At 37.6% G+C, this 144,179-nt stretch overlaps 1 protein-coding gene across 40 annotated transcripts; it reads right to left on the bottom strand.

Annotated features, from left to right (window-relative positions):
* Positions 1 to 31,940: 31,940 nt before the first annotated feature.
* Positions 31,941 to 119,858, bottom strand: C2CD5 (C2 calcium dependent domain containing 5). Of its 40 annotated transcripts, none has more exons than XM_060414186.1 (30): positions 119,671 to 119,858; positions 119,399 to 119,517; positions 107,965 to 108,051; positions 106,162 to 106,333; positions 104,524 to 104,619; positions 101,590 to 101,745; positions 99,903 to 100,101; positions 94,672 to 94,823; positions 90,954 to 91,145; positions 89,253 to 89,338; positions 88,644 to 88,676; positions 83,571 to 83,679; positions 80,519 to 80,584; positions 71,394 to 71,508; positions 68,202 to 68,297; positions 61,794 to 61,985; positions 58,196 to 58,382; positions 56,235 to 56,399; positions 54,222 to 54,362; positions 51,576 to 51,639; positions 51,124 to 51,185; positions 50,803 to 50,901; positions 50,084 to 50,173; positions 49,512 to 49,599; positions 48,661 to 48,747; positions 39,670 to 39,720; positions 38,676 to 38,777; positions 37,197 to 37,387; positions 33,946 to 34,092; positions 31,941 to 33,239 (listed from the first exon to the last, which is right to left on the bottom strand). In XM_060414186.1, the coding sequence occupies exons 2-30, from the start codon at positions 119,486 to 119,488 to the stop codon at positions 33,108 to 33,110; spliced, it is 3,447 nt and encodes a 1,148-aa protein (XP_060270169.1). In that variant the 5' UTR covers positions 119,489 to 119,517; positions 119,671 to 119,858; the 3' UTR covers positions 31,941 to 33,107. The 40 variants fall into 40 exon arrangements, with proteins under 40 accessions (XP_060270169.1, XP_060270170.1, XP_060270172.1 ...); XM_060414187.1 differs by having other exon boundaries at positions 54,222 to 54,359; XM_060414189.1 differs by lacking the exon at positions 80,519 to 80,584.
* Between the last annotated feature and the right edge of the window lie 24,321 nt (positions 119,859 to 144,179).

The raw sequence follows: 144,179 nt of genomic DNA, 5'->3' as shown, positions 1-144,179 counted from the left end.
AAGGTACTGCTGCTGCTGCTGCTAAGTTGCTTCAGTCGTGTCCGACTCTGTGCGACCCCATAGACGGCAGCCCACCAGGCTCCCCTGTCCCTGGGATTCTCCAGGCAAGAACACTGGAGTGGGTTGCCATTTCCTTCTCCCATGCATGAAGGTGAAAAGTGAAAGTGAAGTCGCTCAGTTGTGTCTGACTCTTAGCGACCCCATGGACTGCAGCCCACCAGGCTCCTCCATCCATGGGATTTTCCAGGCAAGAGTACTGGAGTGGGGTGCCATTGCCTTCTCTGAAGAAAGGTACTAGCAAATAACAAATAAGTCTGACATCAAAACCTCTGGATGATGACATAGGTTGGACTAGGCTGTCAGTGTAGTAAAGTGAAGCTTCAGTTTCAGTCATAGTCAAAGTCTAGCTGCTGCCCCATGCTCTGGGATTCTGGAGCAGTGAATGGGGGAGGAGAATAAATTCCAGGTGGGCTGTTTGTATATGTGCCCCCAGCTGGCTGAGGAAATGTTTATTTTCAAAACCTTGGCTCATCTCATGGAATGCCCACCTGCATTGTCTGCCAAGCAATGGATTTTGGGCTACAAGAGGCAAGTTTCACAAGTCATTAATTATACCAGATGGTGGTGGAAGATTTAATAGACAACATAAATCTTCTGGGGGAAACAAACATCAACCAATCAGTTCAGAAAATAGCATCCATCCATATATCAGTACAGACAGTCACTAGTCTTGGCACAGCAGGTATCCATCATGGAAGCTGGTGAGGTAGTTGTAAATTACATCACCCAGATATGAAACATAAAATCCCAGAATGATCAATTCTAGGAGAAAAAGTATATATATTTTATGCTTCTCTATTTGAACAGAAATATAACTCAATGTGATAGAGTCACAGTACAGCCTGCATAGGACCGTGTGAAAATAGAAAATTGATTAAGAACATACATGTTACAGTGGCAGAGATCTTGAATCTGTGACAGAGTTGCTCTTTTGAGTAGAAAGTGGTGCTAATGTATCAGCAACCAGATCAAAGTTATGTGTTCAGTACCCCAGGTAGGCCAATTTTCTGTGTTTTCAGGTTACAATGTGCAATTTGCCCTTGAATAGGGCAAAAAAAGGAGGGCATTGAGAATGTATGGATCTATCTCTATTACTGGAAAGCTATTCAAATGGCTTATTCTGCCAGTGACAGGTCAGCAGTTTCACCTTTAAAACAGAGAGAACCAATCATTACGAACACAGCAGACACTTGTAATTCATATCAGTGGTGGAAATGTTAATATTATTGGGTATGTGCTTCAGTCATGTCTGACTCTTTGCAACCCTGTGGACCATAGCCCACAAGGCTCTTTTGTCCATGGGATGCTCCAGGCAAGAATACTGGAGGGGTTGCCATGCCCTCTTCCAAATATTATTATTATTAAATGTTAAATATTATTTCCAAAAATATGACTTTTATTTTTGACATAAAGTAAAATGTGTCCCATTTTTCCGGGACACCAAAAACTGTATTTTCTTTGCAATTTTCCTAGTTCATCATTAAACATCAAAATAACTCACCATAGTAACTCATGGAGAAGGAACATATTCTAATGATCTTGCCCCTGATGTTGCAAAATGTCATTCTGCTGGTTCATTTCCATGACACTTGTCATTACAATACTTTTAGCACTTGACTTTTCCTTTGTGAGTTAAAGAAATAGCTATTAAAAACTTAATAATAACACTAATAAGGCAAATACTATTACCACTAGTATATAAATACTAGTATAATAAAAGTAATATTTTTTATTTATTATGTTTAGAAATGACTCATTAGTTGGGACACTTTGAAAATCTTTGCCAATTTGTCCAAACTGCTACTCATCAAATATTTCAACTGTAGATGTTGAAATAAAAAAATTAACACTGAATTTAATTAGATCAAAACCTTGATACTTGAATCCTAGTCATGATTTTTGAAGATAAAGTTACCTTATAAAGAAATGGATAGCTTCTTTCAGCTTAGTTCAGTCACTCAGTCGTGTCCAACAACTCCCAGAGTCCACTCAAACTCACATACATTGAGTCGGTGATGCCATCCAGCCATCTCATCCTCTGTCGTCCCCTTCTCCTCCTGCCCCCAATCCCTCCCAGCATCAGAGTCTTTACCAATGAGTCAACTCTTCCCATGAGGTGGCCAAGTATTGGAGTCTCAGCTTTAGCATCAGTCCTTACAAAGAAATCCCAGGGTTGATCTCCTTTAGAATGGAATGGTTGGATCTCCTTGCAGTCTAAGGGACTCTTAAGAGTCTTCTCCAACACCACAGTTCAAAAGCAACAATTCTTCGGCGCTCAGCTTTCTTCACACTCCAAATCTCACATCCATACATGACCACAGGAAAAACCATAGCCTCGACTAGATGGAACTTTGTTGGCAAAGTAATGTCTCTGCTTTTGAATATGCTATCTAGGTTGGTCATGACTTTTCTTCCAAGGAGTAAGCGTCTTTTAATTTCATGGCTGCAATCACAATCTGCAGTGATTTTGGAGCCCAAAAAAAATAAAGTCTGACACTGTTTCCACTGTTTCCCCATCTATTTGCCATGAAGTGATGGGATCAGATCCCATGATCTTCATTTTCTGAATGTTGAGCTTTAAGCCAACTTTTTCACTCTCCTCTTTTACTTTCATCAAGACACTTTTTACTTCCTCTTCACTTTTTGCCATAAGGGTGGTGTCATCTGCATATCTGAGGTTATTAATATTTCTCCCAGCAATCGTGATTCCAGCTTGTGTTTCTTCCAGCCCAGCGTTTCTCATGATGTACTCTGCATGGAAGTTAAATAAGCAGGGTGACAATATTCAGTCTTAATGTACTCATTTTCCTATTTGGAACGAGTCTGTTGTTCAATGTCCAGTTCTAACTGTTGCTTCCTGACCTGCATATAGGTTTCTCAAGAGGCAGTTCAGGTGCTCTGGTATTCCCATCTCTTTCAGAATTTTCCACAGTTCATTGTGATCCACACAGTCAAAGGCTTTGGCATAGTCGATAAAGCAGAAATAGATGTTTTTCTGGAACTCTCTTGATTTTTACATGATCCAGCCAATGTTGGAAATTTGATCTCTGGTTCCTCTGCCTTCTCTAAAACCAGCTTGAACATCTGGAAGTTCACGGTTCACGTATTGCTGAAGCCTGACTTGGAGAATTTTGAGCATTACTTTACTAGCATGTGAGATGAGTGCAATTGTGTGGTAGTTTGAGCATTCTTTGGCATTGCCTTTCTTTGGGATTGGAATGGCATATTGAGTGCAGCACTTTTCACAGCATCATCTTTCAGGATTTGAAACAGCTCAACTGGAATTCCATCACCTCAACTAGACTTGTTCATAGTGAGGCTTTCTAAGGCCCACTTGACTTCACATTCCAGGATGTCTGGCTATAGGTGAATGATCACACCATCGTGATTATCTGGGTCATGAAGATCTTTTTTGTACAGTTCTTCCATGTATTCTTGCCACCTCTTCTTAATATCTTCTGCTTCTGTAAGGTCCATACCATTTCTGTCCTTATTGAGCCCATCTTTGCATGAAATGTTCCCTTGATTTCTCTAATTTTCTTGAATTTCCCCATGTCCAAGGTAAGATAAACCCAAGTAAGACGGTAGGTGTTGTGAAAGGGCATCAGAGGGCAGATGCACTGAAACCATAATCACAGAAAACAAGATGGGCTCGATAAAGGACAGAAATGGTCTGGACCTAACAGAAGCAGAAGATATTAAGAAGAGGTGGCAAGAATACACAGAAGAACTGTACAAAAAAGATCTTCATGACCCAGATAATCACGATGGTGTGATCACTCACCTCTAGCCAGACATCCTGGAATGTGAAGTCAAGTGGACCTTAGAAAGCATCACTATGGACAAAGCTAGTTGAGGTGATGGAATTCCAGTTGAGCTATTTCAAATACTGAAAGATGATGCTGTGAAAGTGCTGCACTCAATATGCCAGCAGGTTTGGAAAACTCAGCAGTGGCCACAGGACTGGCAAAGGTCAGTTTTCATTCCAATCCCAAAGAAAGGATGCCAAAGAATGCTCAAACTACCACACAATTGCACTCATCTCACATGCTAGTAAAGTAATGCTCAAAATTCTCCAAGCCAGACTTCAGCAATACATGAACCGTGAACTCCCTGATGTTCAAGCTGGTTTTAGAAAAGGCAGAGGAACCAGAGATCAAATGCCAACATCTGCTGGATCATGGAAAAAGCAAGAGAGTTCCAGAAAAACATCTATTTCTGCTTTATTGACTATCCAAAGCCTTTGACTGTGTGGATCACAATAAACTGTGGAAAATTCTTCAGGAGATGGGAATACCAGAGCACCTGACCTGCCTCTTGAGAAATCTGTATGCAGATCAGGAAGCAACAGTTAGAACGGGACATGGAACAACAGACTGGTTCCAAATTGGAAAAGGAGTACATCAAGGCTGTATATTGTCACCCTGCTTATTTAACTTCTATGCAGAGTACATCATGAGAAACGCTGGGCTGGAAGAAGCACAAGCTGGAATCAAGATTGCCAGGAGAAATATCAATAACCTCAGAAATGCAGACGACACCACCCTTATGGCAGAAAGTGAAGAGGAGCTAAAAAGCGTCTTGAAGAAAGGGAAAGAGGACAGTGAAAAAGTTGGCTAAAGCTCAACATTCAGAAAAAGAAGATCATGGCATCTGGTCCTATCACTTCATGGGAAATAGATGGGGAAACAGTAGAAACAGTCTCAGACTTTAGTTCTTTGGGCTCCAAAATCACTGCAGATGGTGACTGCAGCCATGAAATTAAAAGACGCTTACTCCTTGGAAGAAACGTTATGACCAACTTAGATAGTATATTCAAAAGCAGAGACATTACTTTGCCTACTAAGGTCCTTTTAGTCAAGGCTATGGTTTTCCTGTGGTCATGTATGGATGTGAGAGTTGGACTGTGAAGAAGGCTGAGTGCGGAAGAATTGATGCTTTTGAACTGTGGTGTTGGAGAGAATCTTGAGAGTCCCTTGGACTGCAAGGAGATCCAACCAGTCCATTCTGAAGGAGATCAACCCTGGGATTTCTTTGGAAGGAATGATGCTAAAGCTGAAGCTCCAGTACTTTGGACACCTCATGTAAAGAGTTGACTCATTGGAAAAGACTCTGATGCTGGGAGAGATTGGGGGCAGGAGGAGAAGGGGACGACCCAGGATGAGATGGCTGGATAGCATCATGGACTCGATGGACATGAGTCTGAGTGAACTCTGGGAGATGGTGATGGACAGGGAGGCCTAGCATGCTGCAATTCTTGGGGTCGCAAAGAGTCGGACACGACTGAGCGACTGAACTGAGCTGAACTGAACTGAACTCTAGGACCACATCCTTGTCTAACTCAATGAAATTAAGCCATGCCCTGTGGGGCCACCCAAGGCAGGAGGGTCATGGTGGAGAGGTCTGATAGAATGTGGTCCACTGGAGAAGGGAATGGCAAACCACTTCAGTATTCTTGCCTTGAGAACCCCATGAACAGTATGAAAAGGCAAAATGATAGGATACTGAAAGAGGAACTCCCCAGGTCGGTAGGTGTCCAATATGCTCCTGGAGATCAGTAGAGAAATAAGTCCAGAAAGAATGAAGGGATGGAGCCAAAGCAAAAACAATACCCAGTTGTGGATGTGACTGGTGATAGAAGCAAGGTCTGATGCCGTAAAGAGCAATATTTCATAGGAACCTAGGATGTTAGGTCCATGAATCAAGGAGAATTGGAAGTGGTCAAACAGAAGATGGCAAGAGTGAATGTCAACATTCTAGGAATCAGCAAACTAAAATGGACTGGAATGGTTGAATTTAACTCAGAATACCATTATATCTACTACTGTGGGCAGGAATCCCTTAGAAGAAACAGAGTAGCCATTATGGTCAACAAAAGAGTCCGAAATGCAGTACTTGGATGCAATCTCAAAAACGACAGAATGATCTCTGTTCATCTCCAAGGCAAACCATTCAATATCACAGTAATCCAAGTCTATGTCCCAACAAGTAACGCTGAAGAAGCTGAAGTTGAACGGTTCTATGAAGACCTACAAGACCTTTTAGAACTAACACCCAAAAAAGATGTCCTTTTCATTATAGGGGACTGAAATGCAAAAGTAGGAAGTCAAGAAACACCTGGAGTAACAGGCAAATTTGGCCTTGGAATGCGGAATGAAACAGGGCAAAGACTAATAGAGTTTTGCCAAGAGAACGCACTGGTCATAGCAAACACCTTCTTCCAACAACACAAGAGAAGACTCTACACATGGACATCACCAGATGGTCAACACCGAAATGAGATTGATTATATCCTTTGCAGCCAAAGATGGAGAAACTCTATACAGTCAGCAAAAACAAGACCAGGAGTTTCTTTAGTCTACAAATATAGCCCCTGGCTTGCTTATCAGCTGCAGATGAAGAAAATAAAATCTATGGAATGAGGCAGAAGAGGAGAAATTACTGCTAAATTTCTGGGATGAGCAAAGAAGGTTCTTTCTGGGGAAATCCATGTATCAGGTAAGACTGGCAAATACTACAGCAACCCAGGAGCTCAATGGCTTAACCTTATAGAAGTTTGTTTCCTATCCAGTCCTGCCTGGACTCTGAGCATCATTGCAAATTTCAGTTAGACCTTTATCAGGACCATTCGCAGGATTATAGTTACTGTGTCAACCCTGAAAGACGAAGTAATGTCTTCTCCACAGACAAGGGCAGGCTCGATTCTGCTTACAATAAAAGTGGTAAATTCCCCAAGTTCAGTGTTCCTTTCTTATAATGTAGCTCACTGCATGTGGAGACATCTCTCCCATGTCCTGTGTTGCCTGAATAGAACTGGGAGACAAGAAAAATAGATACAAACCAACATGAAGCTCTGGCTATTGATTTTGCCAGGAATAGTAAAGTCTTTTGTTTCTGACTCAGGAGTTTTGTGTCTTCTTCCAAGATCCATGAAACAGTAGCAGATACACCAGTTATCCTGTGAGTATTGTAAAATCCCAGATCCTTCATAATTCTTGACAGGTAGAGGTTGGGGCTCTGTTCCAAACACAATTGTTCAGGGATCAAGGCATATATTAGTTTTTCAGCCAATGAGTCCTCACAAATGACAGGTGAGGGAAGTAAGAGGGGATGTATAGGAGGTTCTAGGGGCCAGGCCGCCAAGCAACATAAATTGCTTCCATCCATTTACAATAGACAGGACATGGAAACAACCTAAATGTCCATCAAGAGGTGAATGGATAAAGAAGGCACGGTACATATATACAATGGAATATTACTCAGCCATAAAAAGGAATAAAATTGGGTCATTTGTAGAGATGTGGATGAACCTAGAGTCATATGGAATGAGGTAAGTCATAAAGAGAAAAACAAATATTGCATATAAACGCGTCTATGTGGAATCTAGGATAATGGCACAGATGAACCTATTTCCAGGGCTGGGATAGAGATGCAGATGTAGAGAGTGGACAGAGGGGGAAAGGGAGGGTGGGAGGAATTGAGAGATTGTTTGACATAAGTACAAAGAGCTAGTGGGAAGCTAGTTGTAAAACAGACAGCTAGTGGGAAGCTGTTATATAGAACAGGAAGCTCAGCTCGCTGCTCTGTGATGACTGAGATGAGTGATAAGGGGGGTGGAGTGGGAGGGAGATCCAAGATGGAGGGCATATATGTATCATACATAGCTGATTCGCTGTCACACAGCAGGAGCTAACACAACATTGTAAAGCAATTAGACTTCAATAAAAAATAAATCACTTCCACATTCCATTGACTGGAATATAGCCATAGCCAATAGCCCAACCTGGTAATGGGAATCTGAGATATAACCTGTGTGGTCAGGAAGATCCCCTGGAGAAGGGAATGGCTATCCATTCCAGTATTCTTGCCTGGAGAACTTCATGGGCAGAGGAGCCTCCCTGACGAGTTATAGTCTGTAAGTCACAAAGAGTCAGACACAACTGAGCAACTAACACTTCCACTTTCAGGAGTAAAAAAGAAACAGGTCTTGAAAAGGATATAGGGATCTCCTTGCTACAGTCCGACAAGGTGATGTGATCATGGAAAACATGAACTCATTTTTGGAGTTTTAGAATTTACTCAATAGAAGTTAGTGCCTGGACCAAATAAAGTTAACGAGTACATCTAGAGTTTTGTTTTCTGTGGAGGAATCAGCATTTCTACAATACTTTCAGATGAGAGGAGAAAAAGAAGAAAGGCATGGCATTCTCTATTTTTCTGGAGAATGAAGAAAGCTTTCCCATCTTGACCTGTAAAGGTTTGAAGCAAAAAGTGCAATTACATTTGCCAATGAAATATAACTTGGGCACCCATATTGTTTACAATTCTACTTGGGTTTAACTTCTTTTATCTCAGGTGATTGCTCAGGTGTTCAGAGTGTTTCTTCTATCAGAGAATGTGTGGAGGTGGAGATGAGGAAGAAAGGATCCTGAGGTCTGGGGCTCTGGCCTTATTTGACTTCTCTGAGGGTGTTTCTGATCTTCCCTGGATACTGGGCATTTTTCTCTTCATTTGTTGTTGTTGTTTAGGCACTAAGTCATGTTCAACTTTTCGTGACCCCATGGATTGAAGCCCACCAGGCTCTTCTGTACATAGGATTTTCCAGGCAAGAATACTGGAGTGGGTTGCCATGCCCTCCTCCAGGGGATTTTCCTGACCCAGGGGTCGAAACTGCATTCTCTGTTATTCGCTGCTAAAAGTCACCAGGAGGAAAACTTGCAGTCTTTTCTCTTTCCTGGTCAGATCCTTGTGCTTGTCCCTCCACGATGACTGAACTCTGCCTTGGTTGGAGAGGCGAGGAGTCGACAATACCCCCAACATCTGTTCTAACCTGTCACCTGGATGCACCTTGCTGGTTGCTCTTTCTGTCAGTCATTCAGTTCAGTCGCTTAGTTGTGTCTGACTCTTTGCGACCCGATGAATCGCAGCATGCCAGGCCTCGCTGTCCATCTCCAACTCCTGGAGTTCACTCAAACTCATGTCCATCAAGATGGTGATGCCATCCAGCCATCTCATTCTCTGTCATCCCCTTCTCCTCCTGCCCCCAATCCCTTCCAGCATCAGGATCTTTTCCAATGAGGGGACTTGAAATTCCCGCCTTGCCCAGAAAAAATGGAGAGAAAGCCATTCTTCTCTTACATACCTGAAACCTTACCTGGTTGTTTTTTAACGCCTCACTTCCAGGACTTGACGTGAAATGGGGAGGAAGGAGTCATGGATCTGACCATGTCCTATGTCTTCCTCTTCTCCACTCACCCCTGGGGATCTCCAGTTCTTCCCTGTGCAATCAATATCCTTCCTAATCTCAGCCCATCTGCTCCCTCTTCCTGCAGTCCCTAGTGAAAGCTAAAGTTCAGACCACCAATCTTTAAGGAGTTTGAAAATGTAGAAAGCCTTTCTCTCTCATCAAACCTTGCCTCCCAGGAGCCTACTTTTTGCAAGAGTCCTATAAATATCCAAGCAATTAAGTAGTGTGTCCTAGCCTTCTGCTGAGGGGCTTCCCAGGTGGTACTAGTGGTAAAGAACCCACCTGCCAATGCTGGGGACACGAGAGACTCGGGTTCAATCCCTAGATTAGGAAGATACCCTGGAGGAGGGCATAGCAACCCACTCTAGTATTCTTGCCTGGGAAATTCCATGGACAGAGGACCCTGGCAGGCTACAGAGTTGCATGGAGTTACAACTGAAGCAACTTAGCACAGCACACACATCCTTCTTCTGAAGAACTGAAACCCTCTGGTTCATTAAGTGGAAAGTTCCAGGACACCACATTTTAAAGGGAAGAAAAATATATCACTCTTTCAAATAGGTATCTGTTACACTCTCACTCTTGAAGGAAAACAACTAAAAATATGGATAATGTTTTCTTCCCATACATATTCTTCCAGCACCACTTGTAACAAATATTACCTTGTGGTATTTGGGGCTGTCATAACTTTGCCTTCCAGGACAACACTCACATCTTGGATGACTTTAAAATCCAGTGTTACACAATATACATCCAGCTGTTACTTCTTGGCTCTTTTTTCCACATGAGTGTTGAGTAGCATCCATTGTCTTAGAACCACACCTGGAACTAGAGTATGGCTATTTTATTTTTTAAAAGGCAGCTCTTGTCTCATTTGAGTTTTCAGTGTTCATATCACTATTATAATTTAAAAGGGAAGTTTTGTTATTTACCAGTACAGTTTTTCAATGTGACTTTGAAACAAGTCTGGTCTTTGTGCTAGAGGCCTGGCTCCTCAGGTCAGAAAAATTAAAAACTGTCTCAAGTAGAAAATAAGGAAATAGGCAGACACTTCCCTGGTGGTCCAGTGGCTAAGATTCACACTCTTAATGCCTGGGTTTAATCCCTGGTCAGAGAACTAGATCCCACATTGTGCAACTAAGACAGCGTGCATGAGTGCTAAGTCGCTTCAGTCGTATCTGACTCTTTGCAACCCTATGGACTATAGCTCCTCGTCCATGGGATTCTCCAGGCAAGAATACTACAGTGGGTTGCCATGCCCTTCTCCAGGGGATCTTCCCCACCCAAGGTTCGAATCCGCATCTCCTAAGGCTCCTGCATAGCAGGCACTTTCTTTACCTCTGAGTTACCAGGGAAACACATGACTCAGCACAGCCAAGTAAATAAATAACATTTCTAAGAAAAGAAAATTAGGAAGTAGAATTACAGTGGTTTGCTATTCTAAACATTCTACCAGAAGAATCACTCTAGGCCAGAACTCAGCAGAGTGGTGTCATGGAGTAAGTAACTATAGTTAAGCATGTCCCTAGATTCAGGTTCCAGTTTGGGGTGAGCATAGAGTATGAACACTAGTATTTGGGCAACCAAGAGGCTAAATATGGGGCCAGATATAGGTTGTGGGGAGAAAAAGTTGTGGAGTCCTGGTGGTTAAAGACCCCAAACAATATCCTCCATACACTTTTGTCAGATGGACGTTCCCTCAGCCACAGGTCATGAGGAATATTTTGTCCTTACACACCATGAAAACATGCCCTGACAATTGCCAACTGTCAATATCAATGTTCTCATACTCCAAGTTGTATTTCTTAAAATAGAAAATCTGTCCTCTGAGTAGTTTGATTCTTATCACAGGAAGTATTTAAACAGAGGCCATTGAGGCTTATTATTGAAATTCGAAAATAGATTCGCCTTTTCCAAGCTCTACAGCACAAAGAGCAGAAAGACAAAATAAGGATTTGGATTTGCAGCAGAAAAATCACATCATTCAAAAAAAAGATTTTGTCTGTAAGAATGGGCATATGTTCAGTATTAGGAAGCGGTTCTTTCTGATTTACTTCTACAAGTTTTCCACTTCTCTATTTTTATAACTTCAACAACATAAATATCAAAACATCTCATGTTCCACAAAGCGTATCAGCAAGACATGGCTTTTATGTGTAAGCCAGTAAAAGGCTGACCAAAGATTCTTTTCCCACGTTTGCCAAGCATTTGCAATAATTTCTATTTTAGGAGCTTCCAATGATCCAGAGTGGAATTAAAGCTGATGTGCACTGTTTTGGGGTGGTTTTTTTTGTAAGAATTATAAATATCCTGTGACTTCCCTGGTAGTCCAGTGTTTAAGACTTCACCTTCCAACGTAGGGGGTGCAGGTTCAATCCCTGGCCAGGGAGCTAAAATCCCACATACCTCAGGGCCAAAAGATCAAAACATAAGACAGAAGCAATATTGAAACAAATTCAATAAAGACTTTTTAAAAATTAATTTAAATTGTTTTTTAATTTTAAGACTTAAAAAATAAAAAAATTGGGTTTCCCTGATGACTCAGCTGTAAGGAATCTGCCTGCAATGCAGGAGACCTGGGTACGATCCCAAGTAGGGAAGATCCCCTGGAGAAGGGAATGGCTACCCACTCCAGTGTTCTGGCCTGGAGAATTCCATGGACTGGTTGCAAAGAGTCAGACACGACTGAGTGACTTTCACTAAAAATGGTCTATGTCAAAAAAATCTTTTAAAAAATGTGTAAATATCCAAAACACTGATGACTCAGGAGAAGCACTCAAAACCCTCTAACCCTCTCACACCTCCCTCCTCCAGCTTCCAGGCCAGCAACCACCCAGTATCCTGTCACCTCCTTGTTGTCCCTGGAGCAGCAACAGGAATTCTTGTTCTTACTATCTTTGGGGAGCATAAGAAACACCCCAGGGGAGAAACACTTGTTGTTTTAGAGTATCAGTTGCCCCTTTTGTTCCTCTCTTGTGGCAGAAGAGGAAGCCATATAAAAAGAAGTTAAAAATAGAAGCAGCTGTGGTTACTTACTCATGTTTGGGAAATAGATTCAGAGAGCTTTGTCCAGGTTTTATTGAAATGTTGGACTCAGAGAGTTTAAATTGAAACGACAGTTTTGCCACTGCTAGCTGTGTGACTTTGGGGAAAAGAGTTCATTACTCTGTGTTTCATGGAGCCCATAAAATAAAAAACGAGGAGAGTAAAATTCATCCCTCTCTGAACTGTTGCATGAAAGTTAAAAATTTAATATATGTAAAGCTTTTGAAGTAGTAACTATGTATAAGAAGCATGATATAAATGTCAGCTGTTTTAGTGGTGGTTTGTTCAGGTGGGAATGAAGAACACAGATGGAGCCGGTGCCATACCCTCTGCTGTGATTTCAGTGTATTCCTTCCTGTTTGGTCTTCAGGAAAACTACTGGCTTATCCTCTTTACCTCAAAGTATTCATGTCATTCACATTTGCATGCTTAGTTGCTTCAGTCATGTCTGACTATTTGTGACCCCGTGGACTGTAGTTGCCAGGCTCCTCTGTCCATGGGATTCTCCAGGCAAGAATACTGGAGTGGGCAGCCATTTCCTTCTCCAGGGATCCTCCCAACCCAGGGATCAAACCTGAGTCTCTTGCATCTCCTGCATTGCAGGCTCTTTATCACTGAGTCACCAGGGAAGCCATCATTCACATTTACTCAGCCTTAAAAAAGAATGAAATTTTGCCATTTGCAGAAAACATGAATGGAATTGGAGGGCATTATACTACGTGAAATAAATCAGAGAGAGAGGGACAAATATTGTATGACATCACCTATATGCAGAATCTGGAAAAATAAAACAAACTAGTGAATATAACCAAAAAGAGGAAGCAGACCCACAGATATGGAGAGCAAGCTAGTAGTCTGAGAGAAGGGAGGGGGCAATATACGGGTTAAAAGGAAGAGGTACAAAACTATTAGATATAAAATAAGTTACAAGGATGTATTGTACAACAGAAAGAATATAGCCAATATTTTATAATAACAGTAAATGGAGTATAACCTTTAAAATTGTGAGTCACTATATTGCATACTTATAACTTGTATACTATTGTACAGCAACTACACATCAATTTAAAAAATAAAGCTTGTTTTCATCCAACCTAGAAAATGACTTCCATTCACAGCAGAAGCATAAACAGAATCTGAAGCCACGTGTTAGTTATTCTTCCTATTGAGGGCACAGGGACCCAGGTTTTCAATATCATTAAATGGCACCATGATGGATAGAACCATCATCCATACAAGACAGGGTTAAAGACAAGACAGATTTTCCAATCTAAGGATGTGTGACTTTTTGCTCTGATTTGAGACTGCTGTCTGTAGTTCACAAAGGAGAATCATGGGCAACAGCCTAAAGGAGCGCCTAAATGCAGCTCCTTTACCTTAGACGAATTGAATCCCAGCTCTCTGAGTCACTTCATTCTGCATCTTTCTGGGAAGACTGGGCTAAAATTCTCTCATCCAGTCTGCCTTCTCTAACAAGCCATTGACTTTTTCATGTATTTGCTAAAGGGAAATAAGCACTTTTCCCATCTATTTTTGTATTAATTTGTTTTTTTCAAAGGCACCAACATGCCACATGGATTGACTCACTTATTTTATCAATTACTTCTACTGACTGAGAACCTCTTAATAATCTAATATCAAGAATAGATGAGTTTTTAGAAAACTGGTAGAAACTGATAGAAAGTTTCTGTAAACAAGACAGAGGTCAAAGGGGGAAAAAGTAAAGGTAATTTGAAAAGTATAAAGCACTGCAATTTAAATGATTACGTAGGATGCAATTAATAACACCAATAACCCTGTGGTCCAGTGGTTAAGAATCTGCCTTCCAGTGCAGGGGAAGTGGGTTTGATCCCTGTTGGGGGAACTAAGATCTCACAAGCCACAGGGCTACTGAGCCCATGCACTCTAGAGTCCCTGTGCCATAAATGGAGACATGCCTGTGTGCTGCAACTAAGGTCCATTGCAGCCTAATAAAGAAATAATTTTAAAATAGAGAAATAATTGCATATACATGTGTACCCAAATATATTATTTATATATATGTGTATATATGTCTCTACCTTTTTTTGTAGACCTGTGTAAATATTAATGAAACGAGGACTGAAAAATGCCAGTTTCATTCCAATCTCTAAGAAAGGCAATGGCAAAGAATGCTCAAACTACTATACGATTGCACTCATCTCACATGCTAGTAAAGTAATGCTCAAAATTTTCCAAGCCAGCCTTCAGCAATATGTGAACTATGAACTTCCAGATGTTCAATCTGGTTTTAGAAAAGGCAGAGGAACCAGAGATCAAATTGTCAACATCTGCTGGATCATGGAAAAAGCAAGAGAGTTCCAGAAAAACATCTATTTCTGCTTTATTGACTATGCCAAAGCCTTTGACTGTATGGATCACAATAAACTCTGGAAAATTCTGAGAGAGATGGGAATACCAGCCCACCTGACCTGCCTCTTGAGAAACCTGTATGCAAGTCAGGAAGCAACAGTTAGAACTGGACATGGAACAACAGACTGGTTCCAAATCAGGAAGGAGTACATCAAGGCTGTATATTGTCACCCTGCTTATTTAACGTACATGCAGAGTATATCTTGAGAAACGCTGGGCTGGAAGAAGCACAAGCTGGAATCAAGATTGCTGGGAGAAATATCAATAACCTCAGATATGCAGATGACACCACCCTTATGGCAGAAAGTGAAGAGGAGCTAAAGAGCCTCTTGATGACAGTGAAAGAGGAGAGTGAAAAAGTTGGCTTAAAGCTCAACATTCAGAAAACTAAGGTCATGGCATCCAGCCCCATTACTTCATGGCAAATAGATGGAGAAACAGTGGAAACAGTGCCAGATTTTATTTTGGGGGGCTCCAAAATGACTGCAGATGGTGATTGCAGCCATGAAATTAAAAGACGCTTACTCATTGGAAGTAAAGTTATGACCAACCTAGACAGCATATTGAAAAGCAGAGACATTACTTTGCCTAGTCAAGACTATGGTTTTTCCAGTATGTATGGATGTGAGAGTTGGACTATAAAGAAAGCTGAGTGCCAAAGAATTGATGCTTTGAACTGTGGTGTTGGAGAAGACTCTTGAGAGTCCCTTGGACTGCAAGGAGATCCAACCAGTCCATCCTAAAGGAGATCAGTCCTGAGTGTTCATTGCAAAGACTGATGTTGAAGCTGAAACTCCAATACTTTGGCCACCTGATGTGAAGAGTTAACTCATTGGAAAAGACCCTGACACTGGGAAAGATTGAGGGCAGGAGGAGAAGGGGACGACAGAGGATGAGATGGTGAGATGACATCACCGACTCAATGGATATGGGTTTGGGTGGACTCTGGGAGTTGGTGATGGACAGGGAGGCCTGGCGTGCTGCAGTCCATGGGGTTGCAAAGAGTCGGACACGACTGAGCAACTGAACTGAACTGAACTGATGCAAACTCTGGAAGATGGTAAAGAACAGAGACACCTGGCATGTTGCAGTCCCTGGTGTTGCAAGGAGCTGGACATGACTTAGCAACTGAACAACTGTGTAAGGGACGCAGTGATGAACAAGACAACTTAAAGCAGAGGAAGCCGGGATGGCTGGGAGCTGCTGTCAGAGCGGGTGCCTGGGGACAATTCATATAGGATCTTGCAGGATTTTAATTTCATTCTAGATGAATGAGACTTAAAAGCAGGGTAAGGGGGTTATTGGGGGAGAATCTGACTTGAAAACTCTGTGTTCAGGTTCACTAACACAGTTATACCTGGTTTGTTGTTATTTTAACTGTTCTCTATATTTATTCTATATGTGATAATATTTTAGGCCTTCCCAGGGTTTTGGAACACTTACATATGAGATGAGTTTTTAATTTGCTGCTCAGTTGCTCAGTCGTGTCTGACTCTTTGTGACCCCATGAACTGCAGCATGCCAGGCTTCCCTGTCCTGCACCATATCCCAGAGTTGGTTCAAACTCACGTCCATTGAGTCAGTGATGCCGTCCAACCATCTCATCCTCTGTCATCCTCTTCTCCTCCTGCCCTCAATCTTGCTCAATCTTTCCCAGCATCAAGGTCTTTTCCAATGAGTCAGCTCTTCCCATCAGGTGAAGGAGATCAGGGGAGGAGAAGTCATATGTACATATATGTCTCACCCTCTCCTCCCTTGATTATCTTTGCTTCAGCTTCAGCATCATTCCTTCCAGTGAATATTCAGGGTTGATATCCTTTAGGATTGACTGGTTTGATCTTCTTGCTGTCCAAGGGACTTGCTTTCCAAGAGTTTTCTCCAGCACCATAGTTCGAAGGCATCAATTCTTCCTTGCTCAGCCTTTTTTTTTTTTATTGTCCAGCTCTCACATCCATACATGACTACTGGAAAAATAATAGTTTTGCCTATATTGAGTTTGTAGGCAAAATAATGTCTGCATTTTAATATGCTTTTCAATATCCTTCACTAAAACCTGTAGCAAGATATTTAAAAATGGATCACTAACAAGCACCTAGTGTATAGCACAGGGAACTCTGCTCAGTGTTATGTGGCAGCCTGGATGGGAGGGGAGTTAGGGGGAGAATGACACATCTATATGCATGGCTGAGTCGCTTAGGTATTCACCTGAAACTACTGCAACATTGTTAATTGGCTCTACTCCAATACAAAATAAAGAGTTAAAAAAAACCTGTAAAAAAGAATAAACTTAATGGACAGCAGATGGGTCTTGGTAAACCCAAATTTACCAGGCATATAATTCCATATACAATCATTGGGAAGCTTCCAAGAAGGGGGAGAAAGCATCCTATCTAGAAAAAGCATCCTATCTAATCTTCGCCAAGGTGTTAGCTGCAAATGGATAAGTGATGTTTTCCGCATCCTCAGTTGGGAGACACCTCTTATCACCTCCATTTCAGGCCTTAGCATCTGCACAGAACCATAAACAATAAAAGACGTATTTAAACAGTTGGCTTGAAACGTAAATCTCTTACCCACCTTTCATTGTATTTGTTTATCTTGCATCTAATAATGAATTCTGTCAATGTCTTTGTATCAAATTTCCCTAACTTGTTATTTTTCTTTAAGCTTTATATATATATTTAGTGCCTTTATTATTAAAAAGAAAAGTTGACCAAGAATGATTGTTCAAAATGCTAATAGTGTAAATTAGCATACATGTGGTTTGAAATGTGGCAGGTAATTAGTTTTCCATTATGTAGGGTTCTTGAAAGCTAGTATATAATGAATAATGTATCTGAAAGAGTGTGGCCATTAGTCTGAACCTCTAGGGTTTTGCAGTTTCAAAGGAGAAAATATATTCTGTATATCATTACTTGGTATTTTTAGTGGCTGCAGAAATACCAATAACTAAATAATTTTGATGATAATATTAACCAAAAATTTAGCAGGGTACTTAATAATTTTTAGTGAATGCAATACATTCACAACTGGTGGGATATTATAAGTATTCCTGAAGTCATCTTTAAATATTGAAACGGGCTTCTTTCTAATCCTTCTTTGATTTTGACTTGGAAGTAGAATTTCAAATTATGCTGAGAAAGAAAGTCCCAAGGCAGTGGGAGTCCCAAGGCAGTGGGAGTCCCAAGGCAGTGGGAGGTGTTAGCACCAGGCCAGATATAAGAAGGGGTCTGGGAGGCAAGTTTAAGACAACTTCTCTCTGCAGCATGTAACAAAAATGGAATGTTTCCTGGGGCACCAAAACTCCGATAAATTATCTATTCCAGGATGGCATTAAAAAAAGAAAGGAATGTGCCAATTTTAGTTAATAATGTACTCCATTGTTCTTCCCCAGTTCTCTGGGGAGTATCTCATAACCTAGAGAAAGAAACAGGCAGGAAACAATTACTTACAATAGTCAGATACTGTCAGTAATAGCAAAAACAAAGGAGAAACCAATCTAAGTTTTCCTTATTCTAGTTTCAGTCATCTCACTGATGTGCAGGAGGTCACTGTGTCTAAGATATGGCCTCCTGAAACACAGTGAGGTTTATAGCAATTTCAAGACCACAGAGATTACTTGGTGTAGGTAGCCATTCTGGGCAGCGCCTATAGGCATATTTAGCTGGATGGTGTGCATACATACACGGATTATCTGGTGATTCATGGAGTTGCTCCCCAAATTTGTTGGCACTACCTTCAGGCTTATAAAGGAGCAATTCTGTATTCACGAAGTATCCATTCAGCCATATCTGGAGATATAAGACACTGAGGGCTGTGTACAGACAGAATCAAGACAAAATTGGACAGACAAGATATTTTAACTTATGCCCATTGGGTCACCAATAGTCAGACCAGATAGTCCTTTTACAATGTCTGGAACCTGAGTCTTGGTCAGGTCATCCCTTCTTAACATCCCAAGCCATATAGTGGTTAAACATATATTTGTTCCTGTCTGGAAACCCACTCAATGATGTTTTTCTCTCTCTGATGGCAGTGTTCTGGGTGCTGTACACTCACTTACCATCTGCAATCAGGCAGCTAGGCAAAGGCGCCAGTTAAGTGTGGTGAGAATCCCCACCCTCCACATAACTTACATCTTTTGAGCTGAGCTCTTGCACCTTCCATCAGTCTCCTGAAGAAATAGCTGGGTGGGATTCTTACTGTCTAACCTGGAATTTTGAACGCTTGAAGACCAGAATTAGCCAGAGGATTTTTTTTTTTCAATAGTTCACTTGAACTACACTGTCTTACATTTATACAACTCTAGCCACTTGTAAAGAATAAACAATTTTTCTTTTAGTAAAAAATGATTTAGAAGGCTTCTAGTCTCACACCTTAATTTTCTATATTAGAAAACAAGACTCAAGGAATAAACTGGCTTGCCCAAGGACAGAAAGCTTCATTTCTTCAAGCATTCAAAACACATTTATTTATTGAGTATCTATAACCCATTCGTGCAATTCATGGATGTACAGCTTTTCATATTTTGACATCTCTGAAATCTGGGTGACTTTTAGAGTTGCTATCTGCCAGGCATTGACTGTCCACAAGCATCAAAACTTGCAGAGCAAATGTTACCCTCTGGGAAGAAAATCACAAAGACAATAATGGCTCAATCTTTTAAGAAACACTGCTTTGCTAATGCTCTTGATGACAAAGACAATAATACTGTGTGAAAAGTGTGTGTACTGGCAGCTTTTCATTGAAAATTGATACTGGAGACTTGGATTCTGAGTGAGAAGTTGTTTCAGGAATAGGTTAAACAGTTTAGTTTTGCTTATGTTCTCATCTTTCAAGTGTACGGTAAGATGCATGATAAATTTATAGTCTTTCTAAATAAATCTAAAAGAGCTCTTCAATATTTTGAGATTAAAAAATCTAAAGTGAGAAGACATTGTGCCATAGCTTAAGTGGTGGCATTTTTTTCATACATATGTAAAATGACGGTGTATATTATAATTGACATCTCGCTAGATTTGGTGAGATAGGTACACTCCTGCTTCTCTTCTAGACGCTGGATATTTAGCAAAGAAAAAGACATAAAATCTCTAAAGCTTAAATTCTGGGAGGATCACAGTCACAAGTAACAAATAAGAAAAATATCAAGTAGTAAATGATAAGGGCTACATAGAGAATTAGTATTAGGTGATGTGTAAGAGAGAGATTAAAATTAAGTCGCTCAGTCGTATCCGACTCTTTGCGACCCCATAGACTGTATCATACCAGGCTCCTCTGTCCGTGGGATTTTCCAGGCAACAGTACTGGAGTGGATTGCCATTTCCTTCTCCAGGGGATCTTCTCAACCCTGGGCTCAAACCCAGGTCTCCCTCGCTGTAGACAGACGCTTTACCGTCTGAGCCACAAGGAGTCAAGGAGGTGACTTTAAGGTGAAGAAGCAATAATACTAGGTGAGTGGAAGAGCCACCCGCCTGGACACCAGTTCCTGAACACCAGTGCCTTTGCCATTATGCCTACACAGGCTGAGAGTATAATCACTGTGCCAAAGCTTATCCACAGGTTTTGTTTTGTTTTGTTTTTCCCACTCTGGAGGCATAATTCTTATTTCAAAGCAAATGTGGACTTTAGGACAAACTACTTTTTATCTCATCATTTTAAATGGAAATGTCTTAGATGGCTAGTGTTTTATGCATTTAAAAAAATTGAAGCTTTGATGCATTGAGATGTTGGAAGAAATGAATCTCTAAAATCCTTTTGAAATGAAGAATGAAATGAAAGTAGGAAGGAAGGAAAGAAGGGAGGAAGAATGAAGGAAGATGGAAAAGGAAAGAAAAAGAGAGAGGGAGGAAAGGAAGAGAGGGAGGGAAGGAGAAAAACAATTACTTAATATCAACTTTCCTGTGAAAACTTTTGCCAATAATCAGACAAAACCGATTTTATTTTCTTGGGCTCAAGAATCACTGCGGATGGTGATTGCAGCCATGAAATTAAAAGACTCTTGTTCCTTGGAAGAAAAGATATGACAAACCTAGGCAGCATATTACAAAGCAGAGACATTACCTTGCCAACAAATGTCCATCTAATCAAAGCTATGGTTTTTCCAGTGGTCATGTATGGATGTGAGAGTTGGACTGTGAAGAAAGCTGAGCACCAAAGAATCGATGCTTTTGAACTGTGGTGTTGGAAAAGACTCTTGAGAGTCCCTTGGACTGCAAGAAGATCCAACCAGTCAATCCTAAAGGAAATCAGTCCTGAATATTCATTGGAAGGACTGATGCTATAGCTGAAACTCCAATAATTTGGCCACTTGATGTGAAAAACTAACTCATTGGAAAAGACCCTGATTATGGGAAAGATTGAAGGCAGGAGGAGAAGGGGATGACAGAGGATGAGGTGGCTGGAAGGCATCACCGACTCGATGGAAATGAGTCTGAGCAAGCTCTGGGAATTGGTGATGGACAGGGAAGCCTGGTGTGCTGCAGTCCATGGGGTCGCAAAGACTTGGACACGACTGAGCGACTGAACTAAACTGAAAGACCCTGCTCCTGGGAAGATTGAACGCAAAAGGAGAAGGGGGCAACAGTGTATGAACTGGTTGGATAGCATCACTGACTCAATGGACATGAGTTTGAGCAAACTCTGGGAGATGGTGAAGGACAGGGAATCCTGATGTGCTGCAGTCCATGGGGTTGCAAAGAGTCGGACCCAACTTAGTGAATGAAAAACAATATCAGAAAGGAAGAGTATCAATCTGGAGTTAGGGCAGAGGGATAATTTACCTCGTTGGCTTTTTATTCTTTTCTTGATTGATTGCTGTTTAGATAACATGTGTTTAAAATCAGGATGTTTACTTAAAACTGACCAAAAGATTCTTGGCCTGTGATCTTAGTTTTAAAATATCAGAGGTTCTGAAAATTAGATTCAAACAAACAAGTGTATGAAGAAAGTGATAAAATAAAAGATCTGGAAACACTAGGATCAAAAAGAAAATTAAAAGTTAATTAAAAATAAAGACACACAAGGTAACTCCTAGGATAGATGAAAACTCAGGGAGCATGACACAAAAATGATAAAATTTATTAGAGATATACAAGCACTAAGATAAATAACTGGTTTTTACCTTAAACAGCTTTATGCTTAAAAGTTTATCTTGAATTGCATCTTGATTTTTTTAAAAGAAGAAATAAAAGCTTCCCATTCATTTTACCTGTAATAAATATTTACTCTGCCCTTACTATGTACCAGTCACTGCATTAGAACAGTGGCTGAACTCTTCTTAATATACTAAGATCAGTTGAAGCAAAATAAAAGAAACTGTAAATAGGTTATTAGTAATTTAAGACCTAAAATCTGAGGAATAAAGTGGTACCTATGTCCATCCCAGTGAGCATCCAAGAAAACTGGTCTATAGTTTCCCAGCTGGAGACATTAAGTGGTAATCCCTTAGGGTGCATGCCTCTGAAACATGATAAGAATAAATATGAAAGGCCTTTCTGGAAAATGCCTAAGGTTATGAATAGCAATCAATCCACTGAACCCAGCTGCTCCCCACCTCCTTCCACCCATTACGAACTGATGCTTCATCTTTTATTTCCATCATTATAACCACTCTGGTAAATGAGGTATTTATGCCAATGTGTGGAGGAAAATCTTAGGGACCAATAAGTATTTCTTCTGTCTATCCTGGGATCCAATAATGGCTGAGTACTTTATTTCAAAGTGGAGGATTAGGAGCCTGATCAATGGAAATTTTGGCAAAGGTCCATCAAACATAACTGAATGTGACAAGAAAAATAGAAACGATTATTCCTCAATTTCCTCAACTTCAGAGAGTGAGAAAGAGATGAGAACGTCTGTAAACAGATCCTTTATATTTAGATCATTTCTCTAAAAACACCGAGCAAACACCACCCAAGGCAGGCAGGAGCAATTCAGCTAGATGACTCTGCTATTAAAACACGTATGTGTGCCTTTTTGTCTTATGGGTATGGAAAAGTTATCTTCATTCTTATGCCATGAAGAATCCATCTTGTTCCCTCAACCTGAAGCTTAGTAAGATTTTCAAAGAAAATTTCAAAGATTTTCTTTGAAAATCTTACCTGTGAGGATAAAGTGCTATGTGTGACTGATTGCAATGCAAAAGGAGAAAATGTTTTCTAACGGTTAGATTCTGGTTCATTATTCATTCTAAGCCTCATCTGTCATCTTCTCTACAGATCTCATCAACTCCCTTAAAGAGTCTCAAATAAATAATTTCCTGTCAAGAAAACATTACTGCTAGGAATATCAAGGCTCTAATTAACCTTTTACACATAAAGTTACTTCAAAAACCATCACTATGGAAACACTGTACTGATAGACTAGAGAAGAGTCTTCAGATACACAATATATTTTGCTGTGGCAATATGAAAGCAAAGTGAAAGTTGCTCAGTCACGTCCAACTCTTTGCGACCCCTTGGACTATACAGTGCATGGAATTCTCCAGGCCAGAATACTACAGTGGGTATTTATGTTTCACAAATATAACTTTGACCTCTGAGATTTAATTACATCAATTAGTAGAAAGTATATTGCCACAGGAAGGGGCTTCCCTGATAGTTTAGTTGGTAAAGAACCCACCTGCAATGCTGGAGGTGCAATGCAACCTTGTCAAATACTCTGAATCATTTGAAAGAAACACTCTCAAGCCCAGGAAGTGCATGTAGATTTAAATCAGCGTTTTGGAAATGCTTTTCAGTTCAGTTCAGTTGCTCAGATGTGTCCGACCCTTTGTGACCCCATGGACTGCACCATCACCGACTCCCAAAGTTTACTCAAACTCATGTCCATTGAGTCGATTGGATCTCCTTCCTGTCCAAGGGACTCTCAAGAATCTTCTCCAATACCACAGTTCAAAAGCATCAATTCTTCAACCCTCAACTTTCTTTATAGTTCAACTCACATCCATACATGACTACTGGAAAAACCATAGCTTTGACTAGATGGATCTCTGTTGGCAAAGTTATGTCTCTGCTTTTTAATATGCTGTCTAGGTTTGTCATAACTTTTCTGCCAAGAAGCAAGAGTCTTTTAATTTCACGGATGCAGTCACCATTTCTGAGTAATCACTTACTTATTATAAAAATAATTAATATAACAAGTAATTGATTACTCAGATATTATAAAATTTTACAATTCACAAAGAATGTTCAGATCCATTATTTTCTTTTTATTTGGAAACTCACAAGACCATTGTGATTTAAGGCACAGATTAACATCCCCATTTTCAAGTGAGACTGTTATGTTAAGTGGCTTTGTCTAAACCAAACTGTGATAAGGAGATCTGGCATTTAAGGCCAGTTCTTCTGAATGCTAGTCCGTATTTTCATCCTAGTGATTATTTTCACTCTTCTGTTCTCTTAATATCTATAAAATTCATTCATTGACCCCTAGGTATCTGGTGCTCTGCTAGAAAATATGGTGCTCTTCGGAGGAAAAAATATTGTGAACCTAGATTTATAGAGTCAGCTATACTATATAGTGAAGGTGGAATAAAAAAATTTCAGATGCAAAATTTTAAATATGCACAGAACCCGAGTAAACTAAATTCTAATAAATATACTTGTGATGCAAGAATGAAAATAAACCCCCAAAAAAGGAATGGTACACAAAGAGAAGTGCTAAGTACATATCAGAAAAGTACATCAGTAATCTCCATAAATACATAAAATACAAAAACAACCACAATTTGTTTATGTTTTAAAGTGTGAGAATTAAAAATCATAGACAATAACATTAAATCTCTGCTTATTTGGGAGAAAGATAGGAACACTCAAAAGTTTCGACTTGTTAGAGAAATAATATACTAAGAATGGATACATGAGGACTTATCTCATGGTCCGGTGGTTAAGAATCCGTCTTGCAACGCAGGGGACGCAAGTTTGATCCCTGCTCGGGGAACCACATGTCACATACCCTGTGCCGCAACTACTGAGCCCGTGTGTCACAACTAGAGAGAAGCCGCTGCACTGCAGTGAAAGAACTTACATGCTGCACAGAAGGTTCAGAGTGCCACAGCTAAGACCGGATGCAGACAAATAAGAAAGCAACTCTTTTTTAAGAAAAAAAACATCTATGTGGTAGGCTGCATAACAGGCCCCAGAGACAGCCACACCCTTAATCCAGATCTGTGAATATTATCTTATACACCAAAGGGGCCTTGCCGATAGGATTAAGGATCTTGAGATGGGGAAGTTATCCTGGTTTATCCAGGTGGGTCCTACATGTAACCACAAGTGTCTGTAAGTGTCCTTCGGGGATGCTGTATGCAGGCTTTCTCTAGCTACAGCTCAGTCCCTTCTAATCTTTGGGATCAGCTTATCAGTAGAGAACACAAATTCTGCTCTGTTCTGTTTTGCTTCTCAGTAGGGAAGGAGTCCTGTGGTTACTCTACACTGATAGGAATCAGGTAAGTCTGCCTAATTCAGAGATAACAGACTTCAAGTCACATTCTCCAAAACGTCATCATTAGTAATAATTGACAACTACATAATTACAGTGGAAATTTTTAAAAATTATGTATCAGTTAGTAATTATTCCTTCATAAAAATTACCCTCAAACTCTCTGGCTTAAAGCAATTGTCATTCATTATTATTTATGGATCTGCCTTACAGTTAATTCATTCAAGTGTGGGATGGACTCAGAATAACTTATCTTTGCTTCACAAAGTTCCTCAGCTTCTAGAAGACTAGCCAGGGCCTGTTTGCCTGGCGTGGTAGAGGTTCCAGAGAGAAAGCAGAAGCACAGAGTTCAGTACATCTGTGATCCGAGTACAGTGTAAGCAAATACACTTCTGCTTTGTCCCACTGGCCTTTGCAAAGCAGGAGGCCAGTCTCAAAATCTGGGGAAATAGAGTCCACCTCTTGATGGTAGGAGAGACAAAGTCATATGCTAAATGCCTGGTTACCTGGAGACCATTATTTAGGGCCATCAGTGTAATCAATGCGCCACAGTCACCTCTCTCAGAAACAGACAGGTCAAGGGGACAAAAACAGTGGCAAGGATGTAGAAGATTTAATAACATAATTGACAAGCTTGATTTATACAGCCATGATGATAGATGGCAGATAGATGATATAGAGATATATAACTTGCTTACAACAAATGAATTTTCTTTTCAAGTGCATATGAAACAGGTACATAAACTGAGTAGGAAAACAACCAGGGAATTTTCAACAATTTTCAAAGAACTTACTGAGATCACAATATTTTATCATAGTGCAGCTTAATTAGAAAACACCAAAGTAAACAACAACATGCTTTTGGAAACTAAGAATACACTTCTAATGAAGACATCATAGTGGTAATTATAAATATTCAGATAAAAATCTAGAGATACTGAATTAAACTTGTGGGATGATAAAAAAGCAATTGCAAGCAGTTGCAGGGGAATTTATAACTTTAGACACACTTATGAGAAAATAAGAGCGACAATTAACAAGCTAAATGTTCACCCCAGGAAGCTGGTAAAGTCCAAAGGAAAAAAAATGAAAAGGAGAATTGCTTTCAATCATTCAAAGAATATTCTTGAGCTGCAAAGTTATGCTGCCATACTATTATTTGATGGTAGACTATGATAAATATAAAAATGTACATTGAAAAGTCTAGAGCAACCACCAAAGCTATTTTAAGAAGAGGCATAATTTATATGTCAATTCTGAAGACAGAATGAAATCACAAAGTCTGACCTTGAGGATATTATGCTGAGTGAGATAAGTCAGACAAAGACACAAATACTGTAAGGTATGTGGAATATTAAAAAAGTAAAACTTGTTATAGTATAGTGATTATAGACAGCATGCTGTACTTCAAACATAACACTTGCTGAGAGACTAGATCTTAATTATTCCCATCACAAAAAGAAATGATAATTACATGAGCAAATAGAGGTATTAGTTAACAGTATGGTGCCAATCATATTGCAATATATAATTGTATCAAATTAATAAAAAATTGTGCACCCTAAACTTACGCAAGGTTACATATCAATTATATCAATAAGCTAAATAAATAGTAAACATTTTAAAATAAAAAGTCGAACTCATAAAAACAGAGAACAGGATGGTGGTTATCAGAGCCCAGGATGGGGAACCAGTGGGGGCACTGGGGAGATGCTCTTTAAGGGTATAAACTTGCAAACAATAAATAAGTAAGTCTTGGAGCTCCAACGCACAGCATAGTTATTACAGTCAACATCATGTATTATAAACTTCAAAATCGCTGAAAGACTCGATCTGGTTATCACCACAAAAAAATAACTGGAAAAATCCCTAAATATTTGGAAATTAAACAACACTCTTCTTAACAACTCATTAGTTCAAGAGGAAGTTAAAAGGAAAATTGTGAACTATTTTGAATTTAAGAAAAATATAAAAATTTGGGGAGCCTTTTAAAGGAGTAGATATAGAGAAATGTATCACATTCAGTTTTATATTAGAAAAGAGGCCTCAAATCCATGATCTCAGCTTCTGCCTTAAGAAACTAGAAAAATAAGAGAAAATTAAACCAAAATCAGGTATAAAGAAGGAAATGTAAAGGTAAGAGCAGACACAAATAACAGAGTCTAAAAACATAGGAAAAAACAGTAGAGAAAAATCAATGAAACCAAAAGCTGCTTCTTTGAAAATATGCTTCTTCTCCCCCTGAGATCTGGAACAAGGGTAGAATATCCACTCTTATCATTCTATATTGTACTTAATAATTTAATAAGATAATTACTAATAAAGCCAATCAAGTAAGGAACAAGAAAAATAAACATATACTAGATTCAAAGGAATAAATAAAACTGTCCCCATGTACAGTCATAAAAATGATTCTCTACATAAAAACTCCAAAGAAATACAGAGAAAGCTAATAGAATCAATACATGGATGCAGAATGCAGTATCAATGTAAAAGATCAATATTTGTATATGCTAAAAATTAGCTCTCAACAAAGAGGCCATGCCAATCCAGAGTAGCAAAACTAGTCAACATTGTCATTGCTGGAGCAATTCAACATCCATATGCAAGCAAAGGAATGAATGAATGAATAAATCCTTAACCTTTACCTTATACCATATACAAATGTAAATTGAAATGATCATGTATTTAAATGTAGAGGCAAAAACTATGAAATTTCTAGAAAATGTTTTCGAGGTTCATTAGGCAAAAATTTCTTAGAACACCACACAAATTACAAAAGAAATAAAAAGAATTAGACCTCACCGAAATTTAAAATTTCTATTCCTCAGAAAGAATGTTTAAAGTATGCAAAATAAGTCACAGACTGAGGGCAAATGTTGGCGAAATACATATTAAAAAAAAAAACAAAACCTGACATCTAGAATTTGTAACTCTCAGAACTCAATAAACAGTTGAACACCATGAACTGAATCTTGGCAGGTTTCCTCAGATGGAGCAGGCATAAAGAAAATTACTTGCTAAAGAATCCTGGAAACATATATGCGCGTCTTGGGCAGTTTGACATCCTGCTTGCAGAAAAACCAGCATCTTCTGCTCTACCATGTGGAACCCGTTACAACAGTGACACCATGTGGCACTGAGAAGCAAGTGCAAACCAAAGAGGTTCTGGGAGCTGAGCTTTGGGGACTGAGACCTAGAATTGAAGGCAACTTCAAAGACTGGAGATCATGAACTTCTGCTTAGTCAATGAGTATTAAAAAATTAATTGGCAAACAGAAGAGATACAACTATACTCGAACCTTGAGTTACTGAGGCATTTTGTATTAGATGTTATTACCATATGCCGTGCTTGCTGCTACTGCTGCTGCTAAGTCGCTTCAGTTGTGTCCGACTCTGTGCGATCCCACAGACAGCAGGCCACCAGGCTCCCCCATCCTTGGGATGCTCCTGGCAAGAACATTGGAGTGGGTTGCCATTTCCTTCCCCAATGCATGAAAGTGAAAAAGTGAAAGTGAAGTCGCTCAGTCGTGTCCGACTCCTAGCGACCCCATGGACTGCAGCCCACCAGGCTCCTCCATCCATGGGATTTTCCAGGCAAGAGTACTGGAGTGGGGTGCCATTGTGCTGTGCTTAGTCACTCACAAAGAGCACTGTATTTGATATTTGAACTAAATCTCTTCAGTTTAAACTTATGAGAACTTGTATTAGTTTACTATTCCAACTATTAAAAAATGACTACAAACTTAGTGACTTATACAAGTTTAGCTTACAGTTCCACAGGTCATTAAGTCTGATGTGGGTCTCCCTAGGCTAAAACCAAGCCTTTGGCAGGGATCTCTGTTCCTTTCTGCAGGCTCAAAGGAAGAATCCAATTCCTCCTCCATTTGAGGTGAGGCAACATTCAGTTCCTTGCAGGTGTAGAACTGAGAACTTTGTTTTCTGGCTAGCTGTCAGCTGGTGGCCATTCCCAGCATTGAGATGCCACCTACATTCCTTGGTTTATAGCTCTCTTTTCTTCTTGAAAGTCAGCAATGGCAGGTTGAGTTCACCTCTCAAAGAATCTCTCTTACCTAGTCTCCTATCCCTCTTTGAGAGGTAAACTCAACCTGCCAAGAAAGATTAGATTCTAGGACTCTCACAGATAAACTTAGATAATTCACCCATCTCTAGTTCTTTAGCTTTGACCCTATCTGCGAAGTTCCTTTTGTCATGTAAGGTAATATATTCACAGGCCCTGGAGGTTAGACTGTGCACATCTTTGCTGGGAGGTGGGAGGCTGCGGGGACATCATCCTGCCTACCGTAAATATACATCTTTCAAACATTTAAACGTCTAATCTTAAAAATGTCTTTTCTACTGGAGAAGAGGCAAACATTTTAGGATAGGATTTACCCAAATCTTCTTAATGTTTCCTTCAGCCTGGCTCCTTATTCCCCTCCATATGCTGTGCTGTGCTAAGTTGCTTCAGTCATGTCTGACTCTGACCCCATGGACTGTAGCCCACCAGGCTTCTCTGTCCATGGGATTCTCCAGGCAAGAATACTAGGGTGGATTGCCATGCCCTCCTTCAGGGGATCTTCCACATGCAGAGATGGAATCCACGCCCCTTATGTCTCCTGCATTGTTCTTTACCCCTAGCGCCACCTGGGGCCTGTACTAAATTTAACTTGAGCTCAACAATGGGGCTTCAGCAAACCTGAAACAGTGTGCAAAATTTCACCTCTGTGCTTATTTTTCTGGAGAAAAGTTCCAGAGCTTAAATCAGATTCTCACAGTACTCTTTGAAAGACCCCACAGAACAGAAATACAAGTTTCACAAGAAAGTGTGAACTTAAATAAAAGTTTTATTCATGATAGCCACAAATGTTATCCAAAAGGGATGCATCTAGAAAACATCACACTACGTGAAAGTTACCAAGCACAAGATCCTATTTACATGGAGGGGTAAGTTAACTGACTGCAAAGGGGCACAAGGCATTCTCCTTGGTGATGAAATGTTATCTTGGTTACACAACTGAATCTATTTGTCAAACTTTGACTCGTACACTTAAAATAGATAAATTTTATTGAATGTAAATTATACATTAGCATATTTTAATATGCAAGAATATTACTAGGTTATTAACATGGATTGGGAAGGGTAAGAAGGGGGAAGAGAAAACCAGGTGGAAAGGTAAAAAAAAAACACCAATATACTTATAAATTAGGTACTTGATTCAATTTATGAAAAACTGCATGTATATGCATGAAGCTTCAGAGATGCCTGATACTGCAGCCCAACACTTGCATCCTTGGCAAGTTCAAATTTAGGGCAGGATCAGGTGATGGAAACCTGATGGTGACGGTTTATGGCAGAGTAGGGCTTCCCCGATGGCTCAGCAGGTGAAGAATCCTCCTACAATGCTGGAGACAGGAGATGCAGGTTCAATTCCTGGGTCGGGAAGATCCCTTGGAAAAGAATATGGCAACCCATGCCAGTATTCTTGCCTGGGAAATTCCATGGACAGAGGTGCCTGGTGGGGTACAGTCCATGGGGTCAGAGAGAGTTGGAGATAACTAAGCGACTACACACACACACTGGAGGTGAGGAAGTGGGACAGTGAGTTTAGCAAATCCAACAAAGGACTGGATAAATTGTGTAGTTTAAGCTTTGGACTAACAACAGAGAATGAGAATGAGAATGAGAATGAGAACAAGGTGTGCTGTAAGTCCTGTCACTGGCCTCAATATTTCCAAAATATTAAGTCCCAGTACGTTTGTCTAAAATGATGTTTCTGAGGGAATTTACACACAATGAACAGCAGCAACTCTTTCGGCATCAGGTAACATCAGCCTTTCCGGAAGGAGCCATTTCTGGCATGGGATGACTACCTCACATGTGACGCACACTGAGCAAATGGCCTGTGTCAGCAGACAGAAAACCTGAGTAGTTATAGAAACTCTAGCTTTTCTAGGAATCAGTCTGCGCCCTCTGTTAAGTATCCAAATGTTGAGACCAAAACAGCCAGTATTATCTTTTAAACATTAGTAATAAGGTATATGCACAAACCTAAAGGAAATCAACCCTGAATATTGACTGGAAGGACTGTTGCTGAAGCTCCAATACTTTGGCCACCTGACAGGAAGAGGGGACTCATTGGAAAAGACTCTGATGCTAGGGAAAATTGAAGGCAAAAAGACAAGGGGACAGCAGAGGATGAGACAGCTAGCAAATAGCATCACTGTTTCAGCTGACATGAATTTGAGCAAACTCCAGAATGTAGTGGAGGATAGGAGCCAGGCATGCTGCAGTCCATGGGGTCGCAGACAGTTAAACACGACTTAGTGACTGAACAACAATATGCACAGGATATGACACAAAACAGGTACTAAGCCACTGCGTTACATTATTAAGACCCTGCCAAGAAAGAACTCAGACACATACTCAGGAATCACAAAATAGCTATTGTATGGATGGATAAAACTATGAACAAGTCAGTCAACTCCAAGTACCTATTGTTCCAGAATGAGCTCCAGTATGAGCTCTTGGGGAAGCCACCTTCATCCCAAGCTACACACATTTTCCCACTTAACAGTGCAGGTTTCCTACCAACAACAATGAAAAGGCACAATTACACATGCATTTCCCCTCCACATGAAGAACAGACACACAACAGATGACTGTTGACTAAAGAAATGAAGATGATCATATGGAAAGTGATTTCTGACTACTGACAATACTACAAAAAGGCAAAAAAACCCAGATTTAGGAATATTCCAGTTTATAAAATCTTTTATTTAAAAAATAAAATTATAAACAAAATACAGAAAAATATTGACACCTGTGATAACAAGGAAATGACTCTTAATCTTTAGGGCAGCTGTTATCCTGGAAGAGCAAAATCATGAGTTTTAAAAAGAAATTTTATTGTCCAAAGGAGGAATGTACTTTTAAAGGTTCATCTGTAATAGGTATTTGGCATTGACAAAAAAAAGTATTTCTATCTATACATTCAACATTCTGCAGCATATTTACATTCAAGTTACATTTCCAAATTCTATGCCAAATACAGTCTACCTCACCACCCCAAACCCCTAATAAGATAGTACTAAAATTCTGTTTATTTGGTAAGGGTTCAGTATGATTTTATTAGAAAATAATTTTATGTTCCAACTAGATCAATTATATTTTAACTACTTCAACAAAACTCATTGGCCTGTTCTTCCCAGTTGAAGCCAAGCCCCTTCCAAAAAAATTAAACACAAATAGAAACTTGGGTAAAAATGAAGTATATAGTAATTTTTTCCTCCTTCCTTAGAGATATTATTAAGCTTCCAATGAAAGGACACTGGCTCTGATAAACAGATTTTACTTTTGCAGCAATTAAGATACAAATCACAGAAGTTTAACATCTTTTTCAAAGATGGCTAAAGCACTTTTCCCTTCCAGCTGTTACCAAATTCCTCATCAAAATAACACATTAATAAACTCAGTTTTCTGAAAACTTGACATTTTCCCCATACATTCCTCAAATCAGATTACTTATTAACAATGTTAATTTCTTATTTAATTTTTATAAATTACACCAGGATAGCTAGCCTAATTTCCTGATAATTTAAATTATGATTTTATTAAAATCAACATAAATTATAAATAGCTTGCATCTTTGCTACAGTTCTCAGAGAAATTTATCTGAACTTCCTGGGGAGTCAAGCCTCCATAAGGCCTCTCTGTCTAGCCTTGATAAAAAAAAAAAAAAGTCAAGATTTGAAAATTCTCATGCCTCCAAGGTGATTCCATTCAAATCAAACATTCTCATATGGGATCAATTCTTTCTTAATTCTCTCATATTAAGTTCATTTTTTACGTCTAGTATGATAAATGAATGACAAAGGAAACTGATGAATGTCATTTAGTTGAGCTCTTTCTTTCTAACTGACTTCAGGTTGTGACTTCTCCTCCAGTACATGAGGGCTGGCAACTGGCAGCAGGCTGCTGAGTAGACACCACTTCTAACTCAGATTCACGAACAAAAACCACTGCATCACCACTGACGTTTATAAGACACTGTGCCTAAAAGAATAACAGGACATTTCAGTCACATTTCAGTAACACGCTCATACTCTCCCGTTATGCTGGGGCAGCACTGTAGAGCAGAAACAAGCATACAGTCCAAGAAAAAAATGAGCAAAGGATAAGAAGGCAATGCATAGGAAAGGAAACAAAAAAAACTCATTAATATAGTTATTTAATTTTTTAAAGGACTATCTTTAACAGTTGTAAGTGAATTATTATGTTAACAAAGCTGATAAGAGAAATCTATTCTAAAATTTAACCTAAGCAACACTCCCATATCCTCATTAACAGAATTATATTACTTATTAGAATTAACAGTGTGGCCCCATCAGGACGTACTCTTCACCAGCAGAGCAGTCAGAAGTGGACAGCATCACAACTCAAACTAGAGGGCATCTTTAACTGTCCTCCATTAGCCATCAGGGGATCCCAAAGGACCCCCCCAAGAAGGTGGTGGGAAAAGTAATTTAGGAGCAAAACTTCCAGAGGTATTTCAGACTAATTACTAGTCACTGGGGATATGAAAACAGCACCTGACCTATGTATGACCACAGTTACCAATATATTTACTAAAACATGTTTTAAGCCTCTGGAATCAAAGAGCTCTGAGGAGCAATTCTCTTTTTTGGAGGTGGGTGGGAGGTGAAAAGCCCATAGGGTAAATTTGTAGGGTCTCCCCATCAGGTTTTTAACTCCACCTCACCTGGTTTTTGTTTGGATTCTCCATGAAGACACACTGCTTCATTATGTAGGAGACAACAGCATTCCCTCCCAGCGCAGCCACATGTGCGCGCACCATGGCAAACACTTCAGCAATAAAAGCATGGAGAAAGCCACTGACTCCACCTTCCTAAAGGATAATGCACAAGAAAACCAAACTATATACCTGTCTAAATGAACATACATAAAACATCAAAGAATATATATTAAAACAGTTTAAGTGATCTTACTATAATGGATGGTCCTTTTAATTTCCTTCACCATGCGGATTTGTTGCATGAATGAAAAAACCTTTACTTAACGCATGTCTACAACAGGGATTATTGTTGGTGTTCAGTCACTAAATTGTGTCATAATCCCAACAGGGATTACCATCTTGATTTTAGAGATGATGAAACTGAAGCTCATGTGACATGCCCAGGATGAAGGTGGAACACAGAGCTAGTGGACAGATGGCAGAGCAAGAGTTCTAACTGTTCCTCCACTGTCAACACCTCCCTCCATGAAACTGTTCCTGTCATCATTCAAATAAATTGATGGTAAATATAAACAATGAGACGTCCCTGCTATCCATATCTCCCACTTTGAAAATGAACCATGTTCCAAGTCGCACTCGTCTTTTTCAGTTTCTTGAAGGTCTGACACCTTTTCCAGCCTCGGGGTCATTGTACATGAAGGGTCCACACCTGATTTTCCACCAGGGTAACTCGTACTCAATTCTTCAGGTCTTGGTTTACATGTGACTTCTTCAGAGCAACCTACCCTATCAGACCTAAATTACGTTCTCCTGTTAACATTCTCCAAGAGCCTTGTTGTATTTCTTTATATGACTTATATTACTAAGAGCCATGTTCTCACCACATGATGATTATTTACTGTCCACTAAATCCCACCATGCCAGGGGCTGCATCTGCCATGCTCACAGCCATATACACTAACACCTATTTCAACAGGCGCCTGTGCCCAGTGATCTGCACATATTTGTCATGGAAAGAAACCCAACAGTTTGGGGAACTTTTGCAGTGTTCAAAGCCAAACAAGACAGAAACCAAAGGCCAGCTGATAGCTCAAAATGCTTTACAATCTAAATTTTCCACAAATTTTACTGAAGGTTTTTTACAGTCTAGGAAGAAATTTCCAACTTTAAATTGGAAGGGCAAAATTTAATACACTGTTAGAAAAAGCATTTGTCTAGGTCACATCTTTCTGAAAAGCTACAGGCTCCTACATAAAGTTTGAAATTAAGGAATTAAAGGAGTTGCTTCAAGCCTGCCTCTGACTCAATCACAGTCCAGGACAGTCTTCTCTTCTGCTTTAATCAGTTTTCCTCTTACATATCAAGTCAAAAAATTTTAGAGTAACAGACACTACAGGGGTAAATTCTAATATTACATAACTGAAAGCAAATAACAAGGAATGAACAGATTTCAGGTATTAAACTATGTACAGGCTTCTCAGGTAGTACTAGTGGTCAAGAACCCACCTGCCAAGGCAGGAGTCATAAGAGACGTGGGTTCAATCCCTGGGTCAGGAAGATCCCCTGTAGAGTATGGCAACCCACTCCAGTATTCTTTCCTTGAGAGTCTCATCTTCAGAGACGCCTGGTGGGCTACAGTCATGGGGCTGCAAACAGCCAGACACAACTGAAGCAACTTAGCCCACATGCATGCATATACTACATATTATACTATTAACTACATTATAGCTGGTATTATAAATCTCTGTTGAAAGGAAATCTGTGAAGCAACATTTCAGGGTATGGTTGCTTCAGCAGTTGAAAAGACACTTTGGAAAGAAAATTTTATGGATTTGACAGTATAATATCCATGTGCAACTGGAAAAGGTTAATTCACCAATCTATGACAGCTTCTCAAACCCAGATTTCTTTGTCAAACCTCAATGGATCTAAAAGTGTTGCCCATTTTAATTCTACATTAAAAGGTTTTTTAGAATATCTTGAGATAGTTTCTTTTCCATCTCAACACAATTAGAATATGATTACAAAAATAATTTTTCTTAAAGGAAACATTTATCTAATTAATTAATCTGTCAGAATTCACTCCCTCATTTACACAAAAACGGCTTGTGGTTCCTCTGCACCAGGCACTATGCTAGGTGCAGGAGGGTGAGGCTGAGGTTAGTAAGCAGGCTGCTATTTCCAAGAAGGCATAGAAACACTGCTGGTGAAACAACGGGGGGAAAAAAACACAATTAAGTTGTGTTTATAATTAACACACTTTAAAAAAATACGAACTTCTGCTAAAGTCAATTTTGAAGAGTTTATTGGGTTTCACACTTAAATAATTAAAAATTTTCCCTACTCACTATATTAATTTGCTTAGCAGCCCTGCTCAAGAAACATAAGACAAATAGAAATATCATCTTTTCCTGAGTTTAAATTCCTCTGTAATGCAAGATATAATAGGCTGACTCTGATTCTTAATTCTGACCTCACCAAGCAAGAGATTATAACTGCTGTTACTTAAAAAACAAATTAAAGTTTAATGATACCCATTGTGAGGTAGGCACTTGAACAAGTAACACTGATGGCTAGAGGAGAAAACAAGCAGCCTCCTTCTTTGTCAGGAGAAAACGACAGAACCAAATGATATAAAAAAAATCTCCAAAGACATCCATTCAGGATACAGTCCCCTACTATTTCTTAATGTGGACTCTTAAAAATTGCCATTTAAATCCATCTCAGGCAAATACCTACAGAGAAACTAAGCTCAGGGCTGTTTTAAACCTCTATCAAACATGGATACATTTATTTTTTTTTAAATTTACCATCTGATAAGGATCTGTAACTTCTAATAACAAATGAATTTAAACCCAACACAACTCTTGTGATAATACTGAAAGCGAAAGTGAAGTCGCTCAGTCACGTCCAACTCTTTGCAACCCCATGGACTATAGCCTACCAGGCTCCTCTGTCCATGGGATTTTCCAGGCAAGAATATTAGAGTGGGGTTGCCATTTCCTTCTCCAGGGCATATTCCCGACCCAGGAATCGAACCCGGGTCTCCCACATTGCTGGCAGACACTTTTACCATCTGAGCCTCATCTACAGCCAATCCAGACAGGCTATGGAAAAAAGTGTGCGTGTGCGTGTGCGTGTGTGTGTTACTTTTGGCAAAAAAAAACCAAACAATTTGAAACATGTCTGGTTTTGATACTAATACTTTCAACCACCAAAAATTCACAAACACAATGAAATAACAACTATAAAGTTACCTCACGTAGAGAAGTGGTTTCCCGAATAAAAAACATGTTAATTATACCAAGATATTTTGTTATTTTTGCTCCAGGAATGAAAGAAAGAGGTGTCATCTTAACAACCCCAACGGTAGAATTTGCACAAGGTGGAGCAGAACGATTCCGGAAGTTTCCTTCACCCATTGGACTTGCTTTTTCAACTGTCACTGCTAAAATTGGAAAGAGAAGAGAAAGCATCAAGATCACAAGTTGGTGACTCAATGATTCCCTAGTGTTTCCAAATAAGTGGTGACAACATTCAGCTGTCTGTGAGGCTAAGCCATGTCATGAAAGAAAAGAAATTACCATGCACTGCATGCAATTACAAAGAGAGAGAAAGAAAAACGTAAGCGGAAATGCTGGAATGGAATCTTTGGGAAGAAAAATGGCATTCCTGCAAAAGAAAATGTTGATGCGGTGTAGCTACACACACAGTGATCGTTATAAAGTGAAGACAAAGAAAAAGCGGTAGAGCATTAAAAAATCTGCTGTAGGAACAAATTATTACGAGAGTGTGAAAGTTGTTCCATTTCCCAGGGCAGTGTTTTCCATCTTTTTTTCAGACGACTTCATCATTGTCAACTTGTAGATAAACCTTATCTTAACTAGTTGTAGCAGGTTTTTTTCCCAAACCTTCTCAATCAAAGTTGTAATTTAAAAAATTTAACAAATGACCTTGGCTGTCTAAAAGTTAATTGTTCATAAAATAACAAATACCTACTGCTTATCAAATAACTACCATGAACCAAACACACACGTGTGTGTGTCTATAATTCTCACAATGCAGCGACATAGGTGTTATCATCCCCATATAACGCATGAGGTAACTGAGGCTCACAAAACTTAAATAACTTGCCAAGGTCACACAGGCATTAAAATGGCACTTTTAGGATTCAAAACCAGACCTGGTTGATTCCATAGCCTGTGGGCTTCCCCCTAAATACAGTTCCTTCCCTTTAATGTCAACTCTTCCACTCAAATACATTTACCTCAAAGTCTACTAAAACACATGGAGTATAGATTTAAAAAAAAAAAAAATCTTAGTCCTGCTGCTGAGTCTAGCAGTGAGATAAGAGCTGGCCACTTTCTCTCTGGAGATACCTTCTGTTCTCACTCTAGACATTACTCTTAGTCATCTGACGGATACCATATACCACCGAGTCTCTTCAATAAAAGCTCATTTATTTCCTTCCACTATGTGACCTAATATCTATTTATACACGTCTAAGAATACCTTCACCAAAATAAAATCCTAAAAACACAACCCTGCAGCTGCAATTTAAACATCTAAAGGCCCTTCAAAAGCTTTTGCTAAATGACGGTTAGCATCTGCAGCTTTCACACTCCAACACATGATTGATTGGCAATGTTATTACTGAGTAGTCAGGGCCAGCCTTCACCACTGGGAAATCAAGGATATGCTTCTCAAATCACAACGTGGTAGAAACATCCGCCTACTTGTCTTAATTGATCCGCGCCTTATGGTCTGAGCTTTCAGTTTAATGAGCTCTATCCAGCTGCTGCATCTGTCTGCAAAGGAACTGTAATCAACTGACGTTGCTGAAAACACAGACAGAAAACAAAAGAAAAAACAAAGAAAAAATATGGATGACGTCTCTTACTCGTCACAACACTCCTCTCGATGATGTAATTTAACTGTAACTTAGGGGGAAAGGTGGTCCTTTTCAAGTCAGGTGAGAGAGATAGTAAAGAATCAAGCTTTAGACACTGATTTGTCCAAAACCAACTTGTCGGTTGGCTGAGCATCTCTGGTGATGTCAGAGCTGTGTGGTCTCTTGGAGGGAACAGAAGCGGGTCTACCAAGATCAAGGAAAGGGTCACGTGCTGCGTTTTAACTAACTTCCTTTCCTTTGTTTTTATTTTACACTGTTTTAGCTGTTTATACTTAGGACTTTAATTTACAATCAGAACTTAGTGAATAATTCCTTGACCTATTTTTGCTCTGAAACTTAAAAAAAAATGAATAAATAAATAAATGAGAATCAAATGTTAAAGGATACATGAAAAAAAAAATCACTAGTTAACTTATCTTTTGCAAAATATCTTCTTTCTACCAGTAGTAACAAGGAAGCCAAAGGGTCATTTTTATCAATATCCTATTTCCACATCTGATTTTGGCAACAAAGCTTCTATTAACATGGAGTGAGGATCAAGTGTGAGCCCAACAAGTTCTTTTCAAAAGAGTATCTTTTACTACTGTTGAGCTAAAAAATAATATTAAAAGCTGAAGTCTTATCTTTAGAAACTGGGACACTATTAAAATGCTAGATGGCATAAATAATATTTGAATTACACAATCTAACTACAATAAAGCCACATTTTGGTGTCTATTCCATTGTCCAGTGCATTTCTTCAATGTCTGTATGCTTATGCTCCACCACGCTAGAATTTCACACCTTTGGTGACTATTTGCTTAATTAGACAAACTCACCTCTCTGTGCAGCTGGTATACCTGAGTTAGAACTTGCACTCTCCAGGTGTTCTAGTAAGACAATATGAACAACATTAGCTTGGATGCTAAGTACAAGCCAGTATCTCTTTGCTCTTGGTTAATACTCTCTAAAAACCAGATGAATAGGAGAAAATTTTTATGGCCTCATTATAAAAGCAAACCAAATCAAAGTACCTAGGTTTAAAATGGCAGTTTCTATTGATATATGAAAACTAGCTCGGTTAATAAACACCATGTCAAGAAAGATTACTTGTTATTATAACACAAAGAAAGTTCCAGAAACTCTACATGTTAGAAAATATCCACACAGTAACAAATGTTAGTGGGAGGGAAGCAGAATGTGGGAAATCTGAACAGAGAAAAGGGTCAATGTACTGGGAAGAAAATCTGAAATGAAGCGGGAAGGTAAATGTGTGGGGGGGGAAAGCCAGTAAGATTAAGAGCTACAGACAAAGCGGTGACCTGCGTCTCACAGATAAACGCACACCATACATGAGCCCCGCCCCACCCACCTTACCACCAATGCCCTCATTCAAAGCTTTCCCTTTCAACAGCTTCCTCTGAAACTATCATGACTTTATGGAACTAAAAGGTGACTACTTTTCACAGAAATAACTAGGAATCCCAAACTATAACCTCCTTTCTAGTAAGCTCACACAAGCAACATCTTGAATTCTTCCTGAAAGTTTATATTTTTATCACAGATATTTAAGGAACTGTACAAATTCAAACAGCACTACATTAAAAAAAAATCTTCATCATCTATTTCTAATTTTCAGGCTCTACCCACACTAGCATATTTGAATTTCTATTTCTAAGAATCTCATAACTGAGGATATAGTGTTGCCAAGATGGAAATAACTCATAAAAACACTAAGAATAATTTGGTCAGCCATTTTTAAAAAAATTATAAACTAAGTAAATAAGTAAATATATAATATTTTTGTCTCTGTGTCATATGGTGATTTGGGGGGTAATATTCTTGAATTTGTATAAGTTGTAATTTTCAAAAATCAGATTTATACAGAATGTTTCTGCCAACTGGGGGGCAATGACATATCTCCCGTCCCCACTCCACCTCCTTTTTCCTAAGGCTAGTGACCACGAGCTAATACTGGAGAGAGTACAGTGATCAACATTCCTCTTACGATACACAGCTGTCAATAAAAGGGATCACGAGGAGAAGTTCACAAAAAGACTTGTGGGGGGATTACACTGGGTGTGCCCTGACCATCGTGAAGTTTTCAAGGGAGTGTCCTCCTGTGTCCTCAGAATCCTGAGGGGTACTGGAAGCCCAGGAGGAGACAGGACCTACAGCAGGAAGACTAAACAGAACTGACACTCAATTTCTAGCAACAGCTGATCCAATGCACAAGCTGGGAAAGTAAGTGGCCCACCCCAGGCTCACATATCCCAGGGGAGTTCCAGGACTCCCAGAGGTCCTGGGCAGCACAGCCTCACTGAAAATACAGTCAGCATTAGAGACCCTAGTTTTATTGTGTGGGGATGGGAAGAAGGGAGGGGAAGCTAAAAGAAAACAAGAAAATGACTAAAATTATCCTCTATACCTTCATATTATCTTGGCAGTATGGAACTCCCTGGTAGCAACTGTATATGAAATGTCCACAAAGAGAGCTTATACATGTAGAATCTATCTGCTCCCATCTTCAAATATGTCGTGTTAAAAAGTAAAGGTATATCTGTGGTGTTTTTTTTTTTTTTTTTAAAGGATAAATAGAACATCTTTGCAAAGAGAGACAATATAGCTATTAAGAGCACTTGCCTCTTGGGAAGGAAAATGAAGGGAGAAGGGAGCTTTATTTTGGACAATGTGGTCTTTTTGTAGGATTTGAATTTTTTATCATGTACACTTACTACACTTACTACTTTGCCCAAAATTTTACAAAAGGTGGAGGAGAAACAAGAGAGGAAAAATATTTATTCCCAGCCCTCAAATGTGAATGTGTCTGAATTAAAATCTGAAAAGAACACAGTTCTTCAATTGGAGATGTAGAGGGAAAGAATGAGTCGGGAGACTTCTGACCTCACTGGAGGAGAGCAGGTTCACCTTCTGCCATGTTTGCCTGGATGCCCATTTTTTCTATCAGAGAAAAGGCCCAAGAGAAGATAGTCCTGTGGACTTCAGCACTTTGGACTGGTCTAAACACCTCAAACATCTATTGACCTCAGGCTCTCTGCCCCTTCTAATTACTGTTTGGCTTCCCAGGTAACAGCCTTTTTCAAAAGAGAAGGTAGCATAGACATTAGCTGTCGGGCTCACTGACAAAGCAGAAATTCCGGTTGTGTGTGTGTTAGTTGCTCAGTAGTGTCTGACTCTTTGTGACCCCATGGACTGTACAGCCTACCAGGCTCTTCTGTCCATGGGATTTTCTAGGCAAGGATACTGGAATGGATTGCTATTTCCTTCTCCAGGGGATCTTCCCGACCCAGGGATCGAACTCGGGTCTCCTGTGTTGCAGGCGGATGCTTTACCGTCTGAGTTACTGGGGAAGCCCTCTGCAATCTCTAGTGTATACATGCTCAATTGTGTCTGACTCTCTGTGACCCCATGAACTGTAGCCCACCAGGCTCCTCTGTCCACAGGATTCTCTAAGGCAAGAAAACTGCAGTAGGTTGCCATTTCCTCCTCAGGGATCTTCCCCACCAAGGGGTCGAACCTGCATCTCCTGTTCCCTGCACTGCAGGCAGATTCTCTACTGCTGAACCACCGGGAAAGCCCCATGCAATCTCTAAGCCAGTACTAAAAAAAGGCAACAGATTTCATACTCAGAAGTAGAAATCTTTTTAAATGTCCTTGAGGCTTTGCTGGGGAGCCAATGCTCAGTTCTGGCCATTTGTACATCTCTGTGGAAGACTTTGAGACAAACGTTTCATATGCCAGGTCCCCACTGAAGCTGCAAAGAGAGTTTAAATCAAGCCACACAGCAACCCAGTTCTCTTACCATTTCCTTGCCCACTGAATACAATTTTGCTGTTCAAAAAATCTACTAAGTGATAGTGATAATCCCTCAAAAAAAACAATGCTGGAAAGTTAACAAGGCAAACAGAACATATAGAACTATTTTCTTAGTATACTCGAGTGACTTTTAACAGGCCTTAGCAGAGTGGGGAGGGGGATTAATCTAGATTAAAGTGGTTTAGTGGAAATGAGCATACAGATGAAAAACAGAAAGAAAATCTAGCAAGAATTCTTCCTCCTTCAATTATACACCTGCCAGTGCTTCTAAAGGTTGAGATGCCTCCATTCTCCTAAACAATCTGTCATACCAACGACAAAGGGATGTGCTAGCCATGATAAAGTCTTACACTAACTACTCTTTGGACAATTTACTTTCTATCATTAAAATTGATAGATCATCTTTGCTCTGAATAATTAAAAAAGTCTTTGAGACATTCTTTTCCTGTCACCCTAAGGAAGTTATTAAAACTGAAAAAATTCCTGCAAACTCTGAAAAGATTCTCCGGCAGATAAAACTATGTGCAATCTGGAGTCTCTAAATCATAATGCTTTATTTTCCTATTTAAACATGCTCAGTTTTAAACTATGATGATCAAAATTTGGTTTTATGTTCCTTTAGGCATTTCCATCAGTCTATAATGCACTGATCTGGCTTAATGACCGAGTGAGACAAATGATGTATGTAAACATTCAGTATATACCTGGACCCTAATGGTCTTCAAATATTGGTGGTCTGATAATGAAACTGACATATTACAGTTAAAAATTATTAAGGCATGGATAAAAATGTAAGTTGTTTTCATCTGGATATTTCACTAGGAGAAAAAAATTCAATACACAGATAATATATAATATATGACAAAAGACAATTAGTTGCCTTATTGAATCATTAAAACTTCCAATTAAAGGTGTATAATATCCTAACCCACTTGCTTTTCTTCTTCAGTCCCCATCATTCATTCCTCTCACTACCATCCTTTGTTATCTTTTTTCCCCAAATAATCCTGGTTTTTGGTCAGTAGCCCAATTCCACTTTCTTTGCTTTTCACTCCCTCGTTCCCTGACTGGTTTTTACTGCCCTCGAGCTGCTTTGAAGAAGCTACGATTCCTTATCTCTACCTCTTCATCAACTCTTTGCTTCCTTCACACTTCTTAGGTACAGTTTTCACATTTTCCACTCTTTAGAGAGTTCCTGTTCATTCTGTTTCCCCTCAGTATTGTTCCCCTTTCAGGATGCCCTACTGATTGCTGTGGCCACCAATAGCAAGGGAAAGGCAGCATTTTTAACAGCTGCTACCACTTGGTCACGTGTGCTTAGTGTCTCAGTTACATCCAACTCTGCAGCCCACCAGGCTCCTCTGTCCCTGGGGCTTCTCCAGGCAAGAATTCTAGAGTGGGGTGCCATGCCCTCCTCCAGGGGCTCTTCCCAATTCGAGGATCAAACCCAGGTTTCCCGCATGGCAGGCAGATTCTTTACCACCTGAGCCACCAGGGACGCCCAAGAATACTGGAGTGGGTAGCCTATCCCTTCTCCAGGGGATCTTTCTGAGCCAGGAATCAAACTGGGGTCTCCTGCATTGCAAGTAGATTCTTTTACTTGCTGAGCTACCAGGAAAGCCCACCATTTGGTCACAGTGACAAAATATATCTTAAAAAATAGAGAGGAAAAACAGACATGCAATGAACTGTTAATATAAAAAAATTTTAGCTAATATAAAGAATTATATATACTTGTAAGAATTCAGAACCATTAGTTGGCAGGAAAAACTAAAAGCTAAGTTCTGTAATTCTCATAGATTTATATTTCTAGTAACTAGTTTACAATAATTTAAAGCAAGTCATTTAAGTTTAAAAAATTAAGCTATATTTAAAAATCAAATTTGGTTTAACAAAAAGCCTACTCCAATAGCCTACTGTAAAAATAAAGGAAAAAGGTTCCAATGTGGATACCTAATTATGGAGTACAATGCATTGAGGGGTGTGAGTTTTCTTTTTTACTTAAATCCAGAATGTGACCTATGTTTGTCACATTAGTCAGCAACTGCTCAGTGAAAAGAGAACTCCTCCCAGCCTCTAGTTAATGCAACTGGACATGAGGATACCACCCCAGCATAAAGCCAAGTGACAGCAGAAACAAGCATGGTGGGGGTGGGGAGTAATAAAAAAATGTTTCCTCTATACAGTTCCACCCAACAGTACACAAACACCAGAAGTGACTTAATTAAACCCTTTTATGGCCTTAAATTCTCAGAATTTTAATGAAAACCATTATCCTAATATAGATTAGATTTATAAAGTATTTGATATCTATCTATCTATCTATCTATATAGTGGTATATGAGTCACACACATTTGTCTAACATAAGTTCTTAAAGTCCCCCAATATGGTATCTAATATCTCAAGGTTCAGACCTTTAAATATGTACCTACTAAAGCAATATGCTAATCTTTTATATAAAAAAATTATATACATCTTTTACCCAGATTACATTTACTCAGATTCTCTATTTTTACTATATTTGCTCAATCTTTTTTCACTTTCACTTCATAAAATATATATGATTTTTAAATTCTCTTAAAACCATTTCAGAGTGAAGTGACATATTAAAAAAATTGACATATAGATATTAATGAAGAAGAAAAATATTATGAAAGTGCCATAAAAAATTTGCTATTGTTGTCTTTTTTTCTTATAACACAGGTTCATATGAAAAAAAAGTAATTTATGGTGATGCCACATCAACTTTGTTCCTCACAGTATTCTAAGAATTTTGATGACCTTCACTTGATAATGTTCTTTAAGAAATTACTTAGGCTCAGCACTTTTTGATATTTCAAATCAGAAAAATCAAGATAACTAGCAAGGTAACACCAAATCAACCATAATTTGAGACATACATCAAAACTGTTTTGTTTACCTTGAGAAACAAAACCAAGTATAACAAAAGATGGAAGGGAAAAAAAAAACTGAACACGGATGGACAACTCAGGCCCGGGTTTACTCTACACAGTCAATTAGAATACATGTAATTGAAACATCTTCTCTTCAAAGAGTCACTCATTTTCAGTAACACAAAAAGATAAGTAAAGGTTTATCTACAAGTGAAAAGATGGAAGTATTAATAAACATACTGTGCACAGCTCTTGACACTACTCTGTCAACTAAAAAGAAATAAAAATTTTCATAAATCATCCCATCTGTGATGAGAACATGGAAAATAAATTAGTATTCAAAGTCTTCAGAATTAAAAAAGATAAATCTCAGTCAGCTTAGCTAACTGATCTAACTATGAAAACTATGTATTTATTTTACTTATCATATCAGTCATCAATTTTTAAGCCTCTGGTTGCAGAAAGTTTTTTTTAACATTTATTCCCCACCCTTGCCTTTCTTTGTCCCACCTATTTCCTCTAAACTGCTAAGCTTAACTGTTCCCAGATATTTTTATTCTCTATTCAAACCCTGCCTTCATGTTAAAATATTCAGCTACTACATTCATAATATAACACTCTATTATTACATGTTTCCTACCTTTCAAAAGCCATTCTATCCTCAAATTTTCTAAAATATTTTGAAATAACTTTTTCTAACGTATATAGCAGAGCACACGTTCTCCTGGAGAGATGTCAGGAAGCAAAGACAATAAGTAAGCATGCAACATAAACCACAATATACATGACTTAAAAAAAAAGGCACAGATAAACTTTTCAGTGTTCACTGATGATTTTAAAATATAACACTCAAAGAAAGGCACATAGGTTTTACAGTTAAGTACTTAGTATTAAAAGTTTCATATGTATATATATATAAGTATTAGATGTGATATTATTATGAAGCTGACAACGGTGACGACGATGATGATAAAGGCAGCAGGATCTGATTCAGTGATTTTCAAACTTTTGGAAACCCTTCCTTCTAACAAAAGCACATAGAAAGTCAACACAGAAAGCATAATGAATCAAAGCTGCTCTAGTTCAGAGGTAGGTGAGCCAGCACTACCCCCGATACCTTGCTTCTTGGAAGGCCACAAAACACCTCTGAAGAAATTCTATGGTTTGGAGGGACAGAGTTTAAAAATCATTGGTTTAACTGATTTGAGGCTATTTGGAAAATGAACTCAAAGAAGCTCAGTGTGACCTCAGGCATAATTTAGCTTTTATGTTTTTAGTAATAATTGAAGAACCATACACCAAAGAAACTCAAAAAAATCCGAGAATTTTAAAGGCAGGAGAGAATCTTCATCTTTTCACATTTTACAAATGAAGAACTGAGACGTCAGTGGCCTAACTGCAGATCACCTGGCCCCAGTTCTCACATTTGATATCATCAGGAGCAGAACTGAGAAAAAGGCCAGGTCTCTTGCTTTGTGAGTCCACTGTATGGCCCTTTCCCATGCTGCTTAAAATAAACTGCAAATATTGTAGGCATTGTTTAGATATAACTTATTCTACTCAAATTCTTCTTTGTTTTTCAGTTCAGAGTATCATTTGTGCAAAATATACTAATTACTACAAAAAGCATTAGTTTTAATTACCTTTGAAAACATTTTGAAAGCTATTATCAAAACTGTAGGTTATCAATATAAACATAGTTAATTTACAGAGTTTAAATTTAATCTTCTGCAGAATTCAGTAGCTATTAACAACATGGTAAAACAGAGCTGCCAGGGACCTCAACTCCACAAATAAATATTTTTATAGATTAGCAACTAATCAAACCTTATTGCTGATTGGATTATTGGTTTTAGTTGCCCCCTCCTCACCACTTTTGGGTAAGGATAAACTAAGTGAAAACTAAAAGTAGCTTGAAACTAACCCTATGTTAAATGTAAGTTTCTATCTAGTCAGTTCAAGAAAGATTCTAGACTGTTCTGCTTTTTGTTCTAAAAGCTATATTTAAGTTATAAATCTGAACTCAGATTATCTTTGGATTTATCCCTTTTTTTTTTTTTAAAGGAAATTCTCTATGAAATTCTGAATGAGAATTTTATTTGGACAAAAAGGAAAAAGAACCACATGGTAACCATGTTAGAAAGTTCCAAATCTGAAAGTAGCTTAACTTTTTCAGCTCCAAAATGAGTCAAGATCTATTTATCTTCATAGACTCTGAACTGATTTAGTAAAGACTCTACTGATATATACACAATGTGAATTTAAAGCTATTATGTATTATAACTAACTTGGTATCAGATAAAGTAACTGACAAGTAGAAACCATATGCATTATAAAATGTAAACATTAGAAAGACCATTTGATTTTAAATAATGAATGCACCATTTCTCAGAATAAAAAATTGAGGAAAAAACACACACATTTATTGTGTATAAACTGCTCTAAGATAAGGTACAGTAATTCTGAAATTTTTATAACAATTACATTGAAATCACAAGAGAAATGGAAAAAACTACCTCCCACTTTTCTCCAAAGATTGTACAGATGTAGGCAGACCTAATGCTACTGAATTAAGGGATAATCATTTTGCATTTGAAAATATGTTCCTCAAATATAAGACACCTGAAAGACAGAAAGCTCATCCCTTTCTCACTTGTACTAATCCTTGCCCAAAACCTCTCTTCACATGGCTTCTGAAGAAAATAAGTAATTCGTTGGCTAAGAAAATCTAAAAGTTTCTGCAAGAGGTTAGAATGTTGCTAGAAAAAATTCACCAGATAAAAATATCATAGATAACATACGTGAACAGTTAACTTTGGGAAATCCAAATCTCTGAAAATAAAACTTTAATATATTTGAGGTATTAGGACAGAATATCATATGAAAAATCACCTTAATAAGTTATGATGAGATTACTAGAGAAATTAAAGTGAAAGCAACGGTCCTCTCTCCCCTTTATGAACATGAAGAAACATACAATGAGGGAATGAAGAGCAAATCTCCATTTCAAAATTAAGTTAAGATCACCTACAATCAAGAAGCAAGTAAAAGTATCTAGAAACTAGTATTTGTGCTTGCATTTCTCTTGCTTAACCAACCTTTAGCTGATGGGAAAGGATGAGAAGGAAGTGAATCTGAACAGAGTTCCAGGGGAAACTGCAGAAGTTCTTCATTATCTGTAGAGGCTAGAGAAGCAAGAAAAAATATAAATTACTATATAATGATCTCATTAATTTTTTAAAAATTAAGAATCTGGGATAATATATGTATTTTCCCCCAACTCAGTTTATTCTGGTTATTTTCTCCTTGCTTTCTACCTTCACCTGCAGACACTGAGAGTGGCTGCTATCTTTCCAGGAGGGACTGATGAGATTTAGAAAGGATGATAATATAAACCTCTTAGCACAATGTCTTGCAAAGAATAAGCACTCACTAATAATTATCGCTATCCTCCTTTTGTACTGATACTATACCAGTTCTGTAATACTTACACCAGTTACTGTCTATTTTCTTTGATAAATATCTGAACACATCATCATTTAACACATCTCTCAATCTGACATTTAATCAATACTATGCAGGTGTAATATATTCAACTTAAAATATTTTAGATATGTATTTAGCCAGCAGGTCATTAAACTTCAGAAAGTTTCTTTTTTTCAGAGCCTCTAAACTGCTGCAGAATTAATGATACAATCTAAATGTAAAAAAAGGCCACATTTCCTGCGTAAACAGCAGTGAACCACCTATCCATGTGTGAAACAAAAAAAAGCCAGTCATATGCTTATCCATACAGTTATCCTGATAAAGAAAACAGGAAAAGTAACAGTATCTTACCAAAAAACATATCATTTAGTTAGTTACCTATCCTCTATATTTTTTCACTGAAATATAAAATAGACAAATGTATTTTTTCACTGAACCATGCTCCCATCTACCACAGGTTTACCTCTTTGCAATAACTTCTCAGCATGTGTTTTTGTAGTCTGTAAAGCCTGATTTTTGTCAAAAGTTATTGCAACTGCTGTGACTGTAACCTAGAATCACAGAAACAATATGATGAGCGAAGTAAGCATTCCCAAAGTCATCTCCTCACAAATCTTTCTCACTACCATGGAACAACTTATACAAACTGGCTAATTTGCCTTTACTTTTACTGGTTAAGATTCTTAACCGGAACTGCACATAAACTCAGATATTCAGGCTACAACTAAGCCCAACATGTACACCTATACCTAGGTATTCCAGAAAAAGCTCAAGAACCTTCTCTAAAGGATGGGGACTGCAGAAGTCACACTGAGGCAGAACTCCCAGTGGGTGTTACGCTGGAACATACATGTGATTCCACCTTTAGATAACTACAGCTCACAAAAGTAAAACGGACAGACACGGTCTGACTCATACTAACATGTTTAAAAATATTTTGAAATAAAGCAGCTCATACTTCTCAATTACAGCAAATGTATAATATTAAAACAGATCAAAGAAATCTTTTTTAATAACAGACTAAACTTTAATTACCTGAATTAATTCATCTTCAGGGAGGGAGACTGTAAAATTGACATGGCAGAGGCAGCAGGGGATCATAGACCGGAGTTTAAAATACAGGCTCTACACAAAAGAAAATATTAGTAATATCACTTCTTTTAATTTAAAAATCCATAAAAAATGATTTTTAATGCATATTTTACTGTGGCAAATAAAATTCAAAAGATTGAAACATTTATGTTTTGTCTATTCTTTCATTAAGAATACAGTTGAGGGGCGGGGGAACACATGTATACCCATGGCTGATTCATGTTGATATAAAGCAAAAAACATCACGATATTATAAAGTAATTATCTTCCAATTAAATTAATTGAAAAAATAAAAAATGGAGATTTTAAAACATTAAAAAATGAATACAGTTTTAATATCTAAGCAGATAGTAAGATTTAGTCATATTTCTAAGTCATAAAAACATAAGAAAGAGGAGTTTTTAAAATTTATAAATATAAATTTTTATGCAGTTTAAAGCTATGAAATAACTCAAAATATATACCTTTTATACTGCGGCATATTAGGATGGAGAGGACAACTTTGGCATTTTACTTGGTGGCAAGTTAAGATTGACAAATAAACAAAAATAACTGCCCCTACCACTGTGCAAGGTATTCCAGACAATATAAGCACTTTTCTTTTTAAATCTCATGATCCTTAGGCATTTTAACTAAAGTATAGTTAGTCAGAAGGTTCCTACCTTAAGCAAGTTTTCACAGAGATCATTAAAGTTCTTATTAAGGGCTTGATTAGTCAGGTTAAGGCTGCTTAATCGGATTACTCTTACTGATGTAAACATCTAAATATGGGAAGATATAATGGCATGTCATTTCATTATTATTAACTATACACTGTAACAGAAAATAAAATAAACAACAACTACCATACTACTACTATAATAATTATTTTCTAAAAAGATAAGATTTAATTGCAATAAGGAGGCAAAAAGAAGACACATGTTAAAAAACTTGCCAAAATCACACATGCTATATTTGCTTAAAATTAAGAATAAAAGGTTTACCTGTATTTCAGATGTCCAATTATTTATACCAGGCATGATTTCTGTATTACAACTATAAAAGCCTGTCAAAATAAATTACAGTTAAAACTCATGATGTTATTTCATTTATTCTTGTTGTTAAAGGATAACATTTCAATTATTACATGAAATCCTAACTGTAAAATCTACTCATTCTTTTTTTCTAAAACTCTATACCTCTGGGAAACTTTAGACCGCGTTAATAAATCAGCATGATTTTGGGGGGTTAATGATAAACATAAAAGGATTAAAAATCAGTTCACCTAAGTTCTAATATAAATATTTTTAAACACTGTGTTTTCTATCTTGGGGCAGCAAAGAACATGACAGAATGTAACACTGATAAAACCTTTAGAGTTAGTGCTATAATAATTATGAACTGAAATACTGATATGCAAAACTAGTCTCCTCTCAGGTAATTTTTCTCTATTTACCTGAAGGAGGTGGGACATCAGTGAGGAGAGAATGTACATCTTCCATAGCATCTGTGTCATCAATCTGAAAATGAAAAGATTAAACCTATCACATAAATAATAAATACGTAGTTATTTCAAATTTTTAAGATTATTTTTATTATTTATTAAATAGAAAACATACAGCATCAAGGAAAAGTAGTGCCATTTTCCCCTAAGTTAAAGCATAAAATTTGAAAAAATTTTCTATAATCTATAAACTTTACTGCAATAACAATTATAAATACTTCTAAATGAAATATCTTACACTACAAAGTATACTGGGTTAAAAAAACCAAGCCTTTTCTCAAGTCTTTTTGAGGGCATGTTTCAAAAGATTTACAAAGATAACATAAACAATCACTACCTCTGTTTAAACTAATAAAGTGTAACTTTAAAAAATCTTTTGGCTAAATATGGAACTACTTTAAAACAGAATTACATAGGGATAAATTTAAAAGTATATCTTAAAAGAATAAGTACAAACTCCATTTTTCTTACATCTCAATATTCTATTGTGAATTATAAATAGTGAACATATCCAACTGGACATATACATACATTTATCTATACCTTGGGGGTCTAAATCCTATCTCATACCCTTGAAATGTCAAGAATCACTTTCAATTACACTTTGCTTCAGTTACCCACAATCACAGCCATACCTCAACTGTGGTATTCCCCAAAACATTTCACACCAAGATCTCAAGCACTCTCCAAGCACAACCCGTGTGTCTCTCTGTCCCTTTTACTGAATCTACACCTTGTCCTCTTGTCCACACTTGAAGCACTTCCATTCTCCCATTAGCTAGAATCCCATACACAATTTAAAATTTGCACTCACAAAAAAAAAATTTTTTTTAAAAATAAATAAATAAAAATGAAGTTCTAAAAAAAAAATGCTCTGGATAAAGGTTTAAGAAATGCTAAGAATCATCTGGAGGGTTTGTGAAACAGATTCCTGGGCCCCACACTGAAATATTTATGTACGAGGTCTGAAGTAGGGGCCCCAGGGTCTGAATTTCTTACAAACTCCCAGCTGGTGCCAATGCCATTTCACAGGACACTGAGTAGCACTGCTCTAAACAGAACCCTGGAGCTTGTTACTTCTTAATCTTTCACTGACCTACGCTTCTTTTTTTCCATTCTCAGACTGTAGAAATTATGAGAAAAGCGTACAAAGTCATATAGTTTGAGTTTTCTACAAGGTAACACTCTTATCTCAGTTAAGCCTTGAGCATCTTCTACAGCTGATATCCTAATCATTCACAGGCACTGTTCTAGACTCTTCAAGCCTCCAATCCCAACCCAGTTCAATTCTACTATCACCTTCCTGCTTTACTGAGATGCAGACGTCGGATTTTTTCTCTCAACTGTCACCTTCAGTTCAGTTCAGTTGCTCAGTTGTGTCCGACTCTTTGCAACCCCATGAATCGCAGCACGCCAGGCCTCCCTGTCCATCACCATCTCCCAGAGTTCACTCAGACTCAAGTCCATCGAGTCCGTGATGCCATCCAGCCATCTCATCCTCTTAAAAGCATCCTCCAAGCATGGGTTGTGCTTGGAGAGTGCTTGAGATCTTGGTGATCTCATCCTCCAGTCCCTCCCAGCATCAGAGTCTTTTCCAATGAGTCAACTCTTCTCATGAGGTGGCCAAAGTACTGGAGTTTCAGCTTTAGCATCATTCCCTCCAAAGAAATCCCAGGGCTGATCTCCTTTAGAAGGGACTGGTTGGATCTCCTTGCAGTCCAAGGGACTCTCAAGAGTCTTCTCCAACACCACAGTTCAAACGCATCAATTCTTCGGCACTCAGCCTTCTTCACAGTCCAACTCTCACATCCATACATCCATCCATACTTTGTTGGCAAAGTTATGTCTCTGCTTTTCAATATGCTATCTAGGTTGGTCATAACTTTTCTTCCAAGGAGTAAGCATCTTTTAATTTCATGGCTGCAGTCACTATCTGCAGTGATTTTGGATCTGTCACCTTACCAGGAAACATTTCTCAGTATCCTCATTTATTTTCCTTTCCTTCAGGATCAAAGAAAGATCATCAACCCTTTTAAAGCTAAGCATTCTACAGGGGAGTGCCTGGGAAGCAGATCTGTGAAAGCAAAGGTTCCATAAACCTTTCACGTCACATTTATTCTTCAGGGAAGTCAGTTCTGAATGTATTTTTACAATGAAAGTTCGATTACATATTCTGAACTCAGCAAGAAAACACTAAGTGCTTATATTATTATGTTTACATGTAAAAATGTTATAGTAACATTACAACCTATAAAGTAGGTAAGAACTATAGTAAGTGAAGGCATAGAACCTTATTTAAATTAATTCAAATTTACAAAAATAGCTCTAAAAGTTTAATATTTTTATTTCAACCCCAACATTTCTTCTTCTCAAACCATCTACATTATTTTATCAGTCCTCTGGTATTAAACAAAAGATATACTACCAAGTCTTTATAGCTTCAAATTTGTTGTAATTTCTGTAAGAAAACATTCTTTTGACATTTATAACAGTTGTAAGTTGTAATGATTTTAAAAATCACACCAATTTAGGATCTGATTGTAAAAATACATATCTTATAGTCCAAAAATTTTAGAAATCATTTCAGTGCAATAATACCTCCAAAACAAAGGCATCTTTTTTCCCATGTGAAAGGTCCAATTCTGTAACTTCATCAGAGCTTTCTGACTGAGATCTCAAAAGTCTTGAGCGTTGTCTAGGTTCTGGAATGGGGGATCCTATAATCTCTTCAGATATCTCCTAAAAGAAATATAATTGCTTTATATCGTATCTTTTTCTGTTTAAGGGAGCTTCAGTTGACATGTAACATAGCAGTTTCAGGTGTTCAATACAATGATTTGATATTTGTATGCTTCAGTCTGGTTTTGAATTTTCATATTAATAGAAAATTACGGGGGGGATCTGTAAAATGTATTAATAGTCTATATTTAATCATAATCTTTAGGAATAATTAAACTTTTATAGACTACATGGCTATCTCTTTTAGTCAGACACAACTTAGGGACTAAATCACCACCACCACCTTGATACAATAATCCAGAAACTATCACAAACACAGCAAGGCAACACTGACATCTAGTGTACAAAGAGGACACTGCAACTGGTAGGGAACTGGAGGGTTTTCCAGCTCACAGTGTTCTCTACTCGACATTTGAAAGTCCTAAATAACTCATAAAGAATTAAAGATTATGTACCCCAAAATTCTAATTTTTTATATCTTATGCAGTGTTAATTTTTCAAAGCCCCAAATAGTAAAATGTGGTATATGACATACGTATCTATGTTTGTGTTTGTACACATAATACATATATTATACATGTATCTGCTATGCAACTTATTAAGCTAAATAAATCTTGACAGTTACAATGATCTCTTTAAGGTAAATGTATGGTGCAATCTTATATGGGTTTATAAACTTTCACCTATTTTATAGCCAAAGATTGCAGCTAACTAGAGGTTCTAAATAGCTGCTGGCCACAAGGACATCAACAGAAAGCGGAATGCACACAATGTACAGAACACCAATGTAAAAGACAAAGCCTGCTGTTGGTATAACAGAGCTATCTTAAAAACAAAAAAAAAGACCAAGGAAATTATTTTTAAAAAGGTCTTTCCAAACTGTTTCCAACGTTCTCTGCTAGTGCACACCTTACATAAGACTGCCACCGCACCATTTCCTAACTCAGCTAATCTGCAGCACCTTCATATCCTTACCTTATTTGCTTTCCACATTAATCTGCCCTACATAAATCTGACAGGGTGCCTGTTACAGTGACTACAAACTGAGAAAGAAAAGACCCTGCATTTTTTAGTATTTTTGCCATAGATAAGCAATCTTTCTTCATACTAAATAAAGAAAAATTTAAACCATTTATTTGGTTACTCAACAAGGACTTATCTGTCGGGAGGCTACTACTAGGTGGAACTGGTCAAACCATTAGGGATATAGCCCTGATGCAGCTTCATTCTACTGGGAGCATCAAGGCAGGTAAGTGAAAGTCACCCAGTCATGCCCAGCTCTTTGCGACCCCATGAACTATACAATCCTTGGAATTCTCTAGGCCAGAATACTGGAATGGGTAGCTTTCCCTTCTCCAGGGGATCTTCCCAACCCAGGGATCGAACCCAGGTCTCCCACATTGCAGGTGGATTCTTTACCAGCTGAGCCACCAGGGAAGCCCAAGAGTACTGGAGATAGCCTAGCCCTTCTGCAGCAGATCTTCCTGATTTAAACTGGGGTCTCCTGCATTGCAGGCAGATTCTTTACCAACTGAACTATCAGGGAAGCCCAGGAGCATCAAGCAATACACAAAAACATACTTCACACATAAAGACACACAGAAATAAGAGAAACGGAAAACAATAAAACACTGAAGGGAGATGCAAAGTACCAAAAATTGATGGGAGAGTTACCGTTTTTTAAATAGGGTGTTCAGAGTTGGCTTCCCTGAAAAATAAGACATTTGAGCATGGATGTAAAGGAAGGAGAAAGAATGAGTAATAGGGACAGCAAATTTAGACAGTGTAGAAAAAGTCCTTAATAGAACCTAGAAATACACTAACATGTAAACAATAACTTATGTATTCACAATGGAGATTTATTTCACTTACCGGAGGATTGATTTCATACAACTCTTTATTCTTGGCAATCGTGTCATTTATCTTCTTCTGCATATGAGATATGTGCTGCTCGTATGAGCCATCATTAGGAGTCTTTCCAGCAATCTGAATACCACCAGGCGTTGGTAAAGCTGCTAAATACACACCGGTGGCCGACTGGTAAAAATAATGGGGGAATAATGAGAAAAAAAATATCTAAATCATAACAGTCCTTTGGTATTCATATTTAGAAATATGGTCCTTGTCCTGTGTAGGAAAAAGATAATTAGCACCAGTGTTTGCACAGGACATATGTAAAAGAACATAGAAAAACAGAACTGGTAGCACAGGGGTTGGTTACTTCCAGTGAGAACCTTGGGTAGGTCAGACACAGTAGTGAAAGGACAATTTCCTTGGCTCTGCATACACAACTGGACTTTAAAATTTTTCCTCATGACTGTAAAAAATAATGTGCACAGAAAAAAATAGCTCAGGAAAATATGATTGAAAATTGTATTAAGTAAGTATTTAATGAACAAGTAAAGTTTATCTTTAAAGTGGCAAAAGTAAAAAGGAAACTTACGCAAAGCAAGTAAAGAAACTGAAGTTCAGAAAGGATAGGAACCTTACTCAAGATCACATCAATAAATGTGGGGAAGAGATGTGAATGTGTTTCAAACTCTTAAAACCAAGAACTTTCCACTATATCATCCTAACTTCATAATCACCAAGAAAGAAAACCTGATACAGATTTATTTTAAATATTTAATTAAATAAAATTCTGACTTTGTAACAGTACTGCATGTCATTAGTACTGAAAACCTATTAGGGGAAATACAAAACAAGATAAAACACATACACATGTGCTTTATGTTTAAATATGTTTCTGTAAGGAAAGAAAGCAAAAAAATGTATAAAAGTACACATAGCAAATTGTTCACATCAAAGGAGCAGAATGGAGAAAAGAGAAGACAATTCTTTTAACTCTGGATAGTTGCATAAATTGTAAGAGTTGTTGTTACTAAAGGTTTTAAGTGACTGCCAATTTTGTTAAAGTCCATCCTGGAAAGCATGTGGTGCTCTATGAAGTCTGGTCCCCAGAAGCTGTTTCTCCGGTTTGTTCGCATGTCCATGACTGGACCCACAACCCAGTCTCCGATGCTCGAACTTAGAATGCCCTCCGCACCATATGACGCCTTAGAGCACCATCTCTCAACACTTTCTTAACTGTATTCACTAATGAGGCAACAACCCAGCATGGCTGAGAACACAAACTCTGGAACTAGACAGGCCTGCATTTGAAACTGACTTCTGGTATGTGCAACCATATCACTTTGGACAAGTCTCAATCTATTATGGCATCTGTCTTCTCTTGTAAAGTTAAGATAATGTCCATTCCTTCCAGAGAAGTGCAGTGCCACATACCCAGGAGACACTCATCAGAGATTACCTATTATGAAAGCTACTCTTGGGACCTTGAGATTCAGGTGTACAGACTAAAAAAGTCTCCAACAGTTACAATGAGTGTCCCTAGTGATCAAGAAGAAAAGATCAGTAAGATTCAGAAAAGGCAGTATTTGAGGCAGCAATGTTAACAATGCTGAGAAGGAAAAACCCTATGCTAGCATTGTATAAACGATAATAAAGTCCAGACAATGGTGGCCAACTTAGAAAATAAGGTCTACATGGTAATTCTTAGAAATGTGACCATAAGAATTATAATCTTAATACAAAAATAGAATAATAACATAAATATAAATTTATATGTTTATTAATTTAATTTCAAATAATAATTTCATAAAGAAATATAAAAGTATCTGAAAGTCTATCACTGGATTTCTTTTCCCCTAGCCTTTAGAAGTCTTTATGCCCATTTTTTAGCTAAGTCTTCTTAAAAGACTCTTTGAATCACATAAAACAGAATCTACAACTACATGAATCACAAAACAAAAACAAAACATCTTGAAACTTACCGCTAAGCCCATCAACATATTTTCGCCCACTGTGATCTGAATTCTCAGTCCAAATAAAGCATTCATTGCTTTGAGTTTTAGTTTATTCATTAGCTGAGTATGTACTTCATATTCCATAAATGGCAAGAGATTACTGATGGCTGTGGCATTTGCTTCTGCCTGTGCCTTCTTTTTTAAGCGACACAATCTATTAAGGAAAATAACGTAGTCAGTGGACAGTGTTCCTGATACCATCTTAAGCAATATCCAATTTTTAAAACGTCCTAAAAATGTGCTTGATGAAAAACATTTACTTGCTTCAGATGGGCTTATTATGTTTTATCAATAATCCTTTCTGCCATTTTTTCACCGTACACACTTTTGCTAAAAGTCCCATTTTGATAAACAAAAGGAAAAAAAAACTCAAACTCTCTAGAAATGAAACAAATAGTAATCAAAATCATCAGAGAATATAGTTTTAAATCTTAGGTTTCATAACTCCACATGATCATATAATGGGTGGACAATAGAGAAAAAAAAGTTAATTTACTCATTAAAAGAATATAAAACTTGAGTACCTACCATGTGCCAGGCACTGTTCTAGGTGGTGAGCAATGAATAAAACACCGAGACCCTGCTCTTGACCGTATTCCAGGGGAGGAGTAATAAAAAAAGGCAAAGAAACAAAGCAACTGCAGACAACGCTTAAGAATCAGGTGTGTGCAGGAAAAAAACCAGGTGAAGAAAGAATACCTGGACAGAAGGCCTCAGAGCAGAGATAACACCTGAGCCAGGATCTTAAAGACAAGATGGAATTGGGACTGCTGGAGAAAGACAATGATGGAATAAAGTTGGCATATTACAAGAACCAAAAGGAGACCATTGTAGCTCCAGTGAAGTGAGCAAGGGTGAGGGCAGCACAGAGGAGGATGCAGTTAAGCATGGGCATGACTATGTCAGGATTGGTCACGGTGAAGAGTCTGATTTTATTCTACCAGCAATGGGAACGCCAGATAGATTTTAAGAAATAACATGATCTAATGTATATTTTAGGACATCATTTATACTGCTACACAGAGAATGGTGCAAAGAGAACTGATGTGGGAATGGTGAACAAGAGCTACTTAGGTGACAGACAACAAAAGCTTGGACTAAAAAGTTGACTGAAAAGATGAAGAGAAGATCCCCAAACTGGTAAGCCAGGCTGCTCAGGCCAGCAGTTTTCAAATATAGGCTTGCATCAGAACCACCTGGAGGGCTTGTTAAAAAACAATTGCTGGGCTTAATCCCTAGGGTTTCCGAGTCAACAGTTCTGGCACAGAGCCTCAATTTGCATTTCTATACATTCCCCCAGGATGGTGATGCTACTGGTCTAAGGGCCATACTCTGAGAACTGTTGAAGAAGATTACTAAAAGAAGAAGAAGAAAAAAAAAAAACTGGATAAACTATGTACTTTAAAAAATCTTCCTAAAAGCATCACAGGACCAGGGCAAGGGGCAATACAGGGTATAAATATAAGTGGGTAGCATAAGGAAGTTCTTTTGTGGTGGTGAACAACTGTGTATCTTGACTATGATGGTGGTTTACACAATCTATTTGTTGGATAATACTGCATAGACATATATACACACACACAAATACTTAAATGAATGCAAGTATTAAAAATGTAAAACTGATTCAGGTCTGGAGCATAGTTAAAACCATTATAACAGTGTCATTATCCTAGCTGATACCCTACTACGACTGTGTAAGATGTCACCAATCAGGGAAGCCAGGCGAAGGGCACACAGGACTTTTTACAATATTTGCCAAAGCAAGTAAAACACAATGAACAATAACCAGCAGAAACAACAGGAAAAAAAATGTTTTAGATATTAAAATCATCAGTTACAGAATTAAACACAGACTATAGTAAGTGGTATCAGATTTGAAAAAGAATAAAATACAACTTCTGGAAATAAAAAATCAAAAATTTTAAACCCAATTATTAGGCATAACAGCATATTAAAGATAGCTGAAGACAAAACTAAAGCACTGAAAGATAAGAAAATATCCAAAATATAACATAAGAAATAAAAAGATTAAAAATATAGATAAGAAAGTAACAGACATAGAAGAGGCAGTCAGAAAGTCTCACATACTTTAATTGGAATATCAAGACAAGAGAACAGACGAATCACAGAACTAACCTAAATTTTTTTAAAACACATGAAAGATACCATTCTATAAATTCAAGATGTCCAAGGTATAACAATTAGGATAAAGAGAACTCCATACCTAACACTCTACAGGGAAACTGAAGAAAAGTGAAGACAAATAAAATAGCTTGCACACAGCCTGAGGGGGAAAAAAATAGACAAACTTCAAAAGAAGAACAGTTAGTCTAGTAGGTTTTTCTCAACAGTTGCAATGAAGGCCAGAAGGCAGCGGAAGAGTTATCTCCAATGTGCTTAAAGAAATGTGCTAGCCAAAGATACTGTTTAAAGATAAAGTAGGCTCATTTTCAGACATGTAAAAATAGTTCACCATCAACAGATCCATCAAAACAAATACCCAAGGAGATAACTCAGGTGAAAGAGAAACAATTCTAAACGGAAGGTCTAAGATGCAAGAGGGAATGAAAGCAAAAAGGAAATAGATTAGAAATATATTTTAGAAGAAAATATAACATGCTTTTGAAATAACTCTGATGTGGGGAGGTTAGGAAAGAAAACAATGTCTAAGAATACCATATTTGCAATGAAGAAAGAGCAAGTATCACTTATGAAAACAGGAAAGACCAATATGAAAGAAATGGATAAAATCAGCAGTTCAATATGTAACAAGTATTAGATGCTTATGAAAGTGGGGTGTAAAGTAGACAGCAAAATATATGGGTCTGAAGCTCAGAAGAAAGCTCTGAACCAGAGCTATAAATTTAGGAGTCCTAGAGTTACAGACAGAATACAGATATATAGGAGTTGATGACTTCAACTAGCGAGAGAGCGTTGAGAAGAGGGTCTGAACTCACGGCTCTCAAGGAATAAGATATGAGGAGGAATGAAGACTATATATAAAGGTAGGAAAAAAGGATGTGTGGCACTGTGAAGTCATGAATTTCAAGGAGAAAATGATCAGCTGTGTGATTATTGCTGAGACCTTAAATGAGGACAGAAATGCTCCATGGATTTGGCAGCCTGGCAGTTGTTAGTGACCTAGATAGCTGCAGCTGTTTCCTGTGTTCCTTCTAATTTCCTATTCCAGCACACTTTAAAGAGAACTCTTGACAGCTAACTGAAATTGTTTAAAAACAACAACAACAACAAACCACACAGCACCATTCTTAAAAAGAACAAAAAGTCAACTTCCAAAATGTATCAGATATTTAACGTCATTAAAGCATACTGAGTCACATCCCTCACCTGTGACAGGTTAGTTAATAATCTTCATAATAATAAACATTTGTACCTAATTTCAATGTTTAAGACTTTTTGCATACAAGTTTATCTGAGTCTCATAAAGAGGACTATTTTTCCTTCCAATTTTCCATACAGTAAAATCATATGGATCATATATGTCTATTTGACTTCATACTCTATATTCCTGCAAGGACCCCAAGTACTGTCTTCACAAACATACCTTGCTTGAATGAGACAACCTTTTCCAATAACTGTTGCATCCACTGGAAGGTCTATGGTTGTGAAGAGAACATCAGGAACTTTTTGTTTCCTACAGTTATTGCAGTATGTGAGATGAGCTGGAAATGGCATATTCAGTTCATCATATGGTATATGGCAAAATCCACAGCCTACAGGCAAATTTTCTTCTAGCCTGTATGGATACATTAAGGGGAAAAAAGGCATTCTTGAAAATTCTATGCATTTTTCCGAAAACAAATATTATCTATCCAGTACCTGTGTACAAATTATATCATAACTTTGACCATAACAGGTACCACTATGTTTGATAAGAAATAAATAGGAAATCAGAACCACACACTCTGTTATGGAAGAAGAGGCTTATACAAGTAGAGAGGCATTTTCTATCGATTATTTTTTTTTAATTTTTTAATTGAAGGATATTTGCTTTACAGAATTTTGTTTGTTTTCTGTCAAACCTCAACATGAATCAGCCACTGGTATACATATTTCCCTTCCCTCAATTCTTATGTTTGATGACCTGACAAAACCCACTATTATTCCAATGGTTTCTCCTTTAGGATACAACATAAAAATGAATGGCTGATGTATGACAGAAATCAAACCAATATTGCAAACCAATCATCAATCAATTAAAAATTAAATATTTTTAGAAATGGCTAGATAACAAGAGTGATATGCTTTTATTATCTGAAAAGATAATACACATAAAATCAGAAAATAATTCCTAAGGGAAAAAAACAACCAATTTGAAAAAAATCTATAGTTAGAAACAAATGTATTTAAAAGGGGAAAAAAGTCAAAGCTAGACACTCTAAAGTTTCTAATTTCTAATGTCTGCTGTAGCCTTTCAGAGAAAACAAAACACCTGGGTTTCAGAAATGAACATCCATCATACATGAACCACAAACGAACAACCCACAACCTTCTCATTCACTGTAAAATGTCTACTGTAATAGGCTGCTTATGAAATCACTTTAGAATGATTAAGTTTTGTTTTCAGTCATTAAATCTGAAGAAATCAGGAGAATAGGGAGGGAAGAGAGAAACTCCATGGAGAACAGCAGGATTTCACAGTCACGTCCATGGCTCTGAAAAGATGTGGGTTCTCAATTCTGTTTCATCCAAAAGTTTACAAGTTACTACATTTCCCAGGAATCAGGCTTTGCACAGATTCTTTGCATACATTATTTTACAGAATTTTCTCAGTAAGCCTCTAAATTAAATTAAGTTTCTCCCAGATATTATTCTTTTACTGTTGGGATGGCATTCTGGCTTATTAGAAGTAACAGGGGAAACAGATATGAGCAGAGCTGTGAGCCTGAGCAAGTCATTTAACCTAAGAGTCTCCTCTATAAAACTGGAACAACAGTGTCTACTCAGGTTCTATTTTTTTTAAAGATTAAGTAAGAAAACTATAGCTACATGAACACCCCCTTCAATATGACGCCAAGCACAGGGAAACAAAACCTAGTCTCACTTGGCCTGAAACCCAGCTGAGATGCTAAGTAATTTGCTCAGTCACAAAAAGTACTAAGTAGCAGACATCAGATTTTAACATCAGTTTGTTTGAATCCAAAGCCCATGTGGTACAAGGGGGACACAGAAAGATGAAAACTGGGACGATTTTTAACCAAATAACTCCAAAAAATTTGAACACAGGTGGTATAACATCATATAACATAAAGAATAAAAGTGCTAAAATGTTCAGTTCAGTTCACTCAGTTGTGTCTCTTTGCGACCCCATGGACTGCATGACATGAGGCTTCCCAGTCCATCACCAACTGCCAGAGCTTGCTCAAACTCCTGTCCATTAAGTTGGTGAAGACATCCAACCATCTCATCCTCTGTCGCTCCCTTCTCCTCCCACCTTCAATCTTTCCTAGCATCAGGGTCTTTTCCAATGAGTCAGTTATTGGAGCTTCAGCTTTAGCATCAGTCCTTCTAATGAATACTCGGGTTTGATTTCTTTTAGGATTGACTGGTTTGATCTCCTTACTGTACAAGGAAATATCAAGAGTCTTCTCCAATATCACAGTTTAAAAGCATCAATTCTTTGGCATTCAGCTTCCTTTATGGTCCACCTCTCACATGCACATGACTACTGGAAAACCATGCTTTTGAACTAGATGGACTTTAGTCAGCAAAGTAATGTCTCAGCTTTTTACTATGTTGCCTAGGTTGGTCAGCTTTTCTTCCAAGGAGCAAGCGTTTTTTAATTTCATGGCTGCAGTCACCATCTGCAGTGATTTTGAGGCCCAAGAAAATAAAGTCTGTCACTGTTTCCACTGTTTTCCCATCTATTTGCCATGAAGTGATGGGACCAGATGCCATGGTCTTAGTTTTCTGAATGCTGAGTATTAAGCCATTTTTTTCACTCTCCTCTTTCACTTCATCAAGAGGCCCTTTAGTTCCTCTTTACTTTCTGCCATAATGGTGGTGTCATCTGCATATCTGAGGTTACTGATATTTCTCCCAGCAATCTTCATTTCAGCTTGTGCTTAACCCAGTCTGGCATTTTGCATGATGTACTCTGCATATAAGTTAAATAAGCAGGGTAATAATATATAGCCTTGATGTACTCCTTTCCCTATTTGGAACCAGTCCAAAATCACTGCAGATGGTGATTGCAGCCATGAAATTAAAAGATGCTTACTCCTTGGAAGAAAAGTCATGACCAATCTAGACAGCATGTTCAAAAGCAGAGACGTTACTTTGCCAACTAAGGTCCGTCTAGTCAAGGCTATGGTTTTTCCAGTGGTCATTTATGGATGAGAGAGTTGGACTGTGAAGAAGGCTGAGCGCTGAAGAATTGATGCTTTTGAACTGTGGTGTTGGAGAAGACTCTTGAGAGTCCCTTGGACTGCAAGGAGATCCAACCAGTCCATTCTGAAGGAGATCAGCCCTGGGATTTCTTTGGAAGAAATGATACTAAAGCTGAAACTCCAGTACTTTGGCCACCTCATGTGAAGAGCTGACTCACTGGAAAAGACTCTGATGCTGGGAGGGACTGGGGGCAGGAGGAGAAGGGGACGACAAAGGATGAGATGGCTGGATGGCATCACGGACTCGATGGACATGAGTCTGAGTGAACTCCAGGAGATGGTGATGGACAGGGAGGCCTGGCGTGCTGCGATTCATGGAGTAGCTAAGAGTTGGACACAACTGAGCGACTGGACTGAACTGAACTATTGCTGGTTCCATGTCCAGTTCTAACTGTTGCTTCTTGACCTACATATAGATTTCTCAGGAGGCAGGTAAGGTTGTCTGGTATTTCCATCTCTTTAAGAATTTTCCACAATTTTTTGTGATCTACACAAAGGCTTTGGCGTAGTCAATGAAATAGATTTTTTCTGGAATTCTCTTGCTTTTTCTATGATAGTGGATGTTGGCAATTTGGTCTCTGGTTCCTCTGCCTTTTCTAAATTCAGCTTGAACATCTGGAAGTTCATGGTTCATGTAATGTTGAAACCTAGCTTGGAGAATTTTCAGCATTACTTTGCTAGTGTGTGAGAAGAGTGCAATTGTGTGGTAGTTTGAACATTCTTTGGCATTGCCTTTCTTTGGGATTGGAATGAAAACTGACCTTTGCCAGTCCTGTGGCCACTTCTGTTTCCCAAATTTGCTGGCATATTGAGTACAGCACTTCCACAGCATCATCTTTTAGGATTTGAAATAGCTCAGCTGGAATTCCATCATCTCCACTAGCTCTGTTTGTAGTGATGCTTCCTAAGGCCCACTTGACTTCACATTCCAGGATGTCTGGCTGTACGTGAGTGATCACACCATTGTGGTTATCTGGGTGATTAAGATCTCTTTTGTATAGTTCTTCTGTGTATTCTTGCCACCTCTTCTTAATATCTTCTGCTTCTGTTAGGTCCATACCATTCCTGTCCTTTTATTGTGCCCATCTTTGCATGAAATGTTCCCTCGGTGTCTCTAATTTTCTTAAAGAGATCTCTAGTCTTTCCTATTCTATTGTTTTCCTCTATTTCTTTGCACTGATCGCTGAGGAAGGCTTTCTTATCTCTCTTTGATATTTTTTGGACTTCTGCATTCAGATGGATATATCTTTCCTTGTCTCCTTTGCCTTTCACTTCTCTTCTTTGCTCAACTATTTGTAAGGCTTCCTCAGACAACTATGTTGCCTTTTTGCATTTTGTGACTGGTGATGGACATAAAGTCCGATGCTGTAAAGTACAATATTGCATAGAAAACATTCATAACCTGGAATGTTAGGTCCATGAATCGAGGTTAATTGGAAGTGTTCAAACAGGAGATGGCAAGAGTGAACATCGACATTTCAGGAATCAGTGAACTAAAATGAAGTGGAATGGGCGAATTTAATTCAGATGACCATTGTATCTACTATTATCTCCATTATATCTACATTATTTCTATTATATCTACTAGTGGGCAAGAATCCCTTAGAAGAAATGGAGTAGCCCTCATAGACAACAAGAGTCCGAAATGCAGTACTTGCGTACAATATCACAAATGACAGAATGATCTCTGTTTATTTCCAAGACAAACCATTCAATAGCACACTAATCCAAATCTAGGCCCCAATCACTTATGCTAAAGAAGCTGAACAGTTCTGTGAAGCCCTACAAGACCTTCTAGAACCAACACCAAAAAAGATGTCCTTTTCATCATAGGGGACTGGAATGCAAAAGTAGGAAGTCATGAAATACCTGTAGTAACAGGCAAGTTTGGCCTTAAGAGTACAAAATGAAGTAGGGCAAAGACTAAGAGAGTTTTGCCAAGAGAACGCATTGGTCATGGCAAACACCCTCTTCCACTAACACAAAAGACTCTACTCGTGAATATCATCAGATGGTCAACACCAAAATCAGATTTTTGCAGCTGAAGGTAGAAAAGCTCTATACAGTCAGCAAAAACAAGAGCAGGAGCTGACTGTGGTTCCAATCACGAACTTCTTATTGCAAAATTCAGACTTAAATTGAAGAAAGTAGGGAAAGCCACTAGACCATTTACATATGATTAAATCAAATCCCTTACGATTATGCAGTAGAAGTAACAAACAGTTAAGGAATTAGATCTGATAGAGTGCCTGAAGAACTATGGACGGAGGTTCATAATACTGTACAGGAGGCGGTGATCAAAACCATCCCAAAGAAGAAATGCAAAGAAAGTAAGAAAACAGTTGAAATATGAAATGTACAAGATGGATAATCTCTAAATACTGACATCCTAGGGAATTTTTTTCTTCCTTCTACCCTCCTACATTTTTTCAAATTTTCTTTAGTAAGCACTAATAATTTCATGTGTCCATCCAAGCCATAATATGGAAACAATCAAACTGCATGAGAAAGGCTGTTCATTAAATTAGGCTTCTACCTACTAAAGAATGGAAGCTACTGACATAAGCAAGAACTATACGGCAGCACTGGGACAACTCACTGGCAAAGTCAGTTTCCTCAACAGAATATTCCAATTGTTTAGTATACTTCAAAATGTCCAACCTTCACTTTCCTATTATTTACCATGACTTTTAATGCTCTGAAACATATTATGGTCAAAATCCATGTTTAATACTGACAAACGAAGAAAATGACCAAGGTCTGAATAATATATCTTTCTTGGCTACAGAGACTTGCAAATTTATACTAAATTTGATAACATATAGTTTGGTTTTTTTTTTTTTTTTGGCTTTCTTCCCTACATTAATACTGGGGGAAAATATGCATAGTGTTAGGTAAGAAGTATTTAAGATTTATATTATTCAGGCAAGCTCTGGTATCATACTTACAGCTTTCTGTATATATAGTTGATAACCTCATCATTTATGGACACTAACAGATTAAAGGAACCAATAATCAAATAAACCAAAAGGCAGTCTCGTTTTACCTAATGCTTTCACTTTTACTTTCTCTTTAACATATCTTAAAGTCATATTTCACAAGGTTTTTATACATAATTGAACCTTTCATATATAATTTTAGTACAACATAGTGTCTGTTTTGTAAATTAGGAATTTTCTTTATGGAAATTGTTTCATGACCTTTTCTTATTTTGGAGGTAAGACAAAAGGAAAAGAAAGGAAGAGAAAACTCAAAAGAAATTACTTCTACATTGCAGCAAACACAAAAATGTATACCTGAAATTCTTCAATTGGTAATCACATGTGCCATTTACTGAGATATTAAAAATAACAACGTGCATCATGCAGTGCAGAACCCAATACTTCTTTGTTGCTATGGTGTTGCTATGGATTAGGTGAAAATCAGTCAAGTGCCTGGTCCTGATTTCTACACTGCACCCGTGTAACCCGCCCTCATAGAGAAGGATTATCCCAGCTCTGAGAAGAAAGTCAAACTCTCCCTTCTCTACCCTTAAGGAAAATAAGCCATGCTGTCGTGACAACCTCTGTTCCAAACAGCCCTCCACGGTGCCATCCTGCAAAAATCTAGGGTTCAGTACAGCTGCCGTGCCGGATGCAGATAAAATACAGACCTCTTCACTACAAAAGAAAAAAAAAAAACAAACATAACCAAGTTAATATTTTCAGGCAGTCTAACTCTGGAAAATGTTAAATATCAAAGTCATTACCAAGGTGACAATTTAAATTTAAGATAGACTTTACTAAATATTATTATCACAGGATTACCTCCTAAATCTAGGATAGAAAATAGAAGTAACATTGTTAAAATGAAGACAAAGAGTATTCTTTGTCACTTAAAAATTGTAAAAGATATAGTATTAGTGATAATTCCTTTAAAATATGGCAAAGCTTATAAAGACTGGAATGTTTAAAAATAATGGTAGTAACAAACTATATTGCTAGCCCATTAAACTGTAATAAAATACTCTTTAAATGAATATTGAATTTCATTAAAATTATTCTAAAAGCACAACTATGTAAATATCTATATTGCTTTAGCTTAATTTAAACTTAATAATAAAAAGACAACTGACACAAACATACAAAGTATACTAGACAGAGCTTAAGCTACATCATATTATATACATGATAAAAACCGATTTTCCAAAGAATTATCTGAAACTCTTTATTACATATTATCCAACCTGAAAACCAAAAAACAATCAACATAATTATTGAATTTATGAATGAGATCACTCAAAGCTAATGGGAAAAGTAGCAACCTAGGGACAATACACTTGAAACAAAGTAAATGGACAAGAAGCAAGGCCATAAAAGAAATGATCTGCAAGAGGCCAAGCTTCTAACAGTTAAATGCACACTGAGAATATAAAAAAAACACAAAGCCACAGAAGGCACTGAATCAAATAGCTACTAGAGCAGGTGTGCATTTCAAGGTGTGCACTGCAGGGAACTAAATCCAGTAATAGTAAGTAGGACGGGTTAGAACAGAAAAAACTAGTAAAGACAGGATCTAAATACAAAGATTTTCTGAGGTCTCCAGGGAAAACAGAAGCTTACATCAGGTGAATGCAAACTTCTAAGTAAATGAATTGGACTCATTTCTGTAGACTCCTGCATCTCTGACTTATCTCCAGCAACTGAATCCATACCTCTGGCCTTCTCCACATGCTACTCTTTTCACCCTGAAAACCCTCCTTATGCCTTTTCTCTTCATGATATAACTCATTTCTCAAGGATACAGTTCAAGCTTCAGTTACTTCATTAAAACTTTCTTCCAATCTTCCTAACCTATAGCCCTCTAGGATCCTAAGATATACTGGGATATCTCTACCATACAATGTATTATGCTTGTCATAATTCTCCAGGAGAATGTGAATCTGATGGTAAGAACTGTCTTCTAAAACTATACCCCTAAGAGCTGAAAGTTTATGAAAATAAATCCACAAATAGAGCAAGACTATCTACTGGGGAAAGGTAGGATAAGCCTAACACGGTTAGTAGGTTAACAAAAGTAGAACAGCTTCTATGAGAACAGAGCAGTTCAAGGGTATAATATATACAAAGGAGTACTACTCAGCAATGAAAAGGAACAGGTTCTTACTAACTGTTACAGGGATGACACTCAATTTAATCTCAACTTAAACATGCTGAGTGAAATTAATTAAACAAAAAGGACTGCATAATGTTAAGATTCTATTTACATAAAATTCTATAAAAGTGAAAATTTATTCTAGTGATAGAAAGCAGATGAGCAGTATATCCTGTGACAGGGGTGGGATGAGAAGGGACTGAAGCGAAAGAGTACAAAGGAATATAGAGAAGCTTTGGGGGTGATATATGTGTTGACTGTCTCGACACTAATGATTTCATGGTTTCACAACTGATGCTAATGGTTTCATGATAATAATGGTTTCCTGACTTTTATGGTTTCACATAAAACTTATGTGAGAACTTTTCAAAGTAATGCACTTTAAACATGTGAGATTATATGCCTATTATACATCAATAAAGTTGTTTTTTAAAAAGAGTATAATATATGGTCTGCAAAGAAAAAAAAAAGATCCTTAGAGAATGAAACAGCATGGCTCTGTAACATCCTCATTTATTACAGTCTAATCATTTGTTTTCCAACAAAAATGATCAGCACCACCACAAGAAAGTTATCCATGTAATAGCTGGCAGTTAAGAATTACCCAACAGAAGGTGGAAAAATTAGACAGCATAAGGTCAAACAGTGTCTAGATGACATCTATTACCAACTTCTGAAGGAGTGGAAAGTAGGGTTCAAGGATGGCAGACGGCATAAAATCAGAACATAAGTAAAGAACTGGGAAAACTCTTGATTAAGAGAAGGGCCAAAATAAACTAGAAATAAATAAGCAAATGGAATGGGTAGGAAAATATCAGGTTGTGATCCAACAGTGAAATTTTATGGTTTAAAATTTTTAAAGAGGAACAGTTCCATGTGATAATGAAGTTAAAAGAAGGTTGAAACTCAACTGAGGCTAGAGGACTTGAGAACGAGAAAGCACAAGGACAGGCTGTTAGAAGGGAGATAATGTGTTTAACTGGAGGAGACAGGCAGGAAAAAGAGCAGAAAAAAGTTTTGGAGGTAGAAAATCCTGAACAGTGGATCGGCACGGACTTAAATGGGGAAGAGGTTGTCCAAATGAAAGGCGAAAAAGAAATTGAGAACTGAGTATGGAAGTCCCTTCCTAACTGGACAGCATTAGGGAGATTTGTTGGTGGGAAAAAGTTAAGTTATAGTTCATTAATAAAGGCAGAAGAGTTTACCAATGAATTTGAAAGACACACGGCGGTTCATTTACAATAGATTAAGGGTTTCAAAATCCCAGAGGAAGGAGCTGGTGGAGTCACAAACTGGAGTAAAGTACGCCTGGAGTTAATACTTGCTGTGTGCCAGTATTATATTCTCATTTAATGTCTCAATAACCTTAACTGATAGGTAGTTATTGTCTCCAACATATAAACTGAGGCTTGGAGGAGTAGAGCAATTTTCCTGAAGTTTCAGGAAAATTAAGCAGTAAAGATAGCATATGAACCTCCTCCTGATGTATTCTAAAAAAGCCCATGCTAACTGGATCAATCCACTTTTCTTCTTTTCTCCGTATCTGCCTAAAGCTTTTCCCCTTTCAGATGACAATCTGTAAACTACAGCATCTAGAAAATCAAGTTGTTATCATCATTTACCAGATGCTAGTTGATTCACTGTAGCCCACTACAGCATGACAGCCTAGTGCTTTGGCATGGGATTTTATTTCTTGTCTGATTTCTGCCCACCATGCATCTCGAGTTTCTGGTTCATCTGAAAAATAAATTTTAAATCAGTTCACTATTCAATAGCACATTGTCTATTTGAACAAGAAATATTTAAAGTACACATACTCTGGAAGGCAAAGAACTACTATTCCACAACAGGTTTTCAAACTTCACATCTTTAAAATGCTAGTTCTCAAAAAGCTTATTAACATTTTCATTTAATGCTACTTCTCAAGAAGTTTAACATTTTAAACTCAGGTGCTAGAAAATAAATCCTCTAGTTCTATTTGCTTTATTGCTTTAGGGCTATCTATAGGGATCTGTTTTATGAGACACAATTTGAAAGGTAGACCCAGAGTTTTCAGACTCTAATCTTAAACTAAAAGGACTTCCTATGTCTCACCTCACTGAGTGAGCACCTTGAGTCATATCCATAAATTTATTTTAAATTCTGATTTCATTTCCTGGTACTTAATTTTTAATAATGCAATACAGTCTGGGTTCTCTGCAAGGCATAGATTTATCAACATTAAAAAGCAGAAAGCCATCTGTAGCCATCCTTCTAAAGAGATGTGGGTCCTGAAGCAACGTGACAAGAAATAAAGGGACTGGCCAATTCAAAATAAAGAAAGCAAATACACTGGAAACATTAGCACGAAGAATCCAGTTAATGTACATAAGGACAAATTTCAGAAAGAACACTGAAACTCCATATATAGCTCTGTCATTAAGAAAATGCTTTCGAATCACAGAATCACATTTTATTACCATAGGGTAGGCCAACATTGCTTGCAATGGAGCGTTATAGATGGAACATCTGTCACATACACTTTCTAATTACTTGCATTTAGCTGCAAACTACTGATGAACAGCAGCTGCATATATAGTTAACTTTTCATGCGCAAAGATGTTAAAAACAGAAATGGTCTATATCAGCATATCCTAAATTGTTTCTTTTTTTGTGACCAATTCCATTTGGGAACAATTTGGAAAAGAAAAAACCTGGTCAACTCTAAATAAGATGTTAAGCTCTTACTGTAAATCTTTCACATTAAAAAGGCACTATTACGACTACAAATCCAACAATCCAAAACAGCCTTCTGAGTTTCTGTACATATGCAGTTTTCAAATACGTTTTTCAAAATAAGTAGAATAAGTAGAATCATACTCACTAGTGAAATACTGAAGACAGCAAAGTAAAGAAAGGTTAAAAGGCTTGTTATAGCTCACATTCCTATGGTGGAATTTTGTTTCCCCCACAGGGAGATCAGCAAAAAGAAGTGAGGAGATAAAAACCAGAACTACAAATGATGCCAGCCAGTTCTTGCGTTAAAGTCTTAGATCCAAGACCGTGCTACCCTAAAACTTTCTTTCAGAAGAGCAGAAAGAAACACAAAACTCCAGGAAACTGAGGAAAAGATCAAAGTACGAGATAAAGAAGGAAAAGAAATAGAAAATACTACAATATGGTGTTAGCAATCAATATTACAAATTCAGAAATGGGTGAGACAATTAGGAGGCCCTATTTTGCACATATGCTACTATGTTAAGGAATTTCTTCATACTCCTAGCTGAATTGTAGACATTAAGAGCACAAAAACACTTTCATATCCATTCTCTCTTTTTAGGACATACAAGTTTCCAGATTAATTTGGACATCTATTAACATCAACTTTTCCTAATAGGGAAATTTTATATCATAAGACAAACTATTATTCAACTAGTTGCTCCATCTATCAAATTACTTATGATTTTCTAAAAAGATAGCAAAAATAAGAGAACTATATCTCAGCTTAGAAAAAAATTATTTTCCTGAAAAGCTATGTGAAATGAAAAGTCGACTTTCTAAAACATAATAGTAAAACCTGCAATTTACTTTTCAAATCATTCTGGAAGTTTACAATAATATTTACTAAATCAAATAATCATATACTACATTTTAAAAAAAATAGATTTTCTCACATTAGGTTGAGCCTACATCTTGCTACATGGTAATACATGGCAGTTTTTCTGCTTTAAAAATTTTACAGGATGTAATCAACAGTATTATATTTTTTTTTAATTAATGAAAAATTTGGAAGAAGCTACTTAAGTTTGAGATCTATTTATTTAGAAAGGCCAGCATGCCTAAATGGAAAAGTATGTAATAATAATTACTATGAGATACATGTAACCACATAGAATACAAAGTTTATCTACATCAAACTTACCTTGGTATAACACATAAAATAATCAGATAATTAAACCAAACACTATGAAAGAATAAGTGGCTGATTTAAAAAAACAAACAAAAAACCGACAAAAAGCTGAATGCAGTGCAAGTAGAGCATTCATACTCTTCCGACAAGTTCACAAGCAGCCTTTATTTTTACATGAGCCACACAACTGCACACGGGGATGCCACTGTCGTAGTTAACACAGTATTTACAAGTTTAATAAAAGCCGAAGAGTTACATAACAGGAGGGCTAAGGAAGCAAATGGTGTTACGTCCACACTCCAAAGAATTTCTTAAATTTGGTTTTTGGCTAAAGCAAAAGCTCAAAGAACGAAGGGTTTTGCAAAGCAGATTCAGCAGACAGGAGCCAGAAACAGTGGAAACTTTGGCGCATGCTTGGATCAGGTGACGGTACAGACTGAAAACTATGGCAGCTCACTGAAATGGTTACAGAAAGTAATGGCCCTAGAGTCTAGGTGAAAGCAAGGCAAGCATACAGTAGGGAGCACTTCATCACAAACCAGTAATTGGATTAAAATCATTACCTACAACTGTGAGCAAGAAGTCAAGGGACGAATTTTTTGGCTATTAAATTTAGGGGTTAATTAAGATACAATTAAGAAAAATCAATTTATTTAATACTACAGAAAAATTAAGCTTCTCTTCAAAGCCTATCTTATACTTAATGCCAGAGATGAGCCACAGAATATTCAAGTAGCAATCATGATTCAGTCTAACTTACTAGTACTGAAAATTCAGAAACAAAAATCAGAGTGTTTAATCCCTACTAATGGAAATCTTAAAGCTTAAAAACTGCTAATTATACTTCTTATAGGAAATACATTACTGAATCTGAACTGTTTTATTCACCCTACAAAAAAGTAAAAACTGAGGATTTACCAAACTTATATAAAAGGCAAAACAAAGAACCTGGTTTAAAAGTTTACTGGCAACTATACACGCCTTATATGAAACTGGATACAATTTGGTCACTTGAAGGATATACAGCTGAGATGTGAGGGTTTGAAATTAACGTTTCAGAGATGTGAAGAAAAAATATCTTCACTTAAAATACCATGCTCCTCCCAAGAATCTATAGAATGATAATCATAAAAAGATTATCATTTTAGGAGATATGAAAAGTTACTTATTATATAAATTATATTTCATACTATTTTGTATTTTTCTTCCAAGGGTCAGAACTATACATAGATAATTATCACAAATCTTTTACTATATTCTTTTAATTGCAAGCATGAATTGAGTTCTAGATCAATGTCTCACTGATGCCTCTTACAAGGGTAACATCCTCACACTTACGCTGACACCACACTTAATTCGTTTTTCTATTACTTGTCTAGAGCATGGCCATAGCTTGATATCTTGCCATCTTTTTAGTATTTTATCTTGTTTCTAAAGCACAGGTGACACTGGTAAAGATTCCTAAAATGACAGTAATAGTTTACCCCTCAAAAAGTAAAGAAGTGAACAACTCAACATAATATGCCTTTATAAAAGTCCATTCCTTCGAGATTTTAGGCAATTACACATTTGCAACTAAGAAATGCTAACTACATAAAGAGTTAAATGTAGTTCTATTTTTATATAGGTCTAGAAGAGAATAATTCTGTCCCTGGGAACCTTTTAGTCAAGTTGAAAGAAAAAAAAAAGGAAATGGGCAGTTATTCAATCTAATTTTTAAATAAACAAGAGAAGATAAAATGTTAGATAGGATTTTCAGAAAAAGGACAATGTATCTTGTTACAAAAAGCTACCTTCTCAAATATCTGAAAGTAATAGTCCAACGCAAAACAACCTTTTGAAGAAGATAAATTTCCACTAACAGAATAGAAATTAGAGAGTCCAGGTTCAAGGAAGTATAGAACCTCACACTGGTTGGGGATTCAGTATAGACTAAAAAGAAGAATCTCATTATAGAAGAAGTAATGCACAAACTGAGAGTGAACTTCAAGATGTGGTAATTTGGAATACTAGGATGGTGGCTCAGATACAATCCATGTTGGACCAAACTGCAGTTGTTACTATTTGTTTAAAAAAAAAGTCAAATATGTAATTTACTCCTTGACTGTGACATTTCATTCTTTATATATATAATGTAAGTGGTGACCAGTTACATTATTTTATACAGAGAATGATACATTACATTTACATGTTACATTGTAATAATGTAATGGAATATCCAGTTACATTTTACATATTTCATATATATGAAGAGTGAAATTTCACACTTAAGGAGATTACCCATCTGACTTTTTTTTTACAGATAGCAGAAAAGTAATGAATATCCAGTTACATTATATATAGAAAGAAAATTAAATATTATAGTTATGTCACATTATAAAGGAAAGCTCACAAGTCATGCATGCTATATTTATGCCTACTTGAACTCTATGTATCTACTTTCTGAAAACCTTATTAAAATACTGAAAACCAAATGCTGCTTAACTACTTTAGGCTTACTTTGCACATCTGCTCATGAATGTCCCTCAGATGCAGAAAAATAATGACTGCTGAGATCATCAGTAGAATTCAAATTCCAACAAAGTCTATCTCCATTTAACTCTCTCTCTCTCACACACACACAGCAAAGTGGTATAAGAAATAGACTAGACTACTATGTAAACAGGAGGTTTGCATGGGTGAACCCTGGTTATTTCCAATCCCCAGAATTGTGCTTAAGACATGGTAGGCACTTGACAAACATCTACTGGAGAAAAATGTGAATGATCAGAGTGGTAAGTATATTCTATATAAATATTTCCTTATATAAATATTTCCTCAGCTGACTCATATTGTTAAATACTTTAAAGTAGTAACTACACTTTTAGATGTTAACTATTAATTTTGCCTCCAAAATAAAGTCAAATTTCTAACTATATTTCTGAAAACAAAAAAAGAGAGAGTAACATTTTCTAAATTTAAACCACTAAATCTATCATTAGCTGAAGTTCATTCACTGTAAGATTGAGAAAATTTCCAGTCTAATAAGTCTTAAAACCTACAATCTGTCTAAAACAGTAAAAGAAGAAAAAAAAAATTTTAGAATATTCTCAAAAACAAAAGAAAGGCTATTCAAACATCTTGCTTTACTAACTCGGGGCTTAAAAACACTTAAAAATATTGTCTAAGTTCATAAGCTACTTCAAACTAGTATTTTTCAAATGACATTATATAACTACTTTAAATTTCCTCTTGTCACTTCTAAAAACATTATCTAAATTGACATGCATCCTACACAGGAAAGAATAACAAATGTTCCTCAACTCACTGAGACTGTTATAAGAAAGAAACTATGTGTGACCTATTCAGAAATACTTCTAGTGGTAAACTCAGAAGAAAAAAAGATTACAGCCATTTGAGAAGCAATGAGCTAGGGCTATTAAAATTTACTCAAAATATTATTTACAACTGAACTTTCAAACAGACTTGAGTTTCTAAAAGATAGGAATCATTTGCCCCCTGGGATGTTAAGACTTGCAGACATGTGGGACAATCATTACCCTTCTCTCTCCCTCAGCTGAAAGTTGCACCGAGCCTGTTTCACTCACCACATTCTCCTATAATTACCAAGTCCTGAAGGCTTTACATTCTAAACAGTTTGTAAATTTGTGGTTAAGAGTGTAAGCCCTGAAGCCAAAATTGTAAGGTTCAAACTGGGGCTCAGTCACTTCCTATTTGACCTCGGACAAATGGCTATGTTTCGTACTGCTCACGTACAAAATGAGACAAACGCCTATGTGAGGGCTGTGCTTGAGGATTAAATGACCTACTACCATAAAATCTTAGAAGAGTACAAAGTAACTGCACCATGAAACTTTAGCTCTCCTGTCACCATCAGATCCCAGGTCACTATCTTGCTAGGACTCCTGCACTGCACTAACTGGGCTCTCTCTAGTCTTGCTGCTTTTAAATTCATTCTGAATCAGTAGGCAGCAATTTAATGCAAATCTGACTACTCTGTCTTGAACCTCCTGTCCCTGGCATGTCACACACAAGATCTGCAAATGTTATATTCTCCTTCCTAGTAGCGAGGTTCATTTCGTCTTTCTCAAAGTGTTTTAACAGACCAAGGAAATAAGAAACAAGGTAATAAAAGGTAAGAGTTTTGAATAAATTTTCAAATATTGAATTTTCAAATATTTTCTTCCTGCTCTATAAAAATACCTTCTATCACTGCAGTTAACACTGTAGTTAACACAAACTAACACGACAAAGCAGAAGAAAAGGAGGTGGGGGAAAAAGGTAAACTAAGACATTTTGTATTAATAGCAAACAAAAAGTATGAATTAGCTATGTAATAAACATCAAATGAGTAATGGCTAGGATATTGTTTTACAAATGCTTGAAGTTTCAGAAATAGACTCAAAGAATATATTAACATGGTTCCAAATACACTGTCTGAAATATAAATCTAAGTGAATCTTCATATACTATCCAAAACTGAGCTCAAGATTACTACCTCTATAAGGTACCCTGCCACACAGAGTTAATCTTAACTTTCTCTTTAACTCTGAACCTTGTATCACACCATACTACACAGTAAGCCGTTTACATATTCTTCTATCCTCCTAGAATATAAAAATAGGGGGACAGGTACCTTTGCACATCTCTTATCTAGCAAATTGCACAGTACAAAATAAATTCTAATAACTGCCCACATGGTCTACTGTTTTGCATGAAACACTATTGTGTGATATAAAATGTTTTCCTATATCGTTCCACATTTTAATGTTTCTGAAATAAAAATGTCAAATAATTAGTATGTTTGTCTAGCATGTGTTCCTCTTTTTTCTTAGAAGGCTTTTATGAAGTCAATGCTATAGCTGGTATCAGAGACCAGGAAATATAATATTGATAAATAATTTGTAGCATTAACAGAAACTGTATCAACAACTACTTTTCTACAATTTTTGATTTTCTGTGGTAATACAGGACAGGAGTGGCTAAATATTTCCTAATTACAGAGAAAAATATATAAATGATTTGAATACATTTACCAAATATATAAATTTTTTGCAGAATTATCAAGCTAGTTTTCTGAACTAGTATCAGAAAAATCCTGGTTTCTAACTATATACCAATTCTTACCAGAAAGACTCTAAATATCCCCAATCAAAAACATAAAACTATGAGCATATTAAACTGAAAACATCATTTTTTATGTTCTTTTAATATGCTGTAACATATCCATCTTTTCTTTCTTATACTCACTACTGGATTTTATTTTAAATGATGGCAAGATATACTGCTTCCTCAACCATGTTCCTCCTCACCAAATTTTGTTTACAGGGAACAAAGTCTTTACTGTGTCTTTAAGATTTAACTTTTGCCTTTTCCACTTTCCAAAACAGTTCTATCATCTATTATATCTCTCATTTTAAACATCGTTGCCCTCACAAACTTTCAGCTCCTTAAATTATTAATGATGATGCCTCAATGTCCTATTCTTATATAACTAGCCTTTTCTCTGCCCACGACCATAATCTGCCCATGTTTTTCTAAAATATATTCTTATTTTATTAAATGAATCCAGCAGGGTATTTTACATTTCTCATTAAAAAAACCAATATAAAGCATGACATTACAAGAGATTACTTTAACTCTAACCAATGTGATACATGCTGGCAAAAACTTAGATAGGAAATAGAGGTAATTTCCTCAAAGATTTACCAACTGATGTCAGTCCAAATCTGCAAAGGTTGGACCAGATCAGATTGTTGGACCAGATCAGATCAGATCTGACTTTAGGTTAAATCCACATGATGAACATGAGTTACTTCATAGTCAAACATGCACTACTTACATCAGAACTTACTCCTGGACTCCTAAAAACAAAATAAGTTTATAACACTGAAAAGATTATGGGATATTATCTCAAATGTTGAGCCTCTTGGTGCTTCTGCTTTTGTTTTTCTATAAACAGATGTACTTTCTGATACAACTAAAAAAGTTCTTTAGGAAAATGCCAGTTTCTGATACTGAATCAAATAGCTCTATTATTTAATTCTAAAATAGAGATAATATAAATATCTACATTTTTATGTTGAGAACATGCTTTTAATCAAAAAGAAAAATTGGCTTTGACTCTAAACCACATCATCAGCTGTAAAGCTATCTTAGTTTCTTTAAAAGCTACAAACTATATTCATATGTAAAATTACTTAAAAAGAAAAAATATATTCCATTTGGAAAGGGAGAGAGGAAAGCTTATGAAAGCTGTTAATCCCCCCAAAATCTGCTCCTACTTACCAAATTTCAGAACACTTCTAGAATTATAAAAAAAATACAGCAAAACCACTACAATATTGTAATTAGCCTCCAATTAAAATAAATTTTAAAAAATTAAAAATAATAAAAATACAGTTATACTTTTATAATATTTACAGAACACTAAATATATTCAAATCTAAATTGAAGTTTAAACATACTTCAAGATGATCAAACTAGCCATTTGATACTTATATATTTAACAATTACTATTCCCTTAATGATAAAGCTAATCTAGTATCATTCACCTGATATGAAAAAACTGTACAAAATGTAATAAATTTAAAATTATCACTCTGAAAGTTCATCACCTAACAGAAGTCATTCATAATTCATGGTATTTCTATGGTTTTGATTAATTCATTTTAGTAAAAACATTTTTATGCTTGTATCTCCATGGAAATTACAAAAGTTATCACATATGTATTCCAAAATATATCTGTATTAACTGAATTGACATTAAGCCTATTTAATTGAGAACATTTCTAAAAACTTCACTGAGCTGCCATAATTTTTGTCAGCATATGTAGTACTGAATGACCATTAAAATACCTGAATTGAAACTATTCCAGTCTAGCAGTTTGTAAGATCTTGTGTTACCCATAATTCCGACAAAGGCTGAGTTCAAAACAGCAAATTAGTAGATCAGTTTTAGGTGCAGAATAGTAGGGAAAAAAAACAAACAAAAAATACTACAAATAAGAACACAATTGACACCACCACTTGACAGGAACTAGAAAGACACAGACAGCAGAGTTAATAAGAAGTAGAAATAGAGAAGAAGGAACATGCTATAGTCATCTAACATTAACTGAAGTCTAATTATTATTTCAGATAATTAATTACCTTTTAAAACCTTCCCATTCTCTCCCTTATTGTATGACCTGTTTGTTTATTATTGAAGAAGAGGAAGTTCTAAAGAAGTAACTCCAAAATAACAATCAATAGTTAGCAGGTGGTAGTCGTTTTAAAATAAGGCTTTTCCTTTTAAACTTAGTGTGAAATGAAAATTTCCCATATTCACTAGTCAAAAAATAGCTGCAAGATTCATCTGAGAGTGCAAATATAGGACTTTTAACATTAGAATGTGTTATCTCATCTGTCATAATTTTCTTTCAGCAGAGTAACTCAGAATCATAAAATTAATAAATCTTTATTATAGTAGATGCTAACTGAGTTTTGTTCTGACATTTAGCTTCTGTAAACAAATTAAAATTTTTTCACACATAATTATTTACGGGGCCTGAAGATTAACAAAATGTTAAACAAATGTTCCTTTTTCAGGCACAATACATATATAAAAAAACATCCAAATAATGTGATAATTATATCAAAATAATATAATATTGGGGCCATTAGAATATGATTTGTATTTAACCGAAAATAAAAACAAAACTGAAATACAACATTTATAACATTACAAGTATTTACATGTATTATATATGCCCATAATCTTCTGGAAAATAAACCATCAGTAACTGAGAATTTCTCCACATAAACTGAAAAAATATTCTGATAGGGAAGGAGAGAAAGAAAATGGATGTGCTATAGTTACAATATACAAATCATATTTTATAAGAAGGAAGAACTTGTGTTTTCTTCCCTGGGCCTGGAATTTTATATTTCTTACACAACTAAAAATAAACTGTCAAGTATGGAAAACGCTCAAAAGCAGGTTTTGAGGTTTTGTTTTTTTTTTAAGTAACGCAATTTAAAATTTGGCTCTCTACTTAAACTTAATTTAAATAACCTTCATTTCTTCTCCTAGATTCTACAGCTTACTCAGAGTACATGGAAGCAATGATGAAATTTAAATGTTCCCATCACGAACAACTGAATATATCCCTAGAGCCATTTCTGGAGCTATTATATCGATGGGTGGATGCCACCTATCAAAATACTTGAGTCAAGGGTACATAGAAACACAGGTTACTGGCCTTGGGTCACCCAGTTAGTGCCAGGTATCTTAACTCAGTATTTCCTTGCACTTCTCAAATAATTTAAGTTCCTAAATGCACAGATATGAAACTTGGCATAATCTTCAAGATCTCAATCCATTAAAACTGGCATCAGTCTAAATTTGCCTTTAATTACTGCTGCTGCTGCTGCTGCTAAGTCACTTCAGTTGTGTCCGACTCTGTGCGAACCCATAGACAGGGTCCCCCGTCCCTGGGATTCTCAAGGCAAGAACACTGGAGTGGGTTGCCATTTCCTTCTCCAATGGATGAAAGTGAAAAGTGAAAGTGAAGTCGCTCAGTCGCGTCTGACCCTCAGCGACCCCATGGACTATAGCCTTCCAGGCTCCCCCGTCCATGAGATTTTCCAGGCAAGAGTACTGGAGTGGGGTGCCATTGCCTTCTCCGTTTAATTACTACAGAATGCATAAAATACTGCACGAAGAAAAGATTTTAAATTGACCCCAAAAATGAGATACAGGGGAAAAAAATAATAAACCAGAGAAGAAAAAGAGAAGACTGGTACTTAAAATATGTATTTGCTCAACGTTAGAGTTAAACTAATCCCCAAAAGTATTGCTTTTCTGCAATTCCATTCAGGGTTTAGAAAAATTCCATTCTGTTTTAATTCAAATGACATCAAACTATGGGGCCCAGATTAAATTTTTTAAAAATCTAAAAGAACGGTAATGCTTTGTATCCTCAAAATCACTATTTGAGTTTTGCATACAATAATTTCAAAGCATTTTTCTTTTTTCATAGCTGTCAGTACAAGGCCCCAAAGAGGTTACTGGAAGTGACCATTTCAATTTTCAAAAATACATTCGCATACATGCCAGGTAAGAATACTAATATAACTTCAAGTTTAAGGTATGTCATCAAAATAATAAGTGACTTGAGCAAGTTACTGGGCATCTAGTCAATGAGAGATGCAAGAACAAGTTCCATAGGGAAAGTTCCTACTATACTTCTCATGCTTATTTTAGATTTAGAAAAACCAGCAAAGCATTTTTAATCCAAGGGTCTGAAATTACTGGGACTTGCATGCCTTTTTTCTCTTTCCTAATCAAGGTTCATGTTTTAAAGAAGTGAGTTGCCATTTTCTCCTGTTTGCTTAAATGGAATAAATAGCTACTGAAAGAAACCAAGGATCCAAAGACAATAATTACTTTTTTAAAACTTTTAGGTTCTCTACACAATGTATACATGTCAAACTAAGACTTCTTTTATGAATAAGAAAATTACTCAAATAACCCATAAAGAATTATTCCAGTGAAAAGAATTAACCTAACCTCTTTAAGCTAATGGCCACAATGATCAAATTGTAAATTTTGTTATCTGCCTGAGTCAAAGAAAACAGCTGACTCAAAAGTGATTTAAGGAGTGCCTCAGAGTGATACACCTTGGCCAAAAATGAATCAAGATTTGCTTTGTATTAAAAAAAAAGGTAACTGAAATATACATGTCTACTTAGTTTATTTTTAGTTAAGATTACTGCAAATATTTGAAAGCAACGTGTGCTAGTTTATACTTTCTTCGTCATTTTTCTTTTTGGATAAATTCAGCTTAAAAAACTATAAAAATCAGTGTTAATAATAATCACAGTGTAAGTAAATGAAACACAGAAAACAAATGTTTAGAGAACATACCAGGATTGTGGATGCGATCCAAAAGCTTCACAGAGCGTGCACTAACAACGCCCCCAACATGCACAAGGAATCCAGGAGGAAATGCCGTCAGGGTGAAAAATGGAAATTCCTAGTAGAAAGAATGGGGGAAAAATATGCCTGACCATGTGTGAAGTACAAATGCATGTCTGTTAAAAAGCTTGTCATAAAGAAATGAATTCTACCCCTTAACAAAAGGCTACCAATTATACATTACAGGTGCTTTGTAATGAAAAGCTTCCTTGGATGCTGAGTTCCCAATCCATTTTCCCATATGTATTATGTTATAGAGAATCCGAACACCTTTTTTATCACTTCTAAATGAGAAAAAAAAAAAACAACATTCTCAGAGTTTCAATTTGAGATATTTGAACACACTCTTCCTTCCTCTCAATTGCCTATTGTGATCGAACTTGGCAATGAGATGAGGAATCTGCCTGAACCACAATCCACGTCTACTTCTCTACGGGGCAGACTCTCCCTCAGACACCTACCCTGTTCCAGGCTACTGGCAGACTCTGAAGTCTTGGGGCAGGAGGTCTAAAACAAGGTGGGGCTGAGGGAGGAGGAGGGAGAGGATGAGCAGAGCAGGTTAACAGCTACATAGAAAGATGAAGAGAAGAGCCAAGTTCAGGTAGGCAGAGAATTACTGTGTGGGCTTATTTCCTCTATCAACAAGGGGGCAGCAGGAAAAAAAAATCTAAATATATAAATGCATATTAAGAAGGGGAGAGGTATGTAGATGACAGCAAGGTAGGCAATCAAATTCTACAAGTTCTTCCAGGATTTATTCTCCTCTTTCTCTCTCTCGGACATCAAATTTGTCAACTTAGAAATGAAGAGATGCAGGCAACAGAGAAATGGTAAAGCAGAGAAGGAAAATTTATTAAAATAGCACCCAAAGGAAAGGAGAGTTCCTGAGGCCGCTCATATGATAAAAACTGGATGCAAGAAAGGAAAACAATATCCAACCTGTCTGGCGGCAAGATTAACATAGCTCACTTAACCACAAGTCACTTAGCAGTAGCCTCAGCTATTCAGAACATACTGAGAACTGGAAATTAAGCAAAACAGGGCTCTCAACAGTCAAAAGAACTGTTACAGTTGCAAGGACTAAACTTCATGGATTTCATTCCTAAGAGATCCCCATAGACTATATTCATACAATGATATATGGTAATTACAAGTGTATAATATTACAAATATATTCTAAAATCTACTGGTATCTTTTTTTTCTGGACCATAGCAGATTAAATGCAGCAAATAAAAGTTGGGAGATATACAGAATACTACAAGAAGTATTAAGAAGGCATATTAACCACAGCAAGATTACTGACTGGCTGCCTAAAGCATGGCGATATGAACTGACCAAAGCATAATTCACACAGCAAAGCAACTTGGAATCATTTAGCACAGAGGCAAACAGTCCTGCACACCCCAATAACCCATGACGTATAGTATTAAAATATATATACATGTGTGGGTGTGTGCACACACACACTCATATTCAGAAATAAATTCATTAAAATTTAAAAGTAATCTTTAACAAGGGCAAGAAAAACCTATGCTATGTAAAAAGGGAGTAAAAAAACAGTGGAAGTGGACAAATTTGACCCAGTTGATAGGTAGAGGCCCCCTTATTTCCACCTAAATTTTTTACATATAAATTTTAAATGAGAAAGTACAGATAAGCTCATACTATTGGAAATATGAGTCTTTTGTTCAGTCTCTAAGTTGTGTCCTTAAGATCCTTAAGATTTGTTTTCAATTTTAAGAATACAGAAGTTTTAAAATTTCCTCAAAATACTGTGGTAAAGTCCAAAAAGCATGTTACACTTTATACTTAACATTTTAAATATTTTGGATAACAGACAGTGAAAATGCAAATTTTGGAAGCTAAATGGAACGCAGTACTTCCACCTAAACTTGAGAAATAAGTAAATTCCATGCTGGAAATCTGCATATAAGATTTTAGATAAGATAGAAAAAGAAAATGAACCTAAATGATTTCTCTATTTGGGAGTCTCTAACTCTTCTCCCCAAACTTCAGAAAATGGGAGAACAGGATGGGGGGAAGCATCACTCCAGAGCAGAAGTAGTAGGGGACCAGCTGACCTAACAGATAGAGGATGCCCTGCCAACTTAGACTCTGTCCTAACTGTCCCCAGTTCATCCAGGCAGCACACTCCCCCAGTTTAACACAAAACTTAACCTAGAGGGACTTCCCTGGAAGTTCAGTGCTTAGGACTCCCATTTCCACTGCAGGGAGCATGAGTTCTACCCACAGTTAGGGCTAGGATCCTGCTTGCCACAGGGCGTGGCCAAAAACAAACCAACGAACAACCTAAAATTTAAATGGCATTATTATTCAACCCAAACTATGATTGGCAAACAACACTTTCAGAAGAGCTTACTGCCAGTATCTCAACTGAGGGTTAAATAGCTATCCTCCCACCAGCATCACCAGTAACTATTATGGAGCACTTCCAATGTGCCAGTCCTGTGCACAGCACCTCAAAACTAGGCTTCACAGACACTACCATACCCTGAGATGGATGTCCTATCAAATCCAGGATTCAGGTGAAACACTGAAATGAAGAAGGCCTACACTCTCTGAGCCACAAACTTTGTCACCTGGCTTCTTACCATTTTTGGTTAAAACACTGAATAAAAGAATTAATTTTAATCTCTATTACTACACCTGATGAATCTATAGGCTCTCCTCCACTGAAAAGGACAGCTTCGTTAAGATCCACCCAAGCACACCCTGCCTTCAGTGTCCAGATGGGAATGCCAGGGACCACATTTTCTCTGGAAAGCCCTTATTTTGCCCTGTGGAGCCTAGATAAGACTTCATACATTGATGCTTTGACATAAGCCAAGTGCATGCAGCATAAATCATTTAATAGCATGTGCTCAGAGACAGGCTAGTTGAAAATTCTGAGAACAAATGGAATTTTTAAAAAGATTTAAATAGGATTTTTCTCAGAAGATATTTAATCAATTTCATTTTTTGAAATCAGAGATTTTTTTTATTATCCCAAGACACCATAGTAAACTTTCTAAATACAAAACTCCCTGCCAGGTTCCCACAATGATTTATCATATAATTTTATCCCTTCATAATTTCTCAAAAGAATCCATTTTAAATCTAACTTTCCCAAAGTGGGTTCCTAACAGGCATTTTACATGAAAGGACTTCATGGTAAAATACATTTGGGAAATACCAAACTAAGTCAATTAGGATTCTTTATTGAAGAAAAACATACATTCCAGAATCTAAAAAGTAACTTCATTTTTCTGGCAAGTTAAAAAAAAATTATATTGGGAAAATAAATCTATTTGCTTCATAGCAAATACTTCACAGGCAGAACCTTAATCTAAACTTTTACCTCCCAATAATCTGATACCAATTACCAAGATCTTGTCAATTTATTTTTTAATGCTTTTGTGAGAGAGGAAGAAAAAAAGCACTTTTATTTTTGATAACTGCTACTTGAGTAACTCAAAAGATGATGGACAAATAAAGTTCCTCTTTTCCACAAGAAACAAAAAGCCATATAATATATTAAGGGTAGCAAGGGGCAGAAGTGAATGTTTTAAAAATGAATATATAAAATGATAAATAGATCATATGTTCAACTTGATCTAGTGTTCAACTTGGCAGAGTTAAAGCATAAGTGACCACATACAGGGAGAATTCTTCATTATTTCTGCTCAAATTTTTTCCATACTGATGGCAGCCACAGGTACATGGGGAAGCCAAGCATGACAAGGCTTTTTCTACCCATTATATACACAGGGTAGAGAGGGAGGCTCACACATACAACTCACTGCCACTGCAAGGTTTGATAATGTAAATATATTGCCAACTGAGGTTTACAGAGTGGTAAATGAAAACTATAGACCTCCACATCTCTGCTGTTAATGCCTCGAGGATTATTTAGTAATGTATGTCCAATGTGTTAATGTGCCCAGAAGTTTAAGAATGTTTGAAAGCATATTTGAAAACATAAATTTTATCCAAACTAAATCCAAAACATTTTCAATGATTAGTATTTCTTTTGTCCTTTAAAACTAGGTGCTTTTTAAAGCTCTCAGTACAGACAGGAGAGTCACGGACTCAACACACAGGCAAAGTTTCATTATATCAAATGTCAAGGCAAGTCAAGTTTTTCTGTTCATGTGAATTCTAGAATGGTAATTAGATTACAGAAAATATTCCTAGCGTAAGGGACTCCAGAAAATGTAAAACTGGGAGGGGGTAGGCAATAAGATAAGAGTTCTCTGGCCTAAAAACTGTAAGTGACACACACACTTTAACTCTGATCCTCTTCCCCATGCTGTTAGTCTTTCTTTATATTTGGTTTCAATGTATAGTTTGAATGTTTAGGTGAGCTACTTGATGGCAGTCATTGGCACGATATGCCTGCCGATGTAAGAGTAGTAGCTCAAAGGCAAAGAACCAGGTACCACCCAAGTCCTACCAAAGTCCCAAGTTTAGTTCAGCTCTGTTCTCTCCAGACTTTTATAACAGGCAAACTGCACACACAGATACTTTCAGCACAAGGAAAAAAAGTCTAAAAAAATTACTTGTTGTACTGTTTATAATAATAGGATCTGAAAAACACTCTTGTCGAAAGCCAACTTCTAGCAAATAAATACCTTTGTTTTATAAAATGCATCCTTTTACAGGTATTTGATATGTGTTATCTTTTTTTTTTTTTACTGCTAGTATAAAATGGAACATGTAAAAGAAAATTCTGTAAATGCTTGTAACTTCCAAATCAGACATAATGAAAGCTATGGAACTGTGCCTTAAAATAACTGACATGACATATAAAACCATGCACTGTATTAGTTAGGGGGGAAAAAAAAAACATGAGTCTCATAGTGCCATTAAATTAAAACAAAAAACAAACAACTTTGCATTACAAAAAGAAAAAAAGCTGGCAACATTTGTTAAATGCTTAAATAAAACTTAAATGACCAAGATTAAAACTAGAAAAGCTACCAATACATGAAATAGGCTCTCACACATGTTCAGAAACATACCCGCCTTCTACAGAACCTATGAGGCGATCCTCCCTTAGCAATGAAGTTTATACAAAAAAATAAAGAGAGAAAATCATCCAAACACTTTAGCTCTTCATACAACATATTTAACTAAGTAAGTTTACAGTACTTAAAAGAGATGTATTCACATACTGAATAGTCATATTATCTATGTTAATCTGTAAAAATATGGAATCTGCATTTCTTAATCCCAAAGAGACTGGCCACTGATAAAATTTATCTCAGCAAATATATGCTAATATACTAAAGAATTATTTTTAATACAACACCAATAAACTTTTTTCTAGAAAATTATCCACTATTTCCTTTTATATATTAAACCCTAACATAAAATTAGAAAGATTTCATTATTCAATGGATATTTCCAAACAGACTATTTCTAATATAACTTTGGGAGATAAGACAAAAATAGTTATAGAATTATTCCAAATTAAAAGTAATCATTTATAAGCAAATTACTATGATACCTTTTGGACTGAAATTGTAATATTAATCAAAACTAGTATATGGAAACAAGTACGTACATAGAAGCATGAGAATAAAATCATATTAACAGTGTAAGAAGAAAGAATATTGAGTGAACCTTACCCTCTGTTCCAATGCTGATTGAGTCTGTTGTCTTAAAAGAGCTTTAAAGGGCCCCCCTTCTTTTCCAGCACTACCACTTCCCATTCCTACAGAACATCAGTATGTAAATAACGACCAAAAACAACTAGAGACATAGAAAGTTTAATTGCATTTATCTTCATAAATATCATGAACAAAATCTGTTAAAAACAAAAATCTAAACATTTGAAGTATTTGTGATGGCAACTAAGCACATACTCTTTTTTATTCACAAGGTTTTCTTTAGGAGCAAGATGTCAAAATTCTGATCACAGTGAGTGTACACTTAATTTATCCTAAAAATCATTTTTAAAATTACATTAAGGTGACAAACTTTTTATGTAATATTCAATTTTAAAAGTGGAATCTTCTAATAAAAAAATCAATGTAATATCAATTACTTATGTCCTGCTAACAAGTGAAGAGCACTAAAAGAAATGAGAAACATTAAAGGTGTGTTTCAAACTAAACGTATATATAGAGAAAGCACTAATTGAGCTTAAAATACTCCAAAATTCTCTAAACAGTGTGAATTCTAGGCAGCTTTGAAATATAGTCACATCTATTTTCTGATAATTTTGCATTCAGAAACATAATATTCATTACAAAATAGCACTAATATTCATATCATACAACTCATTTGCAAAAACTGACATACAGTTTTTAAAAACTAAAAATTGCAGACATATAATAGACACATCACAAATGTACATGGTTATGGATGAACGAATTACATTTCCCAAGCTCTTAGATGTATTTATTTTTAAGGCATAAGTTTAAATGTCTTTCCTTATTTTATTGTTTTGATAGTACTAATAGACCAACTATGGTCAAAGAATTAAAGAAAGCAGGGGGCAGGTGAGAAGCCAGTGCTCTACAAACTAAAATTAATAATTTAGTCCCACCTTTTAAACCTGAAGATACATGCAAGCATATTTACTACAATGACTTAAGAAAGGAACTAATTTACTTTTATATTTTTAGCTGTTCTTGGATAAGGAAACAAAGTTAGCATGTGTATAGTCCCATTTTGTTCTTTAAAAATTAAAAAGAAATGTATTTTTCTTGTAGTAACCTAAACATAATTTTTAGAGACTATACAATACTAAACACAGAAACAAAACTAAGATCTTCATATGAAGCATATTGAAAGCCATAAAATAAAATGTAATTTGGTAGAGATAAATGAAATATCAGAAAATAGAGCAGAATAACTTGAAAATTAATACAATGGACAAGAAAAAAATGGATAATGAAAGAATATCACTAAAATGAGACTTAAACTGATTCAAACAGAATAATTTACTAATGTAACCAATATGGTTTAGCAACATGATGACATAGGTCCAACGTGAATGGAGTTGGTGTGAAGGGAAAGAAAGTAAAAGCATCTAAAACAGAAATTCTAGTAATGAGAACCTAATAATTATTAGAAATAAGCAGCTCTAAGCACTTAGACAAACAATTTTTAATACATAAGATTATTTAGCAGAATATTCATAATTATCCATCAAGTAATCCTTAATCGTGTTCTCATGGTAATTTTACTGTCTGCCAATAAGAAAAATAAGAAATACATCCTGTGTCAAATACTCAATACTTCTGTACAGTATGAAATAATTAATTTTTTTCAAAAATGATTTCGAATAAAGGGATTAAAAAGCTGACATAATATGATCCTACCAGAAGCAGCCAGGAACAGCTCTTCACTGAAAGAAACACTTTTCCTCAGAACTGGGCTGACAAGGCTAGAAGGATGAGGGGGAAGGCTAGATTCCGAGAGGAGGAGACAGGACTTTTTAAGATGAAGGGACCCACAAGGGAGAGAGGGGGAGCTGGGACACAGGTAAATCCTAGGCCCCTGTGGGTAAGGTGCTGTGGAGGAAAGTAGCAGAGAAAAGATGCAGATTCAGAAGATGACCAGAAAATGCAGGATAAGGAAAGCAATGGTGAAGCAAAACGTAACAGTAAAATGAACTGTAAAATGCGTACACAAATTACAGTAAGCATATGAAGTCATTAGCAAGATCATCTGTTCAACGTAATATAAAGAAAAGGCATAGTCTAAAACTTAACAAAACCTTTACAAACTCTGCACTCATTAAACATTTTTAAATCGATTAACACGATTTTATGCCATTCTGATTACTTTTAGCTGACTCCTTAAAAACATTTATATTACTTCCGATTTTTTTGCTTAAGACTGTTTAAGGTCAAAATGTATCACATTTTTTAAAGCCAGAAATTTGTTGTCTCAAATACAAGAACTTTTTTAAAGAGGTAAGAGTATAGTTCTTCCAATGTTACTAACTGAAACACATGACTTATGGGTATTTTAATTGAATTTAAAAAAATCAAACACCTGCTACCACATTAAGCAGATAGCCATCATTAAGTTTAAATAAATAAAATATTAACTACCTTCTGTCATGCTTCAGGATGTATGTTAATGCTTTTCTTTTTCCTCTAAAATTTTAAATACTCAAATCTGATCATAACACTGTTTGCACTTACAAAGATTTGAGTACCTGAGAGTCAAAGGAATATGCTCTGAACCACAAAAAACACACATGGCAAAAAGCCTGATCAAAAAAAAGTAAAAATTAGCTTGAGTCAGATGTCACATCAGTATCTTAACACTAGCATTCTAAAATTCCACTTCTCCTAGTTGAATACTTGAAAAAAAAAAAAAGAAATAAAAGAAAATCTGGTAAAATGTCAAAAAATAAAAATCTACAGAAATAAATGTGAAATTTTTTTAAAACAAGACTCATCTGAGGTGGATGAGAGCTTTAACTAGAAACAGAAAAACAACTTTTTCAGTCTATTAACTTTATTCTGTTCTGTTTTTGTTTCCCACTGTACATATAATTAATCAATCATGAGCAACTAATCTATCATGAAATACATGCTGACCTACAGCTCTAGAAATTTCAGAACATTCATAATTTTGGCACTTTCAATCTCCATGAAAAATAGGAATACTTCCTAGTGGCTCAGACGATAAGGAATCTGCCTGCAATGCAGGAGACCTGGGTTCAATCCCTGGATCAGGAAGACCCCCTGAAGAAGGGAATCGCAGCCCACTCCAGTATTTTTGCCTGGAGAATCCCATGGACAGAGGAGCCTGGCAGGCTATAGCCCATGTGGTTGCAAAGAGGCAGACAGGACTGAGCAACTAACACTTTCACTTTCACTTTTTCAGAAGTAGTAAGGATCCATAATAAGGACAAGCACCTAAAAACTGTTAATATCCTATAAAAATGCAACTGATGTAGTGAATACTGCTGCTGCTGCTAAGTCACTTCAGTCCTGTCCAACTCTGTGCAACCCCATAGATGGCTGCCTACCTGGCTCCCCTGTCCCTGGGATTCTCCAGGCAAGAACACTGGAGTGGGTTGCCATTTCCTTCTCCAATGCATGAAAGTGAAAAGTGAAAGGGAAGTTGCTCAGTCTCGTCCAACTCTTAACGACCCCATGGACTGCAGCCTAACAGGCTCCTCCGTCCATGTGATTTTCCAGGCAAAGTGCTGGAGTGGGGTGCCCATTGCCTTCTCCGATGTAGTGAATAATTACAGGCAAAACAAAATAATTTACTTAGAGGCAGCTTATATAGAAATACATGCGAACAATACTTTTTTTGTAAATGAATTTTTAAAAACTAAAAATTTGGAGCTAGAAAATAGAAAAAAGTTTTCATTGATAACACAATTGACTGCCTACTAAAAAGCTAAGGGAATATAAGTCTGGTTTGGTTAATTTATTACTTGACAATCTTCATTAGATTTGGTTTTCCTGATGAATTAAAAAGAAACAGAAAGACAAAGGAAAATACTTTTAAAAATGTGTTTGTAGCATGGCCAAAAAAAGATAAGGAATACTGAAAAGTGGCTTGGAATACAAAAATGAACAAGCAGTGGACAGTCTCAAAAAATTAAGAAAACTACTCATCAAATGTTATGCTACGTCCTTATTATTTTGATATTATGAATTTCAAAGCCAGAATCTTATACTTTACTTAAAAACAAAATTTTAAAAAAAACCAAAAAACAAAACACCCCCACTTCCCTACAATTTCAATGATTCTGTTTTTATGACACCAATATGGTTAAGATGCCACATTCCACAGCATCCATTACTATCAAATATCACATTTTTTTGTTGTTGTTCACAGTTATACATGTAAAAATAAAGTAATGCTTTTCAAAGAATTAGGTATTAATAATTATCTTATTTATATTTTGTGACTATATTTATAAAAAATAATATTGTGTCTGGTGGTGGTGGTTTAGTCACTAAATTATGTCCAACTCTTGTGACCCTATGGACCCTAGTCTGCCAGGTGCCTCCACCCATGGTACTTCCCAGGCAAGAATACTAGAGTCTGTTGTTATTTCCTTCTCCAGATATTATGACCACAGGCTTTTTAAAAACACCCTATCTTTACTTTGAAAGTAGCACTGGTTCTAGAATTAGATTTCTTCTCATTATTTTCATAAAATCTGGGGTCGTTCTAAATTTCTTGTCTAACATAAAAACAGTTATTAAAGATTACAAATTAAAAATAACACATGAACTAGGCAAAATGTTTTCCTCAATCTGTCAAGGAAACTCCCAAACATGCCATTTGCAAAAACTGCAAATGATTAACTTTCAAATGTTTCATTTATCTTTTATTTTTCTCAAGAATATTAATTTGATGATTTAAATAAGCTAATTTTATTTTAAGGCATAAAAAACTAATTTGATTCATTAATCAATTTTTATCATAAAACATATTCACAAAACTGAGAGATCAGCAAAATACAAAGAGAGGGAAAAATTATAAATGTCATACACTGAGAAATATGCAAAAATAAGTAAAGCATAAATGCTATTTTCTAACCTAGAGAATATAACTAGCAAAACCAAACATTTAAAATAAAAGCTAATAAATATATATGCTCCAGTATAACAATATCAGCTGTTCTTAACGGTTTTTTTCATAATAAAATCTTAGAATTAAATTTCAAAATAGAAACAATGAATTCAAACTGTTTATACTGCATGAGGAATTGGACTACAAGCTACTAGTGTTACTTTCTATTCAAATGCTTTGAGATGTTATTCCTCTTAATTTGAACATGAAATGAAAAATGTCTACATGCAAAAATAAATCCTCAACTTCATATCTAAACTATAATTAAATCAACAAAATGTCATGCTTTGAACAAAATAACTTCTGAACTATACAAAGTTTTCACATTTTAATTGTAATCACTGAAAATGATCAGTATTTCCATTAGCTTTTAACTTAAATGCCAAAAACAGGAAGAAAGGCTTGGATGGAAAGCTAATAAGGAACAAAAAACAAATTTGGAAAATAAAAGAAAAAAAGAAAAGGTGAGTGGAAGTGCCTTACCAGTTTTGGGTGTCAAACTCAAATCTGTGTCAGAAGAAGAGGACTGTCGACTGTAGGACTTGGAAGGTGAAAAGGAATAAGTTTGGTTTTTCAGAGGGGTTGAGGGTCCTGATGAGTGAGTATTGGGATTGGGATCTTCATTGAAGGGAATCCTGCCAGAAGAAGGTGGAGAAATATTAAGCAATCATGTGCCAAAGGACCTGACAGAGGCAGCATGATCCAAACACCAGGAAAGGATTGGGGCAGGGCCAGTAGTCATTTCTTAAGTGTGGAGCTGGGTCTGAGGCCAAAGGCATCCAACTGTTGTTTAACCATTCAACATTCTCCAGATAAGTAATTATCTGCATTGAAACAGTTAATAAGCCAAGGGAAAAAGCAAAAAAGCATGAAATGGCAGACTCAAGGGGTAAAAAAATATTAAAAGAAGAAATAAACAAAAAGGATAAATACATGATTAAAAATATTTTCAAACAAACAATGCTTTTTTAAGTTACAAAATAAAAAATGGTGACTGCAAATGGTGTGTGTAAATATTCACAATAGTTTTTATATTTGCACACACAGATATCTTGGGAATAAAACATGTTTCCTTATCCTATAGCATCAAGAGTGCCACAGCTAAAAACACAGCAGAGTGGAAAATGAATATAGTTACACAGAGACATCGCATTTTATGCACAAGAGTCGCTTACCTGTTTTCCAATAGCTCTCTTCCACAGAAGGAAACAGACCCTACTATAACAAGCTTTGTACATAAAGAAAATAAGCAAATTGGAAGCTTTGGCAGCTATTTCATTTCGATTCCAATTATCTATTTTATTTCTAATGCAGAAATAACAGCAAAAATACATACTGGAAGATTCTCCCAAAACTCACAGTATCTATATGTATGTGTATATATATGTGTGTGTGTATATATATATATATATACACACACACACTCACACACAAGATAGGGTTCTTAGAGGATCTATGGAAGAGACTTTGGAAGCTGGAAGAACACTTTCACTTCCATGTAGTTAGAGCCTCTGCGGCGGCTAAATACAGGATTCTTCACTGCCGCTGGACTAGGAGTAAGAAAAGGAGGAAGCAAAGACTAGCGGGGCCTGCCTACGCTACCTGCCTGCCTGCCCTCTGCAGCCACTCTGCCCGTGGCCTGCTTCCCCAGCTCTGGAGTCTGAGCAGTCTCGTACCAGTATAGATGAGAGTGGGAACAGACACAGAGAAGTTCTGAGTAAGTCGTGAGCCAGTAGCAGTGTGAATTGGGCTGTTGTGAGTCGAGCGGCATCCATGGCTTGGAGGATGAACCAGCGGAGACCTGAGGGAGTTTGTGGTCAAAGTGGAAGAAAAGAAAACAATACATACAACAGATAGCAAAGTTATGTTAAAACAGTTTCAAACGAGCTTTAGCTAAGGGAGAGGAATTATTTTTTTAATCCCTAGCATGCACAAAATAAGTTAAGATAAAAAAGAAGAGCTAGATATTAATTTGTTAGGAATCAGATTAATAAATTATGACTGTGAATAGAAAAACAGCAAGCAGAACTGTCAGTGAAATTAAATAAGAAAAAGACTGTGATTTGGATTTTCAGTTACTTTAAAATGCCTGTTATTATTTTGATCATCACTGAGCTTACTGAACAGTATTTCAGGAAGAAAATAAAACTGAAAAGTCAAATATGAAGTTCTTACATGACCTTTGAAACTGAGATATGAATAATTGCTAATATAATTATATTTTTCTATAAAGAAACTTTAATAACAGAACTGTTTCTGTCTAGAATATAAAGACTAGGGTACATAAAAATATGAAAAATGACAGCATAAAGATAAATGAGTGAATAGAATGTATATATATGTATACCCAATCATCCATATTTCTGCACACCAAATATCTACCTTAAAACCAGGTTACAACAAGAACAAAACAAAGCAAAGGAACACTGCTTTCAAAAAAATAAAAATATTAAACAATATAAATGACTCTTCTGTAACTTTCAAACAGAAAATATTATTTAAACTTAAACAGAATTTATTTCAACTACATTCTGAATTGAAACTTTGTAGGATATCAACTAATATCTTGCAATAGATCACATCTACGTACATGTAAAGATACATATTTGGACCAGATACACAGATATACATTCATCTATGACATTTAAAATTTTCAAAGAAATTTAGGTGAAAGAGCACAGTTTCAATGGATGGCCAAAAAGAAAAAAAAAGGCATATTATATAATTAAGAATCCTGGACTTCATATAATCAATTATTTCACTGTGCAGTTCCTTCCCTTATGGACAATGGGGAGAAACAAATAAGTGACTATACTCTGAAAAGCTCTCATGCTCCCATTTTTTAGAATTCAAATTAATAGTAGTTTAAGAGCCCAACTTTTCCTGGCCTTTCTTCCTTTTCCATTGCCCAGTGAACATTCCCAACAATCACAATTTGTCAAGATTCAAACATGAGTTCTCATTAATTGGCAACAGTGGTCCTTTACAGACCATCTACTTTCTGAAAATATCACTGCTTTAACTGTAGGACAAATGTTTCTGTTTTTGTTGCTACCTTAAATGTTTAAGTGTTTAACGGATAAAAATCAAATATCTCCTGGGTGACCAATTTCTATACAAGCAACTAAGTGAGGTTTTATTTTTTTTCTTTCTCTGTTCAAGAGACTAATGGAGTTAAAAAGTCTAAGAATCAGTGCCATACAGAGGAGAAACTATAATTAAAAGCTCCTAAAAAGTACTTTTTAAAAAAAAGTAAGAAAAATAAAAAATTTTAAAAAAGTAAGGACATGACTGAAGCGACTTAGCAGCAGCAGCAGCACCATGGAATTGACAAATCATATTTAAATGCACTTTCTACAATTAAGATAGTTCAACTAGGAAACACCAAAGAGATTTATACTCTGTACTAAACATCTGAAATGAAAACAAACTGACGGAGTAGAACACACGGTTAATAAAAGCAAAATAAAATGAACACTATTAAATGTTCAAATTATGACATCGAATTAAAATCCAAGCACAGTGGAGGGAACATCACCATAATGTATTCTTGGAGCCCTAATTCTTATTGGTCTTATATGAAAGGTTGCCTTACAAGAATATGTTAGTGGTATTTCTTAACATTAAATCCATTCAGGCAAGAACATAATCCAAATTACCTTTATCAAATTCCTGTCTAGAATCAACAAAGTTAAAATTAAATAGCAAAGTAATACAATCAGATGACTCATAAAACAGTTTTAAACTAGCACCCAAACTAATTCTTTATCAAAAAGACAAAGAAGCTGGTTGAAAGTGTTTTTTTAAAAAAAATAATAATAATAACATGACTTAAATAATAAGATGCCATCAGAAAATCTTAATGAAGCCACTTAAATTCTTCATGGTGTGATATCTGAAAATTTAAGGCAAATGGCTGCAACAAAATTAGAAAAAGAGAAAACTTGGACAAGCTCAGGTTTACCATAAATGGAACTCTCCCTGAATGCAGGCAAAATGTAGTTCCCTACTACCCACATATCATTTTAGGACAACAACAGGTACTGCAGCTTTCTTTCCACTAAGTAATTTAGTGAAAAGAGGAAAACTTCAGACATCACAGTTGCAAAGGCCAGGCCCGTTCAGACAGTACAGATAAAGCAGGAGGGTGGCGGAAGGAGGAGGGACCCAGGTCTTCAAGTAAATTTGCTATGGAAAGAGAAAAAAATCTCAATCCCCAAAAAGGTTATACCTGCCATCTGACTTTATCTATAGAACAAGGTAGTTTATACCTTTTTTAAGACATATTTTAAATGGAATATAAAGCAAATTCACTCAATTTATTTAAAACAATTACACTTATCAATACTTCTAAATAAAATCAGGTCGCATACACAACACTGTCCTCCCTCTTGTGACTAAAATTTAATTCAAATAACTAAAGGTCAGCAGAAAGAAATAGTTAAAAAGAGTTGAGACAAAGAGAAAAACTTCACCTTTATAAAGACTATTTGAAAAAACATTGTGATTGCTTTCTAGGCAACCTCTCTACTGCTGAACTAGGAAACATTTTGGGTTTTTTGACTACAGAACTCTGACTCCCTGATGATGAAAGTCAGAGGTCAGCACACTACACAGTACAGACCAAATCCATCCTGCCATCCGATTTTCAAAATAAGTAAGTTTTATTGGAACGAAAGACACACCCATTCATTTGCAAACTATTGTCGGCTGCTTTCATACAACAGCAAAGTTGAGTCCTCGCTATTCCCATTCTGGTCATTTACCAAAAAGTTTTTTGACCTGTGATCTACAAGAATCTCCAGAGCAATGGTTCTCAGTGGAAATACTATCAGTATTTTTAGTATAGAACAAGTCTTTGTTGTATAGAGTTGTCCCTTGCTCTGCAGAACAGGCAGCATTTCTGGTCTCCAACAGAATCATCCACTTTACCCCAAACATTACAACAGAAACTTTTCATTTCAAGTATTCCTTCTCGATAGCACCACCACGTTGAGAATCTCTGCCTTAAGCACAAATGATGACACATAAGCCAAATCAAGCCAACAGAAATGTTTTGTTGGATCAGATGGAGTTTTTTTTTTTAATGTGAGACTCTAACTTCCTTTAGGTCAAAATTGCCAAATTCCTTTCATTTTTTTTAATAAACAAAGATAAAAACTATATGTCCAGTACATGAAATACTTACTATCTATTTACTATCTGGTCTTTTATAGAAGTTTGCCAACATCTGCTCTATGCAGTCCCAGTATTCACCATTTAATTATACCCAATTATTTTACTTATGTAAATTGCTTGACCTCTGTAGACACTGAAGTTTGAGACTCCCGAACAGGTCAGTCTTCCCTGCTTTCTATACTATGTTGCTAATAATAGGCATAATTGGATTACAAGGTATAAGGTATTAAGCATTTCCCATACAACAAGTAAAATTCCCCCCAATGCATAAACGTTCATTTTATGCTTTAGGTACACAGGGCCTAAAGATGTAGAACAAGTTTAATTATACATTACTTAATATGAATTTCACAAGACAGTATAAAAAGTACTAGGAAGATCTAAGTTTCAAATTTTGATAGTCATCTCTGATAAGTAAAATTGCCACAGGAAAAACTGTATTTTGAACAACTCTACTAAAATGTTTCAAATCAAATGAAAATATGTAAGCAAAAGATAAAAAGCTCCATAAGAACAATTCATCAATTCATACTTACTCCTTCATTTCTTTGGACGGGGAATTACATGCAGGAAGGAATGCTGCTGGGCTACTTAATTTATCCAGCGTACACGCTGTTCCTATGGCTCGTACCACTAACCCAGATTCGCCTTCCAGATCAAAACACTGTAAGTACCCAACAACTGCATTTCCTCTCATTTCAAGTACTTTTAAGCCAATCTTCCTCTGCAGTTCACCTACAAAAAAGGGAAGAAAATTCAGCTTTTTATCTGTATGTTTCAAAACACAAAGCTGGGTATGGTGGTGATTTGAAAGAGTACAGGAAAATCACAGATTTTGAGAACTTGAAGGTAACCTAGAAGATTACCTGATACATACTCCTATAGTTAAGGAGGTAAGATATTATTAGCTACATTTTACAGATGTGCTAAGTAAGGTTCACTCATTCGTACATTCATTTACTAAATAATTTCTCACCATATACTGTGTGCCTGGCATTCTTTTCTTCTGTGCTAGAGATACAGAGGGGAACAAGAAAGATAAAGCCCTAAAACTAGTGGCATTTACATACTAGGGGGAGAAACAGATAAAAAACAAGTAAACAAGTATTACATATAATATAAATAAAATACATAGAATATACAGCACATAATATACTCTAATATATAAAAATATAATAAATTATATATGATTTCTTAATATGTAGACTAAATACAATAAAACATATAATTAAATTATTATATTAACAGTAACATATTAACTATAATATGCATATGCATTCAAACATTAAATATTTATAAATATTTAAAATTGTATCAATTATATTAAAAATTTATAAATATGTACATGTTAATATACTTAATAAATTAATAACTATAAATATATCTATTTCTATTTAAATATGCAAATTTATTATAAACATATTTGTGTTTATTAATAACAAATATATGTATTATCTGATATATATGAGAGAATGAATGTATGTGCGTGTGTGTGTGCATATGCAGTCATATAAAAACAAACTTTAGATGGAAATAAGTTCTTCAAAGAAAAATAAATTAATGGGGTAAGAGTGGCAGGGGAGTAGGGGATTAAAGGAGGTATAAATTGTCAGAGAAGGACTATGAAAAGACATTTAAACAAAAAGCCTAGGGGCTTTCCTGGTGGCTCAGCAGTAAAGAATCTGCCCACCAGACAAGAAAAATTATCTATTACGCAGGAGACGACAGTTCAATCCCTGGGTTGGAAGATTCCCTGGAGGAGGGCATGGCAACCCGCTCCAGTATTCTTGCCAGGATAATGCCATGGACAGAGGAGTCTGGTGGGGAGGAGTCTGGTGGGCTGCCGTCCATGGGCTCGCAAAGAGTCAGACAACACTGAAGTAACTAAGCAAGCCCACAAACAAAAAGCCTCAGAGAGATCACCTAAGCTCTGACTACAAATAAACACTCAAAGGAGGAAAACTGCTTCCCACTATTCCACTTCATAAGCACAATTTCCTTTCATCACCTAGATAAAAAGGAACCATAAGCTTCTGATTCAGATTTCTTCTTGTTATAAGACAATAATGCACGTGTGTTTAGCAGAATGGGGCCAAGGATAAGGAAACAGTTACAATTCATAGTCTTCATTGTAAAGTTTTAGTAACATGTCAAAAGGAAGTGAAGAATTTTGGAGGATTAAGTCAATCAGCCATGATGTTATCATTATTATTTCTCAAATACCTGACATTAAAGAAATGAGCCTCTGTCTGGCCTCATTTGACGCCCTTGGCGTGCGAATTCGATCAATCCACTGATACTCCGGGTCTTCATTGACCACAAGCTCTTCTACAAATCCATGAATTATTACAGCTCTATAGCACTTTGGAATAGATGTTGCTGTTAAAGAAAATCATTCATTATGCTCCGTTTATCACAAAGTTAAATTCAACCCTTTAAAAATGCACAACTAGTTCTTACCTTATGGATACACACTACAAGAACATCTTTTACTGTGATAACCTCAGCGTAATCATAATACTACTTCCAATCAAACAGTCTCTTCTATTGATTCTAATGATTATTCTTAGAAACAATCAAAAAAAAAAAAAGAAACAATCATTTTCTTTCATGAGGCTTCTCACCTTTCTCATATAATGGCATAGTAGATAAAAACCTTATTTTTATAATATAGAAAACAGCTTCACACCATCTTAAACAGTATTCAATAAAAAATATTTAAAAAGTCAAAATTAAACTGAGCTAAGTAGGTATTATACAAAAAATCAGAAAGCAGATGATGAATACCAAAAACTTCTAATTACTGGAAACCCTTTTAAAAAGTTCTGAACACCTCATGATGAAGGCTCAAAAATCAAACCATTACCTTTCTGACTTAATCTGAGAAGTCCTACAGGTTTGTAGTTCCTAATAATCCATGGCTCCAGGGCCAACTGGTTCAGTAGCCACTACACTACTTAACAGACTCATTCAGTACTGAGAATAACAAAGCTCCCTGGATTTATCAAAAAGGGGAGAATTCGAGAATTCACACTTTCTTAACCAATTAAAAAAAATGCCATTAATATCAACATCTGGGAAACAAACCTGATGAGGCTACACGTGTGGTGTATTTACACTTAATTCACATGGGCTGTTCAAAATCAAACAACACTGACATGGAGCCATTTGCAGTGGAGTCATTAGTATCAAGCCATTCATGTACCTTGAAATTAACTATTTAGGAGTTTTCAACCTTATTAGTTCAGGCTGGCTATGAATTGCCCAGAACTGCTTAATTGCAACCCCACATTTCATGGCATTTGCAGGGTTCCATACCTGTAGATGCTCATGTCGTTCTGGAGAGTACCATGGTACTCCACTCCTATCTTTCAGCATCCTATACCAGCATAAAATGCCACTGGATCTTTCTTTTTTGTGACAGTTATTCAAAGCTTAATTACAGTCAGATCTTTTACACATTTGACAAAAATAACTTGTTCTAATTTATGAAAAAAAATGTACTAGGCTGCTGCTGCTGCTGCTGCTGCTAAGTCACTTCAGTCGTGTCCGACTCTGTGTGACCCCATAGACGGCAGCCCACCAGGCTCCCCTGTCCCTGGGATTCTCCAGGCAAGAACACTGGAGTGGGTTGCCATTTCCTTCTCCAATGCATGAAAGTGAAAAGTGAAAGTGAAGTCACTCAGTCGTGTCCGACTCTTTGCAACCCCGTGGACTGCAGCCTACCAGGCTCCTCTGTCCATGGGAATTTCCAAGCAAGAGTACTGGAGTGGGGTGCCATCGCCTTCTCCAGTACTAGGCAAGAAAATATTAATTTTTATAGAATAAGACAAATATGTGAAAATTATTTTAAGATTTTACAAGAGTAAAACTCAAACTAGATGAGTAGCTTGCAATCTTCTCTGTAAGTTAATGTCCTATAATTATGCTTTTTAAATAATAATTCTGCTTTTTAAAGCCATGTGAGACTTCTGCAAGATATACTTGTCCATCCACCACAAATGGTTCCACATCTATATTGTTTCATTTTGAACAACCTATTTGAATTAGGTCTGAATATTCCACACATGTAGCCTCATCAAATATGTTTTCCAAATGTAGATATTAATGGGATTTGTCTTCACTGATTGAGAAAGTACAACAAGTTCTCTCCCCTCGTGTTGTCTCTGACCACTGATTACCTGCTGACGTCAAGATAGTGCAGGCTACGTTCAAATACAGTATATCAGCTGTTTTATATCACAATGTTTTATATTACACATGGGCTCACACCCAGTTTAAGAATACACTGATTTTCTTTCAACATGTAGCCTAGATGAACTGTGGGCTCATTCTCTATATTTCAGTTTGGGTTTATTCCCTTAATTATTGCATTTTGAGTAAAGACTGTACCAAATACTACCATACTTTGCATTCCCATATCTAATTTCTCTAAGGCTGAATTAATTTGTTGCATTGCAGGAAAAAACTTTTCACCTTTATCTTCAATCTTGTTTCCAGTCATTCTTAGATATTTCTTATGTAGTGCTTTACCAATCAATTCTCCACCTCAAACCCAATATCACTAAACATAAGGTTTAAGTAAATATTCTCTCATTAACACATGGATTCTTCTTTAAAACTTTGGAAAAAGATGCAAAAATCTTCAGCTGTTACTCTTTCTAATGGTGTTAAGTACTGTAACCAGCAGTGATTAATGTGATTCCCTCTAATCACGCTCTGTGGGCCTGGGCGGAGGCTGGCATAGAGACTAGAGAAGTCAGGGAAGTGCGAACAGCCAAAGGCAGCCTCCCTGCAGGCCACAGTGACATCGTCATGACAACTACATGCACAGACATGCCCTACTGGACTTTTCTAGAAAAAACTTTCTATGAACTTGTGAAAAATTGGCTATCATCTACTTTAAAATAAGTTTCCAGAGCTACAGCAATTAGTTCTGAAAAACTAGCAATTTTCTCTTTGACATTAAGACCAAAGTATAACAGGTTTTCTGTTAGCCTTCTGAAATATTAATTTGTTTTCTTACATTTAACACATTTATTAATACATTTTTTGTATTTATTAATATAAATATGTATAAATTAACAAAATTTCTCATATTTATTAATAAATGTATTAAATTTCCTGTCAAATGAGTAATAAAATATATTTACTTACTGCAGAAGAATTTGACTCCACATGATGACTGCCTGAATCGATTTAAATCATTGAAGAGGTCTACTTTGACAACTACGTTGATTTCCCCACGGATACCTGTAATTTCAAAAGGAAAATCAAGTTTATACCTTTAGAAGATAAAGTATAATTAAATAATCAGCAAATAAATGCCAATTAATGATTTTAAAATAATGTATCAGTCATAATAGCAATGCTAACCTTGTTTCCTATTTTTATTCTATAGATGCTCTATTTAAGTAAATACTGTTCCCAACTTATTTTACTATTTTAAATATCAGTAAAAATACAGAATATGAATAATGTCACAATACACACAAATCTCATCAAATATCTTACCTTCTTACAATAAACTACTATCGATGGAATTGCCAGGTCAAAAATGTAAAATAGGCAGAAAAGTGCAAGACTGTAGGCAGAAGTATCTGCCAGTTTCTTATGAGTCCATCTGCCCTTTTAAAGAGATGACATTATTTTTAGGTTAGTGGTTCTCAACTTTTTGATCACTGGGCCCCTCTAATCTCAAAAACTATTGAGGATCTCAAAGAGTCTTTGTCTATGTGAGTCAAAACCTATCTTCAATATTTAACATGTTACAAATTTAAACTGAAAATTCAGAAAAATATTTACTTATTACTTCATTTAAACTAACAGGAAATCCACTTATGACAAAATAAACATTTTTATAAAAATAACTATATTTTGAAAAACAAAAAAATGTTTAACGATAGAGTGGCATTACATTTTTTTGAACCTCTATAGTGCATAACTTAATGAAATATTTAGATTCTCATTTCTGCTCTGCATTCAGTGTGTGGTAACATGATATTATCATAAGATACCTCTAGAAAGCTCCATTGTACCCTCTTAAGAAAATGAGGCTAAAAATGGCAAATGACATACATGTAAGTATCATGCCAAAAACAGTTCTTATCTCACTTCGCAGGGCCTATGAAAGTATCTTAGGGACATACAGATGTTCCTAGACCATACTTTGAGAACTTTACTTTAGTTAACAAAAAGCCTTTGAACACTTTTATTCCTTTCAAGAATGTTTACGCAGAAAAGTTTCAAAATCATTCATTTTAAAGTATGTTTTAGAAACAGAGTACTAATATTAGATGATTTTTAAATGATGTATTTGCTTATTATTGCACAAATTCAGCAAGCATTATTCCAAATTATGGTCAGAAAAGTTACAATTCTACCAACAATACATACTACCACATGTCTATTAAAACAAAAGCCCTATTTTTTAAAAAAACAAGTTTAGCACAAAAGTCTTTAAGACAAATTAAAAGACCGTGAGGACTTCCCTGGTGGCCCAGTGATAATACAGGGGACATGGGTTCAAATCCCTGGCCCAGGAAGATCCCATATGACACCCAGGGCAAGTCCATGCACCACAACTGCTAAGCCCGAGCTCTGGAACCCGCGAGCCACAACTACTGAAGCCCAGGCACCTGGAGCCCATGCTGCATAACAACAGAGAAGCCCTCGCTTACCTCAACCAGAGAAAAGCCCATGCAGCAACAAAGACCCGGCACACCCAAAAATAATTTTGAAGAATTAATTTTCAAAAAAACATTGTGACTTATTTTCTTAAAATGTACTGCTTACCGTGAATGGTATCATAAATTGGAAACCATCCTGAGATGACAGTTGCAGCCTCACTGTAGAGTAAAGGATCAATGTCAATGTATACTTTACCGATGGCATCATTTGCACTGTACGTATCATGGTCAAGAACTGTGATCTGGAGAGGTTCATCTTGTAAATCTTCATCATCCACCTAAAAAAGGATACTTTAAAAGTTAAATCTTATAATAAAAGTATAATAAAAATCTTATAATAAAAATCTTCATTACCATAAATGTATGCATAATGTAAAAGATTACTTATCTCTGGGAAAAAATAAATCGTACAGATTTATCTGTAAATAAAGGTAGAGAGACTAGTCATCAGAGAAATGCAAAAGAAAACCAGTGAGATACCACCTCACATTATATTCTTTGTATTAAAATGGTCATCAAGTCTGGTGAAGTCTACCTCCAAAATCTAAGTATCTTCCTTTGGTGGTTAAAATATGAAACAGTTCAAAGTAAAAGAATGCAAATGAGCCTTAGCCATAAGAAATCAAACTCACCTCATTCATAATAAAAATGCACATTAAAATTATATAATAATTTATATAATTTATAGGATAATTTTCAATTAAATTATCCTATTAGGATGACTTACATTTTTAAAATAAATAAATATGGACAAGAATATGGAAAAACTGAAACTCTCAAGACATGCTGGTGGGAATGCAAAATGGTGCAACCACTGTGGAAAAGTTTGGCAGTTCTTTAAAAAGCTAAACACAGAAATTACCATATGACTCACACTCCACTTCTAGGTATATACCCAAAAGAACTGAAAACAAAGATTCAAACAGATCCTTGTATACCAGTGTTCACTGGTGTGGCATTAATCACAACAGCCGAAAGGCAGAAACAAATCCAAGTGTTCAACAACAGATGAGAATAAACAAAATATGGTATGTTTATAAGATGGAATATTATTCAGCCATAAAAAGAAATGAAATTTGGATACACACTGCACAACACAGATAAACCATGAAAACATCATGTTAAGTGAAAGAAGCCACACACAAGAGGACAAATACTTATGATTCCACTTTTATGAAATACTTACACAGGCAAATTCAGAGACAGAAAGTAGATGAGAGGCTACAAGGGGCAGGGGAGAGAAGGGCACAGGGAGTTGGTGCTGAATGAGGAGTTTCTCTGAAGTGACCAAAAAGTTTGGGAAATAGTGGTGATGCTTGCATATCATTGTATGCAGGTAAATGCAATTAATGCTGTTGTATTGTACACTTAAAAATGGTTAAAATGGTAATATTTATGATATATTTTTACAAAATTCAAAAACTTTTAATCTGTACACAGTTTGTAAGTGATTTTTGGTATATGCTAAAATCCAGAGGAAAATTATTACAATTATTACAATATAACAATACCTTTTTAACCTGGGCTCTCCTATTCATACACCATTTTTCTAAACTGTAACATAATTTTTTGGAAAATTCAATATTCCTAGGGCTTCCCAGCTGGCACTAGTGATAAAGAATATGCCCGCCAATGCAGGAGATGCAGGTTTGATCCCTGGGTTGAGAAGATGCCCTGGGAGATGCAACCCATTCCAGTATTCTTGCCTGGAGAATCCCATGGGCAGAGGCCAACGGGGCCGAAAAGAGACACAACTGAGTGACTGAGCACACACATAGGAAATATTTTGCTGGTGTAGAAAAACTACAATACCTGGAATAAAAAGTAGTGCAATCATTCCTGGGGAGGGGAGAAAAAAGGGTCATACCAAAAATACACACACAAAAGATGCTGACATTTAAAAACTTACCTCAAATTTAAACCACTCTGAGTTCCACTGAGGGTTGAGGGACTTGAGATACACATCTGTTTTAAAGGTGGTATTACCAAATTTTACCTAAAAACAAATAAGAAACAATTCAAATATAAAGATCAAAAATGTGACTAAAAATAAAATTTAACATCAGCTAAGCAATGGGAAGATTAACCACGCAGGAGGGAAAAAGACAACTATCCCTGAGACGAAAGGGGAGAAAACAGGATAGGCCTAGGTAAATTGATAGATTACACCTGGGAACAAGGGCTCGCCCACTGTTCTGTTTGACTAGCTCTGCCGATCCCTGGGTCAGGAAGATCTCCTGGAGGAGGGCATGGCAACCCACTCCAGTATTCTTGCCTGGAGAATCCCCAAGGGCAGAGGAGCCTGGTGGGCTACAGTCCATGAGGTCACAAGTGTGGGACATGACTTAGTGGCTAATCCACCACCAACTCCGTATGGAGGAAGTACTCAACACAGCCTTCACTAAACAGGAGCTTAAACAAAAGAGCAAAGTCTTAAGGGTGGGAAGGGGAAGTGAAGTCACTCAGTCGTGTCCAACTCTTTGCGACCCGTGGACTGTAGCCCACCAAGATTCTCCATCCATGGGATTCTCCAGGCAAGAATACTAGAGTGGGTTGCCATTTCCTTCTCCAGGGGATCTTCCCGACCCAGGGATCGAACCCAGGTTTCCCACACTGCAGGCAGACGCTTTAACCTCTGCACCACCAGGGAAGCCTCTTAAGGGTGGAGGACCAGCAAAACAAAATCAGAAGGTAAAAAGGACAGCTGTCTTACCAGCTCATCAAGGGAATCCAGAACTACAGACTATTATTACAAGAACTTAGTAACATACACTCCTCTATTTTCTTACTTCCTCATATTTGTTATTTTTAAACATCTTTACTTATGTATACATCAATTCAGTTCAGTCGCTCAGCCGTGTCCCACTCTTTGCGACCCCATGAATTGCAGCACACCAGGCCTCCCTGTCCATCACTAACTCCCGGAGTTCACCCAAACTCATGTGCATCGAGTCCGTGATGCCATCCAGCCATCTCATCCTCTGTCCTCCCCTTTTCCTCCTGCCTCAATCCCTCCCAGCATCAGTGATCAGCAATAAACTATAGTCATTAAGGGTTTTATGTTCCTACATTAGGGGACAATAAAAAGGGTTGGATGGGGAGTCTATCTGGTTTCACACTCAGTCTTGGCAGGCACTAAATCAAAAAGAAAAAGTAAATAAGAAGGAAATGAAGAAGATGGAAAGCAGGCTAAATCCCTGGGACGTTTCTAACAAAGAATGGAGATTGTGAAACCTCAGACTGGACTTGAGAAGCGGTCAGGAAGCTTAAGAGCAAAACAGATAAGAAACTACTTCCTAGACTGTCTCATCTTTCCTAAATTTGATCTTGCCAAGCTCTTTCCCAATTCTATCAGTTTTCACCAGTATGTATCTCTCACCCTCAAAATTCACTAAAGGTTTATCCCAATACACAGTAAAGAATTTTGCACATTGTAGATACTTAGAAAATGCTGGTTCAGTCAGATTACCCATGAAATCTCCTTTCCTCCCTGACTTACAATCCTACTTTTGGTATTACAATACTGGCAGACATTAACGTTTAATCAGTCCAGAAAATATTCTAAAAGCAAAATACCCAAAACTATGGTCATTATCTTCTGTACATTTTATCATACAATTTGAACTACCATTTTGTACCTAGGTAGTTGTGTCAGAGGGTAGAAAAAGTTTAAGAAAGTACACAAAAATAGTAAGTTCTTGCATGGTGAGTGTGCTTAGTTGCTCAGTCGTGTCTCACTCTTTGAGATCTCATGAACTGTAGCCAGCCAGGCTCCTCTGTTCATGGAATTTTCCAGGCAAGAATACTGAAGAGGGTTGCCATTTCCTACTCCATCAGCCATGGTAAGGACTATGATAAATAAGAAACTGAGGAAAAGGGTTTGCCAAACATGTCACAAACAGCTAATCTCCTTGATTTCTAACAAGTTCCTACAAAGCAGTAAGAAAAAGATCAATAAACCAACTGAAAATAGGAAATTCAAAGAAACGGAAACATAGATGTCTTTTTAATGTATCAAAAGATGAAAACAAACTAAACCATGTTGACCACTTAGGCTGGCAGAGGTCAAAAAGTCTGAAAAAACAGTGTGAGTGAAAAGTTTCATACTCATACTCTTGTTGCTCTAAGTGCAGCTTTGAACCATCTTCACAAAGTGCAATCTGACTACATTTATCAAAATGTTAAATGCCCATACCCTTTAAATTCATACAGAGATGCACAAGGACACATACAAGCAGCATTATGGTGGCAAATGATTGGAAGTAACCTAGATGTCCATGAGTTGGGAACTGGCTAAATCAAGTATGGGAAAGCTGCGTGATGCAGTGCTAAAGAGAAAAATGAAGCTGTTCCCCAAACACTAGTACAGAACAATGTCTAAGGGCCCAGGTTTGATCCCTGGTCGGGGAACTAAGATCCCACATACCACAACTAAGCCCGTGTGCTGCAAGCAGAGAAGTCTGTGTGCTGAACCAAAGAGCCCAGTGCAGCCAAAATAAACTGAATTTAAAAATTTTTTTAAAAAAGGAACAGTGTCTAAGATACATCTCTACTACAGGGCAATGTGTATGGCATTCTTTGTGGAGGAAAAAAGTGACAAAATGTCATAAGGCATATGACACATGCCTATATGTGCACAGATTATTTCTGGAAGGACACACAGCAAACGTTAACAGAGGCCGCTGAACAGAACAAAACAGATCAGCTGAAGGAGAGGCAACGAGAGGCCAACTCATTTTGTACCTGTTGAATTTTGACATGCATGTATGTTACCTATTTTTTAAATGGGCTATTTTAAAAGTCAAAAACATCAAAAATAAAACTAAATTCAAATGGCAAAAACTCTGTTTAGATTCAAATTATAGAACTCTGGATTCACCTCCAGGAATTTATCCTAAAGAAGTACTTTCACATGTGGCTCCTCCTCCAAAAAATACACAAAAACCTAGTGACAACAAGAAAGGGACTAAATCACATACCCCCTACTAAAGAACGGAGTTGACTATATATGCTGTGAGGGGAGTATGCCCATGGCATAATAACTGAAAAAAACAAGAAACATGATATGTAAAAGTTGCTTTTTTTTAGAGGGAGGAGTAGATAGATACATGCCAAAAAAGAGACAGCAATGATCTCTGAAGAAGGAACTGATAAGGGAGCAGATGACACGGTTCAGTGCTGTAAGAAGTACGGGGCTTTCAGGGTTCCTTCTGAGTATCTGGATCTTTTGTTACAGGAGTTATTCATGCTCAGTTGTCTCTCAGTCCCCAGGTATTGGTTCCAGGACTCCTCCCTACCCCTCGCCCAACCCCCAGATATCCAAATCCGTGGATGCTCAGGTCCCTTATATAAAATGGTACAGTATCTGTGCATAATTTCCTGTACACTTTAAATCATCTCTAGTCCAGAGGGTCGCAAAGAGGACACGGCTGAAGCTGTGTGCTAAGTCACTTCAGCCGTGTCCTCTTTGCGACCCTATGGACTGTGGCCCACCAGGCTCCTCTGTCCAAGGAATTCTCCAGGCAAGAATACTGGAGTGGGTTGCCACTTCCTTCTCCAAAATGCTATGTAAATAGCTGTAAATATAACATATATGTATGCTAATTCACTTCAGTCCTGACTCTGTGAGTCTCTGGACTATAGCCCGCCAGGCTCCTCTGTCCATGGGATTCTCAAGGCAAGACTATTGGGTTGCCATTCCCTTCTCCAGCGGATCTTCCCAACCCAGGGATTCAATTCTACCCTTGTCTCATGTCTCCTGCAATGGCAGGTAGGTTCTTTACCGCTAACGCCACCTGGGAAGCCCATACTATGTAAATAGCTGCCACACACAAAAAATTCAAGTGTTGCTTTTTGGAACTTTCTGGAATTTTTTTTTCCAAATATTTTCTACCTGCAATTGGTTGATTCCAAGGAAGCAGACCCCAGGGGCGTGAAGGGGCCAACTGTATTACTGTGTAACTATCTTTTTACTTTTAAATCACAAATATAAAAGAAATGAAATGAGGAAAAAGACCCCTCAGAAGAAGCATGCTTACTACTTCTCTAACGTTTATTTCATTTCAATATTCAAAATACCAAAGAAATATTTCTTTTTTAATTTACCTAAAAACTACTTTATCTGAAGTAAAATATCATTAGGATTCATAATACCATTCAACACCATTCAAAAGCCAAATGTACCCAAGGGTTTTGGCTCAACTGCCAAAAACCAGCATATCATTCCCTAAGTTATGATTTTTGCACTCTCTTAAGTTCTGTCTCACTACAGTATAGTGCCATAACGTGCTTTTTTTTTGGGGGGGGTGGGTTTGGCGGGGGGGGGAGGACGGTCAACTGCCCATTCCATCTATGTAAAAATCTAATAGTCCCCATACTACTCTAAACGAACAAAAGATTTTTGAAGAAAAAGGCTAGAGCGGGTACTCTGCCAACATTGCGGTGATTCCCCACCTACTAAAGAAGAATCAGAGTTCATTTGGTCTTATTTAATTCAAAGGAGATTTTATTACTCAGCAATTAAATGAATGCCTCACCATTTAGCTACAGAACATCAGGGATTTTAACGAGATTCCCTGGTAAGGTAAAGGCATTCTCTTTCCCCACTCATTAGCTAAATTACCTTGAGAAAGTTATTTAACCTGTTATTTAAAGCTGCTTCCTCCTCTGAAAAGAGGAGTTGCTGTAAGCATTAGTCAGGATAATGCATGTAGAGACCTAGCAAAATGTCTGGTAGAAGATGCTCATTAAATATTTATTTCTTTTCCTCTCCCAGTTCCTTCAAAGCCTCCTGGGCAAACACAAAATGATAATGTAGTTTCGCAGAACAGTTTGTAACATGCACATTAATACTGGGATTTATTTTGATTAACACTTCCCTTGTACAGAATGCCATCCCATTCATCCTGGAGACTCTCATTTAATAACCATCTTTAAGTACTACTTGGTCTTCACTGGCTTCCTGAAAGCCTCACATCATACACAGCAGAAATTCCCTCAACCAATACAACCAGGACCAATATCTGAGTAGTCAGTCAAATAGTCTGGTTAGATCAGATAATAACTAAAAATGATACAAGCAATAAACATTTTCAAATAAAACAGGAAAACAAATATTCATTTCTCTGTCTTTTATCATAAGACTAAAGGCCTCATCTTTGAGTAAGGATCCACTGCTGATAGTTCTGTGGCATCTTTTTTGCGTAAACAACACTCATAATGTATCATCTGTGTTTGCCAGTTTGCGTTTCCTTATAATGTGGTAGAGGGACTTCCCTGGTAGTCCAGTGGCTAAGACTCCACACTTCCAATGCAGGGGGCCCAGGTTCGACCCCTGGTCAGGGACCTAGATCACACATGTCATAGCTAAAGACCTGGCGCAGCCATATAAACAAATAATTTTTTTTTCATGCAGTAGACTTAAAATTGCTGGTAAAAATACTATGGATAGAGAATACTCATTTTAAAATCTTCATCTAATTCAGGAGTAATTTTTAGCAACTGTATCCATAAGTCTTTACACAGCATTATCAACTTCATCATCCCACTTAAATCACTGATTTGTATGAGGTTTAAACAAATAACAATAACAAATGGAGTTGGCATAAACAGGGTAGGGAATAAACACAACTGCCTCTTAGTAATATATCAAAACTGATGGGAAAAACAGGCACACTGGAGCAGAATCTAATGATACGAGGTCTTCAAAAATGTGTTTACGGCAGAAATGCAGAGCACTGGAGACCGTAATGAGTCAGCTGGTAGAAACTGGTTAAGAGAGCATCCACCTTACAGACTTCTCCCCATCCTTTTCAGACCACTTGGCAATCTGTATCCATCTGAGCCACCAGGGGGCCCGTATCCCCTTTACTCAGCCAAATTTTATTTCCCACTTCTATTCAACAAGAACCCTCTTTTCAATTACATGTGCTCTATCCCCTCCTTTTACTTTTATCAAGTTTGTCCTATTCATCCAAAAAATGCTCCCTTTTCCTCTCTGCCTGTGGAAATGTTACCATCCTTCCAGTCCAGCACAAAGGCTTCTTATCACCAGCCCAGACTTCATTATGCTCCTTTCCTATGCATTCATACAGTGCTTAGAGTCTACCCCATACAATGTATCCCTTTATTATACCGTAATCCTTCATTATCCCCTTTTTCCTGCATTAATCTTTCCCTTTCTGCTGGATTATTCCTACTAGCACACAAATATGTTCCAATATCTTCTAATTCCTTTTTTAAGTACTAAAAGCTGCATACCCCTCAATATCACACTATTTCTCCTCTCCCCTCACAGCCTGTTTCTTGAAACAGTTGCCTATTCATGCCACCCCTACTTCCTTATTCCCATGTACAGTGCGTGTGTGCTAAGTCGCTTCGGTTGTGTCCAACTCTGCGACCCTATGGACTGTAGCCCACCAGGCTCCTCAGTCCATGGGATTCTCCCATGGAGTAGGTTGCCATGCCCTCCTCCAGGGGATCTTCCCAACCCAGGGATCGAACTTGGGTCTCTTATTATGTCTGCTGTCTTGGCAGGTGGGTTCTTTACCACTAGCACCACCTGGGAAGCCCTCCTGTGTACTCGCTTTACTACAGTATGGGTTTCTGGCCTTGTCACTCCTCCTGAGTGCCAGTGCCGTCTGAGACATTACTTTCCTGGTTCTCTCCTAAAATCACTGGCTGACGGTATGTTTCCTTCCCACCATCCTCAACTTCTAATAAATTCTTAATGTCAAATTCGTTCAAGGATCCATCTTTCTTCTTGCTCCCTCTTCTCTCCCCCTTAGTCAGTGGTTTGCAAAAGGGACAGAACTAACTTCTAATGGAACTTTAAAAATTGCCAGCGGGTATTTTTGGGACAAACAGTAGTAGTATTAAGCGAAGAAGGGCAGAGATGCTAGGTGTCCTGCAATTCAAGAGACAGTCCCCAACAATGAAGACTTCTCCCATGTCAAGACTACCAAATGTCCCCACCAATAGCCAGATGGGTCAAAAACCAACCTAGAACCTAACTCAGTTTTACAAATATAAGTATTGTAATGTGGTTTAAATATACACTCACTTTAATATACATAATTGTCAAGAAATATGACTACTGTGAAAATGAGTGGACAACTTTTTCCCCATGAGCTGACTATTTTGGAAAAGCAGATCACCTATGGCCGTGAAGGGCCATCTGAGATGCCAGCACTACACAGCCGTCTCACTCTGTGCGAGGAGCAGATGTGTGCAGGAGATGGTACATGGAGGTGACGTATTTGCTATCCTGAATCCCCGCTTTATTTTCTCCACATGGGGCACTTCTCACCACCTTGCATAGTGTCTCTCTTACTTAACAATTTTCCTCATTAACTCTCCTCCCACTAAAACCTAAGTTCCATGACTACAGAAATTGTTTTGCTCACTGCTCTATCCTTGCATGCTGTACTATAGCCCATACAGTATCTGATATACACAAAGCCTCAATAACTATCATGGACTCAATCTGACTACTTCATGTCTTCTACTATGGTCATTAACAAGTATGTCTGTATTAAAATACATATTATAAAATACTTTTATTCTGTATCATATTACAGTTAGAGCATTCTATTGATTCTTTAGAATTGTAAGCATGTAAAGATAGTAAAGGGAAGATTCCAAAATACCTGCTATATAAACATGAGATTGGGCCTCACAGAGTTGAGAAGTACTGGACTGTGGGAGCTTATTTTTAACTCATACCTCTCTTCAAAACACCATACTCACAAATCCAACCTTTTTTTCCTCAATAACTCCAATTAAAGGACCCAAGGACACTTCAAACTGAACATGCCCAAACGGAAGCTTATGCTCAACCCACTCAGTCAATCTCTCCGAATCCCATGGAGACTGAGAAAATTACTCCAGTGACACCAGAAAGCTAGGAATCATCTTGACATCTCCTTTCCCGGGCCCCTACTCCAACCTACCAAGTTCTTTACTGTCTATTTTCAAAGTATATCTGGAATCCATCCACTTCTACTACCAAAACCATCACCCAGACCCTCACGATCTCTTTTTTGAACTGTTATGAAATCTAACTAGTTGCCTGCTTTTGCTCTTTCCCCTCTGCAGTCCATTCTCCAGACAGTAACAGAAATACTCATCTTAATAAGTGCTTCCCACTGAACTGAGAATCAAAACCAAACCTCAGTCATGGCCTCTAGGATCCTGCACAATTGGCTCCCTGATTAACTGTCCAGTGTTATCTCACAGCACTCGCTCTTTCCCTTACTACTTGCCAGCACACATCTCTTCCCTCACTTCCTGAAATAAGCAAATCCTCAGGATCTTCCCTCTGCTGAGGCTTTCTTCTCCTCCATCCTCTCTACTACACACACATACACCGCCGCCACCACCGCCACCACCGCCACCACTACCAAGCAGCTATTCCTTCTCATCCAGCAGGTCTGTGGCTAGCTGGCACTTTCTCGGGGGCCTCCCTTGATAATCCAACCTAAAGTTCCAGAGATGATTCTTCTTTTTTAATAGTTACTGACAATTAGAAAAGTGTATCTGCATATATTTATTTTTTTACTCCAGGACAGTGACTATGCAAAATTAAACTTTTAACAGTCTACTACTTCGAAAAGGGTACAAGTACATGGTATTTAATTTTTTTTAAAACCTTTTATTTTCGATTGGCATACAGCCAATTAACAATGTCGTGGTAATTTCAGGTGAACAAAGAGGGTAAACCTCCTGAGATTCTCTATCACTTTTCTTTCATGACTCTCACCATGATTTCTAATTATAAATTTAATTTTCCTTTACTTTTTAACGTCTGGTTCTCCCACCAAAATATACAGTCCATAAAAACAGGAACCAAGAATATTTTATTCACTATCACATACACAGCAGCTAGATTGGTGACTACCACAAGGCTTGGCAAACAGCAGACACTCAGTAACTACTTGTTGAAAGAAGGAATGAATGAGTCACCATTAAATCCAACTCCTCCTTCTCCAGCAAACACCATTTGTTTCCAAGGCCTGAGAATGTTACCTTAGAAACGTCCCTCAAATCTTTCTCCTTTAATTCATTCCCACTATCATCTAAACATGCACACACTGTCTGGATAATTTTACCACCTTCTCAACTGATCTCCCTGCCTCGTCTCTCATCTATCCAGTCTATCAATAACATCACCATTCAAGTCATCCTAGAAAGAAACAACCTAATAGAAAAATGATCTTATTTCATTTCTGCTTGAAAAACTTCCCCAGACTACCCTACACTCACAAAATACAGGAAAATGCCTTTAATACAAAAAATGAGGTTGGCGCAAACCTACCTTTCTAGCTTTAACCCCCACAAAGCTCCACTACCCACATATCCCTTCTGACACCAAGCACATCACAAACCAAGTTGGTCTCCTCACACACCACATATCCCACTCTGTGCCTTTGATGTTCTGCGCCTTTCCACTCTGCCTGGAAAATTCTGGATATTCTACAAAGCCTAGCTCCAATGTCTCTTTTTTAGGAAAACCCCCTCAACCTTCAGAGACAGAATTAAGTTTCCAGAGTCTACAGAAACACGCATCATCTTGTCTGGAATGGCGGTATGAGCACAGTGGATCAACAGACCACAAGGCTATGGAGAAATACAAGGTTAAGTTACCTCTGGCAAATTATTTAGTGTTCCTAGGCTTTTTTCAAGTTGTAAAGCATTTTTAATTGTAAAAACAGTCAATACAGGTTGACAGTGCAAATGTTATCTCAGAACATTTTCCCCTGGCTCCTGAATTTGCCAGGTTCCTTTGTACCAGCAAGTCTTCATAGCATTTCTCAGGTATCATGATTCTTTTCAGATATGTTTTAATTGATTATATGTATATATTGCTTGGAAACAAAAGTCCATATGATATTAAAACAAACCAATCTACTGTGTCCTTCTGGCACTTCCACTGTAAATGGGAAACTAACAATACAACAGTAAGACTGATATAAAGGCTGGGTTGTGTGTTAGCTGTGGACTCATGCCCAACTCTGCCAACCCACGGACTGTAGCCCTCCAGGCTCCTCTGTCCGTGGAATTCTCCAGGCAAGTATACTGGAGTGGGTAGCCATTCCCTTCTCCAGGGGATCCTCCCAATGCAAGGATCAAACCCGGGTCTCCTGCGCTGCATACAGCTTCTTTATGCCTGAGCTCGCAGGGAAATCTGATATAAAGACTAAGATGTAAGACTAAAATTTAAGATATAAAGACTAACAATTGAAAAATACTTAGCACAGACCTGGCAATAAAAAGACTCAACACATGTCAGCTACTATTTATTAACCTAAATTGTGCAGGTCAGTCTCTGATATACCTGAAAGCAAAGACTATGCTTTTGCAATCTGTGCAACCCCATAACTTATCATCTGGCCCAAAAACATACTCAGTATCTGTTTCTCAAATAAAAATGAAGTTGAGACTAAGCATGTCAATGTTTGTGTCAATATTTGACTAGGTTAGAGAATCTTTAGGGACCGTGAACAGTATTTTATATTGAGATGGAATCAGGCTGTATATTATCATGTATCTATCAACTTGAAGCATTAATAGCCCAAACAATTACTGTTCTAATGTTCTGGCTCCTCCTGACAATTTTTTATTACAGTATTACTAGGCTTCTTTCAGACTCTGGATTATTAACTTTCCGCGCCCCAGGCCTGTGCTAATTTGCATGAGTTTTAAACTAATCATTAGATTTAAAAAGCAATTTTGCAATTTAAACCCATGGCACTTAATTGGCTTCCTACCTCAAGGCACTAAATTACCCTGAAACAGCTCATCAGACCTACCAGTCTATACAAGAGCAGAAAAGTGTTACACTTGGGTTTCAGAACTTGCACTGATGATTCAGAAATCACTATGTTAAAGAGGAGATCGCCTTGCAGCTCTCCCGTGTCCATAACAGACTGTATCTACATTCTCAAACATCTCCATCACTCTAACATTAAAAAACCAGGCACCCTCCCCCCAGAGAAGGGTGGATGTGGGTGTCTGTGTGTGTGTTTCAGTGGCCGCCTGGCCACGCCTTGGGATCTCCTGACTGGCGGGTGGCCTGTTAGGAGTCCTGACATCAGGGTCACCCCTACAGACACAGCAGTAACAGCCTTCCCTCGCGGCTGAGCGTGCCGCTGACGCCTGCGAGCCGTGCACCCATTACAAGGGCTGCAGTCTCAGCAGTCAGCTCTCCAGGGAGGGCTGGCCAAGCACCGCACCCCGCAGGCCGGTGGGCGGGGAACGGGCTGAGGGACTGCGGGCGAGGTGGCTAGGATCCTTCACAGGGCTTGGCGCTCCCTGTGTTTGGAGGGGCAGGACCTTGCACCAACCTCCACGAAGGCATCAGTCAGGTCACTAGCTCGGTCCATCACTGGTAAATGGCGCCCGGCCACGATTTTCACCTTCAGCTTCCCAGGCATCGTCTCGGCTTCGGCCTCTTCTTGGGCTCCTGCAGACACAAACAAGCGAGTCTGCGCCGAGCGCCCAGCCTGGGAGGGGGATGGGCGGGAGCGCGCGGGAAGCGGCGCGCGGCCGCGGGGACGCGCGGGGTAACTGACAGGAGGGCGCGCGGGGGCGCGCTGCGCCGCCGGGTGCTACTTACTCTTGGAGGAGAAAGGGGGCCTTCCGGTGCGGGAACTTAGGCCTCATTCCGGAGAGGCAGGCGGAGGAGTGGCCCCGATGGAGGCTTCTGCCCGAGCTCCACAGCGCTGGCAAGAAAAGCAGAAGCCAGTCGACATCCCGTTGAGCCGCTGCTGCCCCTACTAGTGTTTCTCCTCCCGCCAAAATGGCGGCTCCCGGGGCGGGGGAGGAGGCATCGATTGCTCGGCGCTCGGCCCACCTCGCAGAGGAGATGCGAAATTGGCTGAGAGCAGATGAGAGGCGGGACGGACTTCGAGGAAGCGGAGGGCAGGGAAACTGGTGGAGCTCCGCATCATCCAGCGAGCGCGGGCTGTAGGTTGGAGCACAGCTGCTTCCGGAGGGGAAGCCGGACTCCGGGTCAAGGGCAGACAGCAGGTGCTGCTCCTAACTTCTCCGCGGGCCGTTACCTTCCCGGCTGCCAGCGCAGCGGCCAGGAGAGACCCGGCAGCAGCAGAGACGGATAGAGGAGCCGTTTCAGTTGGCCTTTAACGACCCTTTAGTAGTTTGTGAAATCAGCTTAACTGGTTTCTACCTGGAAGGGCTAGTTTTTGTCTTATATGAAATAGAGTGAGAAATTTCAGGAACCTCTCGGGTAGTCGAGTAAGTATTGGAGTAAGATAGTCGAGCATCCTATAGTAACATTCTTTATTCAGTCATATACACGTGTACTGGGTTACAGATGTTAAGGTAGATTTTGGACGGAAATTTTTTGAAATCCAAAGGCACTTCTTGCAGGAATTTGCCTCGTACCCTTAGGTCATCTCAGGCTGGTCATGCTGGCCATAAATCGGGCCAATAAATCAGGAGACGAGTTGTTGGAACAAGAAATAACGATTTTAATTGGAAAGTTAGCAGATTGAGAAGATGGCCGACTAAGGCCTCAAAAAGCTACCTCTCCTTAATCTCAATTCAGGCGCCTTTTATACAGAAGTGGGAGAGGGGCTCACTCTGTTAGCGTTAGTCGCTCAGTCTTCTCTGACTCTTTGCGACCCCATGGACGGAAGCCGGCCAGGTTCCTCTGTCCATGGGAATCTCCAGGCAGGAATACTGGAGAGGGTAGCCATTCCCTTCTCCACAGTATCTTCCCGAACCTGGGTCTCCCATATTGCAGGCAGATTCTTCACGGGTCTGAGCCACCAGGGAAGTCCAATCGCTGAGCAGAACCAGTAACAGCTGCGGGCTGACAGTTATTCCCTGTCAGTTGCTTGGGGGAGGAGCCAATTGCGGTGCTAACCAATGGCTATAGAGCTGAGCTGCTATAGCTTGCCCCTGCCCTGACACTGTTATAACTTCTTGAAGGAATTTGCCCTCCACTCTTAGTTCGTTTTAGTGTGGTTATTAAGCATCCAAAGATCTACAATTCTAACGGAATTTCAGGACCTCCTACCATTGGAAATTGGGCTTCTCTGGTGGCTCAGATAGAAAAGAATCTGCTTACAATGCAGAAGACCTCGGTTCTATCCGTGGATTGGAAAGATCCCCTGGAGTAGGAAATGGCAACCCACTCCAGTATTTTTGCCTGGAGAATTCCATGGACAAAGGAGCCTGGTGGTCCATAGTCAGGGGACTAAAAGAGTCAGACACGACGGAGCAACTAATATTGGACGTGCTTTATTAAACAGTTTGAAGACTCGATCCAATTGTATATATACATAAACTTGCTAAAATGAAGCCTAATTTATAAGTTCAGACCATGAGAAAAAGATTAGAGAAATTGAAACACACACACGTGAGATAACACAAATCACTCCATAAAAATATTAAAAACAGTGTTAATGCATGCCATGTTAAATACCAGAATGAGCATTAGCAATTTCAGTAAAAAGATTATACCACTGGGATTCATCAGGAGTGGAAAATTCCAAATGAAGATACCAAGATGATATTTTTAACTTTGAAAATACTCAACAAGGTAGACATCCAAATTGGAAGGCAAGAAGTAAAACTCAGTATTTACAGATGATGTGATACTGTATAAAGACTCCATGGAAAAAAAATTTGTTAAAACTAACAAATTCTCTATAGTTTCAGGATACAAAATCAATATATAGAAACCTATTGCTTTCTTTAAAACTATAAGAGAAATTAAAATTCCATTTACAACTGTATCAAAAAGAATAAAATATCTGGAAATAAATTTGACCAAAGAGGTTATATAAGAAAGACTTGTATACTGAAAACTGTTAAGACATTAATGAAAAAACACACAAAATATTGAAAAATATTCCATGCTCATACATTGGAAGAATTACTGTTGTTAAGATGTCCGTATTATCAAAAGCATTCTATAGATTCAATGCAATCCCTATCAGAATTACAGAGCTATGTTCCACAGGACTAGAAGAAACAATTCTAAAATTTTTATGGAATTAAAAAAAAAAAACACAAATAGCCAAAGCAACCTTGAGAAAGAGGTATCACACTCCCTATTTCAAACTATACTGCAAAGTTATAGAGTGATGTTGTCATAAACATAGGCACACAGATTAGTGGAACAGAATAGAAAGCTATAAATAGACCCACAAGTATATGGTCAATTACAATCAAGGAGCCAAAAATATACAATGGAAAATTTTATAACTACATGCAATGTGTGAAACTAGACCACGATCTTACACCATACACAACAGTTAACTTAAAATGGATTAAAGCCTTAAATATAAGACCTGAAACCATAAAACCTCTAGAAGAAAACATAGGCAGTAAGGTCCTTGACTTTGGTCTTGGCATTAAATTTTTAGACTGAATGGCTTAGCAGGTAAAGGAATCCACCTGCAATCCAGGAGACACAGCAGATGCAGTTTCAATCCCTGGGTCAGGAAGATCCCCAGAGGAGGAATGGTATCCCAGTCCAGTATTCTTGCCTGGAAAACCCCACGGACAGAGGAGCCTAGCAGGCTACAGTCCAGAGGGTTGCAAAGAGTCGGACACAACTGCACACTGCATGCAAAAGTAAGGGCAACAAAAGCAAAAATAAGTGAGCTTACATCAAACTAAAAAGCTGCACAATAAAGGAAATCATCCACAAAATGAAAAGGCATCCTACTGAATAGAAAGGCAAATATGTATCTAGTGAGGGGTTAGTATCTAAAATGTCGAAAGCAAACAACTCAATAGTAAATAAAATCTAATTTTAAAATGGGCAGAGGATCTAAATAGACATGTTTCTAGAAAAGACATGTATATGGTAAACAGGCACATGAAAATGTGTTCAACATCGCTATCATGGAAATGCAAATCAAACTACACTGAAATATCAGCACACACCCACTAGGATGACTACTCTCAAAATGGCAAAAGTTAACAAGTATTGAAGAGGATATGGAGAAAGGGAGTCCTTGCGCATTGTTGGTGGGAGTGTAAATTGGTACAGTGACTATGGAAAACATTATGGAGGTTCCTCAAGAAATTAAAAATTGAACTATGATATGGTCAAGCTTATGGATACTTGTCTAGTGAACACAAAAACACTAATTTGAAAAAATGCATCCATTTTAATTGCAGCATTATTTGCAAACTAGCCAACATACGAAAGGAACCTATGTCCTGTAATCAATGAATGGATAAAGCAGATGCAGTGTATATATATACAATAAAACACTACTCAGTCATAAATAAGGTAATTTTGCCATTTGTGACAACATGAATGGACCTAGAGGGTATCATGCTAAGTGAAATAAGTCAGAGAAAGACAAGTACCGCATGATTTCACGTACGGAATCTAAAAAAGAAATGAACAGAGAACAGATAAAGGAAAACCAAACTCATAGATGAACAGAAAAAAACTGGTGATTAGATGACAAGAGGGCTGAGAGTGAGCAAAATGATGAAAGTGGTCAGTTGTATAGTGATGGATGGTAACTAGACTTACTGTGTTGATCACTTCATCAGTTCAGTTCAGTCTCTCAGTCATGTCCAATTCTTTGCGACCCCATGAATTGCAGCACGCCAGGCCTCCCCATCCATCACCAACTCCCAGAGTTTACTCAAACTCAAGCCCATCGAATCGGTGATGCCATCCAGCCTTCTCATCCTCTGTCATCCCCTTCCCCTCCTGCCCCCAATCCCTCCCAACATCAGAGTCTTTTCCAATGAGTCAACTCTTCGCATGGTGTGACCAAAACATTGGAGTTTCAGCTGTAGCATCAGTCCTTCCAATGAACACCCAGGACTGATCTCCTTCAGAATGGACTGGTTGGATCTCCTTGCAGTCCAAGGGACTCTCAAGAATCTTCTCCAACACCGCAGTTCAAAAGCATCAATTCTTCGGTGCTCAGCTTTCTTCACGGTCCTACTTTCCCATCCATACATGACCACTGGAAAACCATAGCCTTGACTAGACAGACCTTTGTTGGCAAAGTAATGTCTCTGCTTTTGAATATACTATCTAGGTTGGTCATAACTTTCCTTCCAAGGAGCAAGCGTCTTTTAATTTCATGGCTGCAATCACCATCTACAGTGATTTTGGAGCCCCCAAAAATAAAGTCTGACTCTGTTTCCACTGTTTCTCCAATCTATTTCCCATGAACTGATGGGACCAGATGCCTCGATCTTAGTTTTCTGAATGTTGAGCTTGAAGCCAACTTTTTCACTCTCCTCTTTCACTTTCATCAAGAGGCTTTTTAGTTCCTCTTCACTTTCTGCCATAAGGGTGGCAGATATTTTGATATTTGTCCCAGCAATCTTGATTCCAGCTTGTGCTTCTTCCAGCCCAGCGTTTCTCATGATGTACTCTGCATAGAAGTTAAATAAGCAGGGTGACAATATACAGCCTTGACGTACTCCTTTACCTATTTGGAACCAGTCTGTTGTTCCATGTCCAGTTCTAAGTGTTGCTTCCTGACCTGCATATAGGTTTCTCAAGAGGCAGGTCAGGTGGTCTGTATTCCCATCTCTTTCAGAATTTTCCACAGTTTATTGTGATCCACACAGTCAAAGGCTTTGGCATAGTCAATAAAGCAGAAATAGCAAATTATTATGTTGTATACCTGAAATATAGCATAAATTATATGTTAGTTTTACCTCAATAAAAGAAAAGTACTCAACAGGTTAAATTAAGTATACTAGACAGTGGTGACCCAGAATTATCTTTTCAAAGCAAAAATTTCTTTACAGAAGGAATATTGTTCATTTAAGTGAGATGTTGAACTCCCTTCCTCCAAAAAACGAAAGACCATCTCAAAATTAAAATCTAAAAGATGAAACTAGAGAAACCTTTATCCATCCAAACTATGACAAATGAATAGAGGCAACAGTTTCAATGCAAATTTCCTTAAATCTACCTGCAGTTTTTGTGGAATGTAACTCTACACTTAAAATGCCCTTACAATACTCTCAAGGTCGGCTATAGTAAGTACATGATCAGCTAATCTTGGTTTGTTTTATTTTGTCTCAATGGTAGAGGTGAAATAGCTTTATTACTGAAATCAAAATGTAGCTATACTATCATTTTTAATACCAAAAAATATATATAAAGAGAAGAATTAGATAAATGAAGTTTAGTAACAATCTTAATGGAAAAATAATGCGTTATGTTACAGGATGTTGTAATAAAAAATTTGTAAATTGCACAATTAGAGATTAGCCGTTCAGCCTCCTAATTAGTAGCCTGAGAGGTTCTTGTACATAGCTGTTGCCTTAGGCTTATCAACAGGAGATTATAATTAAGATGCTTCCTGAAGATTTTTTTTTAGCAGAATTAAATCTGACTTCAGTTGGTCTTCTAATAATTGTACTGGCTTCTTTTAATTAGTTCTGGGAACAATACTGACTTTCCTGACAAATCCATCATGATCTGCTTCCTGATTACCTCTTTAGCTTCATACCCTCTCACACTTTTTACATTTTATATCCTACCGTATTAACCAGAGTTAATGTATATTGAATATTTGATGTGCAACAGTCAGCGCATCTTAACCTTTAAGCCTCCCTAAAAACCTGAGATAGTAATGATCAGCTTTCATTTTATAGATGAGGAAACTGAGGCGTGGCAAACACATGGTGATTACCCAAAGTCATAGAGCTGGTATCTTTGAGGCAGGATTTATATCTAGACAATGCTATTCCAAGAACCCTTGTTCTTTAAAGACTACATGTAGTTTTCCAATAAATGATGTTTTTCTTTCTGCTTGAAATGCCTTTCTAAGATAGTCATCACAGAAAACATTTAAGAATTCATGTGTGTGCTGTGCTTAGTCACTCAATCATGTCCGACTCTTTGTGACACCATGGACAGAGGAGCCTAGCAGGCTACATACAGTCCATGGGGATTCTTTAGGCAAGAATATTGGAGTGGGTTGCCAAACCATCTTCCAGGAGATGTTCTCAACCCAGGGATCAAACCCAGGTCTCCTGCATTGCAGGTGGATTCTTTACTGTCTGAGTCACCAGGTAAGCCCAAGAATACTGGAGTGGGTAGCCTATCCCTTCTCCAGCTGATCTTCCCGACCCAGGAATCAAATCAGGGTCTCCTGCATTACAGGTGGATTGTTTACCAGCTGAGCTACCAGGGACACCTAAAAAATTCATGACTCAGTGTAAATGTGACTTAGATGTCTTCCTTGTTCTCCTTCCTAATAAACTTACTATGCTACCACTGCATCTAACATGTGTAATACTGCACTGTCCATATACATAAATTTTGACCTGTCTCTCTCCATTCAACTTTGAGCAACTTGAGGACTGCTTTCTGCTCACTCATCTCTCAGTTCTCAGTTCCCTGCCCTTCATGTGATCAAGAAAATACTTGTTGAATTAAATTTAAGTAACACTTACAGTATTACTACATTGCTCTCTCTTTCCTGACTTCCTAAAATCCTTTCATCTCTCTCCATCCCCTCAAAGTTAAGCCTCTCAGGGGTTGTCTAAATGTGGTGTCCTCGCCTCACCTCCCAGGCACTCCTGAAACTTTTTCTATCTGGCTTTTGCTACTACTACCGAAACAACTTTCACTGAGGCCACCAATAAACTTTTCTCGCTAAATCCAGTGGACAGTTCATGTTTTACATGACTCTCAAGAGCATTTGACAGTTGATCAAGCTTGAAATAGTCCTCCAAGCTTCTCTTACCTATTCTGCTATATACATCTGTCTTCTCAGCTTACTCTCAGTTCATAACAAATGATGTGTTTTTCTCAGTGTTCCATTCTTGCTCCCCATCGAACTTCTCTCTCTAGGTGATTTCATTCAAGCTCATAATTTCCGTTTCTATTTGTTTAGCTAAGGAATCTCACATTTCTATCTGTAGTTCACAAATTTCTCCTGGGATCTGGACTGATAGATACAACTGCCTAATTCTTATTTCTATTTGGAATATCAAAGTGACCTTCAGTTCAGTTCAGTCGCTCAGTCGTGTCCGACTCTTTGCGACCCCATGAATCGCAGCACGACAGGCCTCCCTGTTCATCACCATCCCCAGAGTTCACTCAGACTCATATCCATCGAGTCCGTGATGCCATCCAGCCATCTCATCCTCGGTCGTCCCCTTCTCCTCCTGCCCCCAATCCCTCCCAACATCAGAGTCTTTTCCAATGAGTCAACTCTTCGCATGAGGTGGCCAAAGTACTGGAGTTTCAGCTTTAGCATCATTCCTTCCAAAGAAATCCCAGGGTTGATCTCCTTCAGAATGGACTGGTTGGATCTCCTTGCGGTCCAAGGGACTCTCAAGAGTCTTCTCCAACACCACACTTCAAAAGCATCAATTCTTCAGCACTCAGCCTTCTTCACAGTCCAACTCTCACATCCATACATGACCACAGGAAAAACCATACCTTGACTAGATGGACCTTAGTCAGCAAAGTAATGTCTCTACTTTTGAATATGCTGTCTAGGTTGGTCATAACTTTTCTTCCAAGGAGTAAGCATCTTTTAATTTCATGGCTGCAATCACCATCTGCAGTGATTTTGGAGCCCCAAAAAATAAAGTCTGGCACTATTTCCACTGTTTCCCATCTATTTCCCATGAAGTGATGGGACTGGATGCCATGATCTTCATTTTCTGAATGTTGAGCTTGAAGCCAACTTTTCCACTCTCCTCTTTCACTTTCATCAAGAGGCTTTTAGCTCCTCTTCACTTTCTTCCATAAGGGTGATGTCATCTGCATGTCTGAGGTTATTGATATTTCTCCCAACAATCTTGATTCCAGCTTGGGCTTCTTCCAGCCCAGCATTTCTCATCATGTACTCTGCATATAAGTTAAATAAACAGGGTGACAATATATAGCCTTGACATACTCCTTTCCCTATTTGGAGCCAGTCTGTTGTTCCATGTCCAGTTCTAGGTGTTGCTTCCTGACCTGCATACAGATTTCTCAAGAGGCAGGTTAGGTGGTCTGATATTCCCATCTCCTGAAGAATTTTCCACAGTTTATTGTGATCCACACAGTCAAAGGCTTTGGCATAGTCAATAAAGCAGAAATAGATGTTTTCCTGGAACTCTCTTCCTTTTTCTATGAACCAGCGGATGTTGGCAATTTGATCACTGGTTCCTCTGCCTTCTCTAACACCAGCTTGAACATCAGGGAGTTCACGGTTCACATATTGCTGAAGCCTGGCTTGGAGAATTTTGAGCATTACTTTACTAGCGTGTGAGATGAGTGCAATTGTGCAGTAGTTTCAGCATTCTTTGGCATTGCCTTTCTTTGAAATTGGAATGAAAACTGACCTTTTCCAGTCTTGTGGCCACTGCTGAGTTTTCCAAATTTGCTGGCATATTGAGTGCAGCACTTTCACAGCATCATCTTTCAGGATTTGAAAGAGCTCAACTGAAATTCCATCACCCCCACTAGCTTTGTTCGTAGTGATGCTTTCTAAGGCCCACTTGACTTCACATTCCAAGATGTCTGGCTCTAGATTAGTGATCACATCATCATGATTATCTGGGTCATGAAGATCTTTTTTGTACAGTTCTTCTGTGTATTCTTGCCACCTCTTCTTAATATCTTCTGCTTCTGTTAGGTCCACACCATTTCTGTCCTTTATCGAGCCCATCTTTGCATGAAATGTTCCCTTGGTATCTCTAATTTTCTTGAAGAGATCTCTAGTCTTTCCCATTCTGTTGTTTTCCTCTGTTTCTTTGCATTGATCGCTGAAGAAGGCTTTCTTATCTCTTCTTGCTATTCTTTGGAACTCTGCATTCAGATGCTTATTATCTTTCTTTTTCTCCTTTGCTTTTCACTTCTCTTCTTTTCACAGCTATTTGTAAGGCCTCCCCAGACAGCCATTTTGCTTTTTTGCATTTCTTTTCCATGGGAATGGTCTTGATCCCTGTCTTCTGTACAATGTCACGAACCTCATTCCATAGTTCATCAGGCACTCTATCAATCAGATCTAGGCCCTTAAATCTATTTCTCACTTCCACTGTATAATCATAAGGGATTTGATTTAGCTCATACCTGAATGGTCTAGCGGTTTTCCATACTTTGTTCAATTTAAGTATGAATTTGGTAATAAGGAGTTCATGATCTGAGCCACAGTCAGCTCCCGGTCTTGTTTTTGTAGACTGTATAGAGCTTCTCCATCTTTGGCTGCATAGAATATAATCAATCTGATTTTGGTGTTGACCATCTGGTGATGTCCATGTGTAGAGTCTTCTCTTGTGTTGTTGGAAGAGGGTGTTTGCTATGACCAGTGCATTTTCTTGGCAAAACTCTATTAGTCTTTGCCCTGCTTCATTCTGTATTCCAAGGCCAAATTTGCCTGTTACTCCAGGTGTTTCTTGACTTCCTACTTTTGCATTCCAGTCCTCCATAATGAAAAGGACATCTTTTTTGGGTGTTAGTTCTAAAAGATCTTGTAGGTCTTCATAAAACCATTCAACTTCAGTTTCTTTAGCGTTACTGGTTGGGACATAGACTTGAATAACTATGATATTGAATGGTTGGCCTTGGAGACCAACAGAGATCATTTTGTCGTTTTGAGATTGCATCCAAGTACTGCATTTTGGACTCACAGTGGAACTTATTTTCCTTATCTCTCCTCCTGGAACTACAGCAATAGCGATTACAACAACAACAAAATAAAAGACTCAGTTCTCAGCCACTATGAGAGCTTCCCTGGTGGCTCAAACTGTAAAGCATCTGCCTACAATGTGGCAGACCCGGGTTCAATCCCTGGGTTGGGACGATCTCCTGGAGAAAGAAATGGCAACCCACTCTATTCATACCTGGAAAATCCCGTGGATGGAGGAACCTGGTAAGCTACAGTCCATGGGGTCACAAAGAGTCAGACGTGACTGAGTGACTTCACTTTCACTTTCTCCTCCACTATAGTCCCTCAGCTCTAACAGTAGCATCACCTGATGCCTAGTCAAGTGCTCAAGCTAGAGGCTCGCTGGTTTGAGATTGAGGGTGGATACAAATGATAACTCGAACTCGGTTGGGTTACTTTTGTGCTGATTTGCTTGTAAAGCAGTAAATCAAACTTAGTAAGCATACTGCTGCTACTGCTGCTAAGTCGCGTCACTCGTTTCCGACTCTGCGCAACCCCATAGACGGCAGGCAGCCCAGTAGGGTCCTCTGTCCCTGGGATTCTCCAGGCAAGAACACTGGAGTGGGTTTCCATTTCCTTCTCCAATGCATGAAAGTAAAAATTGAAAGTGAAGTCTTTCAGTCGTGTCAGACCCTTAGAGACCCCATGGACTGTAGCCCACCAGGCTCCTCCACCATGGGATTTTCCAGGCAAGAGTACTGGAGTAGGTTTTCATTTCCTTTTCCACAGTAAGCGTAAAAATGAGCCAAATAGGCAGCTAAGTAGGATCATCTTCCCATTGGTTCCTTTGAATCTCATAAAGCCATAATGGTGGGCATCCTGACCACACTGAGAAAGATTTTCTCCAGATTGTTCCATTATTGAAGTGGAACACATTGCTTGGTGTCAGTAACCAACAATGCACTCAATGAGCCATGTCACCCAGGTGTAATGGGCAGGTTAAAGGCCTTGACTTTCTTATTTTGACAAGCTTATTATTTCTTATTGTGACAAGCTCCTTTTATTAATGCCTGCATTGCAAGCTTGGAGGATTTCCATTTATGTCTATTATTGATGCTTTTGAACTGTGGTGTTGGAGGAGACTCTTGAGAGTCCCTTGGACTGCAAGGAGATCCAACCAATCCATTCTGAAGGAGATCAGCCCTGGGATTTCTTTGGAAGAAATGATGCTAAAGCTGAAACTCCAGTACTGTGGCCACCTCATGTGAAGCGTTGACTCATTGGAAAAGACTCTGATGCGGGGAGGGATTGGGGGCAGGAAGAGAAGGGGACAACAGAGGATGAGAAGGCTGGATGGCATCACTGACTCGATGGACATGAGTCTGAGTGAACTCCAGGAGTTGGTGATGGACAGGGAGGCCTGGCATGCTGCGATTCATGGGGTCGCAAAGAATCAGACATGACTGAGTGACTGCACTGAACTGAACTGAAAGATCTTTCTAACAAAAGCAGAAGATATTAAGAAGAGGTGGCAAGAATACATTGAAGAACTGTACAAAAAGATCTTCATGACCTAGATAACCACGATGGTGTGATCACTCATCTAGAGTCACACGTTCTGGAATGTGAAGTCAAGTGGGCCTTAGAAAGCATCACTATGAATAAAGCTAGTAGAGGTGATCAAATTCCAGTTGAGCTATTTCAAATCCTGGAAGACGATGCTGAGAAAGTGCTGCACTCAATATGCCAGCAAATTTGGAAAACTCAGCAGTGGCCACAAGACTGGAAAAGGTCAGTTTTCATTCCAATCCCAAAGAAAGGCAATGCCAAAATGCTCAAACTACCGCACAATTGCACTCATCTCACACACTAGTAAAGTAATGCTCAAAATTCTCCAAGCCAGGCTTCAGCAATACATGAACTGTGAACTTCCAGAGATGTTCAAGCTGGTTTTAGAAAAGGCAGAGGAACCAGAGATCAAATTGCCAACATCTGCTGGATCATGGAAAAGGAAGAGAGTTCCAGAATAACATCTGTTTCTGCTTTATTGACTATGCCAAAGCCTTTGACTGTGTGGATCACAATAAACTGTGGAAAATTCTGAAAGAGATGGGAATATCAGACCACCTAACCTGCCTCTTGAGAAATCTGTATGCAGGTCAGGAAGCAACACTTAGGACTGGACATGGAACAACAGACTGGTTCCAAATAGGGAAAGGAGTATGTCAAGGCTATATATTGTCACCCTGTTTATTTAACTTATATGCAGAGTACATGATGAGAAATGCTGGGCTGGAAGAAGCCCAAGCTGGAATCAAGATTGTTGGGAGAAATATCAATAACCTCAGATATGCAGATGACATCACCCTTATGGCAGAAAGTGAAGAGGAACTAAAAAGCCTCTTGATGAAAGTGAAAGAGGAGAGTGGAAAAGTTGGCTTCAAGCTCAACATTCAGAAAATGAAGATCGAGGCATCTGGTCCCATCAGTTCATGGAAGTAGGTTGGAGAAACAATAGAAACAGTGTCAGACTTTATTTTTTTGGGCTCCAAAATCACTGTAGATGGTGATTGCAGCCATGAAATTAAAAGACGCTTGCTCCTTGGAAGGAAAGTAGTCCATGGGGTCACAAAGAGTCGGACATGACTGAGTGACTGAAATGAACTTAAGATCTTTCTGGAAATCTCTAATCACAATTGATAATTTCTTTGAACCATTCCTCTTACCCTTGACACTCAAAGAATTACCCAGTCCTATTGCTTCTTACTCCTAGTTCGGTTCAGTTCAGTTCAGTCTCTCAGTCGTGCCCGACTCTTTGTGTCCCCACGAATCGTAGCACACCAGGCCCCCCTGTCCATTACCAGTTCCTGGAGTTTACTCAAACTCATGTCCATCGAGTCAGTGATGCCATCCAGCCATCTCATCCTCTGTCATCCCCTTCTCCTCCTGCCCCCAATCCCTCCCAACATCAGAGTCTTTTCCAATGATTCAGCTCTTCGCATGAGGTGGCCAAAGTATTGGAATTTCAGCTTTAGTATCAAGCCTTCCAATAAGCATCTTTCAAATCCATCTACTTCCTTCACTATTTATCACCTGGATGTCTGGTAACTCCACTTCCACTGTTGTTTTCAATCTATGAAGCTGCCCAAAAGATGTTTTTAAATAGTAAATATATTTGCATCACTCTATTTTAGGGGAATTTTTTTTTGCCAAAGATTAGGTGACATCCCTTTGTTCTTGTCAGAGACTTTTCTTTACAAGAAAGTAAAAATGTTCAGAACTTAGAGAGATCAGAAGTGGGTTTTTAGTTTAATTTTTGCCTTGATGAGTTTGTTTAAAGCCAAACCATGACTTTCCACCTGTGTTACCCTATCACCTAATGCTAGATTGTTCCATTTCAAGGGGATTGTTGTTCAAATGAATTGTTTTGCTTCAGTATCTACAGACTGAAATAGATCCCAATTCATCACAATTCATTACAAGTTATACAAATTAGACTGCCTCCTGTGTATTCGTGCTCAGTTTTGTCTGACTCTGTGCCACCCCTTGGACTGTAGCCCACCAGGCTCCTCTATCCATTGTTTTCTCCAGGGAAGAATACTGGAGTGGGTAGCCATTCCTTTCTGCAGGGCATCTTCCCAACCCAGGGACTGAACTCACATCTCCTGCCTTAGAAGGCTGAGTCTTTACCACTGAGCCACCTGGGAAGTCATATACAAGTTAGATACTGACCCTTAAAACTTTTAAATCAGCCACTGTATTTCTTCTGATGCAGATTATTTTTCCTTTGCCAGTTAGGTGACATTAATAGAGTTTTTCTGACCCTATAGGCCATTATCTTCACAGAGACACTGAATGTAACATTAACTGAATTACACTGGCATAAATTTCTCAACCCCTTTTTTAATGTCCAGTATTTTCCTCTTGTTAGAGGAGATGTTCAATAATGCTCCAGCGTATCTTGAAAAGTAAAGCTAGAGATATATATTTACTAAAATCTGTAATGAGCAAGATTCAGCTTCTAGGCTGAACTCACTGTGGACTATTTAAAGGAGGGATGGTAACAGTGGGGAAGTTACTAATTACTGCAACTGATGGGAAGAACAGAAGTGAACCTAATCTATGGCTAGTATCCCTGTACAGCTCACTGTAATATGACACACAGGCAATCTGTTCTGAACAGTTGCATAAAGGATTTCTAGACCTGCTATCGATTGAGTTGCTTCCCGCAGGAGAAAGTAGCTTCACACATTACAGGCAACATACATACAGACAGCTAGTACAATTCAGATGCAAGCAGTTGAAATTTTAGCAATACTTATGGGGACCATGTTGGAACAACAAAACTCAGTTGATGTAGGGAGCTGAATGAATATTTCAAGAATAAATTCAGCTACATACCTTGGGACCTTAGTTCCTAGTTAACTCCTGTGGCTTGTCTTCACACCCACTTGGGTAAAGAAATTGACTCACCACCACCACACCTAGCCGAAGGAAGTTTGCTCAAACATCCCCTGATATATATTACTATTGAACGTTTGTCTACTGCTACAAAGAGAAAAAACTAAATTTCTAAACTATACTATAAGATTTTATGTGATTTGACCCCTACCAACTTTAACTAAGTAAGTGTTAGTCGCTCAGTCATGCCTGACTCTTTGCAAACCCATGGACTGCAGCCCACCAGGCTCCTCTGTCCGTGAGATTTTCCAGGCAAGGATACTGGAGTGGGTTGCCATTTCCTTCACCAGGAGATCTTCTCAACCCAGGGATCTAACCCAGGTCTCCTGCACTGCAGGCAAGTTCTTTACTCACTAGGCTACAAGGGAAGCCTAACTTTACTAGCTTAATTTTCATGACCCTCCCTCCCACTGACGTATTCCAACTGCATTGGTCTCCTTTAAACAATACCATTTTCCATTTCTTAATAATTAATGTTGAGATAACTGAATAGCTGTATGGAGAAGGAAAAATTGAACATGTTCCTCACATCATAGTAGTTGAAACTTATATCACAGAAAAAGGATTAATAACTGTGAATAAAGAGCTTCTAAAAGAGATTTTTTTTTAACGACTAAGAAGTATAAACAGATGGTTCATGTCCATCCTGTGCGTGCGTGCTCGGTCATGTCTGACTCTGTGATCCACGGGACTTTGCCTGCCAGGTTCCTCTGTTCGTGGGATTTCCCAGGCAAGAATGCTGGAGTGGGTTATCATTTCCTACTTCAGGGAACCTTCCCGACCCAGGGATCAAACCCACATCTCTCTTTTGCATCTCCAGCATTTTCAGGCAGATTCTGTACCCTCCACCACCTCAAAAGAGAAAATCAGGGAATTCTCTGGCAGTCCAGTGCTTAGGATTTTCACTGACAAGGGCACAGGTTCAATCCCTGGTCTAGGAATTAGAATTCCCAAAGCTGCACAGTGCAGGGGCAAACAAAGAAAAAGAAAATCAAATGGTCCTTGAGCATATAAAAAGATGCTCATAATTTTAAAAGCTGCAAATCATACCATAATGAATTGTCATTTCTTATATATCTGGTAGGAGAAAACCCAAAAGCTTGACAAACATACTCTGTTGGCAAAGCCGTGGGGAAACAGATATATCATACATTTCTGGTGGGAATGCCAAAACATAATCCATGCGGAGAAGAATGTGGGGATATTTAGCACAATTACAAATGAATTTTTGTTTGATGCAAAAATCCCACTTCTAGAAACATATCCCAAAAAAACACTAACAAAAACACAGAAGACTGTGTTCACAAGGCTATAACGATAGCACTCTTTGTAACAGCAAAAGACTAAGAACACATATGCCTATCATGAAATGACTGAAAATCATGAAAGGCTGAATAAAGTACTATGTCATTTGCATATTTAAATATGAATAGTATGCAACTGTAATATGAGTAAAGACAGTATCTATATACTACTGAGGAACAATTACCAGGATATACAGGCTAAGCATGAAAAAAAGAAGCATGTTTTGAAAACAACCAAGTTGAGGGGAGAAAAAAACCAACCACCAAGTATCTTTTCTCGTAGGAAGGGGAGGAATAATAATAAAGAGAAAATATTAATATATATTATTTTGAAGCAAAGAATAAATGAAAACTAACAAAAATGGTTACCTGTGAGGAGAGAGAGAAGATAGGAAAGAAGCTAGCCTTTTTAGAAAATACTTTATTCTGTGGCACAGGCTTTGGAAACAAAGTACAAAAAAAATTTTTTAATTGAAATCAAAATAAGGCAAATCTAACTATATAGAAGGTGCTTACCTCGTAGCTCAGATGGTAAAGAATCTGCCTGCAATGCAGACCTGGGTTCAATCCCTGGGTCAGGAAGATCATCCTGGAGACAGAAATGGCTACCCACTCAGTATTCTTGCCTGGGAAATACCATGGACAGAGGAGCCTGCCGGGCTACAGTCCGTGGGTCTCAAAGAGAAAAACAGTAAATTAACCACACACAAAAAATCATTCCAAATGTCTACAACCTAGAAGTTCATCTATATATCCCTACTGTGAAGTATCCTAGGGACAAAAATAACTGCAAAGAAATCTTTATCTATTTTATAGATTTAGTAATAATATCCATATTGAATCTTTAGTAATAATATCTTTAGTAATAATATCCATATTGAATATATGTGTATATATATATTTATTATTGGACCACATCAAATTTAATAGCGTGTATATTTTGTTGGAACACATCAAGTGTGTAAAAATCCAATGTTCATAATATTTACAGCAACAGAATAAAAAGCCTCGTTGTTCCCTTTGGAGAATGCTAGGAAACAAACACATTATTCTGAGAACAGAAACTAAAGAGAATGAATAAAGTATTATCTTGCCTTTCCTAGAAGAATTTCACCTCAGGATAACGTAAGGGAATAATTTATAAGGGAAAGTTTTTCTTTATAGATATATTCCAGTTCATAAATAAAGAAATAGTAACATTAAAATATTACCAGTCTGTGCTGTATAGCACAAGGAACTATATTCAATACCTTATAATAAACTCTAAAAGAAAATATATGTATCTAGCTGAATCAGTTCAGAGATGACTTCTCTATCTAAAAGACTTGTGTGTGGCAAGCCAAACTCATCTTCCGGTGATTGTCTTCCTCCTTTTGAAGTCCCAGGCCCCTACCTGTGTCTCCTTAGCTGAAGAGGACACAGCCTTATATTAGCCTCAATTTCCTGACAGATTTTGAGTGTCATTGTCTCTGAGGGGCTCTTGCACATATATATTTAAATGTGTTTTTCTCCTATTATTCTGTCTTATTTAATTATTAGACCAACCCAAGAACCTAGAAATTTTTTCACCCCTACAGGAAATATATAAAATTAATAAATGTTTTCTTTTAAAATTAAGTCTACCATGAATTATTTTACTCATCCTGTGTCTAGGGTGCTCAAGACATTTAAGTTGAAAGATGAGTAGGAATTAATTTCAACACAATTGACATTTTCTCAAAGAAACCTTCCCTGCATTCCCAGATTAGGTCAGCATTGTGTAGTACTTTAAGTTACCCCTTTTGATGTTAAAATAATGGTAACTAAATAATTAATTAGGCGAGTAGTTGTTTAAAGCCCTCTGCCCTGGTAATAAGCCCTGTGAAATCAAGCACTGTCCGTTTCTGCCTCATCATTGCATCGCTGGCAGATTACACACAGTAGGCAATATAGTATATTTTTATTAAATGAATAAAATGTCATGTCCCTGTGTAAGAAGAACGGATTCTCAAGTTGGATGAAATGCTAAGGACTTGCAAGGAGACAATAGCCCTGGAGTTGAATCTTTAACTCCTCATTTACTGTTTGAGACTGAGTAAATTACTTACACTGCAAAAACTAAGGATTTCTATAAAATCAGGAAGTGTTGGGAGTATTTCAATAATGCATTTAAACTTTCTGGAGGGACTTCCCTGGTGGCTCAGTGGTCAAGAATCTGCCTGCTCATACAGGAGACACAGGTTTGATCCCTGGCCCAGGAAGATCCCACGTGCCATGGAGCAACTAAGAGTATGGGCCACAGCTACTAAGCCTGCGCTCTAGAGCCTGGGAGCTGCAACTACTTAAGCCCCCTTGCCCTAGAGCCTGCACTTTGCAACAAGAGAAGCCACTGCAACAAGAAGCTCTTGCACCACAAGAGAGTAGCCCCCTCTGCAACTGGAGAAAAGCAGGAGCAGCCACTAAGACCCAGCACAGCCATAAGTAAATAACTCTTAATAAAACCCCAAGAAACCGTTTCTAGAACCCAGAAGTATCAAACAACCATTGACTATTGTTTAGCTATTCATTTATTCAGTAAATATTTTTATGTGGCAGAAACTGTTCAGGGAACCAAACATTTCATGGTGAAGGAGAAACATTATCACTGCCCTCGTGGGATATATTTCAATAGAGGAGAAATTAGGAAGTAGATAAATGAATACTGTAATCTCAGGCAAGTATAGGCACAATAAAGTATAATAGGAATTATTTTAAATAGAATAACTTGAAAATAGCCCTTTTAGAAGCAATATCAAAGGAAAAAAGGAGGGGAATACGCAATGCAACGATGTAGGAGAAGGCATGGTAAAGAAATTAGCTTCTCCATAATAAACTATTATGATTGTGGATTTATTTGTTTTCCACTACAGTTCTATCAATTTTTTTTTTTGCTTTATATATATTGAGGCTGTTATTCAGAGGACACAGAAATAAAATTGTGATCTCTTCCTGTTGATCATTTCAACATTACAAAGTGAACTGCTCACAATATTTTTTTCATGAACATTTATCTATTAATATTGCCCAACCAGCTTTCGATTGGTCAGTATTCTCACCGTATATTCTCTGTCCTTGGAATTTTCTAGGCAAGAATACTGGAATGGGTTGCCATTTACTTCTCCAGGGCATCTTCACAACCCAGGAATCTAAACCACGTCTCCTGTGTTTCCTAGCATTGGCAGGCAGATTCTTTACCACTGTGCTGGCTTGGGGATATATTTCTGCCAGTGAAAATGTTAGTTGCTCTTCATGTCCCACTGTTTGTGACTGCATGGATAGTAGCCCACCAGGCTCCTCTATCCATGGAATTCTCCTAACAAGAACACTGAAGTGGGCTGCCATTCCCTTCTCCAGGGGATCGTCCCGACCCAGGGATCGAACTTAGGTCTCTTCTACATTGCAGGCAGATTTTTTTACCAACTAAGCCACCTCATAAGACTTCTCTGTATACAAATTTTTCATATTTTTTATTGTGAGACAGGTTTCCCCTAGCACAGTGTTTGTCTCATAGTTAGCACTCAGAGAATATTTGTTGAATAAATGAATTTGTTGACTGATGACACCACTACATATCGATTGTTAGAGAATTTAAGGGCTCATGTAAATAGAGGTTATTGAGTGTTTTATTGGACCAACTGCATGACACTTTCAAATTTATGCAAACAGCACCCCTTTTAAACAGCTCTTTAGAACTTTTGACTACAGGGCCCTCTCTTCCACCACCCTGCTCATTTGGGGAGGCATTTCCTTGTGCTAAGCCACAAGGCAATTCTGGGGAAGAGAGGCTGGGGGGTGGGGAGGGCAGGTATAAATAGATCCTGTCATTTTCTATGTTAAGGAACTGGGTTCAGTGGTAATTTGCCTATGGTTAGTGAACACTCCCCCTCTTTCCTTCCTGTAACACACCTCTTGCAAACAACAAAGTAATTTTAAAATTCTGTTTTGGTTATGATATTTTCCATAACAAGTGGTGAAGTCCTGAGGCAAAAATGAGCCCTGATGTGACTTGGAGAAAAGTAAGCAAGTGGAAGAGGGATAGTTGAGCACTGCTTTTATCGTTGCTGTTGGTAGGGAATTAAATTGACCCTTTATTTGATATCATCTTTCTAGCCGCTGGAACAAACAGTGCATTTTCTTGTCCCTGTTGTTCTTCTAGAATGCCCTTTCTCTCCCCACTTGTGCAAATCTTACTGCTTCCTTCAGCATCAGTTACTATTTACTGACGATGCTTTATCCTTATACAAGGTCTAAGGTATGGATCTTGATCTCCAGAAGTTTGTAGTTCAGGTATGTGGATGAAACATTTATTACAGATGAAAAATGTTAACTATAATAAATGACTACATGTTGTTGGTTAGTCTCTAAATCATGTCCAGCTCTTTGCGACCCCCTAAATTGTTGCCCACCAGGCTCCTCTGTTCATGGTATTTTCCAGGCAAGAATACTGGAGTGTTTTGCCATTTCCTTCTCCAGAGGATCTTGCCAACCCAGGGACTGAACCCATGTCTGCTGCATTGCAAGCAGTCTCTTGCATTGCAGGCAGATTATTTACCACTGAGCAACCTTTTGGGTGTCAACTGAATGGTTTGGACGAAACATTAAAGGAGTTAAGGAATCTGAGAAAAGTCAGGGAAGAAGCCTCACATAAAAGAAAGAAGTGAGTTGGCAATTTGAGGATTATCAAGATCTAGACAGTGGGGATTCCTTTGAGAAAAAATCAAGAGCAAAACTATTCAAGAAAGAATGCTTACGGAATAGTCTAGAAATAATGACTAGAGTTATGGCTGGATTTGGGGATTTTGGAGAAAAGTGGTAACTTGGAAGAAGGATAGGTTATCCCCAGGGCAACAAATGGCAACCAGAATTGGGAGGGAGGTGATTCAATTAATAAATCGAAGGAGCAAGAACATTGTTATGTCAGCAAAGGACGCCATCTAAGGATTTTTTGGAGGGAAGAAGCATAATTAGAGCAATATTTTACTAAGTGAAAATTCCATGAGGATGCAGGATAAATTGAACTACTGAAGGCCAAAGAATCATTGCTGTGCTTTAGCTATTAAATTAGCATAAACATGGTAACTGTTAATGGAAAGGAAAGTAGAGACAGAAAGTATTAAGGAAGAATTGATGAGACATAGCTCTGCACATTAAAGGGAAATAAAATGAAAGAAAAAGCCTGCCTCATGTTTTGAAACATGATGACACAGAAATGAAGGCACTATTATTAGAAAAGGGGAAAAACGAAAATCAAGAAAAATGAGTTTAGTTTTGTAATATTTTTAAAGAACAAAAATTCAACCGAGTCAATATAAGCATCAAACTGGCTTTATCAAACAATCCATGAATCAGGCAGCATCCATATAGTAAACTGATACGAGCTCCCTTGAGTTATGGAAAAGGAAAGGTTTTTAAATGCAGAAAGGGGGTGGAAACCGAAAATTATTACCAAACAATGCAGTTTCAGACAGGATCACCTTTTTAAGGGGAGAGAAGTACCTATTGGCCAATTGCTTCAGTTAGTGCTGACAGGTAATTCCAGGCTGACTGGTTAAAGATCACATTCCAAGGGAGTTGAGAAAGCAATTAGATTAGGTATTAAGTCTTGATTTGGTGACGTGGACTTAGCATAAATGACTCTATTTTGGGACTATTGTTCCTTTTTTAAAACATTGAGTTTCATGAAGTCTTCCTCAACTGTCCCAATCTGCTTTGAGCGCCCCAAAACCCAGTGACTTTACAGCAAGGATTTCTTATGCCAATTCTGAGTTGGTTGGATGGCTCCTCTGTCAATTCTGCTGACCCACTCATGCAGCTGCATATTTGCAAGAATGGCTGTTCTTGCAAGAACGCTGTAATTTGCAAGACTGGATGTTTGACACTGGCTGTTAACTAGGGGGTCTCAGGTCTCCTGAGAATGTACTCCATCCTATGGTGGGGTAGACTGGCTCTAATATGGTAGACATAGCCAGCATTCCAGTAGGGCAGAAACAGTCTGTCATTGAAATTTCTTGCCTTAATTGTTTCCAAAGTTTCCAAAGTCCACCTAACAGTCAGGAACCATTGTCATGACCCTGTCTCCTCTTTCCTTGCAAAGTGAACTTGATACTTAAAATGATACCATTTAAAAAGTTTATTTTTTATACTTAGGGCCTTGAAAGGCAGGCTTCTTTCAATTGAAGTGTTACATGTATTGGGGTTCAGACTACGTCACTCCAAAATGTACCTCAATAGCATATTGATTATTTTGAATCAAAGTTGCTAAAGGCCAATGCAAGAGGGCCACTCTAATTCTCCTCTCTGTCTCCCTGAAAGCAGGAAATAAATGTCTCATGTGAAAGAGGCCCTTCTTTCACCTGGAGGCAGAAGGACATTCTTATCTCCTGAGGTAGGAAATTGGGGCTGAGAAGCCTGTGTAAATAAACTTGATGACTTTTAAAATTTACTACCCCAAGCCCAAACTCAGTTCAGATTCTTCACTAATTGGGTGCCCCAAACCTAAGTTTCTTTATCTGGTCAATTCCTCACAAAGTTATTGTTTCTTTGTATAAAAAGTAGAAAAGTTGCCTGTTTTCATCACTTCTTAGGTGTCATTTATATGGGACCACCATGTGCATGAATTAAATTGTGTTCTTTTTTCTCCTATGAATCAGTCTTGTGTCAATTTTATTATTACTCCAGTTATAAGAACACAAGAAGAGACGAGGAAACTTCCCACTCCCCAGCACATGCATTCAATACACATGAACTTCCAGATGTTCAAGCTGATTTTAGAAAAGGCAGAGGAACCAGAGATCAAATTGCCAACATCCACTGGATCATCGAAAAAGCAAGAGAGTTCCAGAAAAACATTTATTTCTGCTTTACGGACTATGCCAAAGTCTTTGACTGTGTGGATCACAATAAACTGTGGAAAATTCTGAAAGAGATGGGAATACCGGACCACCTGACCTACCTCTTGAGAAACCTATATGCAGGTCAGGAAGCAACAGTTAGTACTGGACATGGAACAACAGACTTGTTCCAAATAGGGAAAGGAGTATGTCAAGGCTATATATTGTCACCCTGCTTATTTAACCTATATGTAGAGTACATATGAGAAATGCTGGGCTGGAAGAAACACAAGCTGGAATCAAGATTGCTGGGACAAATATCAAAAACCTCAGATATGCAGATGACACCACCCTTATGGGAAAAAGTGAAGAACTAAAGAGCCTCTTGATGAAAGTGAAAGAGGAGAGTGAAAAAGTTGGCTTAAAGCTCAACATTCAGAAAACTAAGATCATGGCATCTGGTCCCATCACTTCATGGCAAATAGATGGGGAAACTGTGGCTGACTTTATTTTTTGGGGCACTGTAGATGGTGATTGCAGCCATGAAATTAAAAGACGCTTACTCCTTGGAAGGAAAGTTATGACCAACCTAGGCAGCATATTCAAAAGCAGAGACATTACTTTGCCAACAAAGGTCCATCTAGTTAAGGCTATGGTTTTTACAGTAGTCATGTATGGATGTGAGAGTTGGACTATAAAGCAAGCTGAGTGCTGAAGACTTGATGCTTTTGAACTGTGGTGTTGGAGAGGACTCTTAAGAGTCCCTTGGACTGCATGGAGATCCAACCAGTCCATTCTAAACGAGATCGGTCCTGGGTGTTCATTGGAAGGACTGAAGTTGAAGCTAATATTCCAATGCTTTGGCCACCTGATGTGAAGAGCTGACTCATATGAAAAGAGCCTGATGCTGGGAAAGATTGAGGGCAGGAGGAGAAGGGGATGACAGAGGATGAGATGGCTGGATGGCATCACCGACTCAATGGACATGAGTTTGGGTAAGCTCTGGGAGTTGGTGATGGACAGGGAGGCCTGGCATGCTTCGGTTCATGGGATTGCAGAGTTAGACATGACTGAGCAACTGAACTGAACTGAACACTCACATGCAAAAATTTTCATGATGTAAAGAAAGATATAAAGACAAAAACATCCTTCATACTCTTTCCTTAGACCATACAGCTTTGGAGTGCCTTGAATTTTAATGACAGTGTATCAGAACTGTCTCTTTCCAGATAAAAGAGATAGTCACATGACCATGTTAAAGTCTAATGTTTCAAAAGTCCCTGTCATCCATAACTTTCTCTACTTTCTGTTTTTCTGACTCAGAAAGAGAAATGATGGTTTGAGATGTTCCCTGAAGATTAGCAATTCTGTGAAAAATAAGTAGAGATTAGCAGAGTGCGGACATCTCAGTTAATGACTTCAATTATTACAGGCTTGGAGTGATGATGCATCTTTAATGAAGATGTGAGGAGAAAATAGCTGGTGAATGGCATCTGGAACTTACCTGAAAAATGTTTTGCTTGGGGTCAAATAGAGAAATAAGTAAGAGATTGATGTCATTCTTAGCATAGGATACTTTTGTTCTGAAGCTTCATTATATAACAATCTAAAACATAATAGTTCTTTCAAATACTTTTTATGGTAAAAATCATAATGAACAGAATCAAAGACTCAATTCAGCTCTTTTCTCTTCTCACCTAGAATGTAGCCTATCCACAGAGAAGAATATGCATTCATCACATGGTGATGGTAACTGAAATCACGGAAACAGTGTCTAGGAGAAAATACGTTCCTTGCTCTTTGGGTGCTTCACACCTTTTTTTTTTTTTTTAATCATTCTCTTTTACATGGTTACCAAAGTCACAATATTTTTGCTTAAAACATCTGATCCTCTGCATAATATAATGGAAACGTAGGGAAAGCTTTGGATTT

The sequence above is a fragment of the Ovis aries genome, chromosome 3 (genome assembly GCF_016772045.2).
Source record: "Ovis aries strain OAR_USU_Benz2616 breed Rambouillet chromosome 3, ARS-UI_Ramb_v3.0, whole genome shotgun sequence".
NCBI classification, from domain to species: Eukaryota; Metazoa; Chordata; class Mammalia; order Artiodactyla; family Bovidae; genus Ovis; species Ovis aries.
This window is presented reverse-complemented; position numbering and strand designations above follow the sequence as displayed.

Excerpts from the sequence above, each read along its gene's own strand:
- C2CD5 (XM_060414186.1), bottom strand. The coding sequence starts at position 119,488 with ATGCCTGGGAAGCTGAAGGTGAAAATCGTGGCCGGGCGCCATTTACCA. Across the intron at positions 71,509-80,518 it reads CTGGAATAGTTTCAATTCAG|ATGAACCAGAAACTCGAGAT; the intron begins GTATTTTAATGG and ends TTTATTTTTCAG. Across the intron at positions 68,298-71,393 it reads AGTGAATCAACTAGCATCTG|TGAAGAGGTCTGTATTTTAT; the intron begins GTAAATGATGAT and ends TTTCTTTTGTAG.